Source organism: Micromys minutus, assembly GCF_963924665.1.
Source record: "Micromys minutus genome assembly, chromosome: X".
In the NCBI taxonomy this organism is placed as follows: domain Eukaryota; kingdom Metazoa; phylum Chordata; class Mammalia; order Rodentia; family Muridae; genus Micromys; species Micromys minutus.
The window spans coordinates 111793818-111937996 of record NC_137970.1 but is presented as its reverse complement, the minus strand read 5'-3'; the positions used below and the strand labels follow the sequence as shown (position 1 = coordinate 111937996).

Here is a 144179-nt window from a genome sequence, read left to right as displayed (position 1 = left end):
ATAGGGCATACTATTAATTGCTAGGCAAAATATAAACTACCTTATTTCTGTGGCTTTCGAAAAACAATGCAGGCATGAAGGCACAAACAATAGATAGTCTTTGTTTAAAATGCAGAGGTAAATGGTCTCATTTACTCCTCAGTAACTTCATGAAGCACATAGTCTGTTCGCCTGTTTTAGTTGAAGAAGCAGAGGGTTCACTGGAATAAAGCCTTAGAAGAGACCACAGAATAATTAAAAGGGGTTGCTGATATTCAGGCCCGGTCATATTCCACTATACCTGAATGGGTAGAATTGGGGGGTACATTTTAGTCACAGACAGACATGATCCCCTTTTCTCTGCCACTCTTGAAAAGTCAGTGATTGGTGATGTGACCCATATTGACCGCTTTCACCTGTGTTGGGGTATTTCTGTATTAACTGTGGTATTGTTTCAAAGGCTTGAGCAGGTTCTCAAAACTAACGTGGACTCATTTGTCCATGTGTACACTCACTCTCAACCACCCGTCACTCAATCCTTTCTGAGTCATGCAAAAATCTCCCCCCAAACAAAAATTGGTGTCCCACCTGATCCCTTCTAGCTTGTCTACTCCCAAGAAGTGACACTAGTGACACTGATGCCATCGTTCGCTCATCTTAAATTTTGTAGAGTGTCACATGACCACACATGGACATATGGACTGAAGAAGTTCCTCTGTTGGGCAGAAACCATCTCTTGCAAATGAAACTTTCCTAAACCTTGCCATTCTAGGTCCTTCCAGTGACAGCCTGTCTCCAAAGGATTGTCCAGGCTCTGTAAACTTGAATAGTACAGATTGACACACCATTGCATGCCTAGGAACTTTGGGGAAGACTTGGGAAATATAAGACATAACCTATATAATCCAAGGACTCCAATGGTTTCTAAAGCAGAACAAAGTCATAGGGTATGGCCTACAGGCCTTGTAAGCTTCCCTGCTTGCTCCTACCTCCTATTTCAACTCCTACCCTCTCCCATGCCCTCTACACTTTCCACTTCCAAACTTCATTTATTTATTCACCTTACATCTGATCATATCCCCCCTTGTTCCTCTCTTCCCACTCCCATGCTTACAAATCCATCCCCAATCACTCCCTTCCTTCTCTGAGAAGGAGGGGAATCCCTTCTTGGGTACCACCTGCCCTAGAACATCCAGTTCCACAAGGACTAAGCACCTCTTCTCCCACTGAGGTCCAACTAGGCAGTCCAGGTAGGGAAAAGGATCCAATGTCAGGCAACAGAGTCAGAGACAGTCCCCACTCCAATTGTTAGGAAACCCACATGAAGACCAAGCTTCATATCTGCTACAAATGTGTGGGGACCTAGGTCCAACCCCTTCATGCTCTTTGGTTGGTGGTTCAGTCTATGTGAGCCCCTATAGACCCAGATTCGTTGACTCTGTAGGTTTTGTGGTATGTTTAACCCCTCTGGTTTGCCCAATTCTATCCCTTACTCCTCCACAAGACTCTCTGAGCTTGGCTGTGGGTCTCTGCATCTGTTTCCATCTGCTTCTGGATGAAGCCTCTCAGGAGACAGTTATGTTAGGTTCCTGTCTGCAAGCAAAGAAGACTATCATTAATGGTGTCAGGGTAGGCTCTCTCCCAAGGGGTGGTCTCAAGTTAGCTTAGTTACTGGTTGGACATATCTTCAATCTCTGCTCCATCTTTTCCCCTGCATATCTTGTATGTAGGACAAATTTTGGGTTGAAAGTTTTATTGGTAGGTTGATGTACTCCTCCCTCCAGAGGAAGTCCTGCCTGGTATGGGAGGTCACTCCAGTCTTCATATTTTCCCACTGGTAGGAGTCTCAGCTAGGGTCATCCCCATAGACCGTTCCAGGTCTCCGTTGAGTCCCAGAGATACTTCCCCCAACCAGGGATCTCCATTCTCTCCCCTAGCCCTGTCCAGCCACTCTTCTCCCCACACCTGATCCTCATACCCATTGTTCCCCTCCTCACCCCCTCTTCCACTCAGTTCCCTCTCTCCATCTACCTCGGAGGACTATTCTATTTCCCCTTCCGTGTGAGATTCACACATCCTCCCTTGGGTCCTTTCCCTTAGTTTCTTTGAGTCTGTGGATTGTAGCATGCAAGCTTTTGCCTTTATTTTCCTAATTACTTAGATTGACTCACCCATACCCTCATATGGCTCCTAAATTGTTATTGCTCTATCAAAACAACACTCCCAAAACCTAGGTCACTACCTCACAGTAGCCTATGTTTGCATCTTAATTCTAACTTGGACTTTCAGAAACAAATCTATTTGTCATCTCATCTCTTCCTACCAGTATGTTGCCTTGTGAGAGGTTTTGGTCTCTTTGGTGCTGTACTACCTTAAGTACCTAGACTAGCACTTGCTATTGAGCGAACAAGTGCCCAAGCATGGATTTCCCTTGCTGGAGTGGTTGTAATGCTGCATATGGGACGCAGGGTCTCCTGCCAGCTAGACACATGCTCTACTGCCTAACTGTAGCCATAGTCCACTGCATAAATACTTACTGACTAAATAGGGGGTTACTTACTAGCCTGCTTGTAGCCTGGGCATACATGAGTAAATTATAGATGTTTGAAAGAAGAGGAGAGATATGAAAGAAAGAAAAATTTTACGAAGCTAAATTTAAGCTTGAAATTCAGGTTAAAATAATGTTTCATGGTGTATAGATGTGGCCAATCTTGATTACCTGTGGCTTCTTCAGAACCTCCGTCGATGAATTGCCTTAAAAAATAAAATCTAAATGTATCCAGAGGAATGCCATCCCAGAAAGAAAATCCTTTGAAAAAGTAGAATAATTATCCAGCCCATTCTTAACTTTATCTGTTATATAAATAACATTCTTAGTGTCAGAGTTCAAACAAGTATTGAGAAATTGATAAGTAATTAGTTATTGACTAACACTGAGCAGTAATGATGTCTCCAAACATCAGAAGGGGATTAATGAATCAGCTCTGGAGTGGGGAATGTCAAAGGCCTCCTGGGGCCATCATTTCAAGCTCCTGAGTACAATGACACAGAGGAGGACCTCAGCAAACTGCATCCTGGGATGGGCTGAAATGAGTGAGGGCTAGAATAGTAAAAAAAAAAAAAAAAAAAAAAAAAAAACAAAAAACAAAAATCCCAAGTCCCAAGTTTTTATGTGAAACTACTTGATTAAAAAAAATGTTGGCAACTAATTTTGCTATTTTTAAAAACACCAGAATGGCCAAATGAAACATGTCTTCAGGCTGAACTTGGCTCCCAGACCCCTGCCCTGGCTTCTCAGATGCCTCCAGTCTGACAAGTTTCTTTTCTTAAGCTGGCACAAAATATGAATAAACATTTTAAAACTTCTGATTAGCATAGAAACTTCTTTAAAACAAAAGACAATATTGATTCAAGTAAAACAAACTCGTATTTACCACACACTTGAATTTTGACCAGTATACAGATGTTTTAATAAAACTGTTTAATCCTTTATTTAAGCAGAAAATAAAGGGGAGCTGGAAATTTAAACAGGAGAATGCTATCTGGGACATTTTAAGGCCAAACTGAAGAAAAATGCAGAAGCAATTTCCATAGTTGAGAGGTTGGTGCGAGTTTCTGTCTTCTCCTGAAACGCAAATTTACTGACAATGGTAACAGAGGAGTCCTGATCTTGGTCCTTGAGAACAATTTCATCTCATTGGATTTAATTTTTTTCAGCCTATTAAAAAGAGGGTGAGGTTAAGACCAGCACCCAGGAATTTTCCATGTCCTTAAAAAAAAAAAAAAAAAAGGATTCGAATTCCAGCAAAACCCACCAACCCAGGGAGAATATTAAATATCTAAAGTACTAGCAGACACGTTCCAGGGACAATCAACGGTTTACACTCACTTCTCTCTAATAGGATGGGGCTGGTTTGGCATTTTTATGATAATGTTAAATCCATTAGTGAACTCAATTGTTTCCACATTACCAAAACATACTAATGGGATAATTTCATTTTTTTAGGCTTTATTACTGTGTGGGACATTGGAATCTCTGAAAACAATAACAAGAAAAGTGTACTAACTTTTGATTGTAAACTGAGAGGTTGATCATAGTGATTTCTTTAAAAAATAAACACTCTTATTCCAAATGTTACAGTAACAATACAAGAACCACATAAAATAATAAAATTATTATCCTTTTGGTGTATCTGAGAAATAGATTTAACAGGAAAGATAGAAAGTTTGAACTCTAAAAGTACACTTTCTAGCCAGATGATGATATGCTTTTAATCCCAACACTGGGGAGGCAGAGACAGGCAGATCTCTGTGAGTTCAAGACCAGCCTGCTCTAGAGAGTAAGTTTCAGGACTTCAGAGCCACACAAAGAAACCCTGTCTTGAAAACCCAAAGAAAGTACAGTTTATTATAAAGAGATTAAAGACTTAAAACAATGCAAAGGCAAAGAGCAAAATTCTCACTAGTGTTAAGATGGGAACAACTTCTGAACTGACCTACAATTCAATGCAACTGCTAGGAAAATTTCAATAACCTTCTTCTGTGGACATGCAAAGCCAATTTGCAGACAGACAGAATTGTAATGGCTGTGTGAGGTACCAAGAGCATCTGTATTCATAAAGAGAATAGAATGATAGGGATGGAGGAGAGAGTTCTATTTATTGAGTACATTGTCAGTTTGGCATGACAAAAGAGGTCCTGAAGATGAGTTTTGATTGCTGCACATTTATATGCTACTGAACGGTACCCTTGGAATGGTTAAAATGATAATATATAGTTTCTGTATATTTTGTTGTAGAAATAGTCTTGATTAGCAAAGGAATCCACCAAAGAAAATAAGAAAAAGGCTAATAAGCGTATGAGAAGATGTTTAACATCACTAGTCAATAAGGAAACAAACATATTAAAAACACAAGACTGTTCCATACCCACTAAGACAGTACAAAAGACAAGCAATGGCATTTGGGGAGAATGCAGAAATTGGAACTTGTGTACTGTATTAATGGAACTACAAAATGCTACCACTGCTGCATGGTAGGCCCTCAAAGAGTTGACCATGGGCCAGAAGTGGTGGTTTATTTCTCTAACTTCAGCTATATAGTGAAAACCTGTCTCAAATCAAAGTGTTGCCTATGGAGTAACTATATGAAGAATCAATTCTATGTCTAACTTCATAGATGCCATGAAAAGTGAAAAATAAGCCCGGTGGAGGTGGTGCATGCCTTTAATTCCAGAACATGGGAGGCAAAAGCAAGTAGATCTCTGAATTGATAGCCAGTCTGGTGTACCCAGTGAGCTTCAGAACATTCAGAGCCACACAAGGAGACCTTATCTTAGAAAGAGAAAGAAAGGAGGGGAAGGGAGGGAAGGAAGGAAGGAAGGAAGGAAGGAAGGAAGGAAGGAAAGTGAAAATATGCCTGACAACATATTATTGAGAGCAACATTGTTCATAGTAGTTCCCAGGTGAAAATATGGTACCTTTCAACTGATGAACACATACAGTGTAGAATAGTCATATGGTTGGAGCAGTATTTATTGTGATACACACTTATAATCCCAATACTAGAAACACAGAGGCAGGAGGATAAAGAGTGTGCAGCCATTCTCAACTGCATAGCAAGTTCAAGGCCAGCCTAGGTCACACGAGACTATCTCAAAACAATTATAAGTAACTGATAACCAGGCTAGAAAGTTACAGCTGTGTATCTATTTATAGATTTTTCTTTTCAATTTTTTGTTACGATTTATTTCTTCATTGTGTATGTGTATGTATGTGGGTGTACCCATGTAACAGGGCATGAGTGGAGCCCAAAGGGCAACTTACAGGAGTCCATTTGAAGAGGGTGGAGAAGAAGAAAAATATGAAGACAGATACTGTGGGAACAACAACCCTTTTTATTTTTCACACCACCAGTGGGTTATATATACCACTGAAAAGAAAGACAAAAACACATTCCAGGATGTGGATGGAAGTGTGGTGCCTCCTGTATTACATCACTGGCTTCACTTCGGGACTCAAGACTGAATGACACAAGCCCTATCGGTCATAAATTCATTCGGGTAAGCCATAATTTCAATGTGAGTGGCACATCTGTAGCTTATCTCACCATTGGAAAAAAGATTTAAGAACAGGTCCCTTGTTCAGTTCAACACTTTACAAGTAAACACATTGATGACCAGTGTTAACATGGTCCTTAACATTAAATTGAAGACTTGGAATACAATTTTACTGCTGACTGTGAACTTGATTAAAATTATTTAATGAATCAAGAAATAAACATTAAAAGGGAACGACATACTAATACATATTGCCACGTGGATAGAATATCTTTCCCACTATACTAAGTGAAAGAAATTAATAAAGATCATATACATTTAAAACGGGATACATTTTAAATGGGATAATTGTATGGCATATAAATATATCAAGGAAATGTGGCGAGCTTCTTTCACACATTAATAAATTGAAGTTCTATTTTCCAGACGTTGGTAGTAAAGTTGTCCTCTGACTTCCATTTGTAAACCATGACATGTGTATGCATATGCACATGCATACACAACATACACAATAAAAAATTATAAAATAGAGGGAGGTATGGCAAATGGATCAGCAAACAAAGCACTCAGCACACAAGTCTGATGATGTAAGCTGAATCACCAAAGGTAGCAGGAGAGAATCAGCTCCATGGAGTTGTGTCCTTTGACCTCCACACGTGTCATGTGTGAATTCACACACACAAACACACACACACACATGGACACACACACACATACACACACACACACATACCACAACTCAAATGATAAATAAAAATAATTAAGTACTTTAAAACATGAGGAAAAAGAATTTTCAAGCCAGCATTCTATTTTAGCTATAAAACTAATGAAATATGAGGCTAGACATCATTTCATAAATTCAAGGGGATCAGTGATTTTTAAAAATCTTTATGACTAAACCAAACTACTTATATGGAATATGGGAACAAAGAGAAAAATCATTTTCCCAATAAGATGAATTTGACTATCCAAACAACAGTGACATCCTCTGCTTAGTAAGCTAAGAGGCTAATGGCCTTGCTACAGCAGAAATCTGTATATCATCCTACAAGCAATTTCTAATAGTCGACTTGTTTTTCTTAGAATTGTACCAGAGGTCATACAGTTTCATCAAAGTCTGATGGAAGAGGGGACAGTTTTGGTTTTGTTATTTGGGTAGAAATTTCTTAATTTGGGGGAGAAGACATGGTGAGAAATGTAAGACATGCAAACAAAGATGATGACCAAGTGAAGGACAGCTCAGGTATCCTTCTTGTAGGCCACTGGAGGATATGTGCTACAAAACAAGGACCAACACAAGAAGGAAGGAGAAATGTGACTTAAGATGCTGGATCCCATCTGAGTAGCATAGGGGAGGCTCAGCATGGCCACTGGGCAGCAGGCTTGGAGAACAGGCAGACAAGATTGGCACAGGAAGCTGGCAGACTCTAGAAAGGGGGTGTTTGAGAAAAGGGGGGTTGGTAGATATCTAATAGTGCAGAGAAGTTATGGAGGATTTCAGATGTGTGGGTTAGAGATAAGGGAAAATAAAATAAAAAGATGATTAGCAAATGTGGGACAATACATTACATGCCAAGAGAAATAATCATTGTATGGCTTTGTTCTATGATCAATGATATTCACACAGCTGTAACAGTACAAATGTTTGTAGTCTTTCAAAACACCGGGAAAGGGCAATGCAAGTAACCAGAATAAGACTCTCAGATTTTCATCTGGCTAAGGCTTTTCTACCAGAACAAGAAACTGATAGGTGATATCTGACATGAATCAGTGTGGAAATACCAAGAAAACCCCACTGTAAAGGAATGTGGGGCGTAACTAGAAGAAACAGCTAAAAGTGTTTCAGTGGTGGCTTCCATAGGGCAGAACTAGGGGGTGGTAAGGGTGGGCAGGAGGAGCAAAGATTTTCATTATATGAAATTTAATTCTGAATCATTTGTTTTTATATCCCACTGATACACATTTTTAGTTGTTAAAAATTAACTCTAGATATATTGAAAACTGAATCTGCTAAACCAGAGACAGTTGAGATTTAATTAGAAGGAAGGTATCATAATTTTGACCAGAAATAATGAGGGGCTGCCTGACTCTAACTTGACAAATGAATACTCAATGAAACATATTCAACTCTGCCTCATTTTAAACATTTCATACTTATCAAGACCTTTTTCCATAAGGAGTCTCATTAGATTGCAATGTCAGAGTAGGGACTTTGTGTTCTCTACTGCTGTATCCCCAGCATCTGTCTGGATAACTGCCAAGTATATACATGAATACAAACACATGTCTACAAAGCCAAATTGCATTCTTTCTGGTTCCTAAGGTGATACATATTTAGAAAATGGCTGCGTCCTTAGATGCCAAATGAATAATAGCTATACCACTCATGTCTCTCTTGAAACAACAACAAAAAGATGGAATGGGAGACCTAGTTAATCTAACTAATCTAGCCTGGAAAGCAGGCTCTATGTGCCTCCAAAGCCGAGATAAGATCTGTAGCACACCTGAACATGATAATTACAGGGATAGTGGCTGGAGCTCAGTGTGATTGACCTAAGAGTCCAGAGTTCCTAAGAGTCCATTTTATCTTCAGCGAAGAGACCAAACCAACTGCACAATTGCAAAACCAGAATCTAAATACTTTCATACAAGGTGTTTTAACAAAATTTGCTGTAGAATCCCAAGTCTTCTTTAGAACTTGAGAAAGCAACAATTCAAGAGGCAAAGTGGCCAAGACGTAAACTATTAAGTTATACAACTGTCCATAAGAGTGCCAGAGGAATTCTGAGTCAATAGATTAGGAAATAAGAGCAAAACCTTGATTTCTTTCTACCTGAAAACTATTGACCATTAACATTTGGATGGCACACTCACTAACCTCATTCCTCTTAGAACTCTGAAGGCTGAATTATCTACACATCTTTAAATGGTAACAGGCACGAGCTAGGGAAGGTTTAGTGTTTTGTTTTATTTTGTTGTTTGCAATGCTGAAGATGGAACCCAGGGCCTTGCATATGTAGGCAAATGCTGTACCATTGAGCTATATCCTCATCCCCTGGCTACACTTTTAAATAAACCCAACCATTGAAGTTGTTGATAGAATGCTAGCCTAGCATGCACAAAGCTCTGAGTTTGATTCCTAGCATGGCACAGACAAGGCAGGGTGCTACGAGCTTGTTATGTTAGCACTTGGTGTGGAAACAATATGATTAGAAGTTCAAGGTCATGTTAAATTATAAAAGAATTTAAAGGCAAGCCAGGCCTACATAAGATATTCTCCTCTCACCAAATCAATTGTTCACCAGGAACAGAGGCAGATGGTGTGCATTTGGTCCTTAATGTAAAAGCTAAGGCTGTATCATTCAGCCAGTGTCAGGATGTTTGCTGAGTACTGGTGATTTACAAGTGATCTAAATGGGTCTGCTCCCTGCCCTCATAGAGCTTGCAGTCTTGTAGGGAAAGCCAGACCATAGCCAAGAATACAGAGAGCATTTGGAGTAATGAGCAGAGCTATGGGGATACATAAAATGGCGTAAAAGAGTCACCTGTGTACTGAGGGTGGGGTTCCTACTATAGTATAGTATAGTATAGTATAGTATAGTATAGTATAGTCACTATAGTGACTGCCCTGTTTTATCATTTTATTAGATATTCTCTGTACTTAAATTTCAAATGTTATCCCCCTTTCTGCCCCTCACATCCCTCCTCCCCCTCCACTTGCCTCCATGAAGATGCTCCCTCTCCCAACCACCCTATCACACCTCAGCACCTCAGCATTCCCTACACTGGGAAAACGAGCCTTCACTAGACCAAAAAAAAGCCTCTCCTCCCATTGATGCCAGATAATGCCATCCTCTGCTACATATACACCTGGAGCCATGGGTCTCTCCATGTGTGCTCAGTGGTTGGTGTTTTAGTCCCTGGGAGCTCTGGGGGACTAAATTGGTTGGTCGATATTGCTGTTCACGTGACTGCAGTTTTTTAAAAATTAGCAATCGTCGCTGAGATATTTGCCATCTACTGAAAGAGATAATATTGCAAAAAAAAAAAAAAAAAAAAGACAAAGAGAAAACTTCTATCATAGGATAATATTTTAAAGAAAGAGAAAAAACAATGGGGTAAGAGAGATGTCTCATCAGTTAAGAACACTGGCTGCTATTACAGAGGACATGGACTTAATTTCCAGTACCCACATGAAAGCTCACAGTTGCCTGTAACAGTAATTCCAAGAGAAATAATGTGGTTCACATACATTCAGGCAAAACATTCATACGTATAAAATATATTTTAGAAAGAAACAAATGAAGGGATGGAGTATGACCAGAATAGATCCTTCCTAAAAGGTGCTAATTCAGGTGAGGCTTCCTGAGTGACAAAGGACTCCCTGTATGCCCAGTCCTGAGCAAAGACTCTTCCAATCAATGGGAAGATAAAGTTCTGAAGTGTCTGAGATGGGAAAAGATCAGACATTTCCAAAAAAGAAGGCTAATGTAGCCTATAGAGCAAGAGGGTAAGACAAAGAATTAGGCTTGGAGAAACAGACAAAGACCAGCTTCTTTCTAGCTTTTCCACCCACAGTGAGGAATTCAAGTCCTTTTCCAAGGGCATGAATCTTTTGTTCTCTGGCCTCTGTTCCTCAACACTCAATTTTATCGACTTTCATTGGGTATGAAGTGTGAGGGAAGAATAAAAACTGGCTAAAGGAATAAGAATACATTTAAAGCCAATTCAAACCTTTCAAAGATACTCAGCTAGTTATATGAATCCAGTAGTTAAATGCAGTTCTCATGTAGGTCCTTATGGCCAAGTTACCTCGCTTCATTTCTGTTACTATAATAATACACTACTATCAAAAGCAACTTGAGGGAGAAAAAGGCTTATTTTTATTTTATATTGAGGGACGTTAAGGTAGGAACTCAAGTAGGATCTTGGAATAGAAACCATGGAGGAATACTGACTCACTCAAAAGCTCATGGTTAGCTACCTTTTGTAGACATCCCAGGACCACCTGCCAAGAGAATGGTGCTGCCAACAGTGGGCTAGACCCTCCTACACCAATTAAATCAAGATAATCCCCAACAGACATGCCCATTGGCCAGTTTGATTTGGATCCTGATTCAATCAAAACACCCATCTCAGATTACTCTAAATTGTGTCAAGTTGACAGTTAAAACTAGTAATATACTGACAAATCTTGTAGACCAAAAAGAATATAAGTCCATTTGCCTTTGATTCTCTAAAATGGCTAGGAGAAAGACTGCTTCCATCTCTTGGGTTTCTACTGCCATCTTTTCAATTAATGAGTAACTGCAGTGGTAGCTCAAGCAGTTATATCCTGCCTTTGTCCAAAGAGGGGTAAGTCCCATCGAACTAGGAGATAGAACAGAATAAAAAGTGATGAATAGGTTGAATTCATGACCAAGGGAAAATATGGATATGAAAATGAAGTGAAACTGCACGTGGAAGTTAAGACACTCTACTGAAATGCTGCCCCAGGTGGATCAAAAAGCTGTCTAAAGGCTTCCTGGTGGACCTCAGAGAGAAGGAAGACTGCTTATCTTGTTGATAAGATAAACCAGTTTTTCCAGATTTAGTAACGTAAGAGAAATTCCTTTAGTGACTTCTACTAGACTAAGGACACTTTTTTTTTCTAAAGAAAACATCTTGATTAAGAAAGGTCATATCCATATGCCATAAAATTCACGTGTTCTAAATGTTCAGTTTCATTTATCACCTTACAACATTTTACATAAAAACACCTGAGGGGGTTTTGTATTCAGAAGACAAAATGATTTTCTTTGCTTCAAATCAAATTAGTGATGAGCTGGAGGCATAGCCCAGTGGAAACGTGTGAGATATAGACTTTCTTCAGGCTCCAGTATCAAAGGAGGGAACAAACAGCAATTCATGTGGAACAATGACATGGTGTCTTATTGGAAATCTCCCTGTTTCTTAGCATATTTCATCAATTGGCAATCTTAAAGATCAAATTAAGTCCATTTTATAAGATGGAATCAAGGAAGTTGAGTAATTCAGCTGGAAGTCAGACATTTAGTGAGAGCTCAAGAGCAGAATGTTACCCGACCCCAAACTCTGCAATTGCTTAATATGGGTGGGTTTGTTTTGCCTGTTTACAGATTGCTACTTTGGTAATGTTTTCATCTCACGTAGTTAAAGTCCAGAAATGCGAAAGAAGTCCAGGAATCCAAACACTCCCGTGGCCCTATTTCAGATTGCTAAACACAGATTAAGTGTAAGTGATACACACCAGTGGCATAAATGAAGAAATAAAGTGTTTGCTTTTTTTGTGTTTAGAATAACATATGAAAAATTTTTCTTCTCAAACCTTAAAAATGCCATCACATAGGCCCAGAGATCAGTTTCTCAGAACTTGGCTTATTATCAGTTAATGACATATGGCCAAACAGGAGTATATAGATAATATCTCACTGGAAAAAATGTGAACTATGAAGATATTATTGTAAAACATTGCTATTTCCTCTAAAGCATATTAACAGAAGGGTAAGAAGTCCAAAAGATTTGTAAACGCATCCTCTTTGTTTATCTAAGAATTTCCAGCTCCTTGTAAAGTATCCTGCAGAGCCCAGCAAGGAGCTGAACATTCTGGAGTCTGGAGTCTGGAGTCCTAGAGCAGGACATTTTATGATCTCTCCAGACTATATATAGCATAGTGTGAGAACTGGAGGGGCTTTGGAGGTCAAAAGGTATCTATGTGAACAGTCCATGAACCTAGCAAAATGCTGGGATCATAGTTGGTGTTCAGTAATTGGATTCTTAGCCTGAATGCAAGTGAGTGGGGGAAACAAGTTAGTATTTTACTTTTCAAAACTCATTTTGAAAAAATAAATAATTAAAAAAAAAAAGCTGGGCTGTGGTGACACATGCCTTTAATCCTGGCACTTAGGGAGGCAGAAGCAAGCAGATCTCTGAGTTCAAGGCCAGCCTGGTCTACAAAACAAGTTCCAGGATAGCCAGGGCTACACAGGGAACCCCCATCTCAAAACAAAACTAAACAAATATGTAGACACCTATTTTTATAACCTAAGGATCAGTAAATTAGCAAGTTTCTTAGACAAGATACAAGAAATACTGACTATATGATGAAAAAATAATAAAGGAAACCATCAAAATTGAAAATTGGCCAGGCATAGTGGCCAATTATACCTTCTTTAATCAGCATCAGGAGGCAGAGTAGTCAGACCTGTGTGAATTCAATGCCAGCCAGAGCTACACAGTGAGACCCTGTCACAATTTATTTAAAAATACTCCTCATCAAATTACACCATTAAGAAAATGAACACTGAAGGCAAAGGCTGATAAAAATTATTCACAGTGTGTAAGTAACAAAGGACCAAAGACAGAACCTCAGGAAGAATGGACAAAAGACTTGAATGGACCTTACAAAAGAGAATGGCACAAAGGGCCGGGAAGCACACAAAAGGATGCTCCACGTTATTAATCACCAGGGAAACACAAGCTGAAACTAACATGAGAACGCCATTTCACACCCTGCGGAATGGTGAGACTCAAAAAGACTGTCAGCAGAAAATAATAGCAAACTAAGGACTGTGCAAACTGAAGCAATGGGAACCCACATGCAGTGTTGGTGGGAAGATAAAATGCTTACAGCCCTCCGAAAACTCTTCAATATAGCCTATAAAGTTTAGCATGTATTCATCTAAGAATTCCACCCCTAGATATTTATCTAAGAGAACGCTCTATTGCGTTTGTATTTGCAAAGAAACTCATAAAAGAATACTAATTAGTCTTAGTCATTTACTCAAAACTTAGGAGTGGAGGACTGAATGAAACATACACACACATCAACAGGAAAAGGGGCAAATTGTGGTCACTTTTATTAATTTTGCATGATTTGTTACTACTCATGTGACAGAGGAACCAACTGCTTATACATGCAGCGACATGGATAGATCTCTGAAGTCCTAAGAGGCCTCTGAGCTGTGGGCCTTCTGCTTCAGTTTCCCATGTACCTAGTTTAATGGGCATGTGGGTCACCAGGTAAGAGGTCATTGATGATTACCAAAAGCCATGTTGAATGGAGAAAACAGAGAAAAACAGCTAGTGTTTCCTATTATATGACCTGATTCCAATTATATGACGCTCAAGAATAGAGAAAACTACTCTATAGGGCTGAAGAGGTGGCTCAGTGGTTAAGAGCACTGAATGCTCTTCCAGAAGTCCTGAGTTCAATTCCCAGCAACCACATGGTGGCTCACAACCATCTGTAATGAGATCTGATGCCCTCTTCTGGTGTGTCTGAAGACAGCTACAGTGTACTCATATAATAAACAAACAAATAAACAAACAAATAAATCTTTAAAAACTTAATCTGTAAGATAGAAAAATCAAATGTCTAATTAGAAAGAACCTAAATGTGTGTGTGTGTGTGTGTGTGTGTGTGTGTGTGTGTCTGTGTGTAAACTCATTGAGCTGAACAAAATATTCACTAATTTTAGTATGTATAAAATTAAGTTTAATTGTATGTAATTTCTTTTGGCATTGTGGAGCTCAAACCCCTATACCACGCACATGCTAGATAAATGTTCCATGTTCCTGGTTTCTAAATTTTTAAAAAAAGGCCTCAAAGCCTCCAACAATGACGGAAAGATCTCTGGCACTTATTTAGGAAATCTCTAGAAACCCCAAACAACAAATGCTCTTGTCACTGCTCTTGGATGCACCCTACTAGATCTTATTGCTAAAGACACTGCAGACTTTGGTGGTAGGACACAGAGAAATCTGGAACCGGGCAGGAAACTGTCTCCCTGCTGGCTGGCTTTCATAGTGATGGAAGATGTTATGCAGATTACTGGGTGGGGGAATACTCACCAACAGTCTTTCTCAGCTCTGGACCCTGCACACCACAATACTGACTAGCCAGGTAGGATGTACCTAGCTACACAGTGTTGTACTAGTGCATTAACTATTATGAGGTTAATCAATAACGACCTGATTGAATTTGAGGCTTGCTCCACTAGAGGCAGTTTATGCCTGGTACCATAAATCTGGACCACACCCCAAGGCTGGGAGGTTATAGGTCCTAGTGGGAAACATATGACTGTTCTTTTGCTAAATGGTCAAGTATATATATTTATACCCAAATATTTGTGCTGAGAAGCTTCATTTTGCAGTGGGCAATAGTCAATGCTAATTCTTAATGGGTCAAAATGAGATTTAGTGAATGTGTAGTTTGGGAGGGGAATGTTCTAGGGAGAAGCAAGGGTGTTTGGAGGTGTGAGTGTGAGGTGCAGATGATTGAAACATTGTATTCATGTATAAAATTCTCAATAATTATATACACATATCAAGCTGTGGAAAGACTATTCCACACAAGGAAAATGAAGGCAAAGGGAAACCTAGATTGACATGAGTTTGTCTCACACACACCGTAGCAAAGAAAAGTGGTGGGAGGTGGTATGAAAGCCACTGTAAGGAGCTGGGATTTTGAGAGTAAAAAGAAGCCACTGGAGGCAAGCCCTTCCAACAGGATGATTTTATTTGCATTACAAAGGGATACTCTGATTGATCTGCAGAGAATAAACTGGAGGGATTGGAGGTGGGAAAGATAAGAAACAAAGTGGCCCGTGAAAAAGGCTTGGCTTCATCCCTTTATCTGCTTTCCCTCTTCTCTGACCCGGAAGAATGACTGCAGGCAGCATCTCCAAAGCGCCTTTGCCGGCTGGATTCCGGTCAAACCTACACAACACCGGAATCAACAGGAGATTACAAGGTTGGGGAAGAATGGAGCAGGACCTCATTACCAGCACTCCTGAATCTACAGTCTTCCCTTATCACCAAAGTCCTGGCTATGCTTGTGCTGTTGCAGTTCCAGCTTCTGGTGTTTCCTGGTCTTCTGCTGGCTTAGTTAGCCTTGTCTACACCTTGGTTAATCCTCGAACCATGAAGCACTCTAGTTTTTTCTCTTTCCAATGTGCTGCTTCCTGCTAATACCCTGAATGAAGCAGGTGGTTGTTCCAGGCTAGAAAGTGATGATGGCTTGAACTATAGTCGGGTCATCAGAGGTAGTGAGAAGAGGGGGACAGTTGGGATATATTATACTTTGGCTATAGAAATACAGGACACCTTTCTAGTTTGGAGGTAGAAGATTAAAGCCAAAGGACTAGAGGTCATTTTCTGGGATTCGGTTTAAAGTGATTGGTGGTAATATTCATCTAGACAAGAAAGCAAGGGAGATATAGGCTTGTAGGGGCAAGATGGGAGAAATCAGGAACTGATTGTTAAGGCAAATTTGTGTTGATTATTAGGTACTTAAGTGGAGATGGCATATTAAGGGCAGTCTGGAGACTAGTAAAGAAGTGTGACTAGAGATGGAAACTTGGAAGTCACTGGCAGACTCTGCAACTTAAAGCCATGGGGCAGGATGAGATGACATAGGCAGAAAGTGTAACTGTCCTGGAATGGAGCTGTTCTACAGAGAAGCATGTGTGTGCGCCTCAACAATTAATGAAAAAAAGGAAAAAAATGCATGAATTGGAAAGGGCAAGGAGGGGGAAAGGAGAAACGAAGTAAATTATGTCCTCAAAAGTAAAGTATGTTGGGGAATCCCCACTGAGTGAGGACGGACCCCTCCCACTGAGGAACCCAAAATGATTCAATGGATATCCACTGTCTGTCATCTGCAGAAGACAGAAAAGGGCATGTGCCCTAAGCTCAGCCAGCCTAGGACTCCTGTTCAGGACTTGGAATCAGGATCTAGGGTTGGAAAGAAGTAGAGAGCAGTTCTGAATTCATCCTAAAGGTATAGCATTTAGCAGTCACAGGCAGTGACAACTGTCATGGCATTCAAAACCAGTGTCCAAGCTAACATCCCACAAAGGCAACAGAAAGACCCAAGCAATCTGTTGCTGGGGCAGGCATTTGCCTGGGACTCTGGCCCCCGAATTTATCCCCAGTTGCAGGATAGTTTCCAAACATAGTCCACACTGGCATTCCTGGAAACTCTATTTGCAACCTAACTTCCTGCCTCTGAGTTTGTTTCTCCCATAGATTCACAATTAGTTTCTGTTGATTGGAAAGAACAGCCTGTTAACGTAATCCCTTCACCTTGGTCTGCATGCACCAAACACCTGCTGAGTCAGTGCTCTGTCCCGTTTCCAACTTGAAATTGCTCACTATGAACTCCCACACATTTCTACCATGGCTGCTGTGGTCTCATAACAAGAACTCTCTTTCCTTAATTGGCAGGTTTTCTTAGAATGTTAGAAGGGTGAGAAACAAGAGGTCAGCAGCTGAAGTAACTGTCATTTCAAATACAACAGGAATGAACACATTGAGTCAAGGGTGAAGTCAGTTCCCTCCTAAAAAGGCATGTGGGAATGATTACTCAAGGGGAGTGGCTCTTCTTTAGCGCCTCTGGTATTTCATGGTGCTCTCTATATCAGCTCACCCGACATTTCTCATATTTTGAAGACATGTTATGGAACCCCATGATCTGATTTTAAGATGTTTCTCCACAATAAAGTAAGGACACCTTCTATGCTTTACAAGGAGGATAAAAGAGCTCATGTTTCACTCGCTAGAACTTTTTGAGGTAATTCAATTCCCTCACTCTCCACCCCTGCCTTCAAATGAAAGTGAACTGTTGTCCTTGAAGAAACTTCAAAAATTATTGAACAGCTGGAGTCTCAATTGATTTTGGAAAAAGACAGACAGACAGACATATACACACACACAGCGGGAGAGAGAGAAAGATAGAAGAGAGAGAGAGAGAAAGACAGAAAGAGGGGGGGAGAGAGAGAAGAGAGGGAGAGAGAGAGAATGATCTTTTACTGGCTTATTTTACATTTTATTGACTTTCAAGCTGCTTAAAGAGCTATCTGCTGGGGATCCTGAAAATGAATCCACGATCTGTCTATACAGGGTCCTGGATACAAAAAGAAGGCTAGCTCCTCAGCTATGGCATTAAACCCAGCTCAGGAGGGTGTGGAGTTAGTTAGAGCCCTAGTTGACAAAAAATAGGGAAGTCAGCAAATGGAGAAGTAAAGTAATTCTAAAGGGGTCAATGTTGTAGTTTGAATGAGAATGACCTCCATAGGCTCATATATTTGAATGCTAGGTTCCAACTCGGTGGAACTGTTTGGGAAAGATTAGGAGGTGTGGCCTTGTTGGAGGGTGTGTGTCACTGGTGTGAATTTGAGGTCTCTAATACCCACACCAGGCCCAGTGTCTTTCTCTTTCTCTTTCGACCTATTGACCTCTTATTTACAGTGCCAGCACCACACCTGCCAACATGTACCCTACCATGTTGATAATGTACTAGTCCTGTAAAACAGTAAGCACCTCCAGCTAGATGTTCTTTCTAAGAGTTGACTGGGTTATGGTGTCTCTTTGCAGCAACAGAACAGAGACTAATGCAATTAGTTTAGGGTTGGGAATGTAAAGTGCTTATCTAGCATGCAGGAAGGTCTGGGTCCAATCCCGAGCACTCCCTCAACTGGGAATGCTGGGACAATCCTCTAATTCCAGTGCTTGCACTATGGAGAGATGGGAGGACGAGAAGTCCATGGTCATTCTTGGCTGTAATGAGTGAGTTCAACACCACTCTGGGATACATGAGACCTTATTGCAAAGGGTTCTGGCTGAGCAAGTGCATGTCAGTGCCTGACATGAGGCGTGTTACACAAACTTCTGAATCCTCAATGTGCTTAAACTTTGGATAGGAGGATCTGGGCTGCCACAGCATGTCTTGCTTCAGTATTTCCAGTAGGTTCCCGGCTGGTTTTCCCAGGGAAGATAGAATGGTTGAGTTACAAGCTAATCTTGGATCTGTAACATTCCCCTGAATAGCCTCTCTACGTCATGTTCTCCATGACTTCTGGCATCTATTGTCTGTGACTTTAAAGTCCTCCATGGCCAGGAGCCTGTTGGCTACTGTACCCTCTTTGCTTCCTGCTCACTAGCTTCATGCATTGCTGCTTCCTCAGAGCCCATCTCAGTCCCACTTCCTCCACTGGGTCTGTTTCCCTCTTCCTCTCTATCTACCTGATGAACAAATCAGGACCTTAGTGTTCTCTAGGTAGTGTTTTCTCCCCCACCCCCAGCTTCTGTCATCTGCACAGTGGGAGTGTCTCTTCCTGGAACATTCCCACTATGGCCTGAAAACAGCCTAACCATCAATGTTATCTAACTGTTTTGTTTCCACAATCACTCCTGGTGCTCCACGAGCTAGCCTCTTTGGGGGCCTGTCTGCTTCTAGCCCTTCCTCTCACAAGTTACTCTTTATTCTCTCTCCTGCTTCCTATATCATTCCTTCCTTCCCATTTCTTTATTCTTCTCCCCATCCTTCCTCTCTCTTCTCCCCCCTCTCCTCTTACCTTTGTTTTCCATCTTTCCTTCTATTCTGTCATACTAAACTGTTTAAAATGTATTAATTCTCTGAGTAATTTGCAATGCCCTTTTATCTCACTGAAATACCTTAATGTACTTTCCTTTCTCCCCTGTCTCTCACCTTCCTTCTCTCATATTTTCTTGCTTGCTTGCTTGTCTTTTCTTCTGCCCTTTTTTTCAAGTTAAAGATGTATTCTGCTTTTATTTATTTATATCTGTTTGTGGTTATGTATATGTGATTATCTGGGCCAGATTCCCCCTTGTAGTGATTGTGAGTTACCTGCCATGGGTCCTGAGAGCCAAGCTGTGGTCATTTGCAAAAGCAGTGTGTTTTCTTAATCAGCAAGCCATCTCTCTAGCCCCTTGGCTCTTTTTTTTTTCTTTTTTAGACAGTTTTATTATAGAATTACAGTAGGGTCATCAAGGCAGGCTTCCTTTTATAACCTTCTGAGCCTGGAAGCTCCTACTCACTTTTAAGAATTCAATTTAGCTGTTACTTGCTCCAAGAAGTTTTCATTAATAATTCTTACCTCCATCTCATTCCTCCTCCCCCGCCCCTACACAGATGAAGGTTCCCTAGTACACGCTGTACAAACTCATCACAGTACTCTGACACTATATTGTGACTACCCAGCCCGACTGTTCACACATACCTTCAATCATTCACTTAGGAAACATTTAGTGAGCACTTTCTGTTCTGGGCAGCAGAGATACTAGTTCATGAAAGACACGAAAATCTCATCATGATCTCTTGAGACTTGAATTCTAGTGGAGGAGACATAGAATACATAGACCTGTGTCTGATGGTGACACGATCTGTATATAAAAATAAAGCAGAGAGGCTGTGCTGATCAGGGTGGTAAGAAAACCCCTCTTGGATAACATAGTTCTTTTAGCAAAGATCCGAGAGTGAATTGAGGGAACGAGTCACGCAGGCACCTACAAGTGTTGGACGCAGAGCGAGCAAGGATGCAGGCCATGAAGATGTTGCATGGTGAGCTGGAAAGGCTGCATTGGGTTGTGAGAAGAGCAGGGGGAACCATTGCTGAGCTTTGAGGGACTACAATCACTTTCAAACATGAAGACCCCGGATGAGGGAAGGCAGGAGCTTTTGTGTGTACCTGTTCAACACATCTCATATAATAAAGTTGAGTACATATCAAAAGCTGGCATTTACTGCACCCTGCCAAGGGCCCATTATCTGTAATGTTCACACTAACCACTACAGGGAAGTATTGTGAACCTGAGAACACACATAAAGGCTGTTAAGGCTGAACAGCTCACCTAAGGTCAGTTAGCTAGTGAGCCCTGCAGAGACTGAGACCTTGGTTCTGATTGAGAAACTGGAACCACGCAGCAGAAACAGCAGTTCAAAGTCAGTCTTGAGAAATGCTGAAGCTTTGGGGGCATGGAATAAGATAGTCACTTATTTCAGCGGTAAAGTAAAAGAGCATGGCACTCAGTTTAAAAGCTAGAAGTCCAAAAAAAAAAAAAATACAAAGAACCTACTGTTCAGCTGGACATGGACTGCCAGAAACACAAGAAGTGGGAATCTTTACTATGACAAACTGGGTGGCTTCAAATAGCAAACATGTATTCTTCAGTTTCTGGGGGACAGTGGTTTAGCAGAGTGAAATCTTCTAGGGGACAGCCCTTCCTTACCTCCTCCAGCTTCTGCCCCTTCTAAAAGTTCCTCAGCTTGTGACTGCATAACTCCAGTCTCCATCTCCATCTTCATGTGGCTTTCTCTTCTCTCTGTGTCTACAGCTTCTCCTCTATCCCATACAATTTACTGTTACTTCTGGAGACCACCCAAGACGATGCAGAATCATTTCATCTTCAGACTCTTAACTTCATTCCTTTTCGGTTGCTTTATCTGAGCACATTTTCTACTCTTTTCTTACCTCTTCCTCCCTCCATGAGCATCCTTTATGCCCTAGACAGCTTTTTGTCTATTTTTATGCCATAATTACATCCACTTGTATCTATCTTCCTGCAAATGATAAGACTTTTCTATTATGGCTGAAAAAGTCCATTTTCTTTTCTTTTCTTTTGGTTATTTTATTTATTTACATTTCAAATGTTATCCTCTTTCCTGGTTTCTCCCCCAGAATCCTCCTTTCCCATCCCTCCTCCCCCTGCTTCTATGAGGGTGCTCCCCCAACTACCCATTCCTACCTCCCCTCCCTTGCAAAGAGTTCATTTTCAATACATATGCCACATTCTCAATATCTCTTTCTCTGTTATTGAACACTGAGGTTTGTTCCATTCGATCTTTAACTTAATTTTAACTGCAGAACTCTTGTTGTGGTTTGTACTAAATGTATGTCTTAACTTGATTGGGACACAGGGTGTCCATATTAAACATCGTTTCTAGCTATGACCATGATGGTGTTTCCAGGTGAGATTAGCCTTTCTGTTAGTGGAGTGAGTAAGAGGTGATTGCCCTATCTGTGAGGATAACCCATGTGAAGACCAGCCTGGAAGTGATTCTTCTGTATACAAACAGAGTTTCAATTCTTCAGCCTTATACCTGAATTCTTTCCCAAGTTAAAACAAGACAACCCCAGATTCTCTAGTGCAGTGGTTTTCAACCTTCCTAATGCTGTGACCCTTTAATCCAGTTCCTCATGTTGTGCTGACTCCCAACTATAGCACTATTTTTGTTGGTACTTCATAACTGTAATTTTGCTACTGTTATGAATCATAATGGAAATATCTGATATGCAGGATATCTGATATGCAGCCCCCCAATGAAAGGGCTGTTCAACCCCAAAGGGGTTGTGACCCACAGGTCTAGAATAATTCCCCTCGCTTAAGGGAAATTGACCATGGACTTATATCATAGCTTCAAAATATGTTCATAGAAATGACAAGATCATAAAAGTAACTACCAAAGAGTTGAAGTAGCCACAATGACTTTTCTGTTTTGTTTTTGAGATTGGGTCTCATGTAGCTCAGGCTGACCTAGAACTCATTGTGTAGCAGAGAGTAACACTAAACTTCTGAGCTTCTAACCTCTACCTCCTGGGTCAATGGGATTACAGGGCTTTGTGGGTGCCAGTCACACTCTCTGTCAAATCAGCCATGTCCCCAACTCCATGGCAAAATCTCTTGAAAATGTTTGACAATATATGTTAAAGTAAGACACAACATATTCTCTATAAATCAAAAAGTACTCTTTTAGCTTTATACTTAATAAATACCTCTTAAATTCATCTAAAAGAATGTTCATTATAATGATGTCCATATTAATCTCAAACTGGAAACAACCAAAAATTTCAACAGAAGAATAAATATATATTAAGTTTATTCACTATTTATTAAGATGATTAGTTAACAGAGAAAGTTACTGTATGCTGCAATATGAATGTATAACACTGACATAATGCACTTTATAAGCCATTCACAAATAAATATCCTCTAATTGATTAAATTTAAATATGTCTAAACCAGAAAAAATTTATTAGAAATTAGGATAGTGGTTACCTTGGGGTGGGAGTTACTCTCTGTAGAGAACCATAAGAGAGCCTTCTAGATGTGGTGTTGTAACAGACTTTGTACACACACACACACACACACACACACACATACACACACATATATATATATACATATATATGCATGTGTGTATGTGTGTGTGTGTGTGTGTGTGTGTGTGTACATATTTGAATCTGAAGACTCAAGATTTTTGAACTTTATATTGTTACAACTTAAATTTTTTTTACAATACAATTTTTTAAAGATTCAGAAAAGCACAAAGAATGAGTTGAAACCAACAAGATGGTTTTCATGTCTAATAGCCTTAGAGCAGAGCCTGAGAAAGACTTGATTTGACAGCATGGAGACTGATTTGGGGCTCCAGTCAACCACAAGTTCTGTGTGAGTCAGCCACAGCCATGGTAATGGCAGCTGCTCGTGTAATGCAAGCTGCTATTGCAGAGGCAAAGTCTCCGTTATATTTCATCTTGTTGGCTCTAGCCCACCGTTCTAAAATCTCTTCCAATCTTGATTGTGTCATATGGGACAGAACAGGGTTGTAGGAAGAACTAGGAAGATAAAATAAAGTCTTGGAACTGTTACTATCGTGAAAACAATGTTTTTTAATCCTGAGCAAGAGTTCAACAAGTTGTTTGTTTTCAAACTAGATTTAGATTTAGAGACTAGACACAACACTTTCCGAAAGTTGTTGACAAATTTAAGAGGATTTTGGGGTCAAGAGTTAGGATGGTAATGAGAAAATTAACCCGGCCATATATGGAGAAGCTTGAGACCAAAGAGAGGGGGTGGGAGGATGTGGAATGTGTTTTATTTGGAATATTAGAAAGGGTAGTTTGTGAAAGGGGACATATTTATTCACTCCTGAGAGCAGAGATACAGCCATAGGTCAGTGTAATGTTAAGGCCAACTGCGGTTGTATATTAAGAAACAAAATAGGCTTGCTGCTCCAAGCTTGTAATCTCACCACAACAGAGACTAAGACAAAAAGGTCACAAATTTAAAGAGCTGGAGATAGGCTACAGAGTGGGTGTGAAGACAGCCCGGGTAACTCAGTGAGACCCTGTCTAAAATGAAAATAAAAATGCTGGAGACACAGCTGAGCAGTGAGCAGCTGCCTAGCATGTTCAGGCTCTAGAAGCACTCCTCAGCATCAAAAAAAAAAGGGGGGAAGGAAGGAAGAAACAAAGGGAACGAGGAACAGAGGGAGACAGGAAATCTAAATGCCCAAAGTCCTGCAAAAGAGAGACAGAGAGACAGATAGACACAGACAGAGAGACAGAGACAGAGACAATCGGGTCCCTATAGGAAGAGTTTAAGCAGTTGCTTGATACCCACAGAGTAGGAAATGCTCAAAGGCCCTTTGTTGTATAATGCCTCTCTTCAGAAGAGAAATGGTCAAGCATGGCACTGAGGAGGAGGAGGCATTTGGGATCTAAATGACAAGAAGATGCTAAACACAGTTGTGGTAGCACACACCTTTAGCCCAACACTCAGGAGAGACAGGGCTACACAATGAGACCCCCATCTCAAAAGCAAAATGCTAAGACTTCCGGTTTATCTTTGTCTGTCTTTTTTTTTTCTTTTTTATGGGGTGTTATTTTTTTAGACAGTGTCTTTCTATGTAGCCCTGACTGGACACTATATAAACCAAGCTGGCCTCAAACTCACAGAGATCTTTCTGACTGCTTCCTGAGTGTTGGGATTAAAGATATGTGCCACCATGCCTGGTCACAAAAGTCTTTCTTAAAAGCATCTATTTAAGCATGGTCTCCTAGACACTTGGACACTGAAATCCCACTACGTATGTATGGGGGGGGCATGACAAATCATGACACTCAGTGTGACATTCATCATGTCTAATTTAGTAGGAATGACATCAAGTCAAAATGACAATGCAAGCATGTTTTGGTCAATTTGACCCTGTCCCAAAATGAAATGTTCCTTTTGTTCTGTGACTATGGATCTATCACAAATACCTATGACTATTAACTAGATAAGGTCATTCAAATATACTATCTTAATAAAGGAGAGCAAAATACTGCATAAACAATACTAAAAGCAGATATATAATATTTTATTCTCTGAGAGAACAGCAATGAGCTACTGAAGCACAGCCAGGAAGCAGAAGTAATTTCAGTGATGATATGACATGACACATTGTCTTTGTGGTATACAGTCTCCACTCCAGAAAAGAATTTATCTCTTACTCCCATCATACGGTTCTTCTTTCCCACTGATTCCTGCTTCAGTTCCTTGTTAACTAGAGCCTGAATGGGACTTTGTCCTCTGTGGCTGTTGCACTGATTTGGTAAAACTAATAAGGGAAAGAAGCAACCCATATGAATGCCTGCATTAATACAGGCTGGAGAGGTGGCTCAGTGGTTGAAAACACTGACTGCTCATCCAGAGGTCCTGAGTTCAATTCCCAGCAACCACATGGTGGCTCACAACCATCTGTAATGAGATCTGATGCCCTCTTCTGGTGTGTCTGAAGACAGCCACACTGTACATAAAATACATAAAGTGAGTAAAACACATCTTTTTAAAAAAGGATCCAGAGACGGGAGTAAAACAGTCACATTACAGTGAAGGCCACTGTGAAAGGACGAACACAAGAGGAGCTATGCTGTGACCTAAGTGCAAGTTCCATTTGGAGTCCTAGCACTTACCAGATGTGTGGGCATAGAACTTGTGAGACAAAGCAGTGACTAAAGCCCTGGCCACCAAGCCTGATGACACTCTAATCCCCAGGACTCACACACTTCGAGGAAGGCCTTGCTTCCCACTGGCTGTCTCCAGGCCTCCATACATGTTCCCCCACCACATGCATGAATGAATTAATAAATAAATGTAACACATATGTGAATGTGGGTGCATGTCTCCCATCTGTGTGCATGGATAATAACATGCCTCCCTAGAGTTGTCATAAAAACTAAGTTATATCCTCATGTTAAGCGTTCAGTCACACAGTTTGTGCTTATCAATTATTACCTGGTATTGCATACAGTTCGATCATTTAACTAAAGTTTCTTGAGTGCCCCTCTTGCTGGAGGTAGAATAGAGCCAACAAGATCCCTTTACTGATATATCCCAAACCTACATATGAGAAACAAAAGTGGATGAGAAAAAATATGTAATTTGTCGCAAGACAGGAATTGAAATGAAAATCTAATCACACAGGAGATTGGGGATTGTTGGGATGAGAGGGTGGCAGTTGATGGGAGATCTTAAAGGAAGTGAAAGCAAGTGGGGGCCAGGAGCTAGGAGGATATCTAGGGAAAATGTGTTTCAGGCACTGAAGAACAGCAACTCAGGAAACCCAAAAGAAGCCAGGGATGCTCAGAACAACAAGAAGGCATGTCGGGAATGTTACAGGTCTGGAATGAACAGGACTTGCAGTGTGAGAAGCATCAGAGAGCTTCGGGTAAGGCATGAGTAAAGTGTTGGATACATCATAGGTATTGGGACAACATCATCACAAACTGCTTCAAATATCCAGAGCATCACTCACTGCCAGGGAGAAAATGAACTATAGAAGAAGCAAAGTTGAGAGCACAGAGATAACTGGGGCAACCAGGTGAGGGGTAATGGCTTGATATCACCAGAGTGGGATCAGAGGAGGTTCTGAGGCACACTCAACTATGTATTTTGAACTGAACATTAGTAGGATTTTTTGATTTGGTAAATGGTCGGATGTTCGGAGTTAAAGATGACTAAGGTTTTGCTGGTGGAGCAACTGTCATAATCTGAGATGAGGATTACAGGAAAAGCCCTAGAAGATCAGCCACTCATTTTGATCCATTAAATTTAAGACATCTATTAGACATCCTTGTGGGTAGTGGGGCCTGTAACTCAGAGGAGAGGTCTGTGCTGTATTACTGTATGTATGGATTATGTAGAAAGCATAAAAATCAGAAAGATCATGAAAGGTTAAGGAGAAAGAGGAAAGGGGGGCTAAGCCCTGGCCCATTCTGGTGTCAGTAAGTCTAAAAGGCTTGTTTATTAAAAAGTCAAGGAGACCCAGGTGTGGGGATTCACGCTCATCTGTAATCACAGAACTGAGGAGGCTAGAGCGGAAGGACCACTGTGAGCTCAAGGAAGGCTGGGCTAGTGACTTCCAGGTCTGCCATGACTCAAACCAACAAAGAAAATAAGGGAAAGGGAGGGCTGGGATATAGTTCACTTCCTAGAATGCTTTCCTAGGCTGCCCAAAGCCCTGAGTCCAATCCTCGGCACTGCATAACTCAGGACTCCCAGCATGTGGAAAGTAATGGTAGGAAGATGAGAAGTACAGGGATATCTCTGACTACATAATGAGAGCAGAGCCAGGAGGGTTTACATAAAACCCCGTCTGAAAAAGATAAATATAGGGGTTGGGGGACAGGAAGAAGATTAGGCAAATGCCTAGGGATATGAGGCCAGTTTGTGGTTGTTGGGACTGGGATGGAGAGTGACAGCTAATGAGTGAAGAAGGAAAGTTTACATATGAGGGATGTTGACAACATTGTGAAACTAGTGACTATGATTGCACAAGTCTTTGAATACGTAAAGAAATCATAATTGGGTGTTACAAAGGATGACATTTATGGTATGTGAATTTTATCTGTTTTTGAAAAGTCGATGAAGGAAAAGTAGAAGAATCAAGAAAGGAGACCTAAGAGAAGTAGTTAGGAAGGCAGCAAGAAGGCTTGTAGTGGACTGGCCTTGAAAGGGAGTGCCAACATGATGATCAGATCTTCTGTGTTCTAGCCTCAGGTCTCCCATGGTGGGAGGAGAGACTCTTACAACTTACACACACACACACACACACACACACACACACACACACACACACACACACACTGAAAAATGGAAAAGCACATTTTTCAATGAAAGAATTCCAAACATTTCACCTAGGAAAGAGGCTGTATCATTTACATTTGTCATCATGAAGGTTGGTGAAGTCCCTGATCAGACATCTTAAAATACAGTAGTGTGAAGACCTGACCAAAGTGAAATTAAACACAAAACGTATTAGTTCTTGTTTGAGGAGATTAGGAAAGCAACTCCTTACTTTGCCAACTAACCCTGAGGAGTCCGGTCTCTCTGCTGTCTTTACCTAGAAGCAGCATTGCTAAAAAGCCACATCCCAGGTTATGTCATCACATGAGCATCACAGCTGATTGAAGAAGAAGGACGGTTTTGCAGAACACCACCACTTTGCCACTCCCAGCAGCTGCTAATGTCACACCAAGAATTCACCACACTGTCATGCTTCCTAATGTGACCACATACCATCACAATGATGTGCTCTCTGGTAGCACACATGTATGTCATGTACTTGGATCATAGTCATCTGTTGTCCTCATTTGTTCCCCTCGGCCTCTCCTGATGGTCCCCTTCATTTCATAAAGTGGTTAAGTACAAGAAAAATCAAGTCAAATTTCACTAGGCATCTAGTGCATCAATATACAAAAACTACTAGAGACAAAAAAGCACATTTAAATGGCACCACCACTGTGGTGAGACAGTAGACAACAGCCTTTTGGAAAGTGTATACAATAGGAAAAAAACCTTTGGCTAAACATGATGGTACACATCTTTATAGGAGGCAAATACAGAAGCATCTCTTTAAGTTCTACACTATCCAGGGCTACATAGTGAGATCTTGCCTAAAACAAACAAACAAACCGCCAGGTTTTCCAACTGACAATCTTTAACAAGAAAAAATAGAACTCATAAAAGAGACATATCCATTTATTGCAACATTAGGACCTTATTGGATCCTAATTTAAACAAAATTGTCTCCCGGATATAGCTTAATGAAACAATTATGGACTAGAACTGTTACTGGATTTTCAGAATATATTTTATAAATACTTGAATTGTAGTACGGGGAACTTACACAACACGCAGGGTTTGCTTCAAAATAACTTGAGAGTTAAACAGGTGAGAGAACAGATAAACGCCATGCCTTTATGGTCGTCTAATTCTCGCAGCTGGCTGATTGATAAATCAGGGTTGATTTCAGTGTTATTTTTATTCCCTAATATATGTTTGATTTTTATATATGTTTGAAATTTTCCATAATACAAGTCTTAAATACGCAGGGCAAACAAGGTAAAATTATTTGTAGTAATTAATTTGGGGTGATTGAAATATGAGTTTCTATATTATTATAGTAGCGTTCTTTATTTCTACAAATCTCACAACATCCCAACAACCCTGAGGCTTAAAGGAAATAGAAGGATCTTAATGTATTGCCTTAGATTTCTCCAGTACAACTGGAATTACAGCTATAAAGAAGTCCCAGTATTTTCATTGTTTTGTGCTTCTAAAGAATTCTTGAAGGCTAGTGAGATGGCTCAGCAGGTAGAAGCATTTGCCACCAAACCTGAAAACCTGAGTTCTATCTCTGGGAGCCACATGATGGAAGGAGAGAATTCATTCCCACAAGTTACCCACAACCTCCACATGCACATCATCGTGGTATCTGCCCCCACCACAATAAATAAATAAATAAATGTCATCCAAAGTGGACAAAAAAAAAAGAAGTCTCCAGACTTGGTATTTTGTTCTCATATGTTGCTATTTTTCGTGGACTCTAGAACTGACCTAGTACTCAGGAAAAGAGACTGCTTGCTGTAAAGTTGTACTTCCAATTCCTATTGCCCTCTGGGATCGTGCAGTCCTTAACAGCTAGCTTCATTTCCAAACATGTATCAATATGAGCAAATGGGAATACGAATGGAATGAGAGACTGGAGGCCGTGAATATAGCAAACTTGCATTTCTACCCCTCCAACATTTATTTTTTAATATGTTGGATTAAGAGAGGAAAACATTGGGGCATAGAACTATGGAATAGAAAATGAATATAAATAAACATAAGCTGCTTTTACCAAATGTTTTATAACCACAGCCAACTAGCACAGAGATGGCCTTGAACAAAACACATTAAATTTTCGACATGAAAGTTGTTCTCCTAACAAGACAGAAAAGTTCAATCTGGTACTTAGAATGTAGCCTGCAGCCCTTGTTTAAGCTGGATCTTTGGGTGTTTGACACAACCTATGCTTTTGACTTCATCTAAACAGGAAAATGGCCTGATAGAAGTAGATAAGGTTTTTGGTTTCATATGTCACATAACTACTGACATTCTCCCAATGATGCAGCGCCAGGCAGAGTGGTACTTCTAGCTCTGCTCACTGATATAGGCTACAATGTCCTTTTCCATGATATGGCCCAAATGCTTGGGCAGCACACTGCACCAACTCTTGTTGCATGTCATCCAATAAGTCAAAATGATTACTGATTAGTGGCGGTAAATGATCACACCCATATTAGTTCCCCTTTTGCTGTGATAAAACACTGTGAGCAAAAGCAACTTAAGGAATAAAGTTCATGGTTTGTGGCAAGGAAGACACAGAATGGCAGCAGGAGGAGGATGCTGGCTGATCACATTTTCATCCGTGCACAGGAAGTAGAGAGGGAGCAGAAAGCAGAATGAGGCTGCAAACTCTCAATGCTTGCCCCCCAATGGCATACTTCCTTCAGCGAGTTGCCACCTCCTAAAGGTTCTATAGCCTCCCTTTGGGAGACCAAGTGTTCAACACTTATAGTCTATGGGGGACAGTCTCATTGGAATCATCACAGATATTAGAGAGCAGGAACTGGCCAGTGCAACAGCTTTCTGAGAGGTGATGCTCGATACTGAAACCATGGCATATCTCTAGAAATATATACCTTCATTCCTTCCTTCCCTCTCTCCCATTTCCCATCTTTCTTTTCTTTCTTTAACCCAACTGCAGTTTTCTTTTCCTTTTTCTCCTCCTCATCCATCCCCACCACCTCCTCTCTGCCCCCCCAGCCCCCATTCACTCCTGCTTTTCTCTTCAGAAAAGGACAGGCCTCCTATGGATATCCAGCACCAATGGCACATCAAGTTGCTGTAAGATCTCCTGTCCTATTAATACTACACAATGCAACCCAGTAAGAGAAAAGGGTTCCAAAGGCAGGCAGCAGAGTCAGAGACAGTCTCTGCTCCCAGTGTTAGGAGTCCTACACAAAGATCAAGCTACACAGTTATAACATATGTGCAGAGGTCCTAGGTCAGGCCCATGTAGGCTCCTTGATTGCTCCGTTCAGTCTCTGGGTCCAGGTGGGTTGATTCTGTAGGTTGTTTTCTTGTGAAGTTTTTGACCCCTCTGCCTAATGTTTGGCTGTGCGTCTCTTAATCTTTTTTTTTCCCCCATCAGCTAGGTGAAGTCTCTCTAATGACAATTGGACCAGGCATCAATTCATGAGTATACTGGAATATCATTAGGAATTGTTTTTTCTATTCTAGGTTTCTGGGCTATCCAGCCTCTGGGTCCTGGCCCTCCAAGCAGTGTTGGGGTGGCCCCCCATAGCATGATCCCCCCAAGCTGGATCAGACAATAATTGGCCTCTCCCATAAGTTCTGTGTCACCCCTACTCTACTCCTTTAAGAGACTTTAGTGTAAACTGAAGGAAAAAAATGAGGCAGCTGCTACATAGTAAAGCAACTCAAAAGATGTGCTTGCTCACTGAGGAAAATGATCTAATAGTTCAGAAAAATATTAATATTTAGAAGGAAAGGAACATTTTATAGCTATTTCCTTGAGTAGGTGAAAGGGGATAGGAATTTAGTGAAGAAACTGAGAAATTACTGTTAGGTGAGATATTTCTGCCATTTTAATTTTTTTCATTGCAGGACAGCAGCATTTCTTTATACCTTCTGATCACATCCATTTCCTCGGTGATATAAAAAATAAGATCACACACCAAAAATGAAGGTGGGTAGAGGAAGTATTGGAAGTCTGAAGAGAGAGTTCATAGAGCCTAGCCCTCAGGGAGAGATGGAGAGTAAATTATGCAAATAGGTTGCTAAGCAACTTGAAGGACCCACTTGTGCTTGCCCATCAGGATTTTAAAGTGAGATCACCATCAGGCATTATGTCTTTCCTGTTTTGCCTTAGTACTAGCTTAGCTGCTGGTGCTTAACTGGAAGCTAGTTGAAGTTCAGATGGTTGAGGGTTTTGCCAAATGAATCGGCAGATGCAAGGAAGACAAGGAGTTCGTGTGTGCAAGGAAGTGACATGGAAGGGGGCAATGCAGTGACGTAAGAGGACAGGAAGGAGGTGAGGGACTATGAAAGCGAAGGAGGCTTGCTAGATGGGGAGCTGCATGTAATCAAAAGATAATCATAATAAAGAGAGAGGCCAGAGTTTGTGAGAGAATGGAGGGCATGTGGCAGGTTGGAGGGGGGGGGGATGAATGATGTAATTACATTTTAATTTTAAAATTGCAAATGCATGGACACTAGGAAATTCAGTTTCCTACCTACCACTAGGACATTTTCATTTAACAGCCAGGCATGGTGGTACACACCTTTAATCCCAGTGGTTGGGAAGCAGAGGCAGGCAGATCTCTGAGTTTGAGGTCAACTTGGTCTACAAAGTGAATTTCAGCCCAGCCAGGGCTACACAGAGAAATCCTGCCCCAAGAAACAAACAAAAACTAATAAAATTAAAGAAGTAAAACCGGTGAAGGTCAGGTGTCTTAGTTAGGGTTCTGCTGCTGTGAAGAGGCAACTCTTATAAAACATTTAATTGGGTTGGCTTACAGTCTCAGAGGTTCAGTCTATTATCATTGATGGTAGCCTGCAGGCAGACATGGTGCTGGAGGAGCCAGAGTTCTATATCCTGATCCAAAGGCAGCCAGAAGGAGACTGACTTCTGCGGCCAGCCAGGAGGAGGTTCTGATTCCACACCGGGCAGAGCTTGAGCATAGGAGACCTCAAAGCCCACCTCCACAGTGACACACTTCCTCCAAGGCCACACCTCCTAAGAGTGGCACTCCCTATGGCCAAGCATTCAAACTCATGAATGTATTGGGCCAACCCAATTCAAACCACCACACCAGGTCTAGTTTATAATTATGGAAGTAAGGGATTGAGGTGGAGCTAGGGGCAGACAAGATCCCTGGAGGAGAGAAGGTCAGGAACTAAGAGGTCCTAATGAAAGGGTCTTGCTCATGGGCATAATGAATGAATGAGCTTTATTGCAAGTATGCTACATCCACGGCATACAGGTCTGCATAATTTGAATATGGTCCTCTTTGAAACTCCTGTGGAAAATAAATCTTCATCATGAAATATTAAGAGGTGGGAGCAGAAGGGCATGATAATCCCAGAAATCTGGAAACTGAGGCAGAAGGTTCACAAGTTCCAGGCCCAACTCAGCAATAGTTCAAGAATGCCACACCAAAGAAAAGTACAAGCAGAGTTCTGCCCTCAGGAATGAATTAATACAGCCATGGATGATTGGGTTCATGGTAGGTTAGCTGCATAGTAGGTCTGTTATTAGAGTCAACTTGGTTTATCACTTTCATACACCCCCCTGTCTTCTTGCCATGCAATGTCTTTGCCACCCAAGTACTCTGCCAGCAAGAAGGTTATCACCACATGTGCCCCCCAAACCTTGGACCAGATTTAGTACCTCAAATAGTCATATTTTCTATAAAACACATTCAATCAGAGGCTTTGTGTTTTTAGTAACAGAAAATGGACTGCTGTAGGACCTTTTATGGGAACGTTGGAAAGCTGAGGAAATAATGTGTTGAGGAAAAGGAATTCCTATGTCAAGTGGAATTCCTGTGAAGAGAGTGTTTATAAGCTGTGGGAGATCTCTGATCATGAGTATTCCGATTCCAAATAATCATTTTTCTCTGGAGAATATTAAGTGTCATGCGCTGAATGAATATAGAAGTCACCTGGGTGATGTGGCTTGCTCATCCACTGAGGATTTACTCTTAGCTTCCAGGGAAAGGGTGTGGAGCAGTAGAGGCATGATGTAAACCTATGGAAGTACTCCAACTTCAGACTGGCCTTTCACTGGAGCTCCATCACCCCCTCTCCCGGGATCATTCCATTCTCCACTGGCTCCCATTGGGCTCTCATGTCCTCCTTTCTGCTGAACTCGCTCTTGTCAAGGACACCATTGACCTCCCTGAACCCAATTTCACAGTCCTTCTGTTGTCTCCGTCTCAATGTTTAGCAGTAGCATGAGGCAGGATGCCAGCTTCCTCCTTCTTAAAGCACCTGCTTTTCCCAACTGCTTCCGAGAAACAGCTGCATTTCTTTCCTCACTGGCTGCTTCCTCTCCTATTCTGGAGACCTCTAAATGGAGTGATTTGGGGGCTGTAGAACTCAGTTCTTGATCCATGCCCCCCCCACACACTTCTACTTGTTTTTCTTGAGATTGTCTCTCCAATCTGATGGTCTCACTGAAGCAACTCTCAGCTGTGCTGACTGGCTGCCCCTCCTACATGAGAACTTTTTCCTAGGCTTTAGATTCCCACACTTCTACTTTCTCCTGGGCATTTCTTCAGATTGGTGCACACGTGTAGGCACACATTTGCTACAAAACCTGAAGACAGTTTCCAGGAGTTGGTTCTCTCCTTCCACCATAGATTCTGTGAATCAAACTCATGCCATCAGACCTGCACAGCCAGAATAGGACCCTTTTTACCCCCCCCCCACACACAATTTGACATAGCAACCAGGTTCAAAGTTACCATTTGAGTGCTGGATGACTGAACACTGGATGAATCGAATGAGTGAACTGATGAACAATGAAATCAATTAGTTAAATGCCACCTTTTGAGAACAGTGACAGTCTTCATATGGATGTGGCAGACCAAGAGAGGAGTCTATGACGTTTTGCAAGGGTCCAAGAGTCATCAGTGGCCTACATTATTCCAGCATGAACCACTTCTGCTAATCATTAAAGGAGAACACTGGAGAAGGTTCTTTTGAAACATTGGTAAGAACTATTTCAGGCCCTTGATGTAGGAAGAACAACTAGACCCCCAGCACATAATGGGCCGAAGGGAGGAACTAGCAGAAGCTTGTACCTTCTCGGGTGTTTTGGTGGGTAATGAAGACTGATTGATTAGTCAGTGATGGGTAAAGACCTGAACCACAAGTTTTACAATAATATGCCTAACAAACTACATGCTATTCGGCTAGTAATAAAGCCCAGGACAGGACTGTATTGTCCAGATGTCTGTGACCATTTTGAATAATCTCACCTTTTCTGGAGGGCAGTGCAGTATTGGCTAATAGCCCCCACATTCCATCACTGCCTTTGACTCTAGCTATCTGCATCCCCCACCTCCCTACTGCCCATGCCCTACCCCCATCGTACCAAAAGCAACAGTCATCATTCTACCTCCAGAAGCTCTGCCCAGAGGAACTTTTCCAACCTATTAAGCAGAGCTTTTCACTCCTGTGAATACTAAGAATTGAACCTGATCAGAGCCTTTGCCAAGACAGCCTCTTTCTCTGTCTGAAGCCCACTTGCTTTTCTGAAAACTGCAAACTAAAGAAAGAGCTCTCGAGCAAAGATCCCCCTCCCTGCAACCTCCCTTTGGAGGTAAAACATGCCAGCTTGGAAGTCTCCCAAGGACCAGTGATGCCAGACTTCTTATGAACAAAGCCCAAATTCCTTCACATGCTGCCTGATTGATGGAAGTCCTGTGGGATCTGACCTTTGGAGGATTCACATCCCAAAGGCGCCTGATTATTAAGTACTACCAGAATGGACAAAAAGCTCAAATTATAAAAGCAAACACCCCAAATCCCACTTGCATGCCTTTACACATATTGTTGTGGCCTGCTACAAAAAACAATAGAAGGCATAATTCTTGCCCTTGTAAAGGTCCATGTGGACTAGACCACCATATGTGCAAAGGACATCCATCACTTAATAAAGAACATGTAATGAAAGACAACATGTGATGAACAGTCTTTCTGCACCATCTCTGCCAAGGCCTCTCTGATGCTCTCAGTTCCCCCTTGGGTAGCCAGATATGGTGAGCCAGAACCAAAATATGAGAATCAAGTTCCTATCCTCACTCAGAGCTAAAGATAACACTTCACATTTAACTGATGGTTCCCAGCACAAGAAAATCTCAAGACAAAAAGTGTGTTTCCCCTCACCCAAATTGATTCAGAGCTGGGCACTGAAAACATTCAGGAGGAATTACAGCTGTGGCTCCAGCCCTAAATAGTCATTGCTTCTCAGTCATCCATGTGACCATTCTCAACCATGCAAAAACCACTCGGTTTCATGGGAAGTATATAAACAAGTGTGGATCTGAGCAAATATTTCCTGGACTTGGGGTTTGGAGACACCCTATAGGAGAAATCAATAAAGCAAAGGAAACTTGTAAAATGTATACATATGGGGGAAAGGTAGTGAGTGCCTTTTTTTCTGAGTTAGGGTGTCATGTCTCAAACTCAAAATGTGACCAAGGGTAAGTTTGAACTCCCGATTCCCCATCTCTACCTGCCCCCCCCCCCTGCAACCCATGCTACCACACTAGTAGTGAAAAGAAAAGGGGAAAAGGTGGAGAAAAACATTTAAGAAGAGTGGCTTAACTGGTTATCATTCTGCCTCAGGACTGGCCACACAACAACCCCTTTGAAAAATGAGATTAAAAATGAGAAAGCAAAACTGTGGAGCAATGAGTAGACGTTTCATGGCTTTCCAAAACCACCAGCCTCTATATACTGTCCCCACAGCAGGCCAGAGCACATGAGATGGAAAGGATCATCAAATGCTGACGTGGCCACGGCTTTGAGTCTTTCCCAGTAAAGCCAGGCCCACCCACGGCATGCCACATGTTCGCTTTGAAAGGGCTCTTTCCTATCCCAACCTGGCTTCGAGGCATGGAATGGAGCAAGGGGTTTCCTCAACTTTAGCCCTGAACAGTTTTAGCTGAATGGGTACAGTACAGCAAGCCATAGCACAGCCTACCGGAAACAGCTGGAAGGAGATAAAGAAACACAGGACATGTGGTAAAGTCATTTGAAGTAGCCAGTCAGTCCCTAAACAGAAAGGCAAGAGCCACACTCTATTTCATTTGGGGAGATATGAAATTGATCATCCATATGCTCAAACCATTCATCCAAATATCAATAGAGGTTTCCAAAGCACTGTGCCATGATTTGCCCTGCAAAGGACAAGACTACCTAGCTTCCGAGGACACTGTAGAGTGGGTACCTTTCAGAGAACCACCTCTGGATCTCACAGCTAATTTTTCAAGGTAGCCTTACTGCTTGATTTGTGTGGGTTTTGTTTAAATGGGCAAATAATACCCAACAAGGCAAACATCCCAACTAGACTGCCTTGGCTCAAGAAAGAAGGTGAAGTGCTTTGTCTCGGGTATCCCATTATCAGCTCTTTGGAGTAACAATGTCCAGCACATTGGCAAGAGCATTGGAAGAAGGATGCGACCTCCCAGGGGACCATTTTGGAAGTGCAACTCTCATTTACTAGATGTGCAAGATCAGTTGTGGTATAAATAAATACAAAAGCCCCAATGTATTTCTTTTTCAAACCTACCCCTTACTTTCCTAAACAGTGTGTTTAGGAAGAGAGGAAGTGATGAGCGGTGTTTGACCAAGTCATGTGGTGTCACCTTGTTCACAAGCTGCTCCCTAAGGCTGGTTGACCTTGATGGTGCATATTTGTACGACCATCACTTTGGGTGTGGAGACAGCAGGATCAAAAGTTCAAGTTTATTGCCAGCTACTTAGTGAGGCTCAGACTAGCCTGGGGAACTTGGGATCTGTCTCCACTAGACAACAACAACAAAATCAAAGAAAATCCCATAGGATCATATGGGAAAGAATTATTTTTGCCTGGAGGGCCATATGGGCTCTGGCATATCAGCTCAATTCCATGTACAGGTGGTGCAAAAATGACCATAGCCAGTACTGAAGCCCATCACAATGGATGTGTGCCAAGTAAATATTCTCTGAAAAATCAGCCAAAGCCAAAGTTGCAAGATTAGGTCCTCAAGCCCTAGTTTGCCAACCCCTGGTTTTGAGGCAAAGTTGGCACACATTCACAGGCTTCTTGTTCACTATCTCCAAACAATAACTCCCTGGAAGGTAGAGGGGCAAGCAGAGGTCCCCTGGCTCCCAAAATTGCTTTTCTCCAGCACTTCTCAGCTGAATCCCATGATGTCATTCGGAAATGCAGTGGGTCGCTGACAGGGTCATATTACTCAGAGGAAAACAGGATGTTTGACACCTAAAACATTCAGAACAAGCCAGAGCTCATCTCTGGAAAAAAAACTCATATAATGAGATACAAGTGGGGTAAGGGAGAAGTCAGTAATAGAAAGCTAAAAGGGGGGACCACTCATGGAAAAGGGGTGCTGGCTTGAGCTTAGATGACCGCTGCTCCACCAAGAACATTTCTGCTTGCAGCTGTCACTTCAGTGGACAGATGACTTCATTTCAGTTCCCCCCAAATAGAGGGACAATAATCTCTCACTTGGGAGAAATACCATATGGTAGACGCTTTGAAAAGCTGTAAGAGAAATATGAAAGACTTAGGAGGAAGAAAACCCACTTCCCAAAGCATGAAATTTGTGTAGAAAAGGATCGGGTGATTTCTTTGAAACCCCATAGCTTCCTAGAAAACGGAACCTCAAACAGTGGGATCAGATGACAGGAGGAACAGTACCAAGCACAGCACCAGGGAGATCTTCTTTCTTGTGTTTACATACCTTTAGTGCAGCTCAAATCCAAAACACTTATTGTCCAAACGGTCCCAAGACCTGCCTCAGTCTCAACAGCTTTCAAACTTGGGCCTAGTTGTTCCCAGACAGGCTTGCTGTTAAAGGCCTCCTCTGGCTGCTTCCTGGGCCCCTCAGATGTGTTCAGCACCTGTCCTCTATACCTTGGGAATCTCGCTCTATGCCCTCAGCTGAATTTACCATGCCAGTTATTCGACAGTGCATCTGCTGGTCTCTAGACAGCATTATCTTCTGACCTGCCTCTGGCTCCCCAGTGTTCCCAGTGCTGGGCTCATAGGAGGAGTTCCACAAGCTCGAATGTTAAAGAGCTCAGTGGGGGGGGGGGGGGACTTCCCTCACCACATCTTTCTCCTTTGGACCAAAGCTATGTTGTCCAGGACTAGACTAAGTTAGAGCTTCAGCCCGAGGTCGCTAGAACAGAAACATCTGCAGCCTTTGGTTTCGCAGCAAGGGTTCGAAGCAGATTGCTTTCGTTCAACTGTTGACAAACATTTACATACTAAGCTTGCCAGGCCAGGTGCTGAGAGTCACCCAGCCAGCTCTTTCTTATCCTTCTGTCCCCATAGGCAATGCTCCCTCCTCTAAGAACCTTTTCCTTTCAGCCCAGTCTCTGTCTTGACTGCAGTTCTATTTGTTGGCTTCCTGTCATTTAAACACATCCGTAGGGATTTTTATGATTTATTATCATTAGCTCCTGCCTATAGGTTGGCTTCATGGGTATATGGTGGAGGCTTTGGAAAGGGACAGGCACTGTTTCTGCTGCGTCTGCTGCCGTAGCTCTGGCACTGTCCCAGACTTGGCATTTAGCAAGCATTCGATGAATACCTGTTGAATGACTGAGTGAAGACACGCCATAAGGTCTGAGTAAGCTAACACCCATGGAATGCCTGAGCCAGACCCATTGCCTCCGGGCACACAGCGGAAGCGCTTTGCCTCCAACACTGAAATCCCAGGAAGCAAGTAGACTAAAGAAGTGACACCTCGCCCACTTCAGCACTTACAGAAACACATCCTTCCACCTACATCCAGCTGGAAAGGATGATGAGAGCCAAAAGGAAAGCTACGGGCATTTTTGATGCAGCAGTAAGATGTGTGCGGGAGTTTGACAGTGTTAATGTTCCCGTGAGCATGGCTTGATTAAATAGGAAGTCAAGAGCAGGTCACACAAACAGAAGCATAGATCTGAACATGTGTGTTAATTAGCTGGAGTTCAACATTCTCTAACATATATGTACTTTAAAATGCCATACTGTAAAGAATAAATAAATGTACACAATTTATCTTTTAACTTAAGTATAAACACATTTTTTAAAAAGTGGTTCTGACCCTGCTACAGATGGGACAAGCCCAGTTCAGGAGATTATATCCATATAAGGTTCTCCACACAGCTCCCAGGAGAGCCTGAGATAATTTGGAACCTCTTACCAAAGAGCAACTGGATTGCTTTCATGGCTTTGTTCACAAATAACCCCAAGTCTGCTGTCTACATTTTCTTCTAAACGTGTGATGGAAAGCCTAATCCCACTCTAAGTATCCCAGGCCTCCCAGACTCTTGAAAGAAGCACTTCAAATAGCTCCGAGACAGCCCATCCAGAAGGCTCACTCAAGGCACCTAGAGATCTGGGGAAGAGCTTCGGTGGGGGCAGGGTTCTGACTTCAGAAATTCACTAAGATCTGCTTCCCTTTTGGCCAGAGATCAGCAAAAACTCTCTGCTAAATTTGGGGGTCATGTCGTCTCAGTCATAAAAACTCAAAATTGCTACCTTTTTAGTGGAAAAGATGAAATAAAACATGGATGAATGGGTGTGGTTTTGTCCTAGTCAAATCTTACTGAGGACACTGATATATAACTTTAATATTTTACACATATGACACAAGCATTCTTTTGACTTTATTTATTTGTTTTATATACGTACACTGTCACTGTTTTCAGACACACCAGAAGAGGGTATCAGATCTCATTACAGGTGGTTGTGAGGCACCATGTGGTTGCTGGGAATTGAACTCAGGACCTCTGGAAGAGTAGTTAGTACTCTTAACCCCTGAGTCATCCCTCCAGCTCTCTTTTGACTTTTTAAACTACTTAATAAGCTTGAAAACTATCTGTAGCTCATAGGTAGAACAGAAACACACAGTAGAAGCCGAGTGGTAGCTGTGGTGCAGGCCTCTAAGTCCCAGAACTCAGGGGGCAGAGGCAAGTAAATCTCTGAATTCGAGACCATCCTGATCTACAGAGTGAGTTCCAGAATACGCAGGGCTGCACGAAGAAACCCATCTGAAAAAAAAAAAAAAAACAACCAAACAAACAAACAATAAAACAGACATTTGGCCTGTGGGTTCTACCTGGCTAGCTCTGGAGCACACAGTAATGCAAGTAAGGACACAATAATTGTGAAGAACAGAGCCCCAAGCACTGGACTCAGATGGATTGGTCAAGTATATTTCTGTTACTTTTAGGCTACATGAGTGTATTAGTCCATTTTTCCATTAATATAACAAAACACTGGAGACTGTGTAACTTTATAAAAATAAGAGATTTAGTTAGCTTCCAGTTTCAGGATCTGAAATTCTAGGGTACACTTATTGGTTTGGTTTTTAGTGGGGGATCTCCTAGAAAATGGCATTACAATACGAATGTGAGAAAGAAGAGATCAATCAATCACAGGGTGAGACAGAGAAACCCAGCAAAGGGAGGGACCAGGGATGCTCTTTCAATATATCACTCCCTAGGCAACTAACTCAAGATTCCCATCCTAGTTGGCTTCTCTGCTGCTACAAATGAAAATACTGACCAAAACCAATGTACGGCAGAAAGGGCTTGTCTTACCCTTCCACACCAGAGTCTACCAGTATTCAGGGATAACCTAACAGGAGCAGAGGCTAAGGCCACATGTATCCTCACCCACAGGGTCATTGCTCTAGCCCCTAAGGTAAAAGAGGGATCACCCAGTGATTCTGGCCTCTGTGCTCCTTTTAGGGAAGCCACTGAGTTTTATATCCACAGCAAAAAGATTCCTGACATACAGGTAATTCTTAGTTTCAAACCCTCTGAGGGCCTGGAGTCAGAAAACATGGGAAGGAAGATCATTTTGACTTGGCTTCAGCAGGCCTTGAACCACTGAAGGCACCCCAGCTTGGATGAGAGATTCCAGCAAAGCTGTCTGTCCCTGGCTAAGGCTGCTGCAAGCCCAAGTCAAGCTGACAGTATTGGTTCCCTACCGGGAGAAAGGCAGGGGAATCCAAGCGAGTGCTATGCTTGGCAGCACAGGCTTCGCGCAACACTGAGCAAGAGGCCGTGGGCTACGTGAGCAGAGAAGAGCCCCTAAGGCTTCCAGCTTTCCTCCCGAGGAAGGTTTCACTTGGCTCACACTACAAATGCTGTCAACCACATCCGAACCGCTTCGCCAAAGCGTTCCAAAAATGTAAAGTGTTAAGGACATTTGTGGGAACTAAGATGGAGCCAAGTTCAAGCACATCATTTCCCTGCCACCCAAGGAGCCACCTTCGCAAGCCATGAACAAGAGGGATGGGAACCCGGGGGACTTTTCAGCAGGTCCCCCAGAATCCAGGAGGCCTTCAGCAATCTGTATTTCAGAGTCATTTTGAGCCTCGTGGCTCATGGTCGGCTGTGGGCGGACTGTGGCACCCGTCATGAGGGTGCCTAGTGGAACTACTGGCCCTGACTGTTGGGTGGTCACTGTAGCACAGTCACCTCAGCAAGTCACTGGGTCACCATACACATTCCCAGCACCTCTACAAGTCCCCACCCCTTTCTTCCGGCTTGAAGGAGAACCATAGATACAAGGAGATTCCACGGCGAGATTCCATTGAGGCAATCAGGATGAAGCACCTGACCCTGGGCCTGGCCGGGGTGAGAAGACTCAGCCTTCTTTAACTGCTATTGTAACCTGTGAGACCTAGCCCTAGATTAGGAACAAAGGAAAGCTGATGGCGGTTTTAACTGGCGTCCTTCGCCCTTCCGGTACCCTCAATTGCCTCTGGTTCTTTAAAAAAATGTAATTCACCTTTTCACAGTGTGCAGTTCAGTGGGTTTTCTTTTGGGCACTATTAAACTCCCCTGATCACATCCACCATCCTCCCTGTCTCCTACTCCGCTCCTTGCTGGTCTCCTTCTGTGGCCCAGGCCGTCTCTTGTTGCTCTTCCCTTACTACTTAAATACAGACTCTCTCAAGTCTTTTCCACCCGAAACATGGCAGGCAGGTGAAGCAGGTAGAGCAGTCGCCTGGTAAGCAACATACACTAATTATTCCCGGGTGTGTGCGCCTATCAGAGCAGCAACCAAGCAGACCCCTTCTCTGCACTTTACATCTCCTTAACAATGCAGCTTTGGCTTAGCTCCACACGCAAGGCTTGCACACCATTGGGCTTCTGTCTACTGGTATATGCACGATGGGGAAAAATCGGGAGGCAGTTCACAGTTTATTTTTGTCTTAAATCAACCTAGCACATGGTCCAGCAAGCCCACTGCTGGCTACGTCAATGCTGAAAACAGAGTTCACCACTCCAAGGGAATAAAGGGAGCACAGAAAGTCATAAGCCAAGGCAAGTTTAAAATACACTGGTGGTTACATTAAGATAAGATAAGAGAAGCCCTTCTACATGCCTCAGATGTTATCTGATGACATTCTTAGCTCTTGGGGTGATGGAAGCTAATGGTCTGCTAAGGGTAAACCTATCCTGAGGTAAGGTTATAAGCCTCTAGACCTGCAACATTCCAACCTCCCAAACAACTGCAGTTTTAACCATAAATCAGTCTTTGCAGACATAGCATCTTTCCAGGAATTCTCACTGACAATTAAGTAGCCAAAGAAAATGAAACCAAGCAAGCCAAAGAGACAGCTGCACTCCCACACTTATCACAGTAAAGAATCTTGGTATTTCTTTGTTACTCATATATTTAAAATCTACCACAGTGAAGACACAGTATTACCTGAAAAATAATATTCTTCACTTTAAAACTGAGAGAAAGCTGGCAAGATGGCCCAGCTAGTAAAGACACTTTCCACCAAGCATGAAGATAAGAGTGTGGTTCCTACACACACAGTAGAAGGAGAAAACCAAACCCACAACATTGTCCTCTGACTTCCACACATACACTGTGATGCATGCACCACCCCCAACATATAAAAAAAAGAAAATACAATGTAATAAATGATAAAAGTTTTTAAATTGGAGAGACTGCAAAGGGCTGCATGCTCTGTGATTGTATTCCTATGATATTCTGGAAAAAGGCAAAAACTACAGAGACAGAAAACAGGTCAGGCTGTCAAAAGCATGTGGCCAGGGAGAGAGGGATTAACTTACAAAGGGGCATGGTGGAATGTTCTGGAGAGTTGTAAATGCTCCATATTTTCACTGTGATGACAGTTACACGTCTGCACACACTTTTCAAAACTCACAGAACTGTGCATTGGAAAGGATTAACTTTGGTGTTTGTCAACCCTACTTCCATAAACCCAAGTTTTGTTTTGAGAAGGCATTCTCTGCCTTGTTTCTCTAGTTCTGTTTTCTCTTGGGAATAAGACAGGCCTAGGAAGATGAAACTTTTGGTGGGAATGGTCTAGAAAGGCAAGCTAAAAAGAAGTGGAAAGGGAACTTTTCATACTCCTGTCAAACTCTTGAAGTTGAGCCACACACGGCTAGGACTTAAGTCCTCTTTTCTTCTTGTTCTTTGCTCCTTTTTTGTAAAGTCACTGGAGACCAAGGTTTATGTGAAAACCACAGCTCTCCCTGTTATTTAATGAGGTGACTTTAGTATGAATTCAAGAACGTGATTTACAACTAAAGTGATATCTTTAGGAAACATTTACATCTATAACAACACCTCATAAAAGTTTTTATTGGAATTATTGCTTATATGGTTAAAGTAGACTGTCAAAATAGTCCCCCTTGGACCAGACCCAATACTAATTAATAATTCATCATTACTCTTGCCAGTATCGTACCTTAAGTCAATATGCTGAGGAATAGAAAAGAGGGAAACATTGTCATTATATTCTTTACAAATGTTGGAGTTTTTACTTACAGGGAAAATAACCTAAAGATTTAATCACCTTAGTATTTTAAGTACCTAGAGTAGAAGGCACTAAGTCTACTAAGGAAAGGAAGGAGGGAAGGAAGGAAAAGAGATGGATGGTGCTAATCAAACCATTGATCTCCTATGAAAGACAGAGTTTGAATCCAACTACTGACATCTCCACCAATGGGCCAGAGCTGGGTAAAACACAGTGTAATGAGAGCAAATGGATGGTTCTGCTATTACACAGAACAGCCAGTTTTGTCATGCACTGAAACCATTGGCCTACTGTCAACGTGAAGCAGAGGAGCTGACAACATAGCTTGGCTGACTAATCTATAGTGCTTGGCTGACTAATCTATAGTGGGGTAGAGTTCAGGCTTAGGAAGAAGACACTTTAATCTTCTTGATGTCTTCCAGTGACAGCCCTTTTCAGGTTAAGATTGGTAGTAATCCAAGAACTCTTGAGTGGAAAAATAAGAAATATTTTAGTTCCTTGGTATCACTATGGGATACATATCTGTGCCCTGTATTGGGAAAAGCTAAGGTGAGCTAACAAAGTTGTCTTCTTAGGTAAAGGGTTTATGAGGTTCTGGTGTGTGTGTGTGTGTGTGTGTGTGTGTGTGTGTGTGTGTGTGTGTGTGTGTGTGTATGAGAGAGGGGGGGAGGGAGGGAGAGGGAGAGAGAGAAAGAGAGCTTTGTGGCTAGACCCTCTGGTTCTGAAGATATATGTGAGCTGATCCCCTCTTACCTTTCACCTTCCCCAAATCCTGTTGGGACAGTTTCTAGCACATCAGTGGAGTGACCAATGCCCTGGACTGTGGTATGCATGCTCTGAGGCCCAATGCCATTCACATTAGAATCAAGGCTGACACTTTAGGGGAAGTTGGAGCCAAATAGCACACACACACACACACACACACACACACACACACACACACACACACACACACACACACACACACACACACATCTTTTCTTCAAGGTAGTTTTAAAGTGAATTTTCCCAACTGTTCTACAGGCAAGAAAGTTTGGAAACATTGGCTGAATGAATTGGTGACTCACACCTCAGATGAATTAATAAATTTTGAGCAAACAAAAAACCAGATGTTTCCTTCATCTTAATACAGAGGGCTGAATGCTTTTTTAAAATAAGCTATACTGTCAGTTTCTAAAGCATTTGAATCCAGGCATGTTCAGTGAAATCTCTCCCACCATTTGCTATTTGGCTCCAACTTCCCCTAAAGTGTCAGCCTCGATTCTGATGATTGAAGCCTGTGAATGGCATTAGGCATCAGAGCATGCATGGCACAGTCGAGGGCATTGGTCACTCCACTGATGTGCTAGAAACTGTTCCAACAGGATTTGGGGAAGGTGAAAGAAAGGTAAGGGAGACTCAGTTCATGTAAATCTCTGCAGAACTAGAGAGGGTCTAGCCAAGCAGCTGTGGTTTCCTTTCCACATCCAATATGCATTCTCTGGCCCTTGATGCTCTAGGAAAATACTAAGAACTGCAGTCAACAGAGCCCACCATATATATTTCATTCTTCTGGCTATGACCAGTGATGGATACACTAAGTTCTAGAGTGGCACACTTTTAAAAGTTTCCTACTAATACCACCCACCATCCCTAAGAATATCTGTTTCTTCTAAGGAGGGGAAATAATTTATTTTTCCTCCATTTTTTGTACTTTGGTTAAAGCAATCATTTTTCCCAGACACTACCCAGAGGAAAGAGCTCCAGATGTTCCTAGGTTAAAATGGAGAATAGTTCACAAACCCTGGTAGTATTCAAGCTTGTATTCCTTCCTAACCTCATTTGGGGTCCTTGTCTCTTTCTCTTATTTCTTTTATGTTGCTGTTTTTACTTTAATTAATATAATAATTGTATATTTCTGGAGTAGTGTGATATGTCAATGCACGAAAACAGTATATGGTGAAAAATCAAGTGAATCATATTTCCATCTCCTTATCACTTTCTGTGTTGGAGCCTTTGAGCTCCTCCTTGGTATATTTGTGAAAAAATACATAATGGACTATTATAAATTATAGTCACCCTATTGTGCTGTGGAACACTAAAATGTACTTTTCCTATTTGTGTTTCCTCTTAGCCAACTTATTTTCTATGTCCTCTTCTCTTTGCTTGGTCTCTAATCATTACTATTCTTGTACTTTGAAATTGGTGTTTAAAGCCTCCACAATGAGACACAGCATGCAGTACATGTATGTGTATTGTGTGTGTGTCTGACTCAGAAGCAAATTTACATTTGTTTTTATTGGCACATCTCAATCTCTTAGTTTCAATATATATACATACACATAAACATACACACATATTATGTATATATATATACACACATATATATGCATATATATATACACACATATACATACATACATACATACATACATACACACACACACACACACACATATATATAACTTCTACTTACTGCCGTGTCTTCCATCCATTTGCCCTGTCTGGATCACTCAGATCGTGGGACTATGCCCTCTCACTTAAGCTTCACATTTAGAGACTGGTCTATTTTATTTTGTGGATGCTTTTCCTGAATGTATGTTTGTACATCAAGTGTACAGTGTTCTCAGAGGTCATAAGAGAGCATCAGATCCCCAGGTCCTAGAGTTATGGACAGTCATGAGTGCTATGTGTATACTGGGAACGGTAACTGCTGATCTTTCTCTCCATCACTACTGACCCATCTCTCCAGCCCCAACTATATTATTTAGCCTACAACTACGTTTGTCTGCTCACTAAATGCTCCCAGATCTACTTTTCTTTGTCCTCACTGACATCTCTCTAGTTCAAACTACTATACACTCTCACTGGCCAAGCTTTCTAATCCTCACTTCTATGCCCGTTCTTGTCCCTACCCAAGTAGGCACAGACATAAGGAGAGTGAACTTTCTCAAAACCAGGTATTATTTTTGTCCCCTGTACACTGCTACTTTCAAGTAATATAGTGGACATGTGGCTTAGGAAAAATCCTTATACCAGCCTTCAACAGGAATGGTAGATACAACTACATTAAAGGTCTTCTTCAGCACATACTCCCCATCTTTTCCCAGGCTAGGCATCTATCATGTGGACTCTTCTCCATCACGGTCCTCTTGGGCGTTATCACAGTTATCTGTATGGCTCCTACTCAACTATCTGTGACTGGTTCAGTGCTCTCTGTGCCCGAGTCCCATACAGAATGCCTGGCACAAGTTAGACATTCTGAAAGAGACAAGAACAGAAACAATGTTCTTTTCCTCACAGGCAGTCTGTTATCTGCCATAACAAATTTGTACAAGGTCAGTGGCATAAAACAATATGCACTTGTCATTTCACAGTTTGGTAGGTCAAAAGTCTGCAAAGGCTCCCACTGGAGTAAGTCCACTAGTGTCCCACACTCTGGCTTCCAGACACCTTCACCTATCTGCAAAGTGGCCCAGGTGGTGTGCATGTGGGGTTGTGTCTGTGATCAGCTCTTCTTCCCTGAGCACAGCCAGGAACAGTTCATGAATTTTAAGAACCTGAGTAATTCAGATGGGCCCATTTGTATAGCCCAGAATAACCTCCCCACCTCAAGAGCATTCCATTGGCAATCTTAATTCCTAAGTTCCCTTTGAGTGGACATTCCTGGTGAGTTATATTCTGCAGCAAAGCGAAGCACCAGCATTCCACCTAACAACCCTATTCTAATGCATAGCCCACCACTAAGAATGTGTTCTCCTTTAGGCTCAAACAATGGTTTAAACACCTCTGGGCTGTGTTTCCCCTGTCCTTAGCCCAGATGAGTCGCTAATAGTCTGTGGACTGCCAAGTTAGAATTTAAAACACTGGTTGGCCAAACTTGTTAAATATCAAACTCCTGGCTCCTGTTTTCTTTCTTCTTCTTCTTTTTTTTTTTAAAGGAACTCTGTTGAGGTCTTTTTTGAAGTGTTAAAAAAACCAATTTTGTAGCTTCCCAGGGGGTCTAATTGCCTTTATCTTGCCTCTCACACAAAACTAGTCTGGAGATGGGGGTGGGAGCAACTTTGGTTATCTGACCAAAGTCTTCCAGATCTCTCAGATGAAAAACCAGCTCATATAATTTGTGTCTGAGCCACATGGTAACACAGCTGTACAAGAGACTCAAATGAACATTAGGCAGCAAAGCCTCCTGACTCCCAAATCAACCAAGAACTGACTACTTCCCAAGGCACTTCGGTAGGCTCAGTATCTAAACACTGAGCCACTTCAGTTCCAACAGAACAGGTGAAATTAAGTCTCATTTCCAAGAAATACTCATAGTGCTTTTGATATATTTTCCCATCACTACAAAAGAAATGACATGGCCAGCTAAGCTCTGTCTCTGCAGAGGGACCCAGTACCCACCTGATTGGCACCATGTGGGGAACTTAGTATTCAAGCTGAAATGAAGGGCAGGGCTTCCTAAGGTACAACTATAATGTAGGTTCACAGTAAGAGACGGGGGAGGGGGGAGGAGGGAGGCTATTTTGGTTACCAGAATAAACAGGGAAAATAGACTCATGAACTTGAGGCTTTAGCTGTGATTGCAGCAGCCAGTAAGGCAGCCCTCAGTCTTCACTGTGGCAGGCACTTGGGACCCTTCCAATGTGCTGAACTGGAGATTCTGAAGGAAAGCAGCCCAGAGGATCTGCAGTCTGTGAAGTGTTTTCCGTATCATATTCAAATAGCACCTCATCAGCAAAAACATATAGAATATCCAACCTCAGTCAGACTGCTTTAACGTACAGCACTTCATCTGATCCCCTAATAGGCCTGGCGGGTATTTGCAGCTGGAATCATAGTCTACCCACCTACCGCAGTGCCTGGCATATGGTAATAGCTCAAGAACTGCTCACCGAGTCTCTGACCTGTCATAATGTTATAAAGAAGTAGGCCCGGAGATTCAAGTAACTTTCTAAATATTCCACTATGCTATCTTCCAACTGATTCAAGGACAAGAAGACTTTCCTTCCCGTCAACAAAAATGATTAGAGCATCTTCTCTGAAGCATTCTTCTCTATTTAGCAGGATTTTCTTTTTGTGCGTTTTTTTGTTTGTTTGCTTTGTTTTCTTTTTCCTGAGACAGGACGATCTTACATACCACAGGCTGCTCCCAGATGTAGCTAAGGCTGGGCTTCAATTTGGGATCCTACTGATTGCTGACTTTCATTTAGCTTCTCCTGTCCCTTCCACTCTCAGCCCCTCTCCTTGTGTCTTTTACCCTCTGTCCCATTTCTTGTTGGCTAATTATCCACCCTTTAACCATTTCACACATGCATGAGTTATGGTTTTCTTTCTCTGAAGGCAATGTAGACTAAAAAGCAGGGTGCCTTTAGCTCAGTCCTCCTGATGAGTCTTAAGAGGAGTTGATGCAGCCACATACACTAACCAAGCCAGGGTGGTCTCAGGTGTAGGGAAGATAGAAAAAGAATGGGGTTGTTTAGCCTGAGGACACAAAGACTCACAAAAGCCATTATCAGCTCTCCTTTTCAAAAGCCCTTAAGGTGACACACAGAAGGGGGTCGTCTTACCCCCATATGGGCAGGAGGTTGAAGGGGTTAATTTTGGTTCAGGGAACACATTCGGCTTTTGTTAACCCTGGAATTTGAGTTCTGTCCTTGCGACTGATTGGCGAGTGCTGTGAGGACAGCTCTGTTTCTTGCTAAATTATACAGCACAGTGTATGTTTTGTCACTCAACAGACACCAGGCTAAAGGAATGCCACTTCCCTCTGCCTGGGACGGTCCTCATCACTTCACTCAAGCTGGCCCTCGAATGACTCTTGAGATCTAAACTTAAACATCACTTTATGAGAAACACCAGTCCTCGGATCTCCAGATTATGGGGCCTCTCCTATCACTCTGGGGAGGGTTCTTACATTTTGATCATAGCTTTTCTACTACCACATTTGAATGTATTACTTAAAACCAGTATATCCCCCACCCTCAGTAAAAATCAAGTAGTCCTTTTTACATAAGTGATTCCCAAGTACCCAAAGAGATGGCTGACAATTTCTGTACAGCACTTGGCACAAAGCTCAGACTGCTGTTCCGTTGTTTGCTGCTATGCCCACTGTAAGTGGCTCACTGTATGAGTTAAGGATCCCTGAACAGACAAGAAGAAACAACAAAGCTTGATTAGGTCAGGCAACTGATCAACATCACACTCAGTAGCTGGGCCTGAGTTTGAACCTAAATTTGTATAACCCTAAAAACCCGGGCCTTTACAACACTAACCTGACTTTTATGAACACAGAGCCATCATTTATGATCACATACTCTGGCATAAAAGCTAGGCCCTTGGTGAAAAGGCTAAGAGGCAGGGTAAGGGAGTGTAAGGCACTGTGGCCAGCGTTGCTCACAGATTGGATAAGATACAGGAGGAGCCCTTAGCTAAGGGTGTCAGAATGTTCCCATCTAGACAAAACCGTGTAAGGCAGCCAACTGGGCAGGAAATACAGGATAGAGCTAAGGTTTCACATCTTCTTCCCCAGTCCTGAGGAAATCAGAGTTGGTGGGCAGCTGGCTTGAAGTGTGTAACTCCCTGCCTCACTTTCAGGCTGTACTTAGAGATTAGCATGGAGCCTATGTCTGGAGCCATTAAGAGTAGTGGTTAATAAACTGGACTATTGATGTTAGGTGTGGTGGTACACGCCTGTAATCACAGTTCTCAGGAGGCATGGATGGGAGGCTCATTTGTTTCAAAGTCAGAATGGGCTACACAGTGAAATTAAAAGCCAGCTTGACCTTTATGGTAAGGTCCTGTCTCAAAAACAGAACAACAGACTATGAACTTTTGGAACCAGGCTGAAGGTGGATTTGAGTCGTAGTTCCATGGGTTCCAGCTATGTAAACTCTGCACTTCTGTCTCAACTGAAAGATGAGGGTACACTCGCGTTGGAAATTAAAACAATAAAAATAGCTTGTAAACACATTACCTGTACCTAAGAGGGACTCAGAAATACAACTATTAACATTTCCTGTTTATTTTTAAGTCTCATCCTGTACCATCTTGATAAGCGTTTTCTGTCAAGAATTTTCAAATTAATAAAAAATATCTATCCTTTCAAGTCCTTTATATTCTAGCACTAAATTCGCTTAACCAAGGTACTTACTCAAACCTAATACCGGGTTCTGTGTGCTGATAAAAATAGTTGGTTCAAGGTAAAATTTTGTCAAGCGTCTAGGTGTCTCCCACCTGTGCCCCAGTGACTGAACCATGCATGAGGAAGGAAGCTGACATGTACAAGGCGACATCATGACTGAAAGCACTAGTTGTACCTTTAACCAGGTTGGACAAAGCTTTTGTTGGCCAACTCTGTGATGGCTATTCTCAGTTGTCAACTTGACTGTATCTGGAATTAAGTAAAACCCAACTGGGCACACCTGTGAGGGACTTTAATCCTTTGAAATAGACTTACTTTTAATCAGTTGTTGAGGTGGGAAGATCTACCTTTATTTAACTGGGGCCATACTATCTGCTGACTGCCCATATGAAGGACTTAGAAAAAAGGAAGTATTTGCTCTTTGCTTGCTTGATCTTCCTGGCAAATCCATTCCTTCCCTGGCACTAGAACATACTTCTTCAGGGCTCTGGTATATACTGAACACCAGCTGAGACATCCAGCCTCATGGTGAACTCTTAGATCTTTAATTGGCAAGCAGCTACTGCAGGACTGTATGGACCACAACCTTTAAGTCATTTTAATAAATCGTGTGTGTGTGTGTGTGTGTGTGTGTGCGCGTGTGCGCATGTGAATATGTTACTATTCTTGATTGTCAACTTGACTACATCTGGAATTAACTAAAACCTACATGGTTGGGCACATGTGAGGATTTTTTTCTTAAGTAAATCACATAAATTCTGTAAATTTCATTCCTCTAAAGAATCCTGAGTAATGTAAACTCTAACCCACAAAACATCTCATGTACAAAGAGAGACATATGTTTAACATGAAAGATTATTCATATGGTCATGCTTTACAGGCAAACCTGGGACTGCCTTTCTACCTAACCCAGTCCACAACCATCTGACCTGCTGTACAATACAACTATTTTTACCACATTCTCTGCCATTTCACTAACAAACTACAAACCAATGTAATGGAACTTGATGGTTTTGACCAGTATTTCTTTTTTAAGATTTATTTTATTTACATGAGTATACTATAGCTGTCTTCAGACACACCAGAAGAGGGTATTGGATCCCATTACAGACGGTTGTGAGCCACCATGTGGTTGCTGGGAATTGAACTCAGGTTCTCCGGAAGCACAGTCAGTGCTCTAAACAGCCGAGCCATCTCTCCAGCCTTGACCAGTATTTCTTAAATGGTACAATTGTGACCATAAGCAAATACATTTACCCTTATACCTAAGCATCCTAATTCTGTCACCTCATAAGTTTTCTGTCATGTTTCTTTTTTAAAAACTGTCTCCCCCTTTTTCAGTACGTATTTAGGTAGAAAAATAAATGAAGTCAGCATTCTTTATGTCTCTCTAGAATAAACTGACTCAAATAACAGTGAATGGTTATTTGCAAGGCTATAATTTTTTTAATGACAGATTTTCCTAAAAGAAACCGCTATAACATCTTTCCAATTACTCCAAGGGAAAACAAAATGCACATAAAGATTAGACGTCTAGTACTTTAACAGCACGCTGCCAAACACAGACTAGGATAAATGCCAAGAGATCTTAAAAACAACTCTGAGAGATGCAATGTTCAAGTCAATCAAACATGTAGGTTCCACAAACAACAGAAAAACAGGTCCACAAGCAGTTCACTCATGCATGATGGTAACTCACACTGTACTTCATCAAAATTCATTGACGTGCTTAACTCTAATGACTGTCTCAACAGAGATGCCTTTCTCTTTGCATGGGGATGTTGTACACAGACAAGAGAGGGGGAAACTGTCTTCCAGATGAATACATAAGTACAACAAGCTTCGTTCTCCTTTGATAAAGTACTGAAGGCAGATTTAGTGGACTCAAGCGTTATCAGTTTCCTTAATGAGAAATCTTATGCATGCTAAAAAGAGACAGGTTACATAATTTGTCATGCTAAGTATTTATAGCCATTTTCATAATGTGAGCTCAGTAACCTGACAGAATAAAAAAGATAGTAGTTAAATCACTGTATACCCTTTAACAACTTGAATAACTGTGTGGGTCAATGATGCCGACATTCAAAACCCCTCAAACATACATTAACAAGAAATTATTTACTGCATGAAGAGCCACACATCATATAAAATGTACACTTCACAGGAGGAGTTCCTGCATAGCAGGAAAGTCACTACCACTACATAACAAATGGCTACGCCAATAGTCAAGGCTGCCACAAAGGGTACACCATGAGAATTTCTCTAAAACGTCAAGGAGTGTTGGCAATGGCACAGAACCCTTTTGAGAGTAAGTACGTGTTTTGTTTGAAAGGGTATTTTTCAGTGGAAAATTTGAACATCACATAAGTAATCAAGTTTGTAATTGGGTTAGATTTAAGGCAATGCTACTCGGACCTGAGGGAGAAAAAAAATCCACAAAATCTGTCTTTTTTTCCCCTCCTGAATCAGGAACAGGTCAGAATCAACATCAAAAAGTATTCTCCTTCCAACTGTTCAATGTACCTTTAGGTATTTGCAGCATTACAAAATAGAAACCACTTTCATACTATGAATATGAAATAAAAATTTGTTCTGTGCTCTTCCTCAAAAACCATCAAAACTAACACATGGCAGCTTAGGTGCCTATTATTAAAAAGTAACACAATGAGGACAACCACAGCCACTTTACACCAAGAGAATCCCTTCAAAGACACTGCAGGGCACTGCATTTCTCTCTTATGGCTGCCTCTGGTGTAGTACAGAACAATTGTGGGTTGATAAATTAATTTTCACATCAACTATCAACTAACAAGTGACCACTAAACATAATGAGTTTAAAAATTTTACATTTTGCTCCTGTTTGGCTGCTCAAGAGCAGCAATTTAAGTCGATATAAAAAACTTCTGATGACAAGGCTTGCTATACACACAAGGAACATAATCAAAAATGAAGCAGCAATTACATTTCCTATTTCAACTTATCTGGTAAAGACTATTTACATATTTGGGAAGAGAGACCTCCAACGCCACCATTCTATGCCCCACGTTCACTTGCTCCAGCACCCCCAAATCTGTAACAAGTGCCCTGAATGATATACACCTGTACATCGGCTAAGCCAGCTGGATGCAATTCCTATGGTCTTGGTGTGAAAGAAAAGAAATAAGGTCTTGGAGGTCATTTGTAGCCTTCTTTCTCAGAGCATCAATGTACTGTAGTCAAGAAATCTGTTCTTTCACATCAATGGGGGGAAAACGGCCCCCACACTTCAGTCCCCAACCTGAATGGGGTGAGATCAAAATGCCATCAGCTCCTTGCACCACAAAGGGCCACCAGAGAAAAGGGAAAGAAAAAGTCATGACAAAGGCAGCAGCAATCAACAAAAGTTTTTCCAACAAAGGAACCTCTCCTCCCTGGGTTCCCGAGGGAGTAACAGCTCCCCCTTACCTCCCCTTCCCTGCCACACACAAATTAATTCACATCACAAGAACTTGGTGCTCAGATAAATATAAGAAATGGTCAATCTGTCACTTTTTATACTTTAACTGAAACGTAAAACTAACAGAACACACAACATCACTGTGAAAGTAAGTTTCTAAAACAGACCTGGCTAATGTAGCACAGCCAGCAAAACTTAAGAGAACAGTTTTTTCACAATCTGCCATGTGCAGGGTATTTGTATTCTTCCTATGCCATATAAACAGCATTTATATAGCTTACACATTCAGAGACATGCACTAGGACTTGTAGGTAGTACACATTTCTTCACAATCACATGTGCAAAGTTTACAAACCACTAACTGAGTATCAGAACGCTTAGGCTGGACTGTGTCTCGTATCATCTAATGAATTTAATGCAGGTTCAGAATCATCCATCGGAAGAACCAGGCGTGTCCCACGAATGACTAGTTCATGGTCCCCAAATGTAAGCTCCCGATCCAAGGCATCTTCAGAACTGTTGCCTGTAAATCTCCTTGGAGCACTGGCTGTTGCGGACTCAGTGTTCACAGTGGAATCCCCATACGTCAAACTGATATCACCATCATTGAGAATGAGATCAGAGTCATCATCTTTCAACTGCTCCTGGTTCTGAATACAAACAAGATAAGGTTTAAGAGCAATGAAAGAATCCAAGCCAAGTAAGGTGGTAAGGTAAGGTGTGTTTTTCAGAAAACTGTTCCCCAAAGGAGATAGATCATTTGAGGACACCTAGTTAAAATGCCTCCCTACTAGACTACCATACTTGCCATAAAATCTAGTCCTATCCTTGACATAAAAGACAATGTGATTTGTTCCTTTCAGCTTTGCCTCCCTCCCATCACCAGCTGCCACTCCTGCTCCAGCAGCCCCATGCTGTGCAGGATGGACTACAGGATTGACAACTGTTCCTCTCTTCAGTCTTTCTCTTACCTCCCAGCCGGTAGGCATTCGGTCCCTTCCATCCCTTTCAAGTTACTAGTCCTGCGAATGACTTACGCCTGGCAGGGTTCTTTGATCTTTCAGCTCTACACTGGGTGTCCATCCTGTGTGTGCCCACAGCGTCTGGCCCTTAGCCCTTTGCTTGCAAGTAGTACTCGCTCTTGCACATTAAAAGTTTTCCCTCACAGGTCTTCAAAGTCATTTCTCTGCGTCCAGGGAGCAGGGAAACAGATAAATATCCTTATATTCCAAGACTAAGTGCTTCCTTTTCCAACCACATAGCACACCTTAGCATATGAGACACAAGGAAACTCTCATCACACAGTTGTTTTCCAGGTTCAAAATCTTTTGTTCTAATGGAAAAAAGTTTTCCAAAAAAACTATACTTGATATGGTTCTATAAAATGGGGGGAAACGCAACAATATATAGCCCCATTTGGACAAGACAAAACATATATGTAGATATAGAAATGTCAGCACTCCATGTTGAGTTGTTGGTGAATTTTATTTGTGTATGTGTGCGTGCATGCATGTGTGTATGTGTTTGTGTGTGTTTTTGCTATCAGAAATTCACTATTCCTAGACATTTCCTTAAATACTCAAAGATTAAAATAAAAAAGTCAATTGAAAAAGTAAGTCCCAAAGTGGAAGACTCAGTCTTTCTTAGAAAAAAATAATCCAACATACAATAAGGACACATGCACCACAATGTTCATAGCAGCCCTATTTATAATAGCCAGAAGCTGGAAAGAACCCAGATGTCCTTCAACAGATAAATGGATACAAAAATTGTGGTACATTTATACAATGGAGTACTACTCAGCTATCAGAAACAATGACTTTATGAAATTCTTAAGAAAATGGGTGCATCTAGAGAATATCATCCTGAGTGAGGTAACCCAGTCACAAAAGAACAGACATAATATGCAGTCACTGATAATGGGATACTAACCCCAGAAAGCTCTGAACACCCCAGAAACAACTCACAGACTGTGTGAAGTTCAAGAAAAACAAAGGCCAAATAGTGAAAGCCTCAGTCCTTCTTAGGAAAAAAAAAAAAATATATATATATATGTATAGCACTCTCTCAGTGTGGTATACCTAGACCTTAAATCATTAATAATCCAAGAGCTAAGAATATAGCCTTGTGGCAATTTTTGGTATTCAAAGATCATTGTGCTTTATCTATACTCACCAAGGAATCTGTTTCCATGTTACGTTCTGTCCTACATGTACTTCATGCTTATGGTAACTGGTGGGATTTCAATGCATGCTATCAAACCTCTAAAAGAATTAAGTACTGACAAAAATATTCATATAGTGTTATGCCAAAATGCCTTTAAAAATCTGTATATGTATCCCTCTTTTTAAAATAAAGTTGTAAGAAAAAAAGAAATAGTATTTTCTAAATAATTCCAAAATATTAAATTATTAGTTAAATAATCTGTGCTTTATCATTATATAGTTATTAAAGACAAAAGAATTATGTACTTCAATATTTTGCTGTTCACTACAAATATAAACTTATTTTCTCTTACTAAAAATAGTCAATATAAGGTTAAAAAAAAGAAAAAAAAGAAGAAAAAAACCCAACAAGTGTATAGCACCCACTCAGAGTGTGGTACACCTAGACCTTAAATCATTAATAACTCAAGAGCTAAGATGATAACCTTGTGGCAATTTTTGGTATTTAAAAATCATTATGTTTAATCTTTACACACCAAGAAAACTAACTATTTCCATGTTATGTTTTGTTTTACATGTACTTTATGCTCATTTTAACTAGTAAGATTTCAATGCATACTATCAAACCTTTAAAAAATCAAGTGCTGACAAAAATATATTCATATAGTTTTATGCCAAAATGCTTTTAAAAATCTGTACATTTATCTCTGTTTTTTTAAATAAAGTTGTAAGAAAAAGAAAAAAAAAAAAAAAGAAAAGGTAAGTCCCTAATAACTAATTGGCTGAAACCACTTCCTGTATAATATATAACTAGTTACAATAAACATAACTAGTGTCAGCCATTTGATTAAAACAAAGCTTTGTGGCTAGTTTGCAGGTCAGTAGGGACTCTTTACCACTTTCTAATTAATTTTCTTGAAGTTTGAAGTCTGGAAAAAATGTAAAAGGCACATACCTTTTGATCTAGCAATATCCCTTTAAATCAATTCTACATACTTATAATTTATACCCCTGAACAAATTTATGTGTAAAAGTATATTTGAAAAAACAGACAGTCACTGTAAATACTGTTTGTAACAGCATGAATGAGTCAGGCCACGTGCACAGAGAAATGACACCAAGTGGTGCTGAAGCATCAAGGAATGCCAAAGACTGATAAGAAAGCATCAGAAGTAAAGAGAGAGACATGGGGGAGAACCAGTCCTACCTCTGTCTTAACCTCACACTTCTAGCCATTTAGTGTCATCTGTTACAGCAGTCCCAGGGAACTCATACAGTGATGTGCTGCACTGCTCCATCCCACAGGACACATAGTTGTCTCTTTTGTTTGTGAGTTTTTAAAGGTTGCTGTTGGCAGGTTTGTTTGATTTTGGTTGTTTTTGCTTGCTTGTTATTGTAATTTGAAACCAGGGTCTAGCTTGCTCTCTATGTGAGGATGAGCTTGGGATCCTGATCCCTACTGCCTCCACCTCTTAAGGGATGGGATCACAGATAAGTGCCACCACACAGAGACAGAGGGAGAGGAGAGAGGGAGAGAGAGGAAGAGTGGGAAAGAGAGAGAGGAGAGGGTGAGAGGAAGGGAGGGAGGGGGAGAGAGAAAGGGGAAGAGAGGTAGGGAGGGAGGGAGAGGGAGAGAAAGAGAGATGGGGAGGCAAACACACACCCTTTTGGCTGTGAATGATGTAAGTTATTGGGTCTCTGAAGTCTGAGAGCCAAGCGTCTGCATGAGCCAATAACAGGCCTATGGAGAGTCATGTGGTGCAATGGCAAAGAACAATGCTTGTATGCAGAGCCTGGGCCACATGGGAGACAGCATGGAGCATTCTCCCCACACTACAAGCACAATCTGTCAAATGACTCAAAACAAAGGTACTAGCTGCTGCTGCCCTGGCCCAGGTGCCATCCCTACACTGCTCTCCCCCCTTTCAATGCCCCCACCCCGCCCCAGTCACTCTGTGGCATCTGCTCTAACAAACTGCAAAGGAGGACACACTCAACTGAGGTGTCCATGCCTACAGGGCTTTACTACAGCTTCCCACTAGGCTGGGCTTCTAGCATTCTTATGGCTGGTGAAACTGCTAGGATTGCAACAGGGAAGTCCAGTCAATGTTTACATTTTAGAATCCAGATTAGTTAGCACATCTTTCACTTTCTTCTTGGGTGTAATATTTACCAAACCATCAATCATGTTAGTAGATAGGGAAAATATATGTACTCTAAATTCTGTCTAGCTGTGTCATGGACCAGACATGGGTGTACTTTCCAAAAATCCCAACATTATGGATGTTAAATCACAGAACATCTGTTACATTTAACAGACATTCAAACAGTCCAGGAAAGCACAGTGTGGTGTGGCAGACTATGTCTACTACGATTTCTTTTCTGTTGGAGAAGCTCCATAATATCACATTTTTAAAATTTAAATAAATATAACTAAATCTAAGAAAAATGGTTTGAGCATCCTCTCAACTGTATTGTGATGAGCCTAATGAAGACATGGAAACATACATACCCACTGCCCAAATCAGGCCACATATGGCAAATAAATTAAAGCTGGCATAGAAACAGAATGAATGACCTACTAAAATCACCTGCTGGAAGAGAAAGAACTCATGTATTTTCAAAGGGTGATATCTCTATTTACCCATTTCATGTTCTACTCAGCTAAATGTGTTTAAATTCTCTCTCTTGGGTTTTATACCTCAAAGACCGAGAAATTCAAACCAAAGTAAAATAAAACCTAACCCATAGAACAGCTAAAGTGAACTTGCTAAAGAATTCAATTAGTATATAAAAGCTGCTTACTTTGGAGCAAGGTTGTACATGCCTGGAATCGCAGTTTGAGGTCAGCCCAGGGTATACAGCAAGAACCTGACTCAAAACAAGATCAGCAAGTGAATAATGAAGTAAATAAATGCCACTTACTTCATATGCTTGGGGGCTGGTCAGGCACCTGGCGATCGGCCCGCAGCAGGCTGGGAGTGTGGTAGTCAGAGGAGGCCCACTGTGGGTCAGCAGGGGCTTCAGGTAGCTGTGCACACATGGTTAAGGAAGGGCTGCCGTCATCTCTGCATGTATTTAAAACAGCGAACTTGTGGTTGGTGTTGTTACAGTGGTACTAGGGAGCAAACCCAGAGCCTTGCACGTACTTTGCAAGGCTCTAATGACTCCTAAACTACAACACAGCCCCACACAATACACTGTGTGGGATCATCGCCACAGCTGCTGCCTACTTCAGAGGCTGGCAAAGGGTTTTACTCGTGCAAGCTCATCCCACTGCCAGACTCCAGCAGGAAGGCAGCAAAGGGGGACCTTCTATTATCTTGATTTCACAGACAGGGACACTGATACACAGGTCAATGATCTACCTAATGTCTCACAATTAAGGAAATGGGGATATATCTGTTAATTGATACTGGTCTGATTTTTAATGAATCTTTACACAATTGAAGCTTTCTCTATAAACATACTCTGTCTACAAAAGCCACCATAAAAAGAAATGATAAAGTCTCAGAATGCTAAATATAAAAATGATTCAGGCCTGTCTAGTACTACTGAGCAGGGATTTTTTAACCAAATAATGTGGCTAAAGAGTTCTATGCTTAGGTGTGTGGGATGGTACACACCTTTAGTCTTAGCACATGAGAGGCAGAGGCATGCTTGGTCTACAGAGCAAGTTCCAGGACACACACACACACGAGAGAGAGAGACAGAGAGAGAGAGAGAGAGAGAGAGAGAGAGAGAGAGAGAGAGACAGAGAGACAGAGAGACAGAGAGAGACAGAGAGAGACAGAGAGAGACAGAGAGAGAGAGAGTCCTGTGTTTAGAGAAATAAAAGACTGTGATTAACATGCAAACATACTGAGCATAGAGAAACATGCAAACATAGGAGGATCATAAATTTCAGGCCAGGCTTTGTTAAAAACAGCAAAACAAGGACTGAGGCAGAATTGCTTATCTAGTATGCACAATGCTCTAGATCTGAGCCCCAGCTCACTGAATTATGGTTATACACAACCTTATGGCTAAATTACAAAGATGATCAGCTTAGGAACAAAGGAACAGAAAGAATAAACATGATGAATTTAAAGGAAAATCAAAATCAGATAGATCTAATTCATGCTGATAGCATGCCGAATTAGAGTTAGTCCTCTATGAGGCATGTTAGCTGAAAGTGTTACTGATGGAAGAGAACACAGGTCACCCATTCTGCTACAAATACTTACACATATGTTTACATGGTCAGTAGGCACACAGGGGTAGATGTTGGGCAAAACTCATTAAACTATATCCTTAAGATTCATATCTTCATTGTATTTAAATTACAACTCTATTGTAACGGTCTAGATACATAAAGGAACTGAAATCCAAACTGATGAATAATTAACGCTACTAGGGCTCTGGGTGTTAAAATGACTAGAGTCTAGTTTTTGATCTCTATTCCTACAAGATTATATAAGTAAGTTCTTTTTCTAAACTGGAATCATTTAAATTATTTTGTGAATTATATAGAAAATGTAAGTTTTATTCTAGAAAACTAAAAACATGTTAAGTAGGAGGAATGAAAAAGCCCTAAGAGATATGGGAATGGCATACATCCAAGATTCTGGTAATGGAGCCAGAAATAATGACATAATCTTTAAACAATTTAAAAGACCGAGGCTCCCACTCCCTAATGGGAGCCTTAATGCCACAGATATGCTTGAATTTTTGTAGCCACGTGGTGATTTAATTTTAAAGTACTTGCAAAAATGGAGGTGAAAATTTAGTCTACATAATATAATAAATGGCTTCTAATCATGAGGGGAAGTGTATTTTTCCTATACAAGGCTTATGATCACAAAGACATTGTGCACTGAGAATATTTAGAAAGATACAATGTCCCCTCACCCCAGCATCCTGAGCAGTCAAGCACACTGTACTGCACTTCAAGCTCATATTCTTCCCTAAGGCTTCTACAGAAGCAAGTACACTGACAAGCACAGGATTCTCCCAATTAGCCTAAGGACCTCAAATACCGGTCTTCTCAATAAATAAGTCTGTATCTAAAACAAAGAGCCATGCCATTTAGGCTCTGGATTCTTTCCATAATAACCAATGCCTTTTGGTTCCCCGGGTTTGCAGAGGAATTCACTGGTGGGAAAGTCCTTCTCTAGTCCGCTGATGAAGAGAGGTACATTTTACATTCTGCTTCAGGGAGGCAGAACAGCTGTTCTGGGGCTGCAACTGCAGCTTAGTGCTAAAGTACATGTTTAGCATGCACGAACCACTGGGTTCCTCTCCAGTACCCCTGCACACACACAGATGCATTGGTGCCCACATGTGCACATATGAACAGACCGAACTGTTCATGAAACTGTACGTATCCATGCCTGTACTATCATGTTTTATCATTAAGGATACTTATGATCGAAGTTGTACCACATCCGAAAGAGCCAGGCGCTCTCTGCTTTGGTGGTTCTCCTTTCGTTGTCAGGAACACCCTGCAGAGAGATGATACACCAATCAATACACAAAGGAGTGGAATCAGAAACAGAGACTTCACCAAAGATAGTGTCCAACACAGGCAACAGTAGACAATCAGGGGCTTGTATAATGCAACTTTTGTGTAGGAAACTGAAATGATTTCCTAAGTATCTCTGTGACTCAGGTGGCTTGCTAATTTATGACTCTATTACCACTTAAGAGTCAATGCGAGGGCAACTAAAGAAAAGGAGGCTAGAAATCTGAGGGAGAAAAATGAGGGAGGATGTACAGTAGAGGTTGGAGGGAGAAAAGCAAAATGGGCAAAAAATAATTACAAAATTATTATTAAAAAAATCAATGAGGGGCCTAAGGAGATGTCTCTATGAGAAAAGTACTTGCCGTGCAAGCATGAAGACTCAAGTTCAAATCCTTAGAACCCACATGAAGCCAGGCATAGCAACAATTCTTGTAAATCGAACGCTAACAGAATGAGATAAGCAGTGAAGACAGGAGACGCACTGGAAGCTCACAGAGCAGCCTGGTGTCCACAGTGATCAACATCGAAGAGGGCCAATTTTATTTTACCCAAGGTTGTCTGTGGGACTCACACACATGCACAAACACACACTCATACTAAAGAAAACCCCTTAATCTGAAAGGCTTCCACCACGCATGCAGTGGCACCTATAGAAGAAAACATCTCACCCTATCTTTGGAGAGCTGTGTCATGAACTTCAAAAATAACTGGTGTTATCAAAGTTGCTACTATGTGCAGAACACAGTGTCAAAATGAAGACAAGAAAATGCTATGGTAGAACTTACTGGCCAGGAGGGAAAACTAACACAGCAAGCAGTCAACTTTTATAATAGCTTTCAAAACTATGAACTGAGCTGTCCTTATTTGTAACACAGCATGCTCAGTCCTTGGGCAGTCAGCCTATCTCACTCCAGTCGTGGCTCACTGACATTAAAGTTTGGCCAACGTTCCTTCGTTCCCTAGGTCTGAACTTCTTCCCGTATAAAGTACAAGCATCACAGATCCCCAGACCCACAACAAATGTCCCATGGCTCTGTAACTTTTCTAAGGTCACACAAAAAAATTAGAGTCTGGATTTTGTCTCTTTCCTGCCCTTTCTAATCCCCAAATAGCTTGCTTTTGCCTCAACATGGTTTTAACACATACATTAAAAACTATAAAAAATATCCGAGAACATCACATATGCTCACAGCACAAAAGAACTCCTGAACTTACCTATACTGTATTAAATTTCTCATGCCTTCACTTATTTTATTTAAGTTCTGATGCTGAGGCTGGAACCAGGACCTCATGTAAGCTAACTGCACAGTCTACCCGGGATCTATAGTTTTGCCCATGGAACCGCCTCATTTAATTTTTTTTCCCTTCACTTCTTTTTAATTTCATCATTCTTAGTAATACTACTTTTACTACTTTTATTAGTGCTGCTGCTGCTGTAGTGTGTATTATGGGATATCTTCTTCCAACATGAGTTCCAGGGACTGAACTTAGGTCATCAGACTTGCTCGGTAAGCTCTCTTACTCACTGGGCCATCTCATTGGCCTCGCTTTCACTGTAAAGCAAACCATCTTCAGATCTTACCATTTCATTACTGTGCACTCTTAAGCTCCACACAGACTAGAATCTTCCCCAAGCTTCATCATGGACATAATAAGCATTACTGAGTAAACAATGCAATTGGGACATCCAGAGGAGCTTATTTTTTAATTGTATTTATTTTAAAATTGTATTTATTTTTATCAGTGTGTACATGCATGTGTGTTGAGAGTAACTCTGTGGAGTCACTTCTTTCATTCCATCTTTACATGAGTTCCACGGATCAGACTTGGGGTGTCAGGCTTTTCTAGCAAGCACCTTTATCCTCTGGATCACCTTGCTAATGTTCGTCCATAGGGTTATGAAAGCAACGGAAATATATTTCTTTCTGTCTACCACAACTAGTAGTCACCCATCTGCCTCTTTCCATATTTGTCCTTTGTGGTAACAAGGGTAACAGGGCTGTGTCAATGTAGTATTTTATGACAGAGGCATAGGCACTGGAACACCATGAGCCCTTGGACCTATCCCAGAAGCTTACAAAGATAGGGGTATATATAATATATATAATCTGGTTTTCCCGAGGAATTCTACTTTAAGACTTTGACCACAAAACAGGCAGCTACTTTCTCTCCCCCCTACAACACACAGACTCGTCACTCAAAATTAGCATTTAGGAAATGAACTGAGTAAAAGTTTTCATTTAAAGCACACACTTTAGAAAAAATATGCCATGACTTGTCTCAGGAAATAGAAATTATGTTTCAAAAGGTATTTTCCATCTTCAAAACCCTCATGTATGATTTCTCATCTAATGTGTAAAAGAGAATTCCTTATCTGTGGTGCCCAGAAACCATTAAAAAAGAGGGTGGAAAATACCAGAAAAGGTCTCATGAGGGCAGACAATTATGCAGAGCTCAGTCCACAAGTCAGGAGCTCACAGCTGAGAAACTGACACACGGAAGGAAGGAAGTGAGGAGCTGTGTTAAAAAGGCCTAGGCTTAGGGTAAGAAAGTGTAAGCCCTAAAACATGCAGGAGAGACCAGCTGGAGCTTCAGAAGCTTCAAGGCAGTTCTCAAGGGCAGCTGCTGGTCATCCAACTTGAAAGTTCCACAGGAAGGGCAGCTGCGGTGGGACTGACATCAGAGAGCAGCCTGCATGCGCAACTAGAGTGGAAAAAGGCACCCTGTGCCAGAGCACTCACTTGAACAGCCAGGAGCGCTTAAGAGCCTATTCTCCTCAGTGGCAAAAACCCAGGATGGCCACAGAGAGGAAAGCTGTCACCCTTGATAGCCACTTACAGCCTAAACTATGGCGCTGTTTCTATGGAACAGTGAGGAAAGCCAGAAATGATGTCAGTTAAAAGCCGAAGCAAACAACAGTATCAAAAAAGAAGCATGAAGTCTAAGAGGGACAGTTTTCTTTCCAAATGACTGAACATTGGGCAGAAATGCCAGGGACAACACGAGCACATATTTACCAAATGTTCCTGGTCTGAATCAACACCAACCCTAAAGGAAAAACAAAGAGCAAATGAGATTTTTTTAAATCCAATGGAAGGTCTACTCACATATATTTATTGTCCATAAAATGCTTTTCTCAACACAGAAGCTCCAGAATGGTCTCTGTTCTCTCTCTTCTCTGCTGCCCGCCGCTTTCTTTAGCAACAGCTTTGGGTCTAAGGCAAGCAGGGCAGGCATTGTATTTCTAAAACCCCACTTACCAGTTTCAGTAAAATAACACTTCTGAATGTCAGTCCACCCTAAGCAGTGAGGAAGAGGAACACTACCCTAGTCGTCAGTAAGAATGATTAGAAAGCTTCACAAACAAAGCTGGTATTTTGCTCTCATGGCAAGACTGTTAGGATGACAGAAGAGGGTCCAGTTCCAGGAGACTGCAGGGTAACTGACAGACATTAGCCTTGGTTTCTCATAACTCCTGTGTACCTACATCAAATTCCTTCTTTGGACATCCTAGGGAACAAGTTCCTTAGCCAGTTCTCAGTCTCTTATCTACTCTAAGAACTTCAGCTCTGTTCTTTCTCCTACCCTGCCTGTCAGGTCTCTCCTTGTCATCCATCCCTGCTGTTCCAGCCTCCATTCTGACTCATGGATTCTGTTGAGTAAGCCTTTCCAGCTGCCAGGCTCTCCTCCAGAGTTAACTCTGCAAAGCACGGAACTCTTTAGGTCACTGTTTCACAGAAGCTTCTGAGAACAGCTCACAATCCTTAATCCTTTCAAGTGTAAAGTCCTTTAGAGGACATTCAAAATTCTCCACACACTAGTAGCCACCCATACTCCAACCTACCTTCCCCAACAGCCTGCTATTTTCTTCCACGTGCCCTGGAATACTCTAACCCAGGCCCTTTCCCATGCCTTTGTCAACTCCAAGAGTCAAAACTGGTTTGGGCTCATGCCACTCATTCCCTCAGGTGACAATGTGTGTCCCCTCACCTTTCTATTCCCTTGTCAAGTGCCAGTGTCACTGCTCTATGACATGTCCACACAGAGTCACCTCCCTCTGTGCTTCTGCAGTCTTTCTAAGTTCTTCATTACAAAACACATCACAGTACAGTATAATTATTTACCTGTCCGTCTCCCCAAAAAGACTGGGAGCTCCTTGAGGGTAAAGGCCATGTCTCAATTCATCTCTGTATCCCCAGAGTCTAGCATAGTACCTGACACACAATAGGTGCTCAAATGTTTATTGATTCGGTTAGCAACTACAGATAGCACAGACAACACAGGAGAACAAGAAGCTGGAGCAACATCTGCAAAGACAACACTCAAAAGAGGAAAATGATACAAGACTACATCTGGAAGGTGAGGGAGTCATGGTCAAGTATTTGAAAACAGGAGGCTGCGACCAGATTCAAAACTCAAACAAAGGTTCATTTGTTAAAAATGTCCAGAAACTGTTTAATAGTTTCCCAGTCACATTGGACTCTAACCACATTTATGTGTCTCAAGTGACACCTAGTGGTCACAATGATACAACACTTAGAATGTTAAAATGGCACTTTGTCCGAAACCAATGTAATAAACATTTACAGAACACTTATTACTTGCCAGGCACTGTGCTAGGCACAGGGCATAGACATGAATTAAACATGGTCCCTGTTCTCAAGGGGCTCACAGACTAGTGGAGAAACAGACCCAACTACAGCAGACTCACAAAAGAGTTTGCCGTTAAGGCAGGATGGTGTCAGGACTTCTCCAGGATAATTTCTAGCTAGCTATGTGAGTTCAGTCATTCTGTGGGCCCTAAGAACAACCCATCTAGTATCACTGCAAAGTGTTCTTGCAGGGATTAAATGAAAACAATGTGCTGAAAACGTTTCATGTGCTTGATGCATCACTAGTGCTAAGTGGTAGGGAATATTGGATTAGAAATATGAATGGGCTAATTGCTGTGACGGACAGACCCAATGCTACACAGCAACTCCAAGAAAAAAAAGAGTTCAGGAGGGGGGAAGGGTAGTAGTGTCAGTTCTTGAGAATGAAAGAGAATCACAGGCCTAGTAAAGGCTCAGACACAAAAAAGTGCAAAGCATGTGTGCTAACTAAACCATAGGGAGCCAAGTGTGACTGTCACACATGTGAAAGGATTCAAGCTGATTAACTCACTAGGGATCTGCTGCTTCCAAGACACATGAATGTGGTCTCTTTACACTGAAAATTAGACCATTTCTTTCCCTTGCTTTATTATCCTCAAGATCCCTACTGAATTTTCCAACCCAAAGTCTTCTCTACATAGTACAAGACCGTACATAAGAAGGGACAAACTACAGCTCTTATGCACACCCAGTGGTAAATAAGGTCTTGGAACACAGCCATACTATGTGATCCCATATCACCCAGATCTGGGTAGCTGAGACAAATATCACATAACCAGGGAAATCAAAAGGCTTTGCTACTGGTCCTTCACAGGTAGTTTTCAGAATCCTGATGCCTTCAGGTCTGGTCCACCTTGTTTTCTACTTACCATTTGATCACTCTCATCATGCAAGCTTTTCTCTGTGTCAAACAGGCCGTATCTGCTCCTGCCTTCGGGTCTTTGCTACTGATTTTTTCCTCTGTCTGGACTGCTCTTCCTGGTCATTGTTGAACTGGCAGGGTCTTGCCACTCAGGCAGACTGAGCTAAAATATAACCTCTCTGAGAGACCTTCTATGGCTTCTTCGTATTATATAAACTGCATTCCCAGGCACCATCACAGCATCTTAATTTCCATCACATGTAGAATCATCTAAAATTGTCATGCTCGTTTATTTATTTACTAGTGTATTATCACTTTCCCCACTAAATTGCAACAAAGAACCTTTCTACCATTTTTTTTTTTTTTACTGCCACTGTCCTTTTGAGTAAGGCTATTTTATTTTAGTATTACTGGCATTTTGGGCCAGGTAATTCTTTAGTTGCAAATCTAGATAGCAGCCTATTCCATGCCCTATAGGATGCTCACCTCTGCCTACTAAATACCAATGGCAGTCCCTTCTCCTAGCTGTGACCAACCAAAATAACTCCAGTATGTTGTCAAATATCCCCTGAGGAAACAGAATAATCTGCTAAGAACCAGTGGGTTGGAGGCTCCACCAAACATTGAGTGCTCAGTAAATATTACTTGAAATATTGTGCAAAGAGCTTTGCAGATGCTAGCTCACCAAATCCTTGCAACTCTGGAAAATAGGTGTCATGCTGCAGATGTAGAAACCAAGGAAGAAGAAAAGACCAAGAATGTAAAAGTTAAGTTTGGATGCACACGAATCTCCAATAATCCCAACTTATTAGCCACTTCAAAGTTTGACTAAAAAATGTCGGGGCAGGAAAGAAATGCTTAAACTATAGCCTTTACTCCCAAATATAGGAAGGAAAACACAACTTTTTAGGCTTTAAATGCCAATATAAAAATAACTAATAATTACAGCAATACTAAGTACTGCAAAATACTGACTTTTCTATGTTGATTATTAAGAATTTACTAACAGTTAAAATAGAGAAAATGGAAGATTTGTGATATAACTATTGAGTAAATGTGATAATATTTTAAGCCAACACATATTTAGAAAAATTAAAACAATAATGTGAATTAAGACTATATGTTTCTCAACTGTTTGACATGCTAGTCTTCGCTGCATTCAAAAAAGTATTAGTGAGGACTATATGGGCTCACTTGAGAAAGATATGGGAGGGACTAGAGGGAGGAAGGAGATATACTTCTATTAGTCAGAAACATATTTAAATCTGTCTGGCGATACCTCAGAAAATTGGATATAGTACTACCTGAAGACCCAGCTATTCCACTTCTGGGCATATACCCCAGAGACACTTTAATACACAACAAAGATATATGCACCACAATGTTCATAGCGGCTCTATTTATAATAGCCAGAAGCTGGAAGGAACCCAGATGTCCTTCAGAAGATGAATGGATACAAAAATTGTGGTACATATACACAATGGAATACTACTCAGCCACCAGAAACAATGACTTAACCAAATTCTTAAGAAAATGGCTGCATCTAGAGAATATCATCCTGAGTGAGATAACCCAGTCACAAAAGAACGGACATACTATGCAGTCACTGATAGTGGGATGCTAACCCCAGAGGCTTGCACTCCCCCAGAAACAACTCACAGACTGTATGAAGTCCAAGAAATAAAGAAAACAAAAAAATATACATATATTTACAAAACAAGAAGACTTTGACTATTTCCATGTTGCGTTTTGTTTTGCATGTACTTTACGCTTATTGTAACTATTAGGTTTTCAATGCATACTGTCAAGCCCTTGAAAAAAATCAAGTACTGACTAAAAAAATATATTCACATGGTTTTATGTAAAAATTATTTCAATGTCTGAAAAAACAGTACTGACAAAAATGTATAATTTTAAGCAAAAAATGTTTAAAATCTGTACATTTATCTTTGTCTTGTAAAATAAAGTCGTTAAAAAAAAACAAATTGAATTTCAGTAAAAAATTATATCCTTGAATGTTTTACACACTAGACAAGAGGCTGTCTGCTAAATTGTATCAAATAAATGTTTAAAGTTAAGAAAAAAAAAGAAAAGAAACATATTTAAAATTAACATATGGCTTGTTCACACACAGGTCAAAACACTGCAATAAAGCATGACTCCAAGCCGTACTCTAAGATATAAAGGCAATAGGTATAATTAAGCCTCTAATGCTGCTGCCAGGCAGGTAAGAGGCTCATCCAAAGAGCTTTCAAATCTAGTGATGTAGACGGAAGTCAGTGTGAATGGGTGGGATTTTGTTTTCTCTCTTGAGGAGGATGGTAGAGCAGGGACTTGTTTGCTCGGTGTAGAAGACAGCAAGGAAAACACAACTGACTCTTCATTGAGCAGTTTTTCTAGGCTGTCTCACAATGTTTTACTCCTTCTGAAAGTGTCTTCAGTTATAAGTTTTAGAAGGTTCGTCCTTTCAAAATTTATCACACTCATTTTTTGATGTGCTATGGTCTGAAGGAATTAAGAGCAGAGGTTCCTCTGTCTACCATTTAATTATTGGCATTATATTGAACAATTAACAACATTTTAAAGCCTATTTTTTGTAAAGCAGTTACTATGATTAGATAAACATGTTAAACACATGGAACAGAATGCCCGGCACATAGTAGGTGCTTAGTAAATGTCAAGTCTCCCTACAAGTAATAAGTAGCATTATAAGAACACTAGCGGATGTATCAAAGCATACACGCTGCACTCTATCATCTACTACATACAGAAAGAGCACATTTAGAAGGAATTTGAAAAGTAAAGAGAGATTAAGATATTAACAACATTCACTGTGTAATTCAGGGCTAGTTTATCTTTGCAAAGATAAAAGGCATAATAAAACGTTAAAAAAGCAGATGGCAGATTCTCTAATAGGTGAAACACTTTTTCAAGATGAGGCTGGAAGCAGTTTCAGCCAAACACAGAACTGCAATCTACAAAGGCTTCAGACACAGGCTGCTGTATCCATGGAAACAAATGCAGAATTCTTGAGATACAAGAGAGCTTTCAAACTGAATAAATTAAGCAGGACACACTGAAGATCATGACTGCAGGATTTTGGCCTTGGTTGGTTTGTTAGGTTAGAAGTGGTGCTGATGAGAAAGAGGAAAAGAAATGGTATTATGGGGTATCCATTAGAGCTGGAGTAAACTGCATTCTCACACACTGCCGATGGGTCGGACCTGGTAAGCTGACTGAAAGCCTTAAATACATGCATATCTTATGGATCAATTAATTCCACTTCTGGAAATTCATCCTAAAGAAACAATTAAACAAGAACACAATGGCACATAGGCTTCAGAGCATTCAGTTGTTTGGAAATAATAACAGCAAAACCCTCAGATGCAAATGGAAATAGCCAAAGCCTAAAAACAATATAACACTACCACAACAGAGATTTGGTTAAATTAGCCAAGACACATACAGCTATTCAAATAATATGAAGATATTTACCAGTGCAAATGCCTATGCTACAATAAATTTTCGCTATTACCATATTTCAAAACCAGTATAGAAGAGCACTTGAGTGTTGCCCATTTCATAAAATGCATAAACTGTCTGGAATGCTAACATTTCAGAGTGCTAGCAAGGCTTTTCATTTCTTTTCTTCCAGTTTAATTTTTTTCTATATTATGTTATACGCTTTTGAAGAGAGAAAAATAAAAACTTAGATTTTCTAAATTTAAAATCGTCTCATGACAAAACATAAAAGTAAATTGAATCCCAATGGAATGTGGAAATGAGGTCCCCTGTTCCTACTTACCTTATATGCAGGCATGATAGCATGGCAGTAGTACCGCCACCAAATACCCACACAGTAAAAAACACGATCAGAAGTGTGGTGCTGAACATCATTTGTCGTGCATAAGTGGCAGTGTCTCGAATGGCCAAGGCAAATGCCATTGCACCACGAAGACCTACAGGGAATACAAGTGCTTCATCAATTACTTATCCCAATGCAGACTAGATAAGCTCAAGAGATATAAAACATAACCCCAATACTTGGGATCATATAGACAAATATGAAAAATAATAACATGTGTAAAGAGTGATCAGCAGATTTAGAATATACTGACTTTCACTCATCTTTGGTTTGATTTTTCAGACAGGGTTTTGCTAATAGAGCCCAGGCTGTTCTCAACTTCACAGTGCTGCATTGGTGACCCAAGTGCTGGGAGTGTATGCACCTGCTACCACACCTACCTTGATCTCCAAATAATTCTTTACAATTTAGTAACTTATGTATAGTGAATTCAGTTTATACTGTTTTGATGATGCATAGAAGGGTGTAACCACTGCCACAATCGAGACTGAGCATTTTACTCTTCCTTGGCAGATTACTTTGTGCTGCCCATTAGCCCAACCTCTTCATCAGCCTGACTAGCTCTCCATCACTACTATTCTGTCTTTTTAAAAAATATCTTATCAATGGAATCATATATATATAAATTTTAAGACTGGCTTCTTTCATTCAACATAACACTTCTAAGGCTCATGCATGACACTATGTGAATAACTGTTGATTTTTATTATTTAGTAACTTTCCACAGCACAGATTTATCAGGTCCTTCCCTGCTCCATTTTCCCACTGAAACACAGGCAAATGGTGGTATAGGTCATTAATCCCAACTACATGGGAAGCTGAGGCAGGAGAGTCACAAGTAAATTCAAGGCTGTTCAAGTAAATTCAAGTTGTTCAAAGCAAGTCTGAACAACTTAGACCCCATGTTGCCAGGCGATGGTGGCATGTACCCTTAATTTCAGCACTTGAAAGGCAAAGGAAAGCAGATCTCTGTGAAATTTGAGGTCACCCTGGTCTACAAATTGAGCTTCAGGACAATCAGGGCTACATAGAAAAATCCTTTCTTGAAAAAACAGCAGCAGCAGCAACAATAACAAACCAAAATGTTTTCTAAAGGGGAGAGGCTGGGGAGATATGGATGATATTGATAAAGATACCTTAATGGTAGATGGTTTGCTTGGTATGCATGGGGTACTAGGTTCAACCCCAGTACTGAATAGGAAAATAAATAAGTTAGTTTTCAGATTCTTGGTCATCATGCATAATACTTTTATCAACATTTTTGCAGGTTTTTCCATAAAAATGTATTCATCTTTAACTTCTTTACTTTGTGTGACATATTTGGAATCAAAAATTTGGAAACATCGTGTGAAAAGTTCCCACAGAAGGGAATGGGAGATGATAAGAGTTTTCTATTTGAGAATTCAGTTTCAGTGTTTCTGACTCTTCCGAATGGTAGAGTGAGGGGTAGACAGGAGAGGAAACTGAAACTTACCAGCAAACATCATCATGTGTTGAAAATTTGATCCAATCTTACTTCTTCTACCCAAATTAAGTAAGAGAGACAAGGGGTAAATATTGGCAGCTCTTCCCAAGAAAATAGCAATCTAAAATCATTAAGAGGTTAAGGATGATTTCCTCTATTACTGTTAATTTAAACTATGCATCCAAGGAGGCGAGCAAGCACTCTACGGTACCTATTGAGCATCTGGGATATAGTCAATATGACTGGGGAACTGCCACTTTAATTTTATTTCATCTAAATAAATTGAAATTGAAATAATTACAATATGGTTAGTTGCTACCAAACTTGATAGTGCACGTCTACAATGTAGGAAATTCATGAAGTGAAGAAAAGAATGGATCAAACAGGACCTTCTTTATTACAACATCACAGACTCATCCACTTCCATAGCAGTGTTGACAGGATGAAGGGAAATGCTGGTTAAATGTCCCTTTCCTTCCTAGGAACACAATAAAGGGCAGTCCAGCCACTTCATGCTGCTGCAAGTCCTGCAAAGTTTAACTAGCTCTCACTAAATGTACACTTCCAACCTGCAAAAAAGTTCAGTTTTCATGTCAGATAAGATGAGTCTTCCTAAAAACCAGTTTTGGTATCCTTTTCTCCATTCATTGTCTACAGAAACCTGTGTTTTGTAACTGCAAATTTTACTGCAGGATTCGCAGTGGCAGTCCCACCACATTTCCTGAAAGGAGTAGAAAGGGAAATATAATATTCAAAGCAAAGCATCATGGTTGAAACAGTGCTGATAATACTATTCGAGGAGAATGCAACTGGGAAGGTCAAAGGCAAAGGAACTGCATGTAACACTTATATACTCATTAGCTGGGCGTTAGAAATACAAGCAGGGAGGAAGGAATTCAAAGTTGGCCTTGGCTGAAGAGCAAGTTTGAAGTTAGCCTAGGCTATATGAGACCCCCCCATCTGAAAAATAAATGAAAAACCAAGAAAAGTGAAAAATAGTATGATGGTTGATGGAGTTTTCCAAGGAATTAGTAGTTAACAACACCAGCGTTCTCTTATAGCCATGTATTGCATAAGATTTCATGTAAAGAACGAGTGCTCACATCATGGTGGTCCCATCTAATTATAATGGAGGTAAAAGTTCTTATTGCCTAATGACAACATAACATTATTCATGTATCTATGCTGACGCAGGTACAAACAGATCTACTTACTATACTGCCACTCACATATAAGCACAACACATACAATTATATGTGGTACATAAAATCTTGTAATAAGGGACCAGTATTGGTTTACATGTTTACTATACTATACTTCCTATCATTATTTTAGTGCATTCTTTCTACATATCAAACAGAAAGTTTGGGCAAAGGAGATGGGCCAGTAGACAGAGCTCATTTCCTGGGACCCAAACACCAGAAGGAAAGAACTGAGTCTTGAAAGTTGTCTTCTGACATCCACATGTATCCCTGTGGCATGTGTAAAAAATATTTTACTGAGAAACAGATGTTGTTACACCAGAAACAGCCCCATATATATCTCACGTTTATCAAGTAACCTAACTGAATCAACAAGCTTCTTTCAATAACTGATATGTACCATGGAGGTTTATGTAAAGATGATGACCTCATAATTACAAAACTGTCCAAATATGTCCTGCCTTTCCCATCTACATATACTGCAACTGAACAACTAAATAATTGGATGGAAGGTGCCAGCAGTCAAGTTCTTTACGGTTGGGACAGAAACGTACAGACCAACAAGGGAAGATGGTTTGCTGATTAATGGTAATAGGTTATAGTTGGAGACATCACTACAAACTCATGATGGGTGATGCAGTTACAAACAGAAATGCTTACAAACATACGTGTGTGCACATGATATACTACGTATCTTCCTCTGTTCATAGACATGGTTTAGAAGAAAGAACATCCAGTGTCTTAAGCATACCTAAAGCCCAGATCTTGGTTTCCATATTTTCCCAATAAAAGGAACCAGAGCTCCTCGGAGAAATGGAGAGTTCTTGGGCTACAGTGGAAAGTGCACAAGATGAATAGAGGCACTTTGTAGTTCCAGAAAGTGAGGAAGTGCTAACTATTATTCATACAAATAATATATAAACAATGCTATAAATAAACATCTGAATCAAACATCAAGTGAGAGATAATAGATAAATCTCCTATATGCCACAAGTGATTCTGTAAAAATTTAGTCCTAGGGGAGATGAAACCTAATTCCATACTCTGTAAGTGTGGGCTGCATGGGGCAGCTCTTTTTCCAAGCAGTACAAGATAGAAAGAAAAGCACAAGTTGGTTTGTAGTGGGAAAACTTGTCAGCTATGTGACTAAGACTAGCATCAACTTTGACACGTTAATAAATATGTACCCCTGACATGATATGATGGCAATGACACTTTATTTTCAAAGTGTTCTTCCCAAAGAATATATATGTAATCTGGTTCAATCGTAGGGGGAAACATCAAACAGATTCCAATTGAAGAGCACTCTACAAAACGCCTGATCAATACTCACAAATTTTTCAGGGCTCATTGAAAGTAAGGAACAACTGAGAAACTGTCAGTCAAGTGGGTCATACAAAGCAAATGTAATGTGCTGTCCTGGGTAGGACTTTGATATAGCAAAAGCACACCAGAAGAAGGCCATGAGACTTGGGATGAGCATCATATTTCCTTACTGTATCACTACAGGTTCATTCTTTGTAACAGATGTATTACGGGGTCCTGAGATGCTAGCCAGGGGAAATGAGCTGTGAAGTGTAGGACAGCTTTCTGTACTATCTTTATTACTCCTTTTGTAGAAATAAAATATAGTAAAATGGCATTTTTCTTTGAAAGCAATTCCATTAAGAAAGAAAGAGAAGGTAACAGCAGCAATAATGCATGGGAGGCAGTGTGGCAGCTGCTGCTAGCTTTCACAAATCCATACATAGTCTTTTCTTCTAAGCGCAAGACCCTCCTCCCTTTTAGCTCTAATTCTGGAGAACTCAGCCACCCAGATAAAGGGTCTAACTTTTAGCTTCCCTTGCAGCTAGGTGTTGCCAATATTGTTATTTACACATGGTATGTTCACTTCTGAGCAGTACCCTTAAAGATAATTAGGAGGCACAAGGGGCAGATGCTATGGACCACAAGAATGCAACCAACTCCCTAAGGAGAAAAGCACCAAGACTGTTTGCATTCCTAACAATTCTCTAGTCACACAAGCTCAGACATTTACACATGAAATAAACTTCTGTCTCCTTTAACTCATTTAAACCTGGCTTCATTTGAGTTGTTGTCATATAACCAAGACTACCAGAGACAGGGCATCTTAGACGTGTGAAGAATCATTTTCATAGATCCTTTACTGAGAATTTTAAATTCTAACAAACTCAAAAACCTTGTAATTATTTAACCTTACTTGTATATTAACTACTATAGATTAAACAACTGTGATTATTAAAAAAAAAACTTCAAATAGTGACAAGCTCTGAAGCTATGGAACTCATATTTGTCTTCTGGCTAAGGCTTTCTTCTTGTTGATAGGACATTTGTTGTTTTTCTGTAAGACTGAAAATGGCATTTGAATAAAACCTCCCTTTTTAACATAGATCTCACACTCCCTGGGTTCTGCAGTGCTTTAATTTTTCTTTTGAGAATCACTTAGTTAAGCATTCATTTCCCTGGGTACACATTTCAGGTTTAACTATCAGGCTGTGTTCAACCCAGCTCCCATGGCTCTTCAGTGCAAAGGGCACCCTAGATTTCCCTTTGATGGTCAGCCCTCTGCTTCACCTCTTCATGTGGTACAGACAGACACTTTTCCCAAAACCTACATCTACTTTGCTCTTTTCTGTTTCCAGAGTACTCTTTCAACAAAACCACAAACCTCAAGGGACCCAATGTTTGTTTGCTGTTTCTGTGCTTCCTACCAAGTCTTCCTGGACAAAGACACATGACATAAAGATTGGTATCTAGTAAGTGTCTATTCCTCAAAGTGAAACGGACCACCATTTAATGCTGCCCAACCATACTGCAATTCTTCAGTCAACTCTCTTCTAAGTTTCTATGACTATTACATAAACATCTTCTCTACCTTCCCCCAAAATTCCTATCTGTGGGAGCCAACCTTCAATATGGTCCCTGACTCGTGTTATATATATAGTACTCATAGCCTGTGTGATCCTTACTTATGCTGTACCACAGTCGGTCTGTATGACCAGCAGAATACTGCAGAAGTGATCATGAGATTTCACCTCCAACATTAGTCTATAAAAAGGCACCTTGGCTTGCATTCTTGTACTCTTTTGGCTCATTCACTCTATGGAATCCAAGCCAAAACTTCGTCCTGCAGAATGATGATCCTTTCTACAGACAGCCATGTGATTGAGGTTGGCATGGCTCCTCCGGCCCTCAACAGCATACCAGCAAAACCATGTCACTACAGGTTCCTGCAAGGCTGTGGAGCTGGAGTCACCCAACTAAGATATAGCCCAGGGTTCTTAACCCCCATATACCATGTAAGGTAAAGAGTATGTTTCTACCCACCAAGAACACATTGACAAAATAGGGGTTGCACCCTATATTACATGTACTGTCTGCTCATTGTAAAAAAAAAAAAAATCTTTACACACCAAGAAAACTTTGACTATTTCCAGGTTGCATCTTGTTTTACATGTACTTTATGCTCATTGTTACTGGTGGGATCTTTATCACACTATCAAACTTTAAAAAAGTACTGACAAAAATGTATTGTATAATTTTATGTAAAAAATGCTTAAAATCTGTACATTTATCTTTGTTTTGAAAAATAAAGTTGTTAAAAAAAAGAGTACGTTTCTAGATCATTTCTTACACAACACATATCTTGTATGCCTTGCTATTCTATCCTCAGCAGGCAATATCACTTCCTACTTATGAAAATAGGAGCCATCAGCTTGGAATGCCACCTTCGCTCCAAACCTCCTTCACCAATTGGAGGCCAGTTCCTCTCTACATCAGAGGCCACCTGTCCCCATCTTGTCATGATGTTGTCTTTCATGTCCTCAGATGCTTCATTTAAAGTTGGTTTCACTTTTTATTTATTTTACTACATTTATTTACTCATGCCACAACACAAGTGTGGAGATCGGAAGCCAACTTACAGGAGAAAGTTCTCAACTTCCACTGCATGGGTCCCAAGGACTAAACGGAGATTGTCAGCCATGGTAACAATCATCTTTACTCTCAAAGCTACTTTGCTAGCCTCAAGTTAGCTTTAAAGGTAAAAATGCTCATTTACATAAAACAGAGAAAAGCAGGGGGAAGAACAGGCCTTATTCACCCTCCCCATCTTGGACACATCACCCTGCGGCACAGACTCTCACTCTTCTCCTTTAGCAATAGGAGAGAGTATTTCTTCTGTTGTGCTGCGCTAGAGAAGGAAGTTAGAGCTTTCCCTTAGGGAAACAGCTTGCCCCAAGTTGCTCCACTGCCATTTTCAAATTTGATTTTGAGAGGGTGTCGGTGATGACAGTCTCTCAGTTCAGGTCTTCCCACCTTCATGGGCATTACAGTTACATGGCACATGGCTGGCTAAGGACAAACATTTTTACCTTTGAGGTTGGCAAAGTAGTAGGAGACTTTTCTGTCATTCCAATCTGTCAACATTTTTGTGCAATAAACTTCAAATAAAATAGAGTAGAAAAGACTGGACTGGAACTGGGAAGAACAGCTGACATCATTACTTATTTTTCAGAAAACAAAAACCTCATGCATTTAAATATTTTATCAACCACACGCCTAAAACCACATGAGGATCTCCAAATAGACACATGATAAAGGATACGAATGCTCCTACGACAAATGTTGGGTTAAAGACATGATTCTGAAAGGTGAACAGCGTCAACCCCATGTAGGAAAAGATGAAATTCTCCGCTAAAAAATTGAGAAGCTCGAACAACTGAAATGAAATTTAAAAGGTTCCAGTAAATACGTGTCACACTGTGAAAACCTGAATAACAGACATTTTCTATATGTACAGCTCATATATACATCTGGAAGCATGTGGCTCAGATGGGAGTACATGTACAGATGGCATTTCCAAACCCACAGAAAGAGCCAGAAACATAATAGCCTTACGTTCCCCCATCAGTACCCTTCTCACAGTCCCCATCATCAGTTCCTCTGCCCCTCCAAATCCAGTGCTGCTTTCATCACTTTCTATACATGATTTGAAACCTAAATGGTAAGCCCTTCATGTCCACTTCTCATCCCCAACCAGTGAGTTGCTATTAAGATGAGTTTCAAGATGATGTCTTCTATAAGCTACTGAACATAGTTCATCTTCTTTTTCCCTGGCAAAGAATGCTGCACAACCAGTCATATCACTTATCACTGGTGTGTTGCCACCTTTCCTTTCTCACTACCACTCCTAACACAGGGCTTTTCTGTGATAGTATGCACTAAGCACCCTCTTGATGCCTGCCAAAGCCCATTTAGTCACTTACTGTTACCATAGCAAGTACACAGGAACTTTCTAATAATATGAAGGCCCTCCATAAACTCTACCTCTCCCTGGTCTTTCCTAGGACTCATCTACCTACCACAGTAGTAAAGAGATAGAAGAATCTGAGCTCAGGAGTCTGAATGCCTAGGCTTAAACCATATCTACTTGCTAGATCCATGGTTTTGAACAAGTTAGTTCATGCTTTACTTTTTGTTGTTATCTGGAGAAAAGTCTTCGAACAGAGCCTTACTATGCTACTACATTTCCCAAAACCTACTAGCTTAGGGTGGCCTTGAACTCCAGATTGTCCTGCTCCTAATTCCTAAGTACATGTGTTTGTCTGTAAATGTGTTGTGTATATGAATGTAGGCACATGTCACAGCACACATTTGAAGGTCAGAGTTAAATCTTGAGTGTTAGTACTTGGCTTCCAGCTTGCCTGAGACAGGGTCTCTTGATTTTTACTGTGAATGGCAGGCTAGCTGACTGCCAGCATCTGAGGATTTTCTTGTCTTTACTTCCCACCTTCTGCTAGGAGCACTGGGATTACAGACATTCATGTTATGCAGCCAACATACACATGTGTTCTGGAGATTTGAACTCAGGTCCCTACATTTACCAAGCAAGTACTTTCACCATAGTTTCCAAGTATTTTTATTATAGGTACACACCACACACCTATCTTACTCTTTTCAAAAGCAGAATTAAAAATGTTTTAAAAGAGAGTCGGAGTGTCTGGGGATATTGTGCAGTGATCGAGCACTTGCCCACCAAATAAGAGGCCCTAGGTTCTATCCCTAGAACTTAACAAAAACAGCACAGTAGGCTTACTGCCAAAAATAAAAACAAACATTAAAATAAGTACAGTTTCCATGACTGACTTAATATATTCTTATTTCTATTTGCTTGTTTAATGGCAGTAAGTTCAGTTTCTTTCCCTTTTACTATGGGCCTGATTACAGTACTAAGTAAAGACTCCATGCACACTATCACATACTAATCTCATGGGTCAGAACAAAACTGAAACAGGAAGAAATTCTTTAACCTCTTCCTGATTACATAGCCACAAAGTAGTAGAATTAGTGTCAGAGCTATTGTGGATCCAGAGTCTCGGCTCTGACTCTGAACAAAGAGGCTGCCAGAGAGTTAGTATTTGAGACTTTACAAGCACAAGTTCTATGTCACAACCTCCTATGACCAGTTTAGCACAAAAGCAGTCTTAGGCTGTGTGTGTTTGTGTGTGTGTGTGTGTGTGTATGTGTGTACATACAAGTCTGTGTTTTCTCTGTGCTAGTTTCAAATCACCAACAAGACTGGAAGCTCTTAGCTTGCTCTTTTCATGCCCTACCTTGCTACCTAAAACAAGACACACCCCCTGGCTACTTTTCTTCTGTACATTCAGTATACTAATTTGGCAAGAGAGACTTATATCATCCATGTAAATGCTCTAGAGGGGGAGCCTAACTTTCTCTGAAGTGTTAGGGAAAGTATACTAACTTTGTGGCTCCAGGACAGAGGTGAGGAGGGAGGGAGTAGAAAAGAGAGAGGAGGAGGAAGGGAGAAGGATAGAGAAGGAAAGAGAGCTATTTTGCTTTAGCATTGATCCTTTCTAGATTTAATTTACCTTGTAGTCTTCTGCAATACTAGAAGTTCCTAGTTCTCACTACAGTCCTCACGTATGCACATGTTCCTACTGCAGACATTACATTCTGCTTGTGGATTATTTTCTATATCTAAGACTGGAAAATTCTATGTCTAATGCCCAAGTCCTTCAGAATTCTTTTCAGGTGACCTGCTCATGCAGTGCCCAGGCAATCACAGTCCCCAGAGGCTCCTGGAAGCAGCAGTATCGCAGGGTCTGAATGACAACTGCAGGAAGCTTAGTGTCCCAATAAGAAACAGAGCTTTTCTGTACTGTATAGGAAAACCCTGAGCAAGTCAGAGTGGGCCCTCAAATCGTTGCTCCTAGTAGCCACTGGGTTGGAGAGACACTAAGAGAAGAGGGAGCCAACTGGCTAGTTACTGGAAGTTCAACAGTAACAGCATCTGCTTACTCTGCTAACTGCTATGCCAGAAGCTGCTACCTGCCACCTGTCAGTCCCAGTCATTTCCAGAGTAAAAGGAAGAGAAGCCATTATCCTGAAATGATCACAGATATTTAGTTGAAAAAAGGACAAACCTATAGTTTTGCTAAGAGGAGGAAAATTTTATTCATTGATTATAAGGTTTCTCTTACCTGCTTCGTTCTGTGCTGAGATTCTGTAGACAAATTATTGTATGTGTAATGTGCTTGTGTGATGCCACAAAACAATACTGCAACCACACCTGCAAAGACAGCAAAGTACAATTCACAAAAGGGAGGGTTCCCACACTGTAGCCCAAGAATCTTATTTTACAGTAGATTCCACTTGTAGAGTTGACATTCTCAGTTACTTTGACTTATGTTATTGGGAGGAACCAATTGTTTTCATTGAAAGTCTTTTTTACATTTGAGCCTCCAGTCTGACTCCCAACCATAACAAGTATGTTCAAACACTATAGTTGATTCCTCATAGGGACTTACAATGCGAAGTAAGTCACCCACCTGTGAAACCCCAAGCTTCAGCCAAAAGGAAGGTGCTCCAGGACATCAAGAAGAACAGGCCTGTCTCCAACAGCTGGAACTCCCGCAGCTTTGTAAACTTTGTCACGTAAGACTGTTAAGCTTGGTAACAAGATTGAGTAATAATATACAACTGAGACTAGAAAAATAACAGTCAATCCAAGGCAGTCATAAAAGCTATAGAAGGCTCTTAGGCTTCTCTAATGGAAAAGACACAAAGCAAAGAAGCACCAATGGTAATAAATTCTTCAAACAAAATCTTATGGAGCTGCCCTCCTATCAGGAGAAAAATCTCAAAAATTAGATGTTCCTATTGATTTATGGATATGACATACCTTGCCAGAAAACAACTAAAAAGACAGAGACAGGAGCAGCATTCTGAGACACACCGTGACAAAACTCTATTACCTTGTATCCCAAAGCAAGACACTTTTCATTATTACAATTTGCATTCATAAAAACATGTAACTTCTGGCCTGGAGAGATGGCTCAGGGGTTAAGAGCACTGACTGCTCTTCCAGAGGTCCTGAGTTCAAGTCCCAGCAACCACATGGTGGCTCACAACCATCTGTAATGAGATCTGATGCCCTCTTCTGGTGTGTCTGAAGACAGCTACAGTGCACTCATGTGCATTAAATAAAAATAAATATTAAAAAACTCAAACAAAATAAAATGAAAAAAAAAAAACATGTAACTTCCATGGAGTTTCACATTTATTTGATCTTCTCGCTCATTTGCAATATAAAGCATCCATTCCATGATGAAGAAACAGAGGCATTTCACTCCCTTATACTAATTTAAAGAGTATATGTGGGTGACAGTGCCAAGTTGTAATAAATCTAGGGCTAGATCTAGAGTCAATTCATGAGCTAGCACTGTAACAAACAACAAACGGGATCCACTTCCTAGCCCTGAGACTCCTATATTAGAGAAGAGATACAGCCTGTACCAGTTCAGACATATGTTTTACATGAAAGTGTCTTAAAAGATTTCTAGCTGGATGAAGCTGGAGAGATAGCTCAGTGGTTATAGGCACTTGATGTTCTTCCAAAGGACCTCAGCTAGGTTGTAAGAGTGGCTAATAACCACCTGGAACTCCAGCCCTAGGGCATCCAATGTCCTCTGCTTGCTTCTGTGGACACCTGCACACGTGTGCCAGATACACATAAATAAAGATTAAAAACGACTCTTTAAAATGTTTTGTAGCTAGAAACTTTGGAGCTCATCCAATCCTATTCAGCTTTCCCAACCTCTTATTCTCCTACATTGAGATCTAGAGTTCAAGTATCAACCACTATCATATTTGTGTCTGTGAGGCAGGGGCCATGTTAGTTTCATCTTTGATTTCCAGAACATGGCATCTGGCATATGGCAAGCAATCAGCAAATGTTTCTCAAATGAACTTAAGAATCAGCTCCCTATTTTTCTTGTGGTTAGCTAGTGACAGCATCAGGACTAAAACCCAGGTCCTTTGGGTTCCCAGCCTAGGGCTCTAGTAAACATATGTTCTCACCCAGGAACCATGCATTTTCTGTTTGTTCTATTAAATTAAGAGAGGAGAGTGACAGAGATGACTAACGGCATAAGCACCCAGAGAATACGGGCGTCCTATTTACTTCACAGCAATGTAACCTATAGCTTTAAAATTCATCCTCAGAGAGATAGTATGTCTAGTCAAAGACTCCTCTAGTAACAGTTTGGGGCAGTTTAGCATTGTGGTATATGACAGCAATTCTAGCACTCTGTAGGCTAAGGCAGAAGATCTTGAATTTGAGAACAGCATTGGCTACCATAATAAGGATCCAATCTCAAAAAAGGGAATAGGGACTAGAGAAATAGCTCAGTGGCTAACAACACTTGCTGTTTTACAGAGGACATGGGTTCAGATCCTAGCCCCACCCTCTGGGGCTCCCAAGAGATCCAATGTCCCCATTTGTCCTCTACAGATACCTATACATAGTGCACAGACATACATACAAACCAGTCATAAACATAAAATCAATTAAAAACAAAAAGAGGGGTAAGGGCCACGAATACAGCTGCATTGGTAAAAGGCTGTCCAGGCATGAACTTCCCAGGCATCCTGAGCTCCATAGCAAATTCAGGACCAGCCTGCAGTACATGTTTTAAGTCACTGAGCCCATGCAAAACAATGAAATTCATTATGTAATATATTAACAAAGACTTTTACTTCAGTTTTCAGAACAACTTCTTGATTAAAAGGTTAATAACTATGAAAACAAATCTAGTCATGTGAGTAGGGAAAACTATACCTCATAACTATCTCAGTAGGTTAATAAAAAATAAATGTAACAAAAGGATATTAAAGCTGTCACCACTCCTGTTGCAGCTCCCATTGCAAAAGATCCACTGAAGATCCCAAGGAAGATTCCAATAGATTTGAACATGGCTGTGACATCAAAGGTGTGGCTGTTGTCTCCAGCTGGCTGGTATGCCACTATTGAGCTACAAAAAGACAGGTTATTTTCAACCAAATTCTATTTGGTTCCTCTTATGGAAAAATGAAGGATCTTTCCAACTTTTAAAATGTCAGAATGGCTAAATGCCTAACAAGTATTTACCCATTAAAACAGAATTCTTTAGGCAAATGGGGCCGGAAAGGCCTTCCAAAGAATTAGGATCCACTCTGGAGTACTTTGAGCATACCTAGGTGGGATTCTACAACCTACACTTCAGAAAGAACCACTTGGTTCCAAAGCAAGCCAACCAATTCAAAGGGACACTTTCTGCCTTGAACTCAAGTCCAAACCTGGTCTCCAAAAGCTTCTTTTATAGCATTCATCTGAGGAATGACCAAGAAAAGCACTCTTGCCAGCAGGTCTCTGCCAACAGTGGTCACTGTTACCAAACCAATTCTCCGAATTTCAGTTCATTAATGTACCAGCTTTATGACAAGTGCAGACTCAAAGACATTGTACAAGTCATATCAAAGAAAGGGAAGAAAAATATATTCCAAAGAAATCATTAGTTGACAGATTTGATTAATGTGGGAGATGTAAAACAACTTGCTATATGTTAATCTCCATTTTATTAAAGCACATCAATTTCTAGTAACAGCATTAAGAAATTTCTGACACTCAATCTGAACTGAAATCTTTACATATTTTATGTTTCAATGTTCAAAGTACATGAACATTTTTCAAAAAATTCTAATACCAATACAACATATGGATCAAGGGAAAAATCACTATCATCTACAGCTCTAACACACACGTCTTATCATTTTGTTATCTTCTCATTTTGTTGCAGGGATATTGCTTTGAATTCTTTATGAGTCATGGTTCCATAAGTAGGCTAGGCTGGTTTTGAACTCACTGTGTAGCTGACGATGACCTTGAAATACTGATCTTTCTGCCTCCCCCAGCCATGCGCTGGGAGTATAGGTGTGTCCCACCATGCCTGGGTTTAGTGCAGAACTAGGGACTGAAACCAGCTTCATGCAGGCTAAGTAAGCAGCCTAACAGCTGTGCTACACATCTAGCCCCCGGTTTCTAACTCTGCTTCTTCAATGAACAATGATACAAGAATTACAAAACCAAGATATTTAAGAATTCAAAACAGCACTAGCAGGATAATTTATTTAACCATCTGCCCACTGCTAGAATTTGGAAGTTGCTTTTAGGAATAAAGTTCAGAAACAGAGAGCACTTGCCTAGAATACAGAAAGATGTGAAAAAAGGCCCTGTGCTTTGATTTTTATACCACAAAAATAAAAACACACAAAAAAAAAAACTGTTCCTGATATTTGCTTCTATAATAGAGGAGAAGAATCCCTTTGTAACGTTTATATATATATATATATATATATATATTGGCCCATTCCCTTGTGTTTCAGTCTTAGAAACAGAGTATTGCTATATCTACCACTTTTTATGTGTTGATTAGAGGCTTCCAAAACAGCCTCTAATTCTGGAGAGAAATATGACAATATCTCTCCGTTTAAAAAAGTTATAGCCATTGGCTTAGAAATTTCACTTTAAAAGCATATCCTTGGAGTCAAGGAGACAGCTCAGTAGATAAAGGCTCTTGCTGCCAAGGCTGATAACCTGAGTTCAATTCCTGGAATCCATGTGGTGGAAGGAGAGAACTGGATCCCAGCAAACAGAAACAAGTTCCAAAATACATTTTATGCATTTTAAGCCAAACAATTCTCTCATAAAGGCATGCCATTCCCACCTGTGATACAAAGTTGCTGCACAGAATACAAACTGCAATTATCAAACTAAGGGAATGCAATACAAGCAGAGTAAACTTAACACAGCCTTTGAAACACACCAAAGGAGAATACAAGATGACTGTCAGTGGACTGCTGAGTACCTCCATCTAGTAACTCCCCATGAACCAGCAACACAACTGCTTTCCCTCCCACCTTAGGGCAGGGACTCACTTGTTCAGCTCCATCAAGATACTGTCCTGTTACAATGATACCTTCTAGATATCAGTGCTTTTCTGTGAAAGCTGCTGCAGAGATGCCATAAGTCAACCCAACTCCTAAATATTCAAGAAAGTGCCAGATATGTATCATCTTTAGAGAGTTCAGAAAGAAATCATTCAAAACCCAATCTACAATAGAAATGTGCCCCTTTGTGAGAACTTCTATCGAAGAGCTTTTTCTTTTAAGCACATTTCTTCATCACTAAAAGCACAAATACCTTTTAACACTAGTCATATGCTAAAGTTACAGGCAATGGGTTATTTTATTGATGGAAAATGTAAGGCATAGTGAACAATGGTTTAAGGTAGTTCCAGTACAGAACAATTTTTTTTCTTTTGACTCTTAACCTATTAGAGCAACAAGAAAGGAATGCTTATCAATTGGATGATTAAACAGTAAAATAATGTCTTGGATAAGGAATTGATGTTAACCATAACTTTCTTTTCACCTTACTCTCTTCATTTTGGAATGTAGTGGACAGGTCTCTCGTGTACTTATGTACTAGAAGTTCAATCTTTATCATTTCATGTTTCTGAAATGCCTGAATTACAATTACACCATCCATCTATTGTTCCTTTCACATAGTATATGACTTATTTTGCACCAATCTTCATGGAAGGTACTTACATTTAACATCAACATCAACATTAGTTATAGCCCTTAGGCTTTGTTTCTTTTTCTTTAAGATTTATTTTTTTATGAATGTGAACACACTGTAGCTGTCTTCAGACACACCAGAAGAAGGCATCAGATCCCATTATAGATGGTTGTGAGCCACCATGTGATTGCTGGGAATTGAACTCAGGACCTTGTGAAGACCAGTCAGTGCTCTTAACCTCTGAACCATCTCTCCAGCCCCAGGTTGTTTCTTAATTTAGGTTTGTTTTAGTTATTAAAAAATTCAGGCAATAGACACATCAGGGAAGGCAGCAACACTTATTTATACATAGAGTATTCACAAGAAGGGATTTGAGTTTTACAACAGCTCCATCTACCTCATGGACGGGATTAGTATTATATCTCAGAGAGGGTAATTTCTCACTGTGTAGTAAGGCCACAGTAGTAGTCAGGCTGTGCAAAGCAGAGTCTGTGACTTATGACTCTTTTAAAGCTAACAAAGTAGAAGTTAAGGAGAGAAATTAAATAATCAGAAAATGTGAAGGGCTTTTTCTTCCTGCTCAGGGAAAGTTCTAGTATAAGTTGAAGGCAGTGGCCCACATAATTGCATATATCCTTAGTTAAAAGTGAGTTCCTCTGGGGTGCAGAAGCTCTTCCACCTGCAAATGCCTTGTAATAACAAGTACAGCAATTTCTATTATTAGATAAAATGCATTACTCATTCAACAATTATCCTCAATAAAATACATTTAACACATCTAAGATAAAAATGATTCTCAGATGATTATGGTAAATAAGAAAAGCGTGAATTAAACTGTAATATATTTTCTCAATTATCAAGCTGGCAAAAAAAGCTAGGCAAGTAATCTGCTGGGGAGCTCTAAGGAAGAGGGATTCTCATGTTGTGGTGGTTGAAGCATAAAGCAATATAATCCTTTGACTGGCAATTTGCCAATAATAACTAAAACTAAAATTGCACTTATCCTTTAAACCAACCCCAAATCTCAGTCCCTTCTGAGAATGTGTGCTACCGTATACCTGTGAAAAATGAAGAAGAAAGCTCCAGGTAAAATACTGCAACTTCCTTTGGGATAGCAAAGGACAGAACAGTCTTCAACTAGCCAGCAGCAAGAGACTGAGAGAGCAAAGAGCTAAAACAAAGTTCCCAGAGATTCCTGCAAAGCTGCAAAACACAAGATCTGCCTTTGACATGAAAATAGAGCCAGAATATAGCCATGTTCTCATATACAATACAGTAAGTTACTTTCCAACTAAGAGTTGAGGGGCTGAAGAGGTAGCAAGAACAAGGCTATAACCGGTTCACTCTCAAAAGCTGCCAAAATTAAAAACAAAAACAGAAATGAGAGGCAAATATATTCACGTCCATGATTGGATTTTAAGAAATACAAAGGTATAAAAGAAACTTTTTTTTTTATTAAACAGCTCTAAGGAACTAGGAAGACAAGGACTAGAATAAGAACAGAATTTCTATACAAACCTTTTCATGTAGTTTTGAATTCAAAACATAAGCCTAAGTAAAAATGTACTCATGTTATAATGTTAAAACAGATAATAAAATTGAAGACATTAAAATGGCTATTATAGAAATACATCACAAAGAGAAAAACAGTAGAAGGAACTGTCCTGAAATTTTTACAGGAACTACTTTTATGTGAAAGGGATATAAATTTTTCTTTTATTTTTCCAATTTATCTATAAAGTTTATGTCCTTGCCAGAACGGGACAAAAAGACTCATTGTTTGGAACATTTCTATCCATAATGTTCTTTATTCATCAACTGACTTTCAGCACCTAGTGCCCTCGCATGGAGTATTCACCATAGAAACAAAATGCACACTTACGAGGACAGCACTATGGCAACTGCATCATTGAGGACACTTTCCCCGAAGAGAAGAGCATAGAGTTCAACATCAACTTGAAGCTCGTGGAAGATGGCAAGAACAGTCACTAGCAGAGAGAAAGAGTCAGAACAATAATACTTAGACACCACAAACACACAACAGCTGTTGGATGTTATTTCGACATTCATTTCTTCCTTTCTTACATCCTCTTACTGAAATAAAGTTTTAGTTTTTTTTTTTTCTCAACAGTATTCAGTAATTGGCTACATGCTACACCACCTTTCTAAAAAAACAGTGGAAAATAACCTTGAAGGCCTGAGTTGGCCTACAATCCTCATGCAAATTTGAAGAGTCTGGTTTTATATATTTATTTTCTATAAAGAGTATATTCAGAATTTCCTATAGTCTAAGTAGCAATGAATCTTTAATAAGGAAGAAAATATGAAAAGTATCCCTTTCTGTAAGGAGCCCTTGTCCCTGAGCTTTACAACTCCCTTCTATTTGACTTGCAAACTGGAAGAATACCAAGTTAAGTAAAGACCTTAGGAAATGAAAACAAGACTTCAGTTTTTGGTTGGCACAATTTTTATGACCAGAATAACAGCTGCTATATTTAAGTGATGAAAAAGCCAACTATCAGGGTAAGAAGGATAGAAAGCACAACACGCCCTTCCTTTGGGGAAGAGATTATATTAGAATTCGAAGAAATCAGATATAAGTTAGATTATAGCTTTCATTGCTGGGTCACACATTGCTCACACATTAAATAAACCCAAGCAGATATGAAAATGAATATAGCCAGAAACAAGAGAACATTTTCAAATAGGAAACATAAAAATAGAAAGTTGTATTTTAAAAGGTGTAATTTTTATTGTAGAACACTGGAGTATACTTATACCAAAATGCAGATATGTTATTTGTCTACATACACATACATAAAACTGGGGCCCAGAGAAACAGCTCAGTTAACTTCGCTGGCTTTTCTTCCAGGGAACCAGGATTTAGCTCCAGGTACCTTCATGGAGGCTCAAACAAGACTCTAACTCTAGTTCCAGGGGACCCACCACCCACTTTTGGCCTCCTCAGACACCAGGCATACATGTGGTACACAGACATGCAGGCAAAACACCCATATATAAAATAAGGGGAAATCTTATAAATCGTTTAAAGAAAAGTGATGGGGGGGGGAGCTTTTATCTTGTATGTGGTTGTTTTGTTTGCATGTATGTCTGTATATCATGTAAATGCTTGGTGAAGGTAGAAGGCAAAAGAGGGTGTCGGATCCTTTGAAACTGGATAGTTTTGAGTCACTATGTGGTGCTGGGGACTGAGACTGGTCCTCTGGAAAGGCAGCCAGTGCTCTCTTAACTGCTGAGCTATCTCTCCATCCCCAAGAAAAAGATTTTTTTTAAAAGCTTATGAAGAGAAAGTAAAAGGAAGAGTAAAAAATACTGTCCCATTTTAAATAGAGAACCCATGGCTCAAACTTCTAGAAAGATAATGCAAATTAATAGAACTAGAGAAAGTGTGTATATAATCTAGAAAAGAAATCTGTCAATCTTTATGTAGACAAAAGATTATTGCTTGAGACACAGTGGCAGTACTCCAACCAAAACAAAACCAGAAAGTGAAGTCACATTGCCAGTTCCATCTTTAGATGTCTTATAGGCCTGCTTCTACTACAAGACAAGGACACCTAAGACCATGGGCTTCTTGAAAGTAAGGGGGCAGCCTCTGTAAAGTCTTTAAAGAGAGGGAGGAGTACTTTTTGTTGGAGGCCAACTTGGGCTACATAATGACTATCAACCCATCTTGAACTACATAGGAAAATCAAAACACAGTGTTAAACTGAGCCAAGCCTGGGTGGTACAAAGTTGTAGTGGCAATTCCTCCAAAGTCTAAGGTAGGACAATCCTATCTCAAGGACTGCCTGGCTATTACAGAGTGACTTGAAGGCCAACCTTGGGGTCTTAGCAAGGACCTTTATCAAAATTCAAAAATATGGGAGCTGGAAGATGGCTAAGCTCATAAAGTGCTTGGCATGTAAGCATGAAGACCCCAGGTTAAATGTGCAGCCCCCACTGGAAATAGCATATAACAGGCATGCCTGCTATCTCAATGGTAGGGAGGAAGAGACAGGTAAATCCTGTAGCCCACTGTCCATCCAGCCTAGACACTGATGAGCTCTAGGCTCAGTAAGACATCCTGTCTCCAAAATGAAGGTAGAAAGGGGTGGAAGAAGAGACCCAAATACGTGCACACACACACACTTACATTCACAGGAGCACATGCACCACACATACACTTAATACCACATTCATTAATTAATCATGGAGTGCTTGCCTACTGTGCAAGAGTCCCTACATTCTATATATCCTCAGCACTACAAAAATTTTAAATTACACTATACAAACGTCTGTGTGAAATGGCGCTCTGAAAACTTTTTGTCTTTTAAATTGTCATTTTGAAACAGTCCCACCAGATAGTATAGGTTAGCCAGAAGCTCTCTAAATTCCTGCCTCTACTTTCAGGTACTGAGATTACAGGCATGTACCATGGTGCCTAGCCAGCCCTGAGTAATCTTTTAGAACTATCTAGAGCATATGGAACACATTCTTTTCCTTTCTATCATTCCCTGTGTTATCAAAGTTAAGGAAGGAATTCAAAGATAACCTTAGGACTCCGACTTCAATTGTGCTCTAAGACAATTAAAGAAGATGATTAACTCACAAAGGCAAAGGGTGAGACAGTACAAACCTCTACCAAACCCTAAGTAATAATAAAAGAAGACTTTGATTCCCAAGATTCTCCATCTTTAGGGGATAGAGACAGAGGTCAGTGACAGAGCACGTGCCTACCATGAGCAAAGCTCCCAACACCAAACAAGTAAAAGCAAAAGCCCTTTAGTTGGTTCCTATGCTGGCCTTTCTTCCCAGTTACTTTTATGACTACATGTTAACTGCATAAGCTAACAGGTTTCACTGCGATGTTTTTCATCCATCTATATAACGTACATTGATCCTATTCAGCTCATTACCATTCCTAGTCTCCCTAATCAGCTAGTGCCTTCTCTCTATTTCCAAATAGTTCCCCTTCTACTTCCATGTTTTATTTTATTCTGTTAATTTTGGTTTTGCATGCAAAAGGAAATATGAGTAATGTGTCTTTCTAGTCTGGCTTACTTCAGTTAACACGATTTCTAGTTATAGCCATCTTTCTGGAAATGACATAGCTTCATTCTTTATGAATAATAAAACTCCATGGTGTGTATGTAGGTATCTATGTGCAAATACAGAATAGTTTCTTTATCATCTATTTGAAGATGACTACTCATGGTGATTCTACAGTATGCTACTATGAATATAGTATTACAATCAACATGGGAGTATAGGCATTTTTGCTGTGCTGATTTATATTTTTTATGTCTAAAGAGTGATATATCTGAATCATACAGTAGTTATAGAGGAGTTTTTAGGAACCCATATACTGAGTTCCATGGTGGCTGAACTAACTTACAGTGTACAAAATTATTTTTCCTTGAGGCACTGTCTCACTCTGTGGCCCACACTATCCTCATTCTCACAGCAATGCACCTGCTTCAGCTTCTCAAATGCTAGAATTACAGGCACAAGCCACTACATCCAGCAAAAGTTTGTCCATCCCTACCCCACAGCTTCGCCAGACATCTTGACCTGGGTGAGACGGAATCTTGGTATAGTTTTGTTTTTCATTTCTCCAATAACTAAAAGTGTTTAACATTAAAAAATTATCGTCCAGTTCTACATTTTTGAGGAGTATCTAATCAGATTGGGTTACGTATTCCTTTAGTGTTGAGCTTACTGAAATCCTTACATATTCTGGATGTTTACTCTGACCATTTCATTCTACATTTTCTACAGATTCCTCATATGAATATAGTTTTTAGTTTATCAATACACATTCAAAATTTTAGATTAGCAATTTAATTCGTTCACTAATACAAACTGAGAGATTTGACACTGAAAGAATGAGGAAGCAAGCTTTGTCAGAATAATTTTGTAATCATAAAGCCAATGCTGTAAAAAGGAATTCTTTAATATGCTGAAGACTACTGACATCTCTAAAGCACACAGCTGTCGGCATAGCTGCCATGTAGCAGGCATCTGAAAGCAGCTTTTCCTAGTTAGGCACGGGAGCTCATGCCAATGGTCACTGCATGCACAACTCTGAGGAAAGGCAGGCACACTGTCCTGAGTGTGAGGCCAGCCTAAATGACAGTTAAGCCCCGTCTCAAAAGAGAAAAAGAACAGTAGAGTGTATGCCAAGGATGTACATGGGCCTGTGCTCAATCCCCAGACATGGTGGCACACCCCAGGAATGCCAGCACTCAGGAGATGAGCACAAGTTCAAGATCAGAAGTTCAAGGTGATTCTTGGCTACCTAGTGAGTTAAAGGCTAGTTTCCTGGCAGCCTGAGCTACATGAGACCTTGTCTCAAAAAACAAACGAAAACACCTAAATTATTTTTCTTACTATAAAATGTATATAGCTTAAAAAATGTAGATAGCTAAATATAAACAGAAGATTTTTGGAGAAATGGCTGTCTAGAGATGCAAAAGGAAGTATACAATCATTTTTTAAAAAACTATAATCAATTTTTCTTTTGTTATATCCAATCACTAGGATATAAAGACCAATTAAAATTTCTCAAGAAAATATTTAATAGTTCTAATTAAAACAGCATCAATTTGTAAACTAGTTATAGATAAATGTAAGAAAAAGTAAAACAACCAAATATATGCCTAAAGCAAAATGACTTGAAAACTGTTTACCACCCCGCCCCACCCCCATCGGACAACACAGTGCTAGTGTTGAACCTAACCCTCAGAGACAGCAGCACTTGCTCTGACAGGAGCTACTGCAACTGAAACATTTAGGCTCCACCCACAAAGCATACCTGGGTCTGTGGCTGACACGATGGCACCAAACAGCAAGCAATCTGTAAAGTAAAAATCTCCCGCGAGTTGTCCAGTCACCTTCATCAGGGTTACACAGCCGTACATTATGGACCTGTTAAATAAACACATTCCTATAGTATAAAAATGGCAACCACTAAATAAGTTAGAATACAGTGGGAATAAGAAAAGTAACCTACTACAGTGTTCTATGATTAATCCTGGATTGGATTAATGGGTATTTAAATATAGCTAATACTTTAGGTTTAAGAAAAATTCAAACCCACATTTGAGAATACAGTAATAATACAAATCAAATGTAAGTCAAAGGCTGCTCTTTTAGAATTATAATCTGAAGGCTAAAAGACACTTCAAGTTTCAAATCTTACCCAATAACGAAACAAGAAATTGCTGTTCCAAGAAAGGCATATGCTAAGATAGACCCAAGGTTCCTGAAGAAATGTCTCTGAAAAAAAAAAAGTTATGCTCTGTTAGAATATCTACCAACAACGGACAAAGAGCACCCCTCTAGTGCAATGTTCTCTGCTAATATTAAGTGCATCATACCCTAGAAGAAGCCATGCAGAGAAAGCATTCTGACACTGGCACAAATTTGAACACTTCAAAAAGACAAGGAATAAAGAAAGGAAACCTTGGAAGAAGTACATGGAGACAGAAGAGCTGTCGAAGCATGGGACAGTTAAGGCCAGTCAAAGCACAGGAAATGCGAAAGCACTCACCCTTTTGAGACTGTAACCTGCATAAAATATGATAGGAGGAAGCAGTATGTTGAAAAAGACTTCCGGATCAAAAGTAACCTGTAAAAACACAGAGTTCTGTTTGATTATTTCCTTCAGAATGTCTCACTACATCATCAAACTATCCAAAGGAAGGGATTCAAGGTTAAACTGGTCAACAGCAAGAACATTTCTATTTCAACTTCAAAACACTTCATGTATGAGTGTACATTTGCATTTCTCTGATACTGAACACTTTTTATTGGTCATTTTTATTTCTTTTGATGACTATTTACTTGATTAGCATATTAATTAGATAGATTTGGAGGGTTTTTTAACATATCCTAGATTTTAATACTCTAATTTATTTAATATTCTAATTAATGTGCACTTGCAAGGATTCTTTTGCCCTTAAGCAATCTCTCTCTCTCTCTCTCTCTCTCTCTCTCTCTCTCTCTCTCTCTCTCTCTCTCTCTCTCTCTGTGTGTGTGTGTGTGTGTGTGTGTGTGTGTGTGTGTGAAAAGAGGGTAGCAGAATACACCACATACAAGAAGAAGACAGGGAACACAGAAGAGGACAACAGAAAAGGGAGAAGAGGGAGACAAACTAGATCTAAATATAATAACCCATTATTTTATATATTAGCTTAAAAGTAAATATTTCCGGTAGGGAACCTAACTCTCGCATGCTTTACATGACAGTTTTTAGGTAGAGAGCTGGATGACAATGCTGCAGTAATCACTCACTCACGTCTATGGAAAGTTATAAATACTATACAGAACACAATGATACACACCTGTAATCCCTGCATTTTGAGAAGGATCTGAGGCAGGAGAATTGCTGTGAGCCCAAAGGCAGCAAGAACTACATAGAAACAGACCAAACAGGGCCATAGCATGGCTCTGTCTCAACAAAATAAAATTTTAAAATGTTAAAAAATAGAGAAAATATAAACAAATTTTTGCTTTATCCAAAAGAGACCCGAATCCAGAAACAGGGTTATACTTATTGTTGATAAATTAAACTGAGTTGCTACACATGGAATCTCTGTAAAGCTATATAGCATAATACTGTAGTTAAAACTCTCTATACAACCCAACATTTCCAGTCCTCAGAGCCTCACTCATTCTAAAACTTACTTGCTTTAATAGTGCAGATGCCCTCTTTCTGTTCTGAAGGAGAATCTGGTATGTACGCAAAGCAGCATTTACTAGTGTTTTTAAGAAACTGGCCATTTTCTATGGCTGCTAAGTACTCTGGTAATAAAGTACACTTTGAGTTGGTAGGAAGTTTTAAACCAATAGGCACACAACTAAGAGGCTGCAAAACTCAAGTGAACTAACTAGAAGACAGGAGACGAAGGGGGGTGAAAACAGAAATGTGTGAACTGGTGCTACTTCAGGGTGGAAAAGCTAGTGAGCCTGCAACCCAGCCTCCCTTGAAAAGCATGCTGCAATACCAGAGGCTCTTACTAGGGACCCACAAGTTGTGCAAGATTATGAATCAAAGAAGGGTGAAATTATATTTGTCTAGGATACAAGCAAGGCATGGAATAATCCAGTGAAATATCGGAACCATAAGTAGAACTAAACGGACTCAAGGTGCTAAGGTACTGTAAAGCAACAGGACCATTTGTAAGTTGAAGAAATGCGTATGCATTCCTCTGAACTCAGGTCCCAGACAGTGCCCGTTATAAAAACCGTACACACTGAGTAAAACAGTTAAGGATCTTAGCCTTAATCATGAAAATAAAACATAAGCAGGTCCATTATTACATTTATTAACGGGTTTTACTACTTTTAAAATTAATTATTTTTAATTATAAAAATTGCAGCTAGGCATAGTGACACAAGCTGAGAGAGGTAGGTAGTGCATATGTGTAACTCCAAGGAGGCAGAGGCAGGAGGACTGATTGCTACAAGTCCCAGGTCAGCCTGTTTTATGTAGCCAATTCCAGGGCAGCCCACAAACAAGATGCTGCCATGAAAATAAAAAAAAAAAAAAAACAAAACAAAACAAAAAAAAAAACAGGTAGTTCTTTTTCTGAAGAAAGGAACACCTAGTTGCCCCACACACAGCTTTTACAAACCCAGATATCCCCCTCAACTAAAAACTTACCTTCCTAAGCATTTCATTATCTTGAACATTGTTGAGTTCATGGGAGCTAATCTCTCCTTTCAGCGTATACTCATAAAATTTTCCACTGACGTTGACCAGCAAGGTAGTTGGACTTGACTGCACTTCACAGCTCAGGGTCACATTATTCACATCGCTTGGGACATGAATGCCATACCGAAGCACAAGGCCTACCAAAAGACCTGGAAATGAAAGAAGCACATAAGCTCTTCTCACACACAAAAAGTGCTTATTTGTACCCAACACATTAACTCTAGATTAAGAACAGACATTTTCAGATGAGTGTCCCTTGTGGATCAGAACCAATTTTCAGACCAAATTGCTGTTACAGTTTGAAGTATTACTGTATTTCTATGCCTAAGAGTCCAATCTTCAGGTAATCCAGTGGGACAGGAGGGAAAAGGTGCCCTAGAGTAAGAGTAAAGACCACTACATTTCTGGGTCATCATCTCCATAACTGACAGGGAAAGTAACTAAACGAGGAAATACCTTCATCAATACGCAGCGTATGCTCTAAGTGGCATCGAGCTGACAATGTGGAGTCACACTGGAAATTGTTCTTTGTAAGCCTGGCCTATAATCCTAGCACTCAAGAGGCTGAGGAAAGACTGGGTTCAAGGCCTGCATGGGCTACATAGTGATTTCCTGGGCAGCCTGAGCTACATCAGAGCCTGTTTTCAAACAAGAAGGAAAAAGTGATGTTTTTCTTTAGTGCTGCTCCTTGGGTTTGAGCCAAAGGCCATAGAAGTATGCATTTCTAAAAACTCCATCCATCAATTAACAAGACAAACATATATGCTCCTTGTGCTTATTCCCAAAGCACATACCCATAGGTGATAAAATAATATATACTTAATAAATGGCAAAGTAAATACACTATTTATAGATTGACTGAATTCTTCTACTACTGAAAGGTCAGAATTAAACTGTAAAATGCCCACATCAAAATCAATACATGAAAGAAAAGTCCTGATCCTATTCCTATGTAATCAGCACACAGATTTTACTCCTACTCACATGCAGATTTTCCCAAGTCTCTGAATTCTATAAAATTATACTGATAAAACTGTAATGCTTAATGACAGCTTTATTGAGACATAATTCTAATGCTATAAAATTTATCCTTTTGAATTCTAAGATTCAGTGTTCTTTAATATATTCACAAATTATATATTCACAAAGTGTAACTCAGTCACCACTAATTCTAAAGCATTTTCAACTTTCCAAAAAATTACAATGCTCCCTTCTCCCCTATACACAAACTCTAGCTTTTTGGCCCATTTTAACTTAAAAAGAGCACATATATATGTATGCACACATACAGGCATACACATATGTGGATATGTGGTAGTAGAGGGTATATGCTAACATTGTGTGTCGTCCTCCGTCGGTTTTCACCTTATTGTTTGGGACAGGGTCTTTCCCTGAGCTTAAAGCTCACTGATACTGGCTAGACTGGGTTGCCAGTGAGCTCCAGAAATCTGCCTCTCTCTGTTCTCCCTCAGAGCTGTGCTCGAAGACACATGCCACCATGCCTGCTTTTACTTGGGTGCTGGGAAGCTGAACTCAAGTCTCATGCCTTCATAGTAAGTAGTTTACTGACTAAGCTATCTCTCTAGCTCCATAAGCATCAACAGTTGAAAGTAATAATCTTCTTTTTCATCTCTATAGACCTGTCCAGAGTGGATACTTCATATAAAAGTAATCCTACAATGCCTCTTATGTCTGGATACTTTAGCTTAGTATAATATTTGAACATTCACCTTGGCTGCAGAATGTATGAAAACTTCATTTGTATGAAAAATTCATATTCCATCATATGCATATACCTAAACTACACACTGAATTCATATTTTTGGAACTTTTCTTATGTCCAAAAGTCACTGTGCTAACTAGATTTTATCTTCCCGTGGCCTTTTGACTGGCCATAAATGTAAATTGTTAAAATGTAAATTGCCAACACAGTCCACTTTAAAGTTTTCTCAGTCCAGTTACCAAAAATGACTATTTTAATAATCATTATGTAACCCCCCCCCACACACACATAAGATGTTCTAAATACAGGGAATAGTTAGCCAAAACTAAGTGAATGGGACCTTAGAGGGCTTTTTTCCCCAACAATGTCACCTAAGTAAATTCACTACCAGGAATAGCTATAGCAGAATATGTATCTACTGAAGGAATAACAAAGACTGATAAAGAGAATTCTAAGGTGTTAATGGCTACATTAGGGGCTGACAAGGGGTGAAGTTCAGAAGATCTGCAGGAACTGGATCATAAACAACCTCGAGTGTTAAAGAAAGGGCTTTAGGACTTTATTGTCCTAAAGCAAAAGGAAATCACAAGTCCTGAGTGTGAGCAGGACATTAGAGTTCTATTTTAAAAGATTGGTCTAGACTTGAGAGGATCTAAATGGCTGTCTAGGTGAACACTGCAATCATTAGGCAGTGAGAGCTTTGGACCTCACCTAAGAGAATAATGCCAGAAGTGGGGGTGGCTGGAAGACAGGTTTTAGAAAGCTTTGGTGGCTAAGTAGAATAGGCTAGGAAGAACAAAATGAAAGACTAGGGGAGCCTTAATGGACTTGTCAATGAGGTGGTTACATCAGCTGGAGCACACAGGTTGAATGCAGGGCCATTTAATGAAGTGGGAAAACATCAGGGAGAATGGATTTACAGGAGGAAAAGGCCAAGTTAGTTTTTAAAAGATTTTGATTCATATGTATGCATCTGTCTGTCATAGGCACATGGAGGACAGAAGAAGGTGACCTAGAGCTGTAGTGTCAGCAGTTTGGAGAAGCCTGACACAGGAACGAAGGTCCCTGGAAGAGCTGCATGTGCCCTTAACTGCTGAGCCATCTCTCCAGCCCCCATAAGCTTAGGTTCGAACATGTTAAGTTTGATATGCCTGTGAAAGTGCAGGCTGGAGTCTAGAATGTGGAGTCTAGAATGCAAGTAGGGAACCTCAACTTGGTAATCAGTGGTAAAAGTCTGAACATACATGAGATAATCATCTGGAAGCAAAAAAAAGTATAGGGAAAAGCTACAGATGTAGGCCCTAAGTGTGACCCATAATAACTAACATTGTGGGGCCAATAGGGACCAAGGAACTGATAATGAATCTAAGGAGAAAAAGCCATGGGAGTGAGAAGAAATAAGTGGTGGCTAAGCATTCAGGAGGAGAAGGAAATGACTCGATCCTTGTCAGAGAGGCTTCTTCTTGGAGCAGATGGAAATCAACATGGAGATTCACAAGTAGACAACATGACTAGAGGAAGAGACTTTGGAGCACCAAGCCCTAAATGGGATGTCTCTTGTCAAACCCCTCCTGTAAAGGCTCAGGCAGACATCTATGCAGAGGAGGAGGCAGAAAGAATGTAAGAGCCAGAGGTGGTGGATGACTCCAAGAAAATAGCATCTTCTATAAAGAATTAACTGATACACAGACTAACAAAAACTATGACAGCATACACAGACCTGCACAGGTTCAAACCAGACAAAGTCCCAGCACTGAGAAGGGGAGATGGGCCCAAAGTCCCACCCCTACCACGAAGCTATTTGCAGGTAATTCCTGCTGGGAAAATCAGTTTTCTCCAATGTATTGTCACTGGGTATATTAACCATACCCCAGGCCCAGGAGTAGATAACCAAAACAAAACAGACTCCACTTTTCATTGGGGGTTGGTTAATTTCATTATTTTTATCTTACTGTTCATTTCTTTTAATTTTTGCTTTGTTTTTGTTCTGAGTGAGAGAACATGGCGTTGGGTGGGTAGGGACGTGAAGAGGGTATAGAGGTGTAGGAAAAGGGAAATATGATCAAAATATATTGTGTGAAAAGACTTGAGTGGAAAAAAGGAATAAGGAGGATGTAAAAGCCTTAGCTGGTAGAGAAAGGGAAGGGGAAAAAGATGACAGGCCCTTATAACTCACAACCACCACGTGTGTTAAGGTAAGCAGCAATGATGAATTGCTGAACAGCACAATATCAATTTGAAAAATGCTTTGGCCAATGTTCCAACCTAAAATGAAAATTCACTTTAAAACCTCTGTACCTACTAGACTGGTAGGTACATCTTTGTGCAAAGCCCAGAATTCAAACTCCAGCAACACACACACACACACACACACACACACACACACACACACACACACACACACACACACACCAGTTGTACAAACACAACTGGGTGTGGTGAGCACACCTATAAGGCAGAAAGCTCTTGAGTCCAGATAACCCCCATAGTAAGATAAACAGAAGAAAGCAGGAAAAGGAAAAGGGGCAGAGCAATAGAAGAAGGTGGGGAGAATAGGAATAAGAAATAGATAGGGAGAGATGAGGAAGAACATCGTGACAGGATATCAACAGTTCTTGATAGTCATAACCTGGAAGGGTATAAAGGTTGTATCCACATAATCCCTCTGTGTAGGTGACAGTTTAGTTCTCCCTTGTTCCAAAAGACTTCCCAATGAACAGGCTCAGTAAAAGTTATCCCTTTGCATTTACATGTAAAAAAACCTCACAGTTTAGCTCATATAAATATTAAACAAAATCATAAATTCTTTCCGATGCAAGGAACAGTGTGCACTGGTTCCTCTGCATGCCTGAATCTACATCAGGTGTCCTAATCCAGGCCCAGGACTTGATCAGATTTGAAACACACACCTTGGAAAAGAGAAAAACAACAGCAGCAGAACAACCGCTTATGCTGGAAATAAGACAGATCCTTTCATTACAGCATCTGGAAAATTAAAATTTCTCTGAAAAAAATGCTGACAGATCAACAAAATTCAAGTCTGTAAAAGGTCAAATCCTAATCATGGAATTAAAACAATTCTTAGTAAAGAGCAGGGTCACAAAAGAATGCTTTGTTCGGGAGATAAAGCAGAAACTTCTAGTATCCTACACATATGGAGGCACAGAATATATTGATGTTATAAAATTTAAATTAATAACAGGCAACGAGAGATACTTTTCACAAAACAGAAGCTTGCCCCTACCATGCATTGATGATCTGCTTGTGCTGAAAGCACTTCTGGCGATAAGGAAGTTAGCACAACCCGGGCCCCACTACTGTCTGCTTCTCTAGATAATGGACCATGGCCTTCTCAGGAATTTCAGCCCAGGCTTCCTGCCTATTGCACCTGAAAACTCTGGTGCTCAAAAATATGGAAGTACTATCCCTGAAGAATTAAGTATAGACAAAAGTGATAAAAAAAAAAAAATCTCTACTCCTTGAGAAGTATTTGTGGCCAACAAGATGTTTGCCCCGGGAGCCTAATGGCCTGAGCTCAATCTCTGGAAAACTCAGTCTACAAAGTTATCTATCCTCTTGCCTCCAATGTATACTGTGGGATATGCACAACTCATAATGCAAACAAACACATTCATACAACAACAATGATGTTAAATAAAGAAGTGTTTGTTCTATAGTCCCAGCACTCAAAAGACAGGAATAATTAAAGCAGGTTTTAGGCTAGTCAGGTCTATTCAGTAAGACCCTGTCTCAAAACCAAAACTAAAGGGGCTATGAAGATCTAGCCCAGTGGCAGGATGCTTATCAAGCATGAGTGAGTTCCTGGGTTCAATGCCCAGGGCTCCCTAGCAAAAATGTGCATACATTCATAAAAACATTCATAACGTTTCAGAAATGCTGTCAGAGGAAGCTGGAGAGATGGCTCAGCAGCTTTAAAGCATTTGCTTCTCAGGCAAAGGACCTAGGTTTGAGTCCCTGTATCCAGATGGCAGCTCACAACCATCCTTAACACCAGCTGCAGGGGTTCTGATGCCAATCCAAGCCTCTGAGGACAAGTACATGTATGTGGTGCACAGATATGCATGAAGACAAAACATTTATATGTATAAAAATACGGTCTCTTAAAAAACAGTTAATTTTATGGCAATGGCTAATTGAATTTCAAGATAGCAAAAAAAGTCAGAGCTTTTACTGACAGCCGTTGGGATTTACTGGCTAAGAAAACGGGGCTTTTAAACCAGATAGACGGTTTGAATCCTAACTAAACAGAGGGTATCACGCAGCTCATTATTTAACCTCTCTGAGCCCTAATTTCCACATCTGTAACTGAGAAAGATAACAAAAAGTACCCATACCACGGAGTTATTATGAGGTTTAAACAATATGCTTCTCAAACGTGAATCACAAAGTCTAACACATTGTAATCCTCAATAAACACTATCTATGAAGTCACTAGATTGTAAGTACTTTGAGGGCAAGGAATGTGGCCTGTACATGCATTTCTCATCATCTACCACATAACACAGACATTTAATCATAAATGTTTACTGACAAAATTAACAGTTTATCCTAGGACTTAACTGAGCAAGATTCTCTACGGCAAAACAAATATTTTTCTGTCATTTGCTTATGTCTAAGCACACTGCAGTGAGTGATCACTTCTCAGACTTAATTAACGATGGCAACAATTTCCACTAACAGTGACTCACTCTTCAGCTTCCTAAGAAAGCTAGCCCAATAAGCAAAACACGTGGGCGCCTTGACTCTGTTCGCGGGGCTTCAGGTGGCTCAACTGGCAATGTTCTTGCCATGCAGAATCTGAATTGAGGTCCCCCAAATCCACGTACAAACAGGGTTACATCAGAGCACACCTGCACTCCCAGTGCTGGAGAGGTAGAGGCAGGAAGATCCATTCACAGGATTTGCTGGCCAGGTACTCTAGCCCAACCTATGAAGTGCATGTTAACTGGAAAACCCTGTCTCAAAAAATAAGGTGAGCAATGATTAAGGAAGGTACCCAGTGCTGAGCTCTGGTCCACTGTATACCCACACATGTTAGAGTCAGTGCTTTTAACTACAGCAACTATTAATCTATTTTAAAGTCTAGAAACTAACCACATAGGTGACTTTAGTTCACTTTCTGTTTGTTCATTTTGAGCTAGGGTCTCACTCTGCAGACCAGGACAGCCTCCAAACTCTTGCCTCAATTTCTGGAGCTTAGTGATCATAGGTGTACAGTGCCGCATTCCAGCTGTGGTTTAAGGTTTTTACATTTGCTTCTTACAAGGATAAATGACCTACCTATGGTGAAGAAACCTGGCATCCTAGCACTTGGGAGGCAGAAGCAGGATTGCCATGGATTTAAGATCAGTCTGAGCTACATAGAAATACCAGAGAAGTTACATACCAGAGAAGTTTCTAATAAATAAATAAACAGCATTTTTCTTCAATTTGCTGAACACTGGAAATACAGTGCCCCAATCCCATTTAGTCTGGAGCTGGATTTGGGAGTTAGGAACCTGATTGCTCCATAGCCCGTCATCGCTTCTCACGAGAAACTGGGACAAGCTGCAGAATGCCAAGCCAATCTCAGGGTTGACTCTCAGACTAATGCTCTTGCACCTCATGTTTTTCAAGTGATACCCTTGCTGTTCCCTCATAGACTATTACTACTAAAGCACTTTTCAATCCCATTGTAGAAGTGTTCGGAAAGGCCATCAGCAATCCTGTTTTCCTACTTCAGACACCAGATAGCAAAGAACAAACATTTTCAGGGTCGTCCAAAGTCCCTAGTTGATTTAAAAAAAAAAAAGTACTGTTTGTGTCTTGTAAGACTATGTAAGGCAAAGGACTTTTCTGACCCTGGGAGCATATGCTACAACAGCAACAAGAGCATTTACTCAGCAGTCAAGGACTACGCTGAAAACAGTTCTACTAATTTATTCCCAGTACATAGATTAAAGATGAGCAGGGGCTAGCTAAAAATCAGGAATAGTTGTTGGCATAGTAGAACAGAAATCTGGGGCTGACTCAAGGACTTTGCAGCTTCAGGCCTCAGTCTGTTTTTGCATGGCCCAAGAGTTGACAACGGTTTTTACGTTTCTTTTTTAAAAGCCTAAAGATAGAAAATTTAAATGCATGTATACTTTGTGTGGATGCATGTTTTGCTTGCATGTATGTTGGTGCACCATGTGTGTGTGCTGCCCACTGTCCAGAAACGGGCATCAGATTCCTTGGAACTGGAGTTATAGATGGCCCTGCGCCAGTATGTTGAGGTTGGGAACTCATCTAAGGTCCTCTGGAAAAGCAGCCAGCGCTCTTACCCAGTGATCTTTCTCTTCAGCTCCTAGTTTCTTACATTAAAAAAAATGTTTGCAGAAAGAAAAAGGAAGAGAGAATAAAATATATAATATACATGACCCCTTACAATCAACAGTCTTTTATTATCTACCCCTTTAAAAATGCCAATCCCTGGTCTAAAGCCTTGTACCATCAACTATCATATCAAACATTTCTCTCAATAGGAAAGAGATTATCTGTGATCAGCTCCTTATTTTTAACAATATAAGGTTCATTTTGCATTTAATCAACGTTCAAATGCCATTCTATCCTTTTAATGGTTTGTCTTTACTTCTGAAAGTACAGGTCCTACATGTCTATAGTTTTTGGACATAATATATAATAACAAACTAACCAATTTATGTTTGCTGAAGATAGTAAACAAGTCACATACAGTGTCACATAGAGAAATTAGATAAAATATATAGCTTGTGTGACCAATTAGCCTTAAGGGTTTGAATGCCAGCTTTGACATTCTAGCAAACGGGACAGTCTCCATGCTTGGAATCTATTATCTTACCAATGGAAATGGAGCATGAGTCCATGCCTTTTCTTAAGGCACACAACTACCTTTTATCACCACCTTTGATATGCATGCATGTTCTAGAAGCCTGGATTTACTGGAAATGGGTGGGTGTGGGTTGCATGGGAAAATGCCTTTTAGCTCCAAGCCTTGATATACCTATCTTCAAGCTTCAGAAACAAACCTTCACAAGCTCAGTAATTCAAGACTGTACCAAATGAAGATAATCTTACATGAACTGCACTGATGGATTGTCTGTCTACCCTCATCTCTTCAGCTATACCCTCCCAGGCAGTTAAGAGACTGTCAGCAAGATTTTCTTTCCCCTCACAGGACTGGAGAATGGGCCAAAAAGGCTTCTAAGTCCGTGGTTTGGGTTTTGCCTCCTCTCTGTTTCTCTCTTTCTCTCCCCCCTCCCTGCCCCATGTGTATCATCTGTCCCTCCCCTAACACATATACAGATAAATAACCTCAAAAGAAAGCACAGTGAAACTGAAGAACCAAAATCATTTACACAGCAACTGATCAATAACCTCATGCCAACAGCAAGTCACCCCTATGAATATCCGTGAGGGTGCTTAATTACTACTTGGCTGACCAGTTCTCATATGGTATGTAAGATGCTGCTGGCAAACCATAACTCTTACTTGTTCTCACTTTCATAGACCTGAACCCGAAGGGTCAACCCTAAGGGTCCCCTTCAGGTATTGCAGGTATAGTATAATAAATTTAAAACGCCCTAAACATTCTGTAGCTTACTTCAGGTTTTTAGTTTGTGTGGGTTCCACGGGAGTAAGGTTATCATTTGCACCTAGAAAGGAGGCATAGCAAACGCTGGGCAGTAAGTAAAGGTCGACTCTGGTTCCAAACGAATGCCAGATGCTGGCAGGACTGCAGCTTCAACGAACCTTAAACAAACTGACACCCCAGAGACATAGATTGCAAAGATGTCTTCCCCGCCCCCAGTCCCATCCCATCCACCGCACCCGACTCCCTTTCCCATCCTCTACACCCACCCGTCCAGGTCCCCAGCTTGGTAGGCAGAGAAGGGGCAGCCAGGAGCAGAGAAAAAGGGGGTGGGGTCGGAGGCGAAAACAGCAAGGAGAGCCAGAGAAAATGGGGAGGTGAGGCTGAGAACGAGGTAGGAAAAACGGGGGGCGTAGCAGAAATAGAGGGGGTGAGACAGAAACGGAGGACGATTTAAGGCGAGGCGGAAAATGGAATGAGAAGGGGAGCAGATTGTAGGCCGAACAGGACCAGGACAGAAGGAAAAGCAACCGGCAGGCAGAGAAAGGGACAGTGGGACAGCTAGGGGACAGGGGTCCGAGACACTTGCCATAAATCATAGCAAGGCCGGTTTCGTGCAGGAAGCGGGCCCGGCGGTGCTTGAAAAGCCAGATCGTCAGAATGGTGAGGGTGAGCAGCAGGATGAAGATGAGCAGGTTGGCGCTGTCCTGCCGATGGCTCTCCTCCGCCTGCTTCTCGGATACGATCTCCTCGTCCATGGCCCTGGTCGTTCCCCCGGAGCCGTCCAGAGCCCCGGCCCAGCCAAAGAAGCTCACTGCGAAGAGCAACCAGAGGGGTCGCATAAGCGGACGCGCCCGGGGCCCGCAGACGCCACGGCGAAGGGGCGCCAGCCGCCAGCCGCGCCGAGCCACAGCCATGTCTCCCCCCCACCCCCCTGCCCCCCGCCCCTCTCCTCACCCGCAGCAGCCCGTGGTCCGACCACTCCCCGTGGGCTCACGGGAAAGGGGCGGGGCTGGAGCCGAGCCGGCGGTGCAGGCACCGCCCAGCAGGGCCTCCTCCCTTAAAGTGCCCGCCGCAGCTGCCGCCTGCGCGTCCCCATTCTTTGGCTTGTCTGCCCACCTACAGGCGCGGTAGAGCTCGAGCTCAGTCCCAAAGTGAAAGCTCATCGAATCTAACCCACTGTGTTCCTCTGAAGAAACATGGTGTTAGTGTTTTCAGACCCAGGTTACGCTCTCTCCTTTGGTTTCTATTCTGACAGCTGGGAAGGGGACAGAAATCGATCTTCATAACCCATCTGGATATCGTCCCCCAGTGTCTCTTAACAGCATAAGAAGTTGTCCCCATGGGAGTGGCCTCAATCTCCAGCTCTGTTATTTAAATCGGGATCCCCTTATTCTGCCCTTATTGGGGAAAACAGTAACACTGTAACAGTTCATAAAAGGACTCACAAAAAGGCATGGATCATATATGTATCTGTATAATCGGGTTCTCTTTGGATGTCAGTGCTTAATATATGTCATTCACAATCAGGAATGAACATATAGGTTCATCAACCTTCCAAAGAACAGACAACCAAGTTTGTGCTCAAATTTACCTTTTCTCAGAAACCTTGGGGAGAAGTCTTTGCTGGTGCAGGGTGTTTCCCTCCCCTGTTTTCTTTTTGATTGTTACTTTAAGGCAAATGTCGCCAGTTCTTTCACATTTGACTCTCTATCTGTCATTTTCCTTTCCCCCAAAGAGTAATTTCTGCATATCTCTAGACCTCATGAGGCAAGATTTTCCCAGCTCACCTTCATAGTTGAGCTGTTTGAGAACTTTTTCAAATATCGCCATACTCCTTAGGTGAGCTGGGTTTCTTTTTCTCTAGACTTTCACTTCTACATGAATAAGCTACAAGTCTCAAACCCTGGCCTGCCACTGTCCCTTAAGGCCTGTATCTGGTGGGTATTGAATATATCCTCTAGATTAGCTTATTCTTTCCCCTCCAAGTACAAACCCTTCCTTAGTTTTCATGACATCAGTAGTGCTGCTATCCCTGGTGTGGATGCTCCTTGTTAACAGTTTAAGCTCTCTGAGGATAGCGAACTTCAGAGAAATCAAAGCAAGTCTAGAATGGTTATTCTGTGTGACTTGGCCAGGAATTTTCCCCCCATAATAATGCCCCATTCTTTCCTATTAGTAGCTGGGACTGTGGGTCTTCCCAAGAAGACCATGGTCACATGCCTCCTTTCCCGTGCCTCCTGTCTAACTGTACTTCCCTGTTCACACAGGTCCAGGCACCTTACCTTATACAGACAAGTAACCCAGGCAAGGAACATGCCTGGGTTTCCCAGTGTGCTCTCTTCAAATCCAGTTGGATGCCTCCCACCCCACCCCCTGCCCCATATACACACACAACACCTGAAAGCTTACCTCCTTTGGCCATAGCTGCTCATCCCAAGGCTATTTTGCTTCTGTACAAAATCACTTTCTGAGGAGGTGCTGGATAGTAAGAAGAAAGTCACAGGTGTGTTTTTCCTCGACTACAGTTAACAAATCTCTTCCAGCCCCAGACTCCCACCAGTTTCCATGGCCCCAGCAACGGAATACTTTGCACCAACAGCCCCATGATAGTAGTATTCCAGGAGCAATCTACACAGCAATAACTCCACCAGATCATCAAGCCCATGGCCCTAGGCGTCCCCTCAGAACATCCCCTCTCAAACACACACTGTCCCTACTTCTCTTCCCAGCTGCATTTTTCTTCATTGTTGCCAGTGGAGTCAGCGTGCTCTCTGCACTATTCCCAGCTCCCCTCAGTTGCTGCTCTCTGGCCCCTTATCTCCTCCATTTACTTGCTCTGAAGAAGCAAGTAAATGGAGCAAGTTTCAAGTGGAGGCAGTTTGTTTCATCACACTGTGTTGTCCTATACGAACGTGTATGTGTGCGTGTGTGTGTGTGTGTGTGTGTGTGTGTGTGTGTGTGTGTGTGTAGCATGAATCATGTAGCCTGAAGGAGCTGACACTTTGCTTCCTCCTTATTGTTCAAACCCATTACTCCCACACCCTTCATGGGAAGCTCTGTCACCTTCTCTTTTCCTCATTTTCAACACCTAACCACTTCCTGGCCACTCCTACACATTGAAAGTACATGAGAGTCTGCTTCACAGGCTTTCTATCTTCCTCTCAGCCCTGTCACCACCCTTAAGAGACTTCAATAATTAGATAAACAACTCTGAATTCTAGCCTTGCTTCTGTTTCCACTGGGAAAGTCAAAGCATTCTGGGAAAATCCTGCCCTCCAATTTATTCAATATCACATTCATGTCTTCCCACCCACCCCCACATCAGTTTCATGTCAAAGGTGTTTCCTTCTTTCAGAAACACAGTTCTCGGTCTAGTTCATGCCTTCTTTCTTTCTGCCTCTTCTTCCCCCTGCTTCTCTGTCAACATGTTCATGAGGTATGTTCTGATAAACGGCCCTTCCTTCAAGCTGCCCCCTTGCTACTGTGCTGCTTCGCCTCTTGCTTGAGAGATAATCTTTTCTGTGACCACATCCCCTAGTGTGGGTCTTATCAAAAATCAGATTCCGGCCAAAGGACCAAAGAAAACCTATCATCTGTTTGTTTGTTTGTTCTTTTAAACTGCAAGCTAAAGATGCTTTTGACATTTTAAAATAAAAAAATAATAGCCCAAAAGGGTCCTTGGTGATGTGACACTCACCTCACGTGAAATCAAACTTTCAGCATCTATCCAAGGTGGAGTGTTGGGAAAAGGGGTGCCATTTGTTTGTTCACCGTTTATGGCTGTTTTTCTCTAACAAGAGCAGTGTTGGGTAACTCTGAGGGAGGCCTTGGGGCCTGCAAAGCCTAAGGTATTTATGTGACCCTTTCTTGGAAGAATGTGACCTCTGCCTTAGTCCCTGTCATTCATTCCCCAGGCTCCTATGACACAGCACTTTTTGAAGCTCTTCTCTGCTTTTCTATGTTCACCCTTGCTCCAGATCTGCCAGTGCCCCCCAATTTATTTCTGTCTCCTCAACAAGGAGCACTATTATGGTCTGTCCTCCTCTGAGATATTTACCTCAGATATTCTGAAACACATAACACTATACCTTGTAGTTCTGTAAATGGTTCAAATGTATCTCCTGCATGTCTTCCCGCATGTTTCTCCTGCTTGGATAGGCCTACAACCCCATCCTTCCAAAATTAACTTCTGCTTGGCTTGACAAAACTCAAAACTGAAAGTCACTAAACTCCCAGGATGCCCTCAGACTCAGTTGGAAGCTCCTGTTCCTAAAGACCTTGAACAAATCTGGGCAAATCTCTATCCTAGCTCTCCACATACATTATCATATTCATTTTCTAAGATCAGGAATTCCTCCAAGGCAAAAATTAGATATTAATTAGTCCTTTACCAACAGCGCCTAGTACACAACTTAACCAAAATAAGTACTCTGGGGCAGGCAAGATGGCTCAGTGGGTAAAGATACATGCCGATAAGCCTGACTCATATGGTGAAAGAACAAAACTGACTACTGAAAGTTGTTATGTGGCCTACACACACACACACACACACACAGGTGTTCGAACAGTCATGAATACAAAAGAAAATGCAAAAAAGTATTCAATAATACATACCATATCACGGCATCAATGAAGGTCCCTTGAATTTCACTGAGTACAAAAGAAATCTCCATGTTTTCAAGTGGCATTGAATTTCCATGGGAACCCAGACTCAATCTAAGGATAAACTGAAAGAGGACTTTGCAATGCCAGGTACCTAGTAAGTACTCAGTAAACACTTGATAACTGAAAAACACAGATAAGTTTAGTCTAGTGCTCAGCACAATCCTTCCTTTACTGGAAGTGTCTGATAAACAGTTACCAAACTGATGTACTGGAAGAAAGGTAGGAAAGTTTTCTTGAGGTCATATTATGGAAGATCTACAATGCAATTGAAATGGTTAACTCCTTCATTTCCCCATTCAAAAATGTGTTGTATTGGAGGTACCAATCAGGAGTTTAGAAAAGCAGTTTCTCATGGCTAACACACACCTGTGAGTCCAGCACGTTTAGAAGGCTGAGGTAGGTAGGAGCAACAGGATTGTGAGACCAGTCTGGGTTACACAATGAAATTCTGTGCCTTCTCTATATTAGTTACTTTTCTGTCACCATGACCAAACGTCACTTAAGGAAGAGAGAGTTTGCTTTGGTTTATAGTTCCAGAGGGATAACAGCCCACCATGATGGAAAGGCATAGCAGCAAGTGTTAGGCATGGCCGGGAGCTCATGTCTTCAAAGGCAAGCAAGAAGCCGAGAGAGCAGATTGGGAGTATGGTGAGACTATTCAATCTCAAGACCTGCCCCCAAAGACATACTCTTCCCACCAAGGCTGAACCACCTAAACCACTCCAAACAGCACAACAACTTGGAACCAAGTATTCAAATATCTAAGTCCTATACAGAGAATATCCAATGAAAAAAATAAAAATAAAAAAAGAGAAAAAAGGATTCAAGTCCATAGGGAACATTCTCATTCAGAGAGCCGCACCCTCTTACCAAATAATAAATAAATAAATCATAAATAAAATACAGAAAATTAAGCAGTAGTATTAAAATGTAATAGGGTCTTAATTTATTGGGTATGATAGGAACGAAAGAATAAATGTGGCAAACTGAAACAAAATCCAGTGTGGATGGCTAAGCATGCAGCTCAGTAGGAGGACACTTGCTCAACATGTGCAAGGTCCTGGGTTCAGTCCCTAGCACTGCCAGAAAGAAAAAAAAAAAGACACTGAAAAAGGACTCCCAGGTTCTAACCTACATAACTGGAAAACAGACCTATTAGCAGTAATAGTAGGAAGTCAAAGGCTGAACTTGGCTGTGAACAGGGTGGAAGAAAGAAACCTGTGGGAATCCAGGCATGGTGACACATGACTATAATATAAGCATTCAGAAGGCTGGGGCAGAAAAACTGTCATGAGTCTGAAGCTGCCCTGGGTTATATAGCAAGTGCCAGACCAGTCAGGGAAAAATGACAATCAGACCCTGTCCAAAACCTATGAAGGAGACTGGTGGGAAATCCACATGCTGACACTGTGGGAGACAGAAACATATCGTGACAGTTCAGGAGTGACATCAGCAGCAATAGAGTTGGGATCAGTTTGTTCAGTATTGAAGCTGTGGCACTTCCTGACTTCTCCCAAGAAGAGAGCGCATCATGAGCTCAGTCCCGGAGTGTGTGTGGTTGACTCTGCACCAATTCATCCGCAACACCCAAGGGCAGGTACAGTTGGGCAGAGAGCTGTCCAGGGCACAGGCAACATCCATGTACTGTTCTGCTCAAGAAACAGAGTTCAGTTCCCATAACCCACCTCAAGCAGGTAGCTCACAACCAACTGTAACTCCCTCTCTAAGACGTAACACTGTACGTCTGGCCTTTGTAGGCACCTGTACTCATGTGCACAATATCTATTCACAGATACTCTTACAACACACACACACACTTTTAAAAATAAATATTTTAAATAATAAAAGCAATAATCAACATTTGTAGAGTGCTTATAGTGTGTGAGATTACTTAAACACCTCAAAGGCGTCATGTCAAGTTACAGGTGAGGAAACAGAAGCACAGAGAACATGGGTAACTCCTATCTATCAGATGGCCAGAAGGAAAATCCAGGGTCCAAACCTTACGCCAATCCACAGTACATCCTCCAGAAAACTACTGTAGTAAAAGTAATCCAGCAAAGAATTCTCAAAGCCATGAATCATGTAAATACAATCATATTAAGACTGGATTCTCCAAAAGCCAAGGTGCTACTTAGTTATGGTTTTTGTGTGTGAGTTTTTTTTTTTTTTTTTTTGAGATCCGTGTTTTGGTGTGTCTCCTTTGCATTTCTTCTGAGTACACACTATGGCTATGAGAAGAAAATGAATAGATGCAGTGTCGTTTCTGAAAATGTTAGTTTCCTATGGAGAACTTCAAGCCAGAGAACTGGACTCCAGTTCTGGGAGCTAGGAAGCCACCTAGGGCCTACAGAAGCTGTGCTTAAAGAGGCCTAGGCTCGGGCTGGAGAGGTGGCTCAGCAGTTAAGAGCATTGACTGCTCTTCCAGAGGTCCTGAGTTCAATTCCCAGCAACCACATGGTGGCTCACAACCATCTGTAATGAGACCGATGCCCTCTTCTGGTGTGTCTGAAGACAACAACAGTGTACTTAATACATAATAAATAAATAAATCTAAAAAAAAAGTGACCTAGGCTCCGATAAGAGCTACACATCTGCCTAACTGAACATGTGTCCAAGGGATTCTGCTTTGTCCTCATTTGTTCTTTTAAAAATATGTGTGAATGCTTCTCTGGCAGATTATTTATGTGTCTTCAGGGAACCTGGACAAGCACTTTTTGCATGATGGATGTGTTGTGTAAAGCCTATACTGGATCTAGGGAAGATCTGCCTGTCTGAATGATTCAATTTCTGCTCTTTTACTGATCTGCTTCCTTGCCTGAGAAAGACCTATGCAATTCCCCGTTTGCTGGTAAGTCCATAAAAGGAGCAGGAGGTAGGACAGACAGGTAGGCCACCAGGCTAGCAACCAATAGAGTTGTAGAATTTGTTTCCCAGAGATATAGTTCTTAATATAAATACCTCAAAGAAAGGTTTTTGATTATTTAATTCGGCATGTGTGTGTCTGTCGGTCTGTCTGTCTGTGCGTGCATGTGCACTGATCCTCAACTATCAGGAAGTCATTCTCTCCCCTACCACCAAGTGGTTCTGTGGGTTGAACTGAGGTCATTAGGTTTGGCAGCAGACATTCTTACCTGCTAATCCATCTCATAAGCCCTTTTAGTGCATGCTACATATTCTTCTTGCAGATATCTGTAATAGGAACATATTTATAGGAAAAGTAAAGTTTCAAACTTGGTCAGAGTATGCCAGAGAGAGGGGAAACATGTACAAGGGACATACAAGGATAATTTAAGAACGTGGCTGGCATGAAACAGAGGTTCTTGCTGGGACACTTTCTCTAGTCAACAGGTCAACCTGGGAACTATTTCTCTATAAATACCTTAGGTATCATTATTCCCACCTCTGTATCATTAATTCATGGCACATGTGGAGAGTGGTTTTTGTTCGTTTGTTTGTTTGTTTTCAGGGATGAATAGTTAGAGTGAGAGTCAGTTTCTTTCTCCTCTCCTCTCCTCCCCCGCACCTCTTCCTCCCCCGCTCTCAAAACCCTCCAATCTTTATTAATTACTTTCTGCTTGAGATCGGTTGTTATTAGGTCACGTGGGAAAGTTTTTATTTTCATTCAATATGACCATTATCTAAGCTAAAACAAAAGTTTGATGCGTTTCAAAAACTATATTTTCTATATTGCAACATCTCAAGCATTTTCCTGTCAGCTAAATAGTGATTAGTTGGCTTGTTCTGACTGGGAAGTTCCCTGGTAGTTCTCCTTTTGTAAGGAATACAAGATATTGCAATTGATGTTGAATAAGCACTGTGTGGAGAGGGCCCAGAGAACAGTAATGACTATGACTTAACTGGACGGGATCCAGTTGTTCTGAGTTGAAGAAACCCAAGTATACCAAAAATCCCTGTGGGGATTTCTAAAATCCAACTCAAAATACTAGATGGAATCTCTGTAAAGCTCTTCTCAGCGATAAAATCACTCCGCGATCTTTGCCATCGCTTATTCATCCTTCATTCTTCAGGTTTGTATTCAACGCCTGCTGTTTGCCCATCAGTGTTCTATAGAGAGGAAGCTGTTTTCCTGCAGCTCTCATTCCAGAGTGGGAAGAGAGGCAGCAAACAACAGTAACCCAACAAGCACAATACATAAACAACAGTTTAGAAGGGTATATAAAAATCAGAATACAATAAGAACACAAGTGGGAAGGCTTCAAATTTAAAAGGCATAGTAAGGACCAGCAGTACTGACCAGGTACTGGTGAGTCAACTGATTCAGATGACACAGTTCTTTAGAGGTTTATGGGAAAGAACAGTATTCATGCTTTACATTTACTTTGTGATACGCAGTTTACAAAGGTGTGCCACCCAGCCAGGAGCACTGAAGTAACTTATATAGAGTTGAGGGTGTGAGCTACATTTGGCCATAAAAATGTCATGCCCACAGGATCTACTCACATGCAAATTAATATCCATCAGTGGGTAGCTAGGAATGCTGATCTGGAGCCAAGGAGTTATGGTATTTGAGGAAAGTTGTTCATTTGGAATCACTGTTATAACTAAGCTGGTCTGAAGTGGAAACGGACTAATGAACTTGTTAACAGTGTAGAGCAGAGGCCAAGGAAACACCTCACTTCTGAATGCCTACATTTAGGAGATGCAGATAAAAATGGAGAAAGGTTACATTTGTATGCTGATCAGACTATGTTTTAAACATCCCCTTATTCTCGTATTTCTGCCTTTTAGTACATGCTAGGTTTCTTCTTGACAAAACTGTCCCACTGTGCTACACTATCTTTTCTGTGGATCTTACTCATAGAAACATAAAGTAAAAACGTAAGAAGTTGAACTAATTCTTTGAGCGTTCCCAGCATGCCAAGCGCTCAGGGCTCCAACACCCCCTAAGTTATTACCTTCTACACTTTACTTCCTCACGTTAATGCCCTTGCAACCTGCCTCAGCACCAGTTTTCTGAGGCCAGAGGCATAGGAAAGGCTTACTGAAAGGGAAGGACTCTGTTCTAAGGAAAATCAACTAAACTAGCCAAATAACAAATACCAAGTACCAAGCTTTTGAATTCTACACCTACAGCCTTTTACCAAAGCCACCAGCCCCACCTTCTTTTTTCTCCCAGGCTTTTCCGTAAGTCCCGCCCCTTCTCTAAATCTGACGCTTATTTGTGGACTCTCTACCTCGTTTCCCCATTGGTCTCGCTTGGCCTGTTTTTCACGCCTCCCCCACTCAGCTCCGCCCTTCTCAGGGAAGCGGCACTGCGCAGACGTGGAGGAGGCCTCAGGACCTTTTTCCGTGTCGCTTTCTCCTTCTTCCCAGCATTCCTTTTTCCGCGTTCTCACTGCTCTCTGAGTCTGGAAGCTACCGGCACTTCGCGCCCAGGGCTTTGTTGACGTCATGTTCCTGCGCCGCGTGGACGCCCGCCGGTGAAAAAAGGAATACCTCAGCCGCCCTTCATCTCCTTTTGTTGGGCTGCCGCTCCTTCTGAATCATGGCGCCATCGCTGTGGAAGGGGCTTGTAGGCGTCGGGCTCTTTGCCCTAGCCCACGCTGCCTTTTCAGCTGCGCAGCGTAAGTGCCTGAGGGACGGGGACTGCTCGCATGAGGGACACCAGGGGCTGTGTGGGGGCGCTTCCTTAAAGGACTGTTGGACCCAGTGCCGGAGAGCTGTTTTGAGACATTTTTACATTGGGGCGATTAAATAAAGCAGTGCCGGGTCCTCAACGGGAGGCTTGAAACTGGAGGGTTGTGGAACACCTAGGTTTCAGGACGGTTAAAAGAGGTTGCTGATGTTTGAGAAAGAATTCAGACCAGGAGTCTGTCCCAGAACTCCAGACATGAGATGTCAGATGCAGCATAAGGCAGCTCAGACAAAGTGTGGACTTGAGAACTTTGAATGCATGTGGCACCTTGACAGCTAAATAGGCAGCATCCAGGGCACTCTGCTGTCCAGGCAGAGACTGCGAAGTTAAGTGACCGATTGCCTCAGGGAGGCACTGTGACACGGGGAAAGAGCAGTGAACTGGTTTAAAAGGTTGGTTGTTAAAATTTTGCTTAACTGTTAAATCTATGTGACCTTGGGCAAAAGATAACGTGCTGTATGGTGGTTTTTTTTTTTTTTTTAGACATTTTTTTTTCTCAGATCAATAATTGAAGTTGCTTCTGCTTTTATGTACTAGGGGCTCCGTGATTCCTTAAGGGAATTCTTAAGCTAGTGGGCCAACAGATAATTCCAGTACGATAATATGGATATGCGAAACGGGTAAACCTGTATATGTATAAATGTTCATGGGGAGTGGTAATTTGGTGGGACCCCGGGAAAAGTGCCTTAGAGCCTTGCTGCTCATAGTGTGGTCAATAGAATAGCATCATGGGCATCACCGGGGAGCTCGTTAGAGTCTAATCAGGCTCCACCTTAGAACTATTGAATCGGAATATTCGTTTTAATAAATCCCTGGGTGAGTTATGTGCACACTACTTTGTGAAGCACTGTCTTGGAGGAGATTAGGATACACTGGAGTACTGGTTATTTTCGAAGTAAGCTTTGGTTCCAGTGTATAGTCCCAGAGCAAGGAAGTCCCTTGCTTGAACTCCAAAAGCCTCATTTCCTCAATGAAGAAATGCCTAGTTGAAGATAGTGTTAAAGAGCCAGAGTAAACTTCATTCAAACAAGAAAGCTAGCTAGAAGTGTGTCATTAGAAGGTTAATCCATGATATTGGATTGGTTTCGAGTTTACCCCTGACTGTAAATTCAAATATATTCTGCCTGCATACATACTTCTTAAACAGAGTCATAACACATTTACACAAAACGATTTGGACATTTTCAGCCTGGAGTACATTATAAAGTGGGAATCATCCTATTTAATCTAGAGGTAGGTTGTCCTACTTGATGTAGAATTGCGATTTGGATTTTTATATTTTTCAAGTGATGAGAATGCCTTGTGGACTGCAGCAAGATCTACTGGCAAAAGTCTGCCATTTACCTTTAACACTAGTTGGGTCATGGGAAATTGTAGCAGCAGATAGCATCCTGTGGCGTTGGAGCATGTTCATCTCTGCCATAGTGACCTTTGATATAGCAGGGCACTGATCATGCACTAAATAAACCTTGCTCACCTTTCATGTTCCCGTTTGCCACAGAGGCAGTTCAGCCAGTGCCACCGTTCTGTAGCTCTTTACAACTAAGTAATACTCTGTTTACTTTCACATGTCTGGGTTGCTAAGAGTGTCTTGAATGAGGTACAGTAAATTATAGTAAACAGAAGAAACATAGATCCTATGTATGACTTGGGGTTCCCAGTTTCTAAATCCTGATCTCAGCCTTCAATCCCTTGCTGCCACCTGATGTCAAGGCAGCAGCAGAATTAAGCAGTAGCAAGGACAGAAATTGAGGACCTGGAAATCCAGGAACACCGGTACACTGAAGAGGAACATTTCCATACCAGTTTTCACTTTGGCTTCACCACACAATGGCAAAGTTATTCAGCACTGGGAATGTTTGTAGTCCTATTGATTGTTAAATAGTTATGACTTCACTGACCACTTAGTGAAAGAAACAATTTCAGAATTTTATACTAATGAAAAATTATGCTTAGTTCTTTCAGTTTCACATTTGCCCATCTGTCAGTAACTTAAGGTGATAAGACAGGCCCTGGCAAGCATGAACTGATTCACACAGGTAAGGCTAACTACATTAGAAGAGGTTTTTGAGGAATCTGGGATCATTGCTCTATGTAGCTTTATGTAGCAATTCTTTGGTCTATTGATTTTCTTGCATTTTAAGAAAGGCAAATGGGCTATAATTTCCTAATGGTATGCTTCTGCTTTATAGATCGTTCTTATATGCGACTGACAGAAAAGGAAGATGAATCACTACCAATAGATGTAAGTTGGTCATTTATATTCCATTAAGTATGCACTTAAAATCAGCCAATTGCTTATGACAAAGTTTATTTTCTTTTGTTTTATTATTCTTTTATCATTTTCAAGCATGATACAGCATCTGTTACCTGCTTCTTTTTTTTTTTTTAAGTAAGTTCTCAGTGTGTAGCTTTGGCTGGCTTGGATCTTGCTATGTAGACCATTCTGGTCTCAAACTCACAGAGATCTATCTGCCTACTTCTGTTTCTGCCTCTATGCCATAGCACAGAAAGGTTGAAAGAAAGCAGGAGTCCTCTTCTATCATGCTGGTTCTAGGGGGAGAATCTCAGGTCATAAGGCTTGAGGGCAAGCATCCTCACCAGCTCAGTCATTTCACTGGCCCAACAATTCCTTTTGAAAATGAAATTTAAAAACAAACAATGCTGACACTACATTATTTACAGACAGGACTGGATGATAAAAGTGAAAGAAGGTGGCTTTTAACCCGAATTAATACCTATTCCCCACTTGACTGTTTTACCAATTCATTGTTATTAGATTTAAACTTAGAAAAATTGTAAGTTCTTCATAACAAAATTAAACAGTAGGTGTGAAAATATAAACTAATCATTCAAAATGAAAACAATGGCAGCACCCGAACTGATCCCATTCCCTGGCAACTTCACATTTGCTATTAATATTTTAAAGGACATCAGTGTTTACACTTTTAAAATGTATATACGGTGTTGTCTTGGTAGATGTACTTTATTTTACCTAATTGAAACAGCTTTTGTGGGCTGGTGAGATGTCTCAGTGGGTAAAGACACTTGCTGAAAAGCCTGATAATTTCTATTTGGTCGCTGGAACCCACATGGTAGGAGAGATCTGACTTGTGTAAGATGTCTCAGATTTGGACCCTTCCTTATGCTGTGGCACTTATGTTGCTCCCACCTATAAGGAAGTATGAAACACTACAAATGTAAGGTGAAAACCAGATCCTTAAAAAAAAGCATTATGCATGTGTATGTGTCATTTAAAAATTTTTTGAAGTTAAGATATAATTATATCATTTTTTTCCCTTTCCTCCTTCTCAGTGCTTCCCATGCACTCACCTCTCACTCTCACTCAAGCTCATGGCCTCTATTTCTTTAATTATTGTTATATACATACACACACACACATATATATATATATTCCTAATATATAAATACAACCTGCTCAGTTCTTGTAATGTTACTTCTGTATGTGTATGATTTCAGGGATGACCATGGGGCCTCAGCCCTAGACAAAACACAGCCAACTAAGGAATGCTGAGAGCAGGGAGAAAGTCTTCCCCAGGGAAGAGCTCCCAGATTATTTATCCAGTACGAAGTTTGTAGTTTTGTAGTTAGCTAGTGTTTTTGTTTGGTTTGTTGAGACAGAGTCTATGTGGCCTAGGTTAGCACTGAAATCATATGTAGCAAGCCTGACCTTGAAAGTCTTGATTCTGCTGCCTTCTTGTATGGTGAGATTACAGGTGTGTGCCAGTACACCCACTTCAAAGTTACCTTTTCATGGACATAATCTTTCTGGGACGTATTTTGATGACAATTCATTGATTTCCACTTTCTTACTAACAGTGTGTTCTATGAAGGACAACTTCTGTGGTGCTAGGGATATAGGGATGTAACTCAGTACAGTGTTTGCCTGGCATACTCCACTCCCTGTGTTTGCTCTTCTATACCCAATAAATTGGGCATGGTGGAACACACTTGTAATCCTAGCACTTGGGATATAGAAAAGAAGGCTCAGAAAACAACATTTTCCTCAGCAACATTGAACTGAGTCCCTGTCTTTAAAAACAACAAGAAAATAAAGACAGTCTCTTTGGTTTATTAGTGGTTGGAATATAAAGTGACATTTCATTAGTTTTTAATTTAGACAGTGATAGCTTGTGGTTAGTTTTGTCTCTGTTTAAAGACATGTGGCTGTTCACTCATCCTTTTTTCACCTTCTCAGGAGCTATACTCAAACATACAGTCACATATCTATTGAAAATAAAATTCATGTGATCATAATTCAGGAAATAGGCTCATAATCCTTTGTTGATTAATTTCAAACATTCAGCACTGTTGCTTGCACAACCTGTTTGGAAAGCAATTTGCTGTTATATAATACATCAAACACATACATACTCTACTCAGAGTTTCCATTCCTGTGTACCAGGAAACATGTAGCAATATTTATGTTGGCCTTTTAAAAATGGCAGGAAACATCCCACATTCCCAGTAATAACACAGTAAATCATGTTGTTTTCATATGATAGGTCCTAAGCACAATGAAAAGGAATAGACTACTGCTGCAGGGATGACTCTCACAAACAATGTTGAGGGAAGACAGCTAGACTCAAAAGGATGGATGCCAGTGCATTTAAATGAGAGTCATGAGTAAAAGTAAATGGTAATGTGTTTTAGACATTCCCAAACTGATCAGAGACAGAAGGAAAACCGTCTGGAAGAACAAAGAATGGATTAGTGACTGTATAATTAGGTATAATGGTTAATTTTGAGAAGGAAGGTTCTGGGAAGCCATGTTTGTCATGTACCTATAATTGCTATTCCTGGGAAGGCTGATGCAGGAGGATTATGAGTTTAATGCCAACTTGACCCTGCTTCAAATGAGACAGGAGGGAAAGACTGGAAGTTTAGCTGGTTGGTGGGTATCTGATACCTTTTTATTGCTTTTCTGTATATTGTGCTCATATGCTTTGTGCCCTCTCTGATGCTAAACAGTAATAACAAAGGAGTTTTAATTGCTCTTGGAAGTAGACAGTTTGGTACTTGTTCTGAGTGGCTTAGTACCATTCAGTACTTGGTAATTTTGCTTCTGAGGGCATGTTGCTAAGATCACTTCCTAAAACATCAGAAGTGTTATTGTACTTAAGAGATTTTATTGTGTCTGAATGCAAATCATTTCAAGTAAGAGCTGACTCCTGGATGAGTGGCACTGAGGAATGCTTGTTAGAAGTCACCCAGAGGGCTTCTTCTAGTTGGGAGCTTCTTAATTACTGCCTCTATATCATTGGATAGTATGGAACTCTTTCCATTATTCACATTATCTTGCTTTAATTTTGGTAGATTATATACATCTAAAAATCATCAGTATTAACAAAAATTATTCCAGCTTGGTGGAATGTAAATGTTAAAAGGATTGAATTTCCTCCATGTCTCCTTTCTCCTCTTTAATTTAATTAATTCCACCCTTCTCTTTCTTTTGGTTAACTCGGCCTGAAGGTGTGCCAATTTTGTTAATGTTTTCAAAGAACCAACTCTTTGTTTAATTGACTCTTTGTATTTTTGTTTTTATTTTACTGATTTAAGCCATGATTAATGGGATCTCTTTATTATACCCCTTCTACAAGGCTCAAAGACCATCATGAAAAATGAGGCAGAAAGACTGTAGGAACCTGAGAGTCAGGGAGGGTCAGAAGGAAACAGTGTATAATGGACATGACAGGAGCACTACACTCACGACTCATACCAGCTGTGGTCATCTGCACAGCATCAAGCCAACCAACAGTCAAGCGTGGAGTAGGAAGGGGCCATAAGTCCCTTCTAACTGATGCACTATGGATAGTTAATAGCTTCTGGTGGAAGATTGGACAATTTTCCTTAAGGTCAACTTCTGGGGTTACTAAACAATAATTTAATGTAGAAGAGATACAAAATTGGTGTCAAAGAAACAGAGACAGATGTGGGTGGAATAAATGGGAGGCATATCATCAAAATACACTGTATGAAATTCTTAAAGAATTAGTAAAAATTATTAAAGAATATTCATCTAAAAAATGTCGCCCAGAGGGGGAAATCGGATTGTCAGTTTTCCAGTAGCATTCATATGCTATTTGTTAATCTGCATCTTTATACTCACAGATAGTTCTTCAGACACTTCTGGCCTTTGCAGTTACCTGTTATGGCATAGTTCATATCGCAGGGGAGTTCAAAGACATGGATGCCACTTCAGAATTAAAGAATAAGTAAGTCCCTTTTCAGAAGCATTTAATTTTAGAGATTTTTTTTTATGTACATGATTTACACTCTGTTTTCAGTTATATAAAAGTTGGTTTTATTTTTGTCTTATGATTATATAGTTTGTAGGGGTAATGAGGGAAAAGTATTAAGTTAGTGTTTGGTGTCATAGGTAAAACAAATTTGAAAGCCAGGTACGGTGGCATATACCTGTAGGCCCAGAACTCTTGAGAAGTGAGAAGCAGAAGGATTGTGAGTTCCAAGACAGTCTAAGCTCTATGGGAAGACCCTGCTTCAAACCAAAACAATAAAAAAATAAAATAAAGAAGAACAGTAAAAATTAGATATTAGATTGTGGTTCATACTAGTAACCTAAAAATATTAGTTGGTTAGAATGTGATAGGTGGATGAAAATAGGTGTACAGAAAGATAATAGCTCAGAAACTTTAACTAGCTTCCTTCCCTGCTTTTCCTTCCCATATACTCCCTTCTTTCCTTCTTTCCCCTGCTCCCTTTCTTATGCTTTTATCCTCTTGTCCCAGCTTATTCTTTTGAAAATGAACTGATTTTTCTGTTTCCTTTGTTATTTAAACTTAATCTTGACTTGAGTCCTGCCCTCAGCCCCATTTCTGTGTGTGGATTAAATAATACTGTTGTTCTGCAAAGTTCTCCTGTTTTTTGTTTGCTTTCTTGCCCCATATTTTTACTTTGGTTTCTTTAATTCTATTTCTGGACTTTTCCCAACCTTCCTTATCTAGAAATAATAATCCCTTAGAATATTTTCTTTGAAACATTCACAGGCAGCATCTATATACTGGAGAAAGTTCCTCCCCTCCATTTACTTCATTATTTCCATCGATTTTAAAGCTATTTTGTATTTATACACATGTGACTACATGAGTTATGTGTACTCTATGCATGCAGGTGCCTGTGGAGGCCAGAGGGAATTGGGTTCCCCTGGGATTGAAGGTAGGAGTGCTTATGAACCACCTACTCAGCATAGATGCTGAGGAGGACTAAACCCTGTACTCTGCAGGAACAGTACACATTCTTAATCCTTGACCTACCTCTCAAATATTTCCATTTGGAAGTATACTTGAGTGGTTAAGTGGGGCTAACTTTGAAATATGGTCTTTTTTTTCCATAAAGAGAAGATTCTCTGCTTCTTTTCAGAAAAGAATATTCAAAAGCAAACACAAACGTGGTTAAATTAACATTCATTTAATTTTTAATTTTTTAAATTAATTAAATTAAATTAGTGCTTTAAAAATACTAATATCTCAAGATATTTATGGACTTTGCTAGAGGATACAAATTTCACTGGAGGAGTCTTTGAAGGATCTTGGGCAAGGAGCCAAACCAAATGTCATCAACTAGGGGGCGGCAAAATAGTTAAGTTTGGCCAATAATACATATAGAAGGCCAAACGAAATTTTTCACTGTACTTGAAAAACAGATCTATGAAATCTCTTATGGCTTGAAATATCTGTGGCTTAGGGCTAAAGGAAAATGGTGCAGTGTGTGCTGGCATTGGAAAGGTGGGTTATCATAAGCTGCTGGTAGGTTTACAGAGGTGATAGAAGTTCATCTAGTATGTGTTATTATTGCTAGGCATCCCAGGATGAATGACTGAAGAAGAAAGTCTGAGAACTTTATGGCCATTTCCAAGTTTCATAATTCTCTGTATAGGAAAAAATACTCAGTACAGTGTGATTACCATTTGCAGTCTAATCTGTAATTCTCAACAAATTTATAGTTCATTAGAAGCCTGCTTACTTTTCAGATGGGCTTTTATAAAGGTTTATCTAAAAATTGGTGTTCTTTTTTCTTTTAAGGACATTTGATACCTTAAGGAATCACCCATCTTTTTATGTGTTTAACCATCGTGGTCGAGTGCTGTTCCGGCCTTCAGATGCAACAAATTCTTCAAACCTAGATGCATTGTCCTCTAACACATCGTTGAAGTTACGAAAGTTTGACTCACTGCGCCGTTAAGCTTTTTACAAATTAAATAACAGGACAGACACAGAATTGAGTATTGGAGTTTGGGGTGTAAAACACTCCCCCCCAACATCAGTATTTATATTGCTATTTCAGAGCTAGTTAAAATAATCTATGACCCTTGTTTATACATTGTTGATCCGATCAAATGGTATATGAGTTATCTATGAAATGAGTCTTTGAACTTTCGTATAGAGGGTTTTTTTTTTTTTGTTTTTTTTTTTTTTTTGTTTTTGTTTGTTCATTTGAAGCTATTCTCATGTTTTGTAAAAGTCACTATTTCGAACATATTTCCCCGAAAAATTTTGGGATTTTTGTGATTATTTATTTTCTTAGATTTCTTTTCTTTTGCACTACAGTTTTTAGGAATCCTGGAAATACCATGTAACACCTGCATTTTGCAGCACAAGAGTCGAATGGTCTTCAGTTCTTATCAGACCAACTGCTTTAAGAAGACCAAAATGGTGACTTTACAGTCTTGGGTCCCCTAAAAAGTGACTCTGCTTTTACAGATACTTGCCAATTTTTACTTTATTAATGGTTTCTCTCTGGACCCCACTCCTTGATACTGTCTAACATCAGCTGTCTTGTTTCATCATTTCTAAGATTCCGTGTGCAGTGAGCAATTTTTATGTCAGAAATTCTATCATAACATACATATATTTAACAAGTTCATCTTGCTGTAAAACTACTCATGTTCTTTTGTTGTAAAACTTTCACTGATTGTATAATATAAGACTAGTTGAAAGTAGACCAAAAATGACAAATTATGACTTCATTATCTTGCCTAGGTAGAATAGTATTGATTGAAGAAAACTGATCGTCATTAGCAAGTCTCACTCATTCTAAGTCTGTTGGTTTATGTCATACTAAACTAGTGAATTAGTGAAAATAAAGGAAGTGGCTCATTTTATCTAAAGGCACATGCAAAGAAACTGGGCCAAATATGTTCTAAATATTTGGAGTTAATCTATTTAAATTCTCTTAGAAAATTAAGGTCATTTAAGAAGTTGTTTTGCAGCTTCTGACTGAGCGCTGGCCTGGAGTTTTCCATCTTAACTCTGTGGTGCTGAAGGTGAGGATAAGGACACAGCATTGAATGTTTTTCAGAAACAGTAGTTTTACTGTAAGAAAATTGGAGTAGGTTTTTCAGCTAGAAAAATAAGATGCTCAACATTACTTTGTAGAGGTTATTGCTTTCCACAAGCATGAACACATTACTTGTGTTAAACTACATAGGTGTAAAGGGAATAACTGTGGGTTTTGATAGGAAACCTGCCTGATGCTTTTTTGTTTGTTTCAGGCAGGGTCTTCATATCGAGATGTTCTTTTACTTGGTAGCATTTTTTGATTAGGAATGAACCTTAGCCTTTCTGCCCAGTCATGCACAGCCTCAAAGGACAGATTATTTTGTCATTTCTTTGTTGGTTTTGGTTTTTGTTTGTAAACAGGATTCTGTATAACCTGAGCTAGCCTCAAACTTAACTATGTAGCTGAGGATGATCCTTATGCCTTCACTGCTTCAGTGCTAAGATTATAGGTGCCACTACACCTGGTTTTTGGGGTCCTGGAAACTGAACCCAGGGTCTCATGCACGCTAGGCAAGCACTGTACCAGCTGAACTACATCCCAGGCCCGTGACATTGAATTGTGATTCTTGAGCTCTGGTTTGCTAGCTAAGTCTGTGGAGCACTGACTCTGTTCTCTAATGAGAAGAAACTCAGAAATCTGCTGATTACCTACAATAATTTAGAAATAGGCTAGAAGTGGGAAGTCAAGTCAGGTGTGGTGGCATGTGCTTGTAATCCTAGCACTTACAAGGCTGAAACAGGATCACAAGTTTAGGGCAAATCTGGGCTATCTTAATGAAACCCTATCTTAACCCCAACCCCCCAAAAACTCGAATCCAAGGACTAATGTGATAGATCAAAAAGGCATGCACGAAGCATGCTGTACATCAGGCTTTTCTGCCATACTCCTCGACTATTACTTGATTGAAGAGCCTCTTGTTTTCTTTGGAGACTGTTTCCCTTCTCAATGTTTTTTCATAATAATGCTACTGAGAATCTGCGTGTTTTATACTTTCATTCTTTAAAGGGTGTATAGTTGCCAGATGTGGCTCCCGCCTATAATACTAACACTCAGGAGGCCAAGGCAGGAATGTTGTCACATAAGTTCAAGACCAGAATTAGATACACAGTGAGACCTTATCTTTAAAGAAGTTCTACAAATCTTAAAGGGTACAATTAAGTAACTTTAAATATACTCACAGAATTATGCAACCACTTGATAAATCTAGGGCATTTCACTCCCCTCCAAGAAGCCCTGTATTCTTTAGTAGCCGCCTCTGATTTCTTCCTAGTATGCCCCATCTAGGTCCTAGGAAACCAGTAGTCTGTTATATGCACAATCTGATCATTTAGTATGAATGAATTAATACAATATTCAGTCATTTGCAACCAGTTTCCTAAATATGGTTTCCTATGTGGAATGAATGCTCATTCTGGGGTTGTAAATCTGGTAGAATGCTTGCCTAGCATGTGCAAGACCCTATGCTCATCCACAGTATCACAGAAAAAAGCTAGTTGATAAATCAATGGATCTAAAGAGGCAAAGCCAGATACCTGGCAGACTCTAGAGTTAATCTTCTTAAATAGAATAGTTTTCCTCCTAGCCAAACATCCATTCTATACTACTGCTTTTAACTTCCATTCTAGTCCCCCACCCCTACCCCTGCTTTGGTTTTGTCAAGACAGGGTTTCTCTGTGTAACCCTGGCTGTCCTGGAACTCACTTTGTAGACCAGGCTAGACTCCAACTTACAGAGATCTACCTGCCTCTGCCTTTCAAGTGTTGGGATTAAAGGCATGAGCCACCAGTGCCCGACCGGTTCTAGTTTTTACAATGGATATTAAAAATCTATTCTTGTCTACCCAGCCAAGAAAATCCTGCTTAAAATAATGCTAAATATTTGGCAGATATTTGACATGGTAAATGTAGATGTGTCCACCTTTGGACAGCTTGTATACCTCAGACCAGGTAAATACCCCCATTTTTTTAAATCAATATCATCGAATCTCTGCTATCTTCTTGAACTATGGTACTATAAGACTAAATCAGATTTGGGTGCATTGTAACAGTGCTAAGTGTGTTCAGTAGAATTGTATTTACAGTGCTGTGTGATAGTCCATTACTGCCTAGGGTAGTTGAAAACCAGTGAACTGATTTAGTGCTAGGTAAATCTATAGCTGACATGAGTTCAGTGACACTCAAAAATAGGAGACATATACTCGTCAAAGGTCTCCAGAATGCAGGAACACACTTCATAACCAGGGAACTAGCCAAATCCTATGGGCTAATAGCTCAGTTGCAGGGAATAAAGTTTGTGAATTGGAGGCAACTATGCACAGTAACTCCATAATAGTTCTTCCTAAGCACTTGTGGCATACTTTTGAGTGACATGACAGCATCTTCTTGGCTGTATGTGACAGGTTTCCATGATGTATCGAATACTGTTGTTTGTGAGCCTTGATGCCTGTAACACCAATAAACCCATTGTTGGATATATTTTTCTCTCTTTAAATGACCTTGCCTTGTCCAATAAATAAGTGATTGTCTCACCTTGTGTTTGGTAGTGGCTTTTTGTACATTTGTTTTTACTTTCAATCTCATTTCTTCAGTTTCTCTGTCCCCAGAAAAAAAAGATCTAATTTTACGATATGTTATATATGTTGTATGATAATGTATTTTTCCTAGCATGTTGGTGATTTTTAAATGTGTTCTTGAGTTGTATATGTAAAATCTTTATTTTGTTTTTGAGATTATAATATAATACTTTTTCCTATTTCTCTACTCCCTCTAATGCCTTACATGTACCCTCCTTGCCATATTTCAAATTCATGGCTTCAATTTCTTTAATATTTTACATACATATTTGAGATGGTCCATACTGGCCTCAGACTCCCTATAGAATCAAGGCTGGACTTGAATGCCAAATCGTCCTGCATCTGCCTCACTTCCCTACCACATATGGAAAGTCTTAATGTACTTTTATTTTGCACTCATAACATATGCTATTTCTCAATAAACAAGTGTCCTGCAGGGTACAGGGGCTGGCCCTAGAGCAGCAGCGAGGGCTCACCGCATCACAAGTACCGCACACAATCAAAATAACCGTGTTTAAAAAACTGCTTTTGGTTTTGTTCTCTTGCTCTTGTTCTCTTGCTCTCTTACCCTCTTCCTCCTTTGTCCCTTCTCTCCCCATTCCCTTCCCCCATCTCTCTCCACGTGCTTATGGTAGGCCTGTACCCCTCTCCTCCCTCTCTCTCTCTTCTACTATTACTCTTTTGACTCCCCTCCCCATGCCCTAAATAAACTCTATTCTATACTTAAAAAAAACCTGAATGAGCTGGGTCTGGTGACACATACCTTTGACACTCAGCTAACAAAGTCACCCAACATATACTTTATTATTTTAAGCTGGCCAGGACTATGTAGTGAGAACTTGTTCAAAACAAAACAAAACAAAAAAAAAAAACAGTACTATCAGGAAAAAATCAAAAGTTTAGCCTGGCAGTGATGCCATATACCTTTATTCCCAGCAGTTGGTTGGCAGAGGCAACCTGATCTACATAGTCAGTTCCAGGGCAGTCAGGGCTACACAGAAAAAAAAATTGTCTTAGAAAACAAAGCAAAATCAAAAGTTTAGTGAGGATCTAAGGGCAAGTCCCACGTGTAAAACTTAACAGTTACTTACAGTAATTTGAAAATGCTACCAGTATCAAAATCCTTACAGGATATTTTTAAATGACCTGGTAAAGTTTTTTTTAACTTAAGAAGGAAATGGAAAGATAATATATGTACATGGAATAAAAGTCCAGGTAATGAAAGTTATAACATTTAGAATCACAATCAAAATATTGTATGAAAATCATTTTTAAGTAAAAAGGATGAGCTCCTGGTTAGAGAAGTCAGCTTTAGAATGATCAAAAAACTGTTGTTCAATAATAGAAATACTCTCAGAGTAGCTAGAGAACTATGTATGTCATGTTTGACATATTGTTTTGTGTGTAAGGTATTGTGGAATTTGTAAATAGACTTTGTGTTTTTGGAAAAAATACACTTGGTATATTTACAGAGGCAACCAACTTTAATCAACACCCAACATATACTTTATTATTTTACATTGATGGAATCAAATAGTTTCTGACTTTGTACTTTTTGGTTTTGTGTGTGTGTGTGTGTGTTTTATAAGATCTTTCAGTATCATTATGTACAGAAACATCTCATTTTCAACAATTGATCCTGCAAACGTTGGTGGGTTTTTAGATTGTTTCTAGTATTTTACAAAGTTATATTGGAATAAATATACTCATGCATTTAGTGAGATTATGCCCACAGGGTTAATTGCTACCATAGAATTCCTGAAGCAATGGGTGTTTTTCATTTTCAGTTCAGTACTGCCAAGTTGACCTTCAGATATCTCTGCCCAACTAGTATTCTACATAAAATGTAACTGAATATGAATTGTTTTGGGTTTAATCATCTGAAAGCAAAGTATGGGAATTATATGGTTGTATTCTATTTTCAGCCTTTGCTCTGATTTAGGAAGTTAAACTGGTTATTTAGTAACATTTTCTAGAATTTTATTTGTGTGGTTAAAATCAGCATTTGTGGTTACTGGGAATTTGCTTTGCTTATAAAAGCTTTCACATTTAAGAGTGCATTGAATATACTTTTATTTTTTAGCATTTTAAAGGGTTCTTTGTTTTTTGTTTGCCTGGTTGTTTTGTTTTGTTTTTTTGAGGCAAGATCTTTCTGTACTGACTGAACTGTACACAGTATGTAGTTCAGGGTGGTCTGGATGCAACCACAATCCTGCCTCATTTTCCAAAGTGCTGAGATTACACATGTGTACCACCATAACTGGTTCAAGGGCTTTTGTTTGCATTTATCCTTCAAAGCTTCTGTTCATTTGGAACTTATTTGGGTAATAGGAAGACTTTTTTTTTTTATACAAACAGCTAACTGGTTGTCCCAACCCCATTTATTCTTTTCTTCCCCAGTGGTTGGAATGGCCATCTTCCTACTTTGAATGTCCACAGATCTCTTCCTGGGCTCTTCAGTATTTTTTTTTTGAAGGGGGGTCACACTTGTAATCGTTATAAATTACTATACATTTCCTTTCTTTCTTTTTCTTTTTTGTGGCTCTGGGGCTCTAACCCAGGTCCTTGAGTATGATGGTAAGTGCTCTACTTCACTGGTCTGTGTCTCCAGCTCTATATTCTCATCTTGGGCATCTCTAGTCCAAACCTCAGTAGTCCTTCTGAGGAATGCTTCCTAATTCTTGCATGATTCTTTTTAAGTTCTAGTTATCATTTTCTCCGTATCTAAAATCATACTAATATTTCCCTGTAGTTTTATTTTGGAGTGTGCAGGCGTGTGAACTGTGAAAGTGTAAGAGTTTTGAGTCTCCATCACTTAGATCCATCATCCCTCACTTTGTTGCCACTGTTCTTTCTTTCTCCCAGTATGCTTTTACTTTGCTTCTATAATCATTTGAGCCAAGCTGGAGACATTCATCACCACACTTTCATAACATTCCTAAACATGCCAGCGTGCCTGTCCTACAAGAGTGAGAACATTCTCCCATGTGATCACAGTGCCAACTCTTACAACTAAGCAGGGTTGAACCAGTCTATATTTGAATTTCTTCATACTTCTCGAAAATAGTTTTTATAGCTGCTTCCCCAAGGTTCACAGATTAGCATTGATGGGTGTCCCTTTAGGCTGTCTTTTTAAAGGATTATTTTCTAAATAAAATTGGCTCTTTGAACTTTGCTTGACACAATAACAACCTTATTAGAGTTTAAGAGAAAAACAATGGGGCAGACAAGCTGCCAGAACGACAGAGAAGAGGAAGAGGCGGGCTCAGTAGTTAAGGTCAGCCAGCAGCCACACGGCCCATAAACAGCTGCAGAGGAGGCTTCATAGAGGAGTAGTGAGGGGGCCCAGGCTTTGGCCAGTATCACAAATGTAGAGACAGAAAGGTAAAAGAAAAAAGGCATAGTTACTCATTTCTGATTCAGAAAAGTTAGGAGACCTCAGTGCTACATAATGGGAGATTTGCAAGAGACTGGATGGAGAGAAGGACTTCTGGGAAGAAAAATAACCATCTTACTGAGATAATTTCACCCAGCTCCCAAGAATGACTTTAGGTGAATTAGCTTTCTTGGTGTGTGAGTAGGAAAGTAGGCTGATTATTAGACAGTTTTCACACGTTGAGAAAACTTGGGGAGATTCTCATATGCTGTATAATTGGTTTATTTTGTTAGTAACATGTTAACTAACTGAAGCCATTTGATATAATCAGTGAGCCAATATTAGTGCAAGATATTAACTAAAGTCCATACTTTATTCAGATCTCTTGGGTTTTTCTTAGTATCTTTGTGTGTGTGGGTGTTTTAGGATCTTGCATTCAGATACTGTGTCCTGGCTTTTCTCACCTGTGGTAGCTTCACAGTCTTTATGTGATGTTTTACTACTGGGCTTTGTGTGACATTATTAGACTGGTTGTATGCTGGGGTGGGAGAAAATGACACCAAGGCCATGCATCCCATCACCACTAGTTGACATGTCAAAGGTAAGACTGAGCAAGCGTCTGTCTCTACTGTACAGTTCTTTTTCTCCCCCACGCAGTGCTTATTAGAAATCCTTACAGATAGTCCACACTTACAGATCGAGAACTGATACTATCCTGCCTTGCGCACAGGGTGCTTGCATAACTGACTTAGATTTCTTCTGTAGAAATGACTTCTAAAAGGTGTTCAAGGTTGTGTACTAGTTTATTTAGTCACCTGTTTATTCAAGTTTGGGTTTGCAGATAGGAAAACTACCCAATTTCGTTACTGCAATTGTTCCTGTTGTAAGTACTGGGAGCTTTATGTGTGGCTCCTATGTCCTTTGGACACACCCTCATCATTGTAGGTTTTGATTTTAAGCACTTCTTTGCTTTCTGGCACTATAATACATTTTAAAGTTTGCAGTGTCTATTTCCATTTCTAGTCCTAGAATTGGCCAATTTTCCAAAATAGCCCGCTTTCACTGAGAGAAGAATGGTATTAGAAATCAAGACCTGGCCGCTGCATTTGCTCATGGCTACTGGAATTTCACTGCTTCTGCATCTTCTCGTTTGGATATGACAAGGGCATAGGTGTGCTTAATTATCCTGTACACTTCCATCTAAGTGTGACTATTTCTACAAATAACATCTAGATTCATGCTTAGCCCGTTCATGCGGATATTGAGTACATCACCCCATAGATCATTCAAACCTCATTTTCTTTGCTTATCTGTCAATCTCACTCCAGCTGAAACCTGGCTCCCGCCTACTGCTAGTCATTTCATCCAATTGTTTGGTTTCTAATTGTTTAACTTACTGAATATATACATTAATTGAAGAATTGCTAACTCACGGTCCCAGGGAAACAACTTTATCAGGTGGGAGTCCAGAGATTACAAGTTGGTTGTTTGCCGTTTGTTTTATAGGCTGCCCAATTGCAGTGTGACAGCTTATCCCCCCCCCCAACACGTCAGTACATGTACTGATTTATTTTTAGATTTTTATTTCTTTTTTAAGAGTTATTTATTTTAGTTATATGAGCATGCTGTAGCTGTCAGACACAACAGAAGAGGGCATCAGATCCCATTACAGATGGTTGTGAGCCACCATGTGGTAGTCTTTGGACCTCTGGAAGAGCTCTCAGTGTTCTTAACTGAGCCATCTCTTCAGCCCAGGTGTTTCTTTTTCTTTCTTTCTAGTCAGTGTCACTCTGCAGACCCAGGCTCACATCGACCTCAGAGCACTGACCGCCGCAGCCACTTCATAAACTATTAATACAATTAGATTGTCTTACTGCATTGTATATTGTATTTTGGGATTTTTTTTTCCTGACCTCCTAAATCATATTTTCATTTGTCTACACTGGGGTTCATTCATTCCTCATTTTGCATGTGTTCATTTTACTATGTTCTGTTTTCAGTACTGGAGATTGAACGTGGCATTTGACATGAGCTAGGCGATCCCTGTACCCTTTTGATTTTGAGGTAGTATCTCACTAAGCACCTCAGAAAGGTTATGAACTTGAGCTCCTCCTGCCTCAACCTCCCAAGTATACTTGAGATTAGGAGCTTATGGAACCAAGCCCAAGAGTACTCACTTTTTGTGTTCTAAAGTTTAATGAGTTTTGGCAGGTACATACTGTAATATAACCCCAATTGCATTATCATGTAGAATTATTATTTCACAGCCTTGAAAAGTCCCGTGCCCCACATCTTCCCTCCTTTCCCCTAAGCCCCGATATACCCATTTTTACTGCCATATGCCTTTTTTTGGACTGACTTCTTTGAGGAATATGCATTCATCAGCCCTCTCTGTGCCGTGTCAACACATTCCTTTGTATCTCTAAATAATAGACCATTTTCTCGATGCCTCTGCTTGCTTACTTAGTAAACACCTCGGCGGTTTCCAGGTTTGGCTGCTCTTGAATCACGTTACTGTAAGCATTCACATGTAGTTTTTTTTGTGTGTGGACATAACATTTCAAATTAGTTGGGTAAATACCAAGGAGCACAGTTGCTAGATCATATGTTAAGATTATGCTTAGCTTTATAAGATATTGCCAAACTGTCTTTCAAAATGGCTGTACGGCTTTGCAGTCTCTGTAGCAATGAATACATTCCTGTGTCTTGGCACCCTTCTCTGTTCTTGGTGTTTGCTTCTGAATGCTAGCTGTACCGCTCAGTGTGTAGTGACATCTCACCATTACTGCTGGACATCTTCTCTTTTCCTTTGCCCATTTCCAAATGGCATTGTTTTCCTACTGATCAATTTGAAGACTTTGGTAGATCTATAGAGTAGCCTTTTAAAATGTGCGTTTTGTAAATATTGTTTTTATACTCAGTGGCCCGTCTTTTCATTCTCGTCATATCTGTTACAGAGAAGTTGATTTTGGCCTACATCGCCAAGTTTCTCTCTCATGGATCAGGCTACTGCTGGTGAGTTGTAAAGCTTACCTAGATTTCCTCATGTTGTGTACAATATTACTTATTTTTAAAGTATTACTGCATATTAATTTCATAAAATGACATACTTTATTATATTTTCATATCTATAAGCTATATACTCTGTTCATATTCAACCCTCCACTACTGTCTCCCTTCATCAAATGGTCTACTTCCTCTTCCCAAATGATCTTCCTTCTACTTTTGTGTCTCACACACACACACACACACACACACACACACACACCTTTTACACTGAACTATCTTGCTAGCCTGAGTTCTGCTTTTATTTTATTTTATTTAACTATACTCTTTTATTTATTTATTTCATGTATACGAGTACACTGTAGCTGTTTTCAGACACACCAGAAGAGGTCATCAGATCTCATTACAGATGGTTGTGGGCCACCTTGTGGTTGGTGGGATTTGAACTCAGGACCTCTGGAAGAGCAGTCAATGCTCTTAACCGCTGAGCTACCTCTCCAGGTCCCGAGTTCTACTTTTATAATACTTTCCTTGAAGCACAGATTCACAAATAGGCAGAAAATTCTCCAAACTGGGGGCTTAGTTATTCCATACTTGTTAACTGTACTGACTCCTGTGATTCACATGCCTCTCTTCTTGTAGTTAAATGTGTTCCCATGGAATATTTGGCCAATATGAGATCGGAACTTATATAATGAAACTGAACAAAAAAGGGACATGTGTTTACATGTCATCAAACTTAAAATGTACTGACAATGTGCTGTACTGATGGTGTCCTTTTTGTTATGTTTGCCAGTTTCTGTGTCTTCTTCTGAAAATATTTTCCTATTTTGAAGTCTTAAACTTCATATATATATATATATATATATATATATATATATATATATATATATATTATGTGTGTGTGTGTGTGTGTGTGTGTGTGTAGGCACTTTCTCGTAAAAGTCTACTTTTACTTTAAGTGTATAATCCATTTGGAAGGTTTTTTTTTTTTTTAATATAGCATGAAGATGCTGTGGAGATTGTTCAGTAAGCAAACATGGTAACCTAAATTCCAACCTAGAAGCTACACTAAGCCAGCTGCAGTAGCACAATTCTATTATCCAAGTACTCCTACAGCAAAATGGGAGATGGAGACTGGAGAATTCTTGGAATACAAGGTAGAAAGGCAAACACTGATGCCCAAAGTCATCCTCTGACCTCCAAGCAGATACTGTGGCATGCTATGCCTACACTTCACACACACACACACACACACACACACACACACACACACACACACACAGAGAGAGAGAGAGAGAGAGAGAGAGAGAGAGAGAGAGAGAGAGAGAGAGAGAGAGAGATAGACAGACAGTCATGGGGGGAGAGAGAGATTAAAAACCCAATCTAATTGCGTCATTTATTCAGTTTAGTTTTGTAGGTTTGAGACAACGTCTCACCATGTAGCCCCTGCTGACTTTGAATCCTTGATGCCTCTGGCTCTGCCCCCAGAGTGCTATGATCATAGGCAGATGCCACTGTGCCCTGCCATTTGCAGTATGTTTCACATATATTGCTAACTGTCCTGGTGCCATGTGTCACCCAGTGTATTTTCCCACAGTGGTCTGCAGCACCTCCTGTGAACTTGCACATGTGAGTGGGACCCTCTGGGCCTTGCTGTTCGACTTCATAGTTCCGTTCTTATGCTCTGTGCCACAGTCTTGATTAATAAAGGTCAACAGAAATTCTTGAGAACTGTCAGCTATATAGGCCTAATTTGTTCTTTTTGTATGTGTATGTGTGTTCGTCTTAACTAGTCTTTCGATTTCCCATGCAAATTTTAGAAATGGCTTGTCAAGTTCCATTTTAAAAACCTCTATTGTAATTTTACTACATACATACATTATCTCGGGGGTAAAAGAGCACCAAGTCTTCCAGTCTACCATGTGGCTCTTTTCTGAAGTCTTATAGTAAATTTTACAATTACTTGCATACTGGATTTATATATAATTGTATTTATTCTATAGTCGCATATGCATACTCCTTTAGTCTACATACTCCTGTAGTCTATTTGTAAAAGATGTATAGATTTATATACTTATTCTTACATAGTTTTACTAGTATTATCTTAAAGATCTTGCATTTCCTAAGTTTCTGGTACTTTTTTTTAAAAAAGGAAATTCAGTTCATTTTCACATGCTGAATTTATACTTAATAAGCTACTTGACCTTTTGGTTCAGTAAAATAATTTATCTTCTGGTGAAAGATGGAAATGAATTAATGACAATAGAATGAATCGGTGACAAAGAGCACATTCATCTTCCTTATCTTTGGAAGATTCTAATTATTTTTTGGGAAAAAGTCTCACTATATAGCCCTAGCTAGCCTTGAGCTTGCTTATGCAAGCCAGCTGGCTTCAGACTCACAGAAACTGGCCTACCTCTGTTTCCCAGAGAGCTTGGATTAAAGGCATATGCCACCATGCCTGGCCTGTGATTCTAATTTTTAACCCCTAGGAATAATGTGTGCTGTAGAGTTCTGGTAGATTTACTTTGTGAGTGCATGCATGTATTTCTTGGTTCAGCATGCATTCCGTGGCTGATGAGAGGACTCAGATACTCGTTCTCTGACCTCTATCGTACGATGTACATCCAACATTCAAAGGTACACACATGCAGAACACATACATGTGAACACACATACACATACATAAATGCTAAAAAATAATAAACATTTTAAAACAATAATAGCTACATGTTGTACAGGAAGCCAAATTGCCACCATCTTTGGGAATTATGCTGGATTTGTTGGCAAAAAGTTAGAGTTGAGCTTGTTGAGAGTCATTGGACTCTCACCTGAATATCCAGCTATTTCTTCCAGTCTGCTGTATTCAATTATGTCCTAAGAGTCTCGGGGAAAAGTTAGAGTATATAGATGAAGAAGGACCCAGGGAGAGGCCCTATCTATGTAGCTATGGAAATTCCTTCACCTATACTATACGAAGGCCTTCTAGTGTTGCTTTAGGGCCACCCATGCTCCTGTTTGTAAGCTGTCACCCACGGTGGATAAGAAAACCTAATAAATTCATTGCTTCACCAGGGTAATCTTTGGTGGACTCAAATTTTGCTTTGTCATCGGAAACTTAGAAGGAGTAGGTAGACACACCCTAGCCACTCCTGTGTGAAGTTTTGCAGCAGTGAGAAAGAGTTGAGTACAATCTTCTTTCACAAGTTATGTCCCAGCTCCTGGACCACCCTGGCACTGCTCTGTACCTAAGTTTCCAGTCACTGTAATAGCTTGTATTCTCACACACCCTCTCCTTTAGCAATGGCTGCTGGCCATCTTATCTCCAATATACAACTGTCTCTCCATTCTGATCCATGTCTCCCTAAAAATGGTTTTCCTAACTACTTTCTTGATTTTTCTCCTCTCCATAATTTGTTCATATGTATGAGAACCTGCCATCCGTTTGTCTCCCTTCCTTTTTCTTCTCATTTAATCACAAATACTTTTGAAGTTGGATGGATTTTCTCTATTCTTCTAGCCTACTGGGACAGGATGACCACTGATCATCCGGAAGCTCCAGTAAGTCTAAGTTTATTCTGATTCGTCTGCTTCCCACTCTTGTCCACTTCCCACCCGTCCTTCCTCCAGCCCTGTATTAGAGTGACAGTGTGAACAGGAAAAGGAGCCCCATGCCTCATCCATGCTGAAAGCCCATCATCCTCTGTGTTCCTTAGCACTAGGGACAGAACCCACCACCGTTTGGTCCTCTCCTAGGTCACAGTTTCCTTTTCACACTTTCATTCCACGGCTGCCAAACATATGCCCCTACCCCCTCCCTAGACCTTGACACAGCTTGGAACTCTCCTTCCACTTTCAATCCAGCCCTTGAGAGGCAGAGGCATTTGGATCTCTGGGGGGGGGGGGGGGAGGTCGAGGCCAGCCTGGCCTAATCTACATAGTGAGTTCCAGGAGAACCAGGGCTATAGGATGAGATACTGACACTGTTTCAACAAATAAAAAATAAATTTAAAAAGGACGGGAAGCAACTGTCATTCATGTTGTCCCCCAGAAGACACAGGAAAGTGGTCAAAACAATCTGATGAATATGACAGGAAGTGATGTCATTCCACCCCTCTGTCCGATGACAGACATAACTAGTTTCAGCAAAGACAGGCTGCTTAAAAACCTGGAAGGGATTGACTAGAAGATGAACCTGCTACCAGCCATCTCTCCATAGCCAAAAACAGAGCCAAAGAAATGTCTGTTTGGGGGACTGTGGTAAACACATCCCAATAAGTCCAAGGAAAATTGATTTTGCTATCAATTAGTTTAAAAGAATTAAAGTTTGAATCATATAAGGTAGTGAAAAAATTTATCACTAAAAATAGGGTGAATCATTCTTCTTTTTCAAGGCAGAAGATACTTTGGGGGGTGTGTCATTAAAAAGAAGCAAGTGTTGTTGGCGTAGAGAGAGGACAGCAGGTAGGAATGTACACTATATTTGCAGAGGATCTGAGTTTGTTTCTTCCTAGTCACAGCCACTTGAGTCAGACCCAGAGGATCTGACATGCCCTTCTGGCCTCCATGGGCATCAAGACACCTGTGGCATGCATGCACACACGACTTCACGCACGCACGCACACACGCAAACACACAAAAGTAAATCATAAAACATTTTTTACTATTTCAGGTGTACATATCACAAGAAACAAAGAGGAGAATGCTTACTGAAGGGACTCAGACTAACATCCGTCATGACATGGATTTGTCCTTTTCTTTTCTGTGTGTGCTAAGAGCAGTTCTGGGTTTATCTGTAAAAGAAATGTCCCCATGACTTATTCAAGGTTCTCTTTACTTTGGCTGAGAAAATATGTATTGGGCTGGAAAGATAGTTCAGAGGTTCAGAGCACTGGCTGCTCTTCTAGAGCTAGGCCTGAGTTCACCACATCTATAATGAGATCTGGTGCCCTCTTCTGGCTCACAGGCATACATGCAGGCAGAACACCATATACATAATAATAAATCTTTATTGTTTTTAAAGTAAATGTGTATTTTTCCTTTTCTTACTTGCTTACCCTTCACATTAGTTCCCTCACATGCAGATGTCTTATTTAAGTGTTAAAATACAAATTAAGTGTCACCCAACTTGTAAAGACTGTTTACAAAGGTAGTGGATGCATTAATTAATTTCTGTATCTTCTCCATCTTCCCAATGAGAATAAATCAGCTGTTTCTACCTGGAGCACTTTGACACCTCACCAAGAGTTGAGCAATGGAAGCAGTAGCGTTAAACAACCTACAACTCCTCCAGATCGGTACCACCTGGCTATCTGTAGAAAAAAAAGTACCCAGACTCTGTCATAGCTAAGTAATGCCCAGCCGGCCCATTAATTGTGCTGCTGTAGGACAATAATGAATCATTTACGAGTGATACATATGAGGCAGACTGCTGGAAGCTACCTGGAGTCCTCTAGTTCACCAGCCCACAATGACCCCAGAACAAGCTACTTTTCAAAGCATTGCTGGTGGTGTCACAGACCCTGATCTGGCCTCAACTCCACAACCTCCACCACATGCACTGTTTTGTTTCTGGCAGGTCAGCAAAGAGACCTCAGTGGTTAAAGCTGAGTCCACCTTAGGCATGTAAGTGGGGTGGGTCTGAGCTCTAAATGCATCGTTTAGATAGACTCAACAGATGTTTTAAAATGTTTATACATTTGTTCACTGTGTGTGTGTGTGTGTGTGTGTGTGTGTGTGTGTAGATGAAGGCCACAGGCATGCTGTGAGGGTCAGTAGACAGCTTTTTTTTAAGCTGCAATGTTCTAGGAAACCAATATCCAGCTCCATTCTACTACTACTACAACAACCCAGTTGTTTCTTAAGGAAAGTTGAGATAACATTATGAAATGGCTATAATGTATTTAATGTCACTGTAAAGGTTGTGAACATTTTCAGGTTCCAGGTTTTGTAATTTGTACATAAATGTCCCAAATTAAAAGTGTTCTCTTAAACTTCAAAGTCAAGATCTAAAATGCATGTAATATGTAAGACATGTGATGGAACATAAAATGTACATAAGATTATGAAATAAATTTTCATGGAAACTTGTAGGTGGAGATTAATATAGAAATATTTGTTAAGGGCCAGTGACAGGGCTCAGTGGGTAAAAACATTTGCTGCCAAGTCTGATGACCTGAGATAGGTCTCCTTGTCATAGAAAGCACCATCATTTTTCCAGTGTTAGCAGTCTCTGTCAGTAAAACCTGGGATTCTTACCAGAATTATCTTTAAATATACAGTTGATTTCTTGTTTGCCTACTTGAGAGGGGTACATGATCAACTCACCAGGATGAAAACATTCCAGTCTTGGTTTCTGCAGTAGATTGAAATGTCATAGCTGGTATTTAAATCTGCGTTCCTCCCTACCCAGTACCCAACAAATACCTTGTCTATTCATGGTTCTCGGCCAGAGGGGATGAACTCAATGTTTATCCCTGAATGTTCTGGGTATTAGATGTCTGCTTCAACTAGATTATTTTAGTTACTCATTGCCCTAATTTACAAACCAGAGTTTTATGTACTAAGAAGAGTTCTAGCCTTACCATGCATTCTCTTCTGTAACCCCCTTTGAAGTGCAAACTCAACTTGTTTTCAACGGTCTGGTCTGATCACCCCAGACAGGTACAGCCTCTCTTTGTCAGTTAATGGAGAAGGATGAACAATCCAAAGTAGCTAGCTGGAAGTGTCCACATCCCTTTCAGTGGAATCATTATTGCTTTCCCTGATCGAATACTTTATCTAATTGAAACAAAATTTCTAATGCAGAAGGGCATTTTTACATGGCAATGTTTTGCCTGCATGTACATCATTTGCACCAAGCATGTGCAGTACCCAAAGAAGCCAGAAGAGGGCACCATTTCACCTAACTGGTATTACGTGAGCCACCATGTGTGCTGGGAATTGAACCTGAGTTGTCTGTAAAAGCAACAAGTACTTTAACGTCTATATACTCCTCCCAGATTTAAACCTTGATTAAATATAAGTGGAATTACTGTTGTCTTCTTTATGTGTCCCTGCATGTTCACATGTGTGTGGGTATACATGTGTGCACATCTTCCTTGAGAAGATTACTCTCCACCTTATTATTTGAGTCAGGATTTCTCAATGAAAAATATTTTTTTTGTCTAATCAAACCACTTTCTAACTCTTTTGTTTCACAAGTATCAAGGCCAAAAGATAATCATTTTATTTGTGCAATTATGAATCTTCACAATTATGAGTCTTCAGCAGTTTTTACAGAGTCTGTGGTCCTTCATATCCCATTTTCCATTTTGCCTCGTGAGAAAATGGCTACCAGAGAGTGAACTTCTCACTGAGTTTTAGAGTTTCATGACACATATGCTGTTTATTTTTATTCAGGAGAGACTTGAGCTACGCAATTCGAGTAGATAGCTTATATCTATCTGATATATGTGGCTTATGTCATCTCCAGCACAAATAATCCATACAGAACTTTCCAGATTTTTAGAGGTGAAGGTGTGTGTTGTGTTGTGCTGTGTGTGTTTTTAGGGCTTCGTTATTTAGCGCAAGCTGGTCTCAAACGTACTATGTAGATTATGCCACCTCACATTCAAGTGACCTTTTATCTTGATTTTCTAATGCCTTGGCACTCTAAGTGCTGGGACTACAGGTATATGCCACTAGGCCCAACTATGGTCCAACTATTGTAGAGTCCAGACTTGATTATAATATTCTGTTCATAAAATTTTCAATGAATCTCTGAGACCTTTATACCTTGAGTCAAGCTAGACCCATATTCATTGTGTAGATTTCCAGATTCCACGTTGAATTGGTAAGTAGCACTGTAAAATCTGTGACTGGCATAGAAAAGAGGTCACACTCAGGACATTCATCTCCTAATACTCGTTGATTAAAAAAACAAACAAAGACAGCTTCTGGCAATAGGCAAAGGGAAACCTTGTGGTGATGGTGTTCTTATATCTTTTGGAGCAGATGGCAGTTCATTCTAGTTTGATGCCTGGCTTGATGGCCAAAGTCGCCTTATGCCTAGGACTCATAAAAATCAAAAACAAATGTAATTGAACCTAACCCAGGCATCACAGCACAGGAGGAGGAAGAAGATAGACTGAGACCTGTAGACCATCATGCTACCCACAGACCTGCCCTCCAGCACATGGCACAGGCCATACATACCTGCTTGTTACCACGCCACAGAGCATGGATGAAGGATGTCACCCAGGGTCCCGCCAACCATGTGGCAAGTCTGCAGCGGGAGCTACCACAATGTACAAGTATGTGGTGGTCAGATGGGAGAGAAAGAGAAGAGGAGCACTTTGGGCATTAATTATCAAGAGGGATGGAACTGGAGACTCAAGGGTGGGGAGGGGGAGCCTGTTGTGAGTGGTCAGCTCTGGGGCCGTGGTGATGTCCCATCCAGAGCTGTGACTGAGGGCCATCTCTGAGTCAGTGGCTACACGGGGTCAGTTGCTGTTGATGTTTGCAGCTCATATTACCATATTACCTGTCCCTGGTCCAGGAAGCTGCCAGGAACTACATAAATGTTCAGGGGCTGTGCATAATGGCCCCATCCCTCACTGGATGGGATGCTCTGGAGAGCTGGCCCTATCTCTCACCAGTGGCAGCACTGGGGGAGCAGGACCTGTGCCGTGCCCAGGTAGCACAGCCGAGCTGGCCCTGGTGGCAGGGGTATGGGTGAACTGGCCCTG

General features: G+C 40.6%; 2 protein-coding genes across 3 annotated transcripts; one reads left to right on the top strand and one right to left on the bottom strand.

Moving 5' to 3' along the window:
* Positions 1 to 52826: 52826 nt before the first annotated feature.
* Positions 52827 to 107762, bottom strand: SLC9A6 (solute carrier family 9 member A6; the record flags this gene model as incomplete). 2 transcript variants are annotated; one of them, XM_080911109.1, is made up of 17 exons in its annotated part: positions 52827 to 55785; positions 60226 to 60331; positions 62704 to 62783; positions 65821 to 65851; positions 66928 to 67017; positions 72123 to 72276; positions 73657 to 73768; positions 79477 to 79590; positions 82373 to 82461; positions 82721 to 82826; positions 85063 to 85204; positions 89675 to 89780; positions 94610 to 94722; positions 94997 to 95073; positions 95348 to 95425; positions 97463 to 97662; positions 107435 to 107762. In XM_080911109.1, the coding sequence occupies 17 exons, from the start codon at positions 107760 to 107762 to the stop codon at positions 55513 to 55515; spliced, it is 2199 nt and encodes a 732-aa protein (XP_080767235.1). In that variant the 3' UTR covers positions 52827 to 55512. The 2 variants fall into 2 exon arrangements, with proteins under 2 accessions (XP_080767235.1, XP_080767234.1); XM_080911108.1 differs by lacking the exon at positions 66928 to 67017.
* A 9187-nt stretch (positions 107763 to 116949) lies between these two features.
* On the top strand, positions 116950 to 129020 carry MMGT1 (membrane magnesium transporter 1). The gene is made up of 4 exons (XM_080910992.1): positions 116950 to 117101; positions 119365 to 119417; positions 123305 to 123408; positions 125236 to 129020. Exons 1-4 carry the CDS (start codon positions 117023 to 117025, stop codon positions 125393 to 125395), a joined length of 396 nt encoding a protein of 131 aa, XP_080767118.1. The 5' UTR covers positions 116950 to 117022; the 3' UTR covers positions 125396 to 129020.
* Positions 129021 to 144179: the final 15159 nt, after the last annotated feature.

What these genes read in the sequence shown, in the direction of transcription:
- MMGT1 (XM_080910992.1), top strand. Translation starts at nt 117,023, where the DNA reads ATGGCGCCATCGCTGTGGAAGGGGCTTGTAGGCGTCGGGCTCTTTGCC. An exon ending in TGCCTTTTCAGCTGCGCAGC is followed by an intron (nt 117,102 to 119,364) that starts GTAAGTGCCTGA and finishes TCTGCTTTATAG; the next exon opens with ATCGTTCTTATATGCGACTG. An exon ending in ACTTCAGAATTAAAGAATAA is followed by an intron (nt 123,409 to 125,235) that starts GTAAGTCCCTTT and finishes TTTTCTTTTAAG; the next exon opens with GACATTTGATACCTTAAGGA.